This window comes from Hermetia illucens, chromosome 3 (genome assembly GCF_905115235.1).
Source record: "Hermetia illucens chromosome 3, iHerIll2.2.curated.20191125, whole genome shotgun sequence".
NCBI lineage: Eukaryota > Metazoa > Arthropoda > Insecta > Diptera > Stratiomyidae > Hermetia > Hermetia illucens.
Window position 1 is genome coordinate 104,938,148 of NC_051851.1, and position 144,179 is coordinate 105,082,326.

The following is a 144,179-nucleotide window of genomic DNA, read 5'->3' on the forward strand; positions in this document are numbered from 1 at the left end:
GAATAAATTGGGTGTGACAGACTGACAGATAGACACCGCATCGGAATTAATGAGGTTTCGTTGTAGGCAAAACCTTCAAAATGTTTAAATATTGATACTTGTTAACGCATTGCTAGGTTCTACGGAACAAACAATTAAAAGATCCAATAATAAAAACAAGTCGGCATTTAGCAGACTATTCAGACTAGACTAAAGTGATATTAATATTCAGTGTTTTGGGTTGCAGTAAATTTCCACGGAAAAGATAAATTTAAACTACTGTAACTTTGTCCGTAATAGTAGGATTTTCAACAAACTATTATATCATACCATGATCCATATTATATTTTTTATTACTGCAGTTTTGTATGAACAACTTGAAAGCTAAATTTTTTAATAATCCTAGTTTGCGTTTGCATTTTAACGTGCGGACTTAACGACAATCCGCAAACTAGGATTATTAAAAAATTTCGCTTTCAAGCTAAATTTTTGGTGCCTTGATAAACTTTTTTTTGTAAATTTTGGTGTTTTTTCAAGGCTTATTTAACGAATTAAGAAAACTACTGAATGAATCGGAATTATTCAAGTTTGCAGACCGTAGAAGTATGTTCTGAATAGGTCCTGAAAATTTCAAAGAATTTCGTTGGATACATTTTGGGCTATGGTGGCAGCAGATTTTCAACATGCAGTTTTGAGAAAAACACATTTAAAACGTACAAAGCGACTTTTAACCATAAAATACTAACTGACCATTAATCAACTATACCTAGTCCATAAACTTCAGAGCTCTTGAAGAAACACAAGTAAAGCCTTGGCTTCAATTCTTATGATTTTAGCGAAGTCATTCGAATCGATAAATACGCACTTTATTACGGCGATCGTCATAAACCGGGCATGTGACATTTTACGTGTTTAACACTCTAATTTCCGAACGACTCCGAATATCAAAAGTCACTTTGCTCATATATTCTACACTATATCTAGAGACAATTGATGCCAAAAATTCGACACACGGGATGATTCCCTTAAACCGGTGCGTAGTGCACTGGAACCGGAACCACAGAAGAATATGTACATATCTACTAGGGCATCCTCCATTGAATGCCTCGAGGATGCCAAGAGAGGGTGGCAGCCCCCAAGCTCGCAGCAGGAAAACATCGACTGAGGATGTGTCTCTCGATTGCGGCGCTCGGGTCTCGAGTTTTACGGCTCCATGCGCGTGATTGGGTCACTACTTTTTTCCAGCTTTAGAACGCATGTTATCTTCCAATAGGCTCGCCCAAGTTTCCAATGTTTGTTGGTTTTTGAGATTACAGTACGGATCCATACATTGCATTAAATAGCGCCGCATTGCCGAAGCTCCAAGTTTACCTGCATCAACATTGCTGTGATCGCACGATTTTTTGTCACTAGAACGGAGTTGTGGCACTCTACAATACCTTCCTCAAGGTATTGTGTCAGAACTCAGCAAAAAAGCCTTGGAATATGTATGACTTTTTTCCCTTTTAGCCTTTGTCCTCTCCGTAGCCAAGGTCGATCTTCCACTGTTTTCGGTGAGAAGCTTGGGCCGAGTGAAGTCGCAATTAAGAATGTGCATTAAGTTATCAAGTTAGAAAGTCATCTCACTAGTTAAATACCCATTTCACTGTCCTTAATTTGCTGAAAACTACAAAACTTCCCACATTCGTGAAATGTACCTAAATATGCAAGAATGTATGCACATATTGGCGGACAGTGAGATGTCCCTGGCTCCTCTGTTACCATGCATTTGTTGTCGCCACACATTCCTAGATTTGGATCCTGGTCTTTGGAGAAGCGAAGGTGCTTGCCTGCAATGCGCACATGCCTTGAATCCTTTTTCTAATATTTTCGGATATGCCCGTTCGATAGATTATTGCAATTCAAAAGAACTTTTTTTGTGTGGCAAATAGAAGAAACTGCGCAATAATTCCCACATGGCAGATTTAGGCTACAGAAACGAAGCCGCGCTCTAGACAAATATTTCGGTTGACTCCTCCTCGTCGCCCTAAACTCTCCACTCCTCATTCTGCTCCTCGACGAAGGCCATTAAAATGCACAGAAAAGTGAAACGCTATCCAATTGGCAACAGCGCGAATCCATTCCAAGCGTGCGATCACGTCCATTTCGGCCCGTTGAGATCCTGCATAGAAGCAAGTTCATCCGCTCCGGCACGTTGCAAGGCATCGCCGTACAACCTAACTGGATTGGAAATAGTTTTTGGCATTGGCAATGAAGAAATAAGAACGTCGATGAATTGCGCTGGGCTGTGTGTGTGAGTGAATTTTCACCAAGTTCACTCGTCATGTGTTTGCGCGTCGTCTCGCTCTCCGATTTTCCTTTGTTTCTCACTGAATATTCGCGTCGTGTGGGAACGCGCAGCCGATGACGAGAGCAAACGAAAGTGAAAATCGCCGAATGCACGCTCTCACGTTGATGGTGTGCGTGCTCGCCGGCGTTGGCCTGGATGCCGGGTACGAGCAAAAGTGCCGGTAGTAAACAAAACAAAATGAACTGCACGCCGAAGGCGCTCGCGGCGGAGGGTCGTGCCGGCGCCGCACCCCTTCGCCAATCCCCAGCCCGCAGAAGCTCGAAGTCCTAAGGGTGGCGACTTTCAGGGACGGGTTGTGCCGGTTGCGGACACTTTCCCCTTCGATGGCTGCAGCGGCAGTTCAAGGCGACGCTGGTTCATCCTTTATTCAAGGCCTCCAGACTGCAACCACTGGGAAGAGCCCGCACCACTCCGCAACGGGAAATGCGCCCGCCGTGGCTGTGTGTGCGTTACGTAAGCCGATTCGAGGCCGCATTATGTGTAAAGCGGGATATCCATAGAAAGTCGGAGGGGATGGGTGGAATTTCCTGAAGGACCCTTTTCCCTGTTCGGAGCGTACGAGCACAGGAGCACGGCGCGACCTCTCCTTCTGCACGGACGCTGGAACGCCGGAATTGCCCGCGCCCCTGCGGGGGCAGGGCGCGGCGCGGGGTTCGGCCGAACGTCTTCTGTTTTGTGCGGTTTCCGAGCCCGCGCCGCGCCCCTTCTGCTTGACTTTGAACTCGGCTCGATGCCGGTGCGAGAAAGTCGCGCGACGACCAGTTTCAGTTTCATTTTCGCTTTTCGATAGATCAGTTCTGCGTTGCGGAGTTGAAGGTCGGCTCTTCTGGCCGAGACTGTTTTCTGCGCTGCAGTTTTGGAGGTCTTTTGTTACCGGCGCTCTGTGTAGTGCGTATCGTAGTGTAATTGTGTGCAGTTGGAGCTATTTGTTTTGCTTTTCCTCCCGGTCTGCGGAAATCCTCTGACTCAATTCCGCTCTGCGAATGCAAGGCGTCTGCTGTGCGGGTGTTGCCGAAGTGAGACGTTGCAAACTCCCCGCGCGGGCAAGTGGCTTCTTCTTGACGTGCAAGTGCATTGCGAGTGCAGGACGGGTGAAGGTGCGAAAGTGTCTGGAGCCAGACTCTGAACAAAAGTGAAATTGCAAGTGGCTTCGCGGTGAATAGACGAACGTGAGCTTTTTTTTGGTGATTAATAGTTTCGAGGGATTTTGCTGGTGCATTTTGTGCTAACTGTTAGCCTGCCCGCGGCGGTCGCCTAAAACGACTCAAAAATTTTCATGAAGTGAGGCCCAGCCAACGCTGTGCTTGTCGGCTGGATCGATTAGGGAAGGGCTGAGATTGCCAGGACTATTGAGAAAGATTGGAAGCGCATTGGTAGTCCAGTGGACGATGGTGCATACGTTTGGTAATTGTTGACGGGAATTGAACTTGTGCTCCGCAGTGTCGAGTTAGCGAGAACGTGTGCCACGTTTGTGTTTTCGTTTTCCGGGTTTTTGTTCAACAGCCAGAAAAAACAGCGAAAATAGCTGCCTTAACGACACTCCATCCGCTGCTCCTTATGGCGCCGCGTAGGAACAACAACCCGCTTTCGAGCGCCATGGACGTTCATAATCTGCTGGGACTCGGGAGTCACGATCACGGCTTCGACGGGTCGCCTATTTCCTGCGCTAGTGGACCCACGTCAGGATCAGCCAACATACTATCGCCTCTGGCCAGACTGAGTGAGAATTTCGTAAGATGTTGCGTCCCGAACGGGGATTGTTTGAAGTCGAGCAGCGAGTACGGCCTGATTAATTTGGAGGACTTGAGTGACTGCGTGCGTGTTATCTGCAACAACGAAAACTGTACAGCGGGTCAGTATATGCACCGAGAGTGCTTCGAGGCCTGGGAGCAAGTGGTCTTGACATCGCTCAAACTCACGGGGCGAGGCCGATCATGGTCTGATCGGCAGCGGGCTCAGAATCTGTGGACCAAGAAGGGCTACGATTTGGTATTCAAGGCTTGCGGCTGCAAATGTGGCCGAGGCCACCTTCGCAAGGATTTGGATTGGACACCTCCGCTCAATAACAATGTTTTCGGCAGACTTGACGAAGAAGCAACCAAAAAGAAGAAGAAGCGGAACCGTAACAACCAGAAGCCCACGCTGGCCATATCCTCAGCAAATGCGGGAGGTTACCACCCAAAGAGCCAAGTAAACAATAACGGCTCAATTATATCCTCGATGGATCTTCGGGCGCGAGCCGGCAGCTTGTCGTCGAGTAATGGGTCCACCTCACCACCTGTTTCGGGGTCCAGCGAGCCCAGTTTATCTCCCATCCACAGTGGCAGCACCGGGAAGAAACAACCGTCGCCTTCACAGCACTTGCATCAGGTAGAACAAAAGTCCAAGGTGGAACTTTATTCAGAACGTGTTCGGTAAGTTTACAAATTGATTGTTATTGCGTAGAAAACTATTCACGGAAACTGAAAAGCATATGCTCCCAAGCCAGGCTTGAATCTGTCTTGATGTGTGTAAGAAGTTGAAGCATCGCCGGCGGTCGAAAAAACGTATGAGAGCTAATGATGGCGCCATTGCCTCAAGTTGCTCAAAAAGTATTGTCGCGTTTGTGACTTTGACATATGCTAGTGCCATTTTCGGGGCGAATCAGGTCCAAACGCCGCACCCTTCCGTTAGGACAGTTCGATTGGCTGAATAGATGTGCATCTAAATTATGGAACCCTTAAATCGCTTCTAAATGAAATTACAATCGGAGCGGTTTATAGTCTGTGGGAGTACACTGACATAGAACTAAGTATTTCATGGTTTTCAATTAAGTTCGATCGCGATCTGAAAAAATTTGGTACCCGCCGAAAAATTTGTGTCAGTCTAACTGGATTGGGGGTTGTTCATTCAGTATTGATTAGCGTCCCCTGGAATTTATGACAACTTTTTGTGATGAGTCTAAAAGACCATACATAATAGAGAAGAGTACATACACGGTACAATAGAGCCATGTCAATTTTGGTTTTGCTTAGAAGGTATCATTTCGAGGAATGGTAAACTATCCCAGGGCAACCCATATAGTGTAGTACGTTTAGTTTTCATAACAATTCAAAAGTGGAGAGCGTCTCTCATGTGGTGTCTGGTTATAAGGAATTAAGTAGTATTCTACCACATGTGGCAAATTAATTGGAAAACATCTCAAAGTACGAGCGTCAGCCAATAATTAATTTCCATTTTGCGCGGCCAAGTCTCATTTGCCAGATTGAAAACTACGAGAGAAGCTTATCAAAATATTTGTTTTTTCTTCTAAATTGAGGTGCATGCAATACAGTGTGGCCCCGCCATTTCGGATCCTACTGTGACCGGATAGGGTGACAAACTGAAAAGTTTCCCTTGTAATCTCGACCGACCACAGTTTCGCTAATCCGGATTGCATGTCAAATAATGCAATCATCAATGCAATGCAATGAAAAATCCCCGAAAATTCACTTGACATACGGAACTCATAGAACGGTAAAGTAGCAGATAACTACGGAATACAGGAGAAAAAAAAATGTTTTAGTTAGTTTTTCGCGAAAATGGCATGGAAAAGGTTCTCATAAAACGCTAACCCTTGTCGAAAAAGAAAACAATTTAATTCAACTCAATAATGGAATGAGGTACATCTACTATTTCAGACATAGAGAAAACTGGGGAAGTATTTTTATGTTTTTATATTGTGTGTACATGGATGATTTTAGAAGGCGAATTGGTAATGATGGTCAAATTGTGACGATGTCCCTAACCTGACTGCACGGCACTTATCCAACCGATGGACTAAAACGCAACATATTTAACCAAATTGCATTATTGTTTTTTACTGTATTTTTGAAACATATTTATAATGTTTATGGTGAAATGAAAGGATTGTTATTGTTTTATTTAAGAATGTATGCTTTGTTGGTTAAAATAAATGAATAAATATTTTTCTTTGACAATTTTTATACACCCTTGATAGTCGGGCTGGCTTGGTTTTAATTGACCTGGACTAGCAGGACTATCGTAGCTGTTACTGAAAATACACATAAGTGTTTTGGTATGTTTCCCTCCGATTGATATTTTTGGGTGGAAATTTTATGATTTCTGTTTATAGTCTTATCTGTCACGCATTTCTCTCGGAAACGGGTGCACGTATTGACACCGAATTTTGTGCAATGGGAGTAGTGTGTAGGGAGTAACATTATTCCACGCTGTGGTTAGGGGCGGGGGATCCCCATACATGCGAAAACGGGGTGTAATTTTTTTTTCAACGAATATGTACAGTGCTTTCCGAAGCTAGCATCAGTTCTGATATCTGATGAAGGGGCTGGAAAGTGGTCATTTGTTCGGAATCATTCTTAGAATCCACTCAACTTAAAAATCTGAAAAAAAAACGAAGCTGCCACCATGCCGCGCCTTAACAGTGATTTACCAGTTGAGTGCCTCCTATCAGCAAAATTTAAGGTGTATACTACCTTGTATGCGTGAAATCGAGTGTGGTCTTCTAAAATTTATGGAAGAATAATGAATTAATATTGTTTTGGTTATTTTTTTTTAATATGCTAAGGTAAGTTTTAAGTTAAAAGAATATTGTCGTGCGGGGTAATAAACGAAAGGGTTCAGTTAGTATTTTTCGAGAATAATCCTCCTTCCTCTATTGCGTAAAATGCAGGGGTATGAGGACTCGAAATGAATGCCGATCATTTGCTAAAATTTCTCTGCCGAGTATGCTTTTAATAAGCATGGTAGGTCACCACTAAGTTAACTTCAACGCAAGGTTTTGATGGAAAATCTTGCAGACGGAGTTATGATGATTTGTGTACTCGGTACTGTAATATCCTGCACGCAGATCTTATGTGCTGGATGGTCTCCTCTTCGCAGTTGCATTACCTACAACTGGAGTTGGTGATTGAGAAGCCATGAAGCATCCTGAATTTAAGTTAGGAATGCTTCGGTCTCATAAACTAGTACACCATCGGTCAATCATTTGTTGGAGGCTTCGGCAACAAAAAATTTTTGATATGACCTCCGTGAATGAATTTCCTTCTCCACATGTCGATCTTCTGCTGAATTGAAGTAGCATTAGCCATGGGATCCCATTCTCTATTATAGTGCAATGTTTTTAAATCCTCCCTGGTGACGTGAGATAGTGATCCTCAATTTCTTGGCAGCTCTATTGTGCATGTTATTATTTGCAAGAAATACCTTACCCGTCTATTGACAAATACTAAATGCGTATTACTCGACTGTATCACACCGAGAGTATATAGTATATGTATCACAGGTATATTACCCGAATGAAATCCAACTATTATTAACAAAGTTATATAGAGGGTTAGTTTCGTATTTGACATGAATTTATTGCACTTTAAGACGTGTATGATGACATCATATAAATTGGTCTTATATGAGCGGGGGGTCTATAGGGATATTGTAGTTTTCCGTTTTCAGCACTTTTTATTTATTTGTGTATTTGTAGCTTTAACTAACTTTGCTTAACTGCAATCGGTGGCTATTACAATTGTTTGGCCTACGCGACCTTCTGTGAAAGTTTATTCCAAGTGTAATATTACAATACATCGATCTTGACAACTATTTATTATGTATTTGATTAGTTGCAGTTAAAGCGCTAGAAAGTATCATTGTCAGCAGCGTCCAATAAGATAGATATGTGTGTACGTTAGTATCAGTGGTATTCACTTTAAGTACATATATGGATACTTTTGTACAATTTGGATGGGCAATTGATGCTTTGATATGTATATACATATGTACAACTGGACTTTAGCAATTAATGAAGGAATATTTTCCAATTTTAGGTATGTATGAATGGAAAACCGTTAATAGGGAGCTCCTCATATGAGATGAATACAAAACATTTTATCCCAAGCGCCCGGCTTCCGGTATCCCACCTTGTTTTTTTATTTCATTGAATGTTCTGGTAGCAGCTAAGGGCTCATCAATAGTTGTAGGCGGAGAATACGGTTTGTGATGTTTAATTTACCGCTTGATATATTTTGGCATCACTGGTTCAAGACAATTTTTTTCCAAATGCGATTTCATTGTTTATTTCACGAAAGCATACTTACGCACACGTCCATCTTATTAAAGACTTCCCGCAAATTTCATTAGCATATACGTATACACACACATGCCTCTCTCCAGTAATCAATATTGTTATTCAAGTAACTAAAAAAGAAAAGCGAAAGTGTCTCCGCTGTTCCTATAAGTTCACTTTAAACATATGATGATGACGTCAAACATGTCCTAGAATGCAATAAATTTACGTGAAACGCAATATTTTGAATTATATGCTATTATTAACTACATTTATAAAGATATCGTAACGGGATGTATTTTGACAAGTGCAGTTCCACTCCGATTGCAGATGTGATCATAGCGTGTTATCCAATTGATCCAATCCAAACGCTGTGGGTATATTTGGGATTTGACGGGTGTCGATAAGAACGATCAACGAAGTTATGGAAACCATCTGATTGAAGTTGCAGACTTCAGTTTGGATGTTGTGAAAACAAAAAATTAAAAAGATTTATGATCTCACGCTCAATCATTTTTTTATGCAAAAACAACAAAATAGCGGAGGGATAAAAAAGTTAAAGGATCAAGCGAATTGGTTGATTAGTTAGGTTGTTTGATTAGTTTCGGAAACAGTACTTACAGTAAAGTAAAAAAAAATTCAAAAGGAGCTTAGGTGATAAAGCTCCTTAGATCTTTCAGGTCTTGGGAGGCCACTGACATTGACTGTGATATTGGCTGCTTCATTGGGGCTGGTCGACAATTCTGTTTTGTTGGAATTCAGTTCGAGATCGTGCTTCAAGGGGCGATTATTACAATTTTGGACTGGTAGCTCTAGATCAGCTTAGAAGCCGCGAAAAATCATCTACATATAGCTGTGTGTGACGCGTTGGACACCAGTATCCATGAAAAAAACTGAGTACTGGCGAGAGGACGCTTCTCTCATGAACACCGACAAAGATCCTGAGCGACTTCGATATACAACTTTACTCTTCGGGTCGTGGTAGATTTCACCCAGCACACAAAGATGCCAGTGCAGCCAGCCAGCAGCCCAAATAAGGACTCAAAATAATAAGGAAGTGTATTTATTTTGAATTATGTATTATTCTGAATGTATTATAGAATATATTCCATATCATATAATCGCATCTTAAAAATTTCAATTGTTTTTAAACTAAATTGTGAAAAACCTGCAATCAATAAATTTAAAAAAAAACTATCTTTTTTTAAATAGAGCACTATAAATTAAACTAATAAATCTTCACGCATTTTCACTTCACACCGCTCGCAAAAGCATACATTATGCACGTAAATTAAAAACTGCTGGTACTACATACATATCTATCATTTTGGTTACTATCCGCAAGTATGTACATGTATGTATGTATGGTGTAAATTTTTGGTTTGCGTAGTTTCCGAAAATGTGTCTTGCCTCAGTTTGAATATGCCCATTTTGATTTCTTACTTGCACAATTTACGTTGAAAGTTCGTTTAGAAAAGAACTAATCGAGACTTTTCCTCTGATTCCCCGCAAGACCCCCTTTGTATATATGGGGAGCCTCCTATTAAACTTCACGCAAATTTATGTTACTCACTGTATGCATGGGGATTTCATCTCCATATGTCCTCGAAATTACATTCGAATCGGTGCTGCGATTTTGAAGAAAATTGCGTGTGACAGACAGACAGTAAACCGATTTTCATAAGGTTTTTTTACAAAAACCCTAAAGAAGATGCTGGTATATTAATTTACATGAATAGTGAATCTAATACTTCCACGTGTTTTTTCGCGACATTATTCTCTTTGAGTTATCTTATTGATTTGAAGAATTAACAATTCATTGACGTAATTTTTCTTACTTTTAATATATTTAACTTCTCAAATCAGTTGCGTTTAATACACTTTAACTGAAAACATAAATATATATGTAGGTTTCATCATATGTATATAACTAAGTTAGTTTACTTAAAAAAATATTCTAGCTTCTTAACATAAGGCATTTCTCGTAAAAATCTGTTTCATCGGCATCCACATACTCTTAAAAGGTTGTTCTCAAGTCTATTGATTTTCTACGAAAAATTCAGCTCGTAAAACGAAGACTAAAAAAACTCTCCTGACACAATCTTAAATTTATTGTCAAAGGATGAAGGAGAAATGCTAGCGGGAGAATTGGTTAAAGATTGTGCGTGTAGGAACACAACAAACGCAACAGAACTTTTTGTCTGACACCAAGTCAAAAATAATTGATTTTCCTTAGGCCGTTCGTTGTCGCTTTTCCTGAGTGAGGCATGGGGAATTCCCTGACGATACACAATGCGGAGTAAGATGTCGATGTGGTGTTTTAAGCAACGACAGCAAAATTCGGAGAAAGAGGGTGATGGGGAGAGCATGACAGTATGGGCAAATATACTTCTAAATTTACGTTCACCTTGACCTAGAGCCGACGTGACTCGTAATTTACTCTTAGGTGAGAAAGAGGGAAATTCATGAATTTTGTTTTGAGATTTTTCGGTTGTTTGGAAATTCCGAAAAAGCTTGTTGGTGGAGAAAAGAATGCTGTTGAATTTCTGGAGAAATGAACACCTATCTTGAATTAGGTCAAGAAACCTGCGTTAGAGGGATTACGGAAGTCTAGTTTGTATGAAATATATTTTGTTCCTTTTGAACGCCAAGAATTTTCTGGAAATCAATTGCACAAAATATCTAAGTAAACTATATTTTTAAGGATCGATGAAAGGGAAAATTGCCTGGTTGGGGCTAAAGCTGGGCGAAGTAGAAACAATTTAATTTTTAAGGGGATCCTGAGACCGCATCACCTTGATGACGGACTGGATTAATTGGGGAGAAACTTTCTGGCATGTTTCTGGCATCAGTTTTATAGAGATGGTGACTGATGTTTGGTCCAGGGCATTAGAAACAAGAGAGACAGTTTGATGCGATCCATCATATGAACTAAGTATTCCCCTTAAAAATAAAACTTTTTTGTTTTTTTTTTGCGTGGCTTAGCCCTGGCCCATCAAAATTCGTACCCATCTAATGAGTGAATAAATGGAAGAAATCACTTGGTTCCCATTAACGGTGATATTGCTTTCAGGGCATAGACGATTCAGTGTTCGATGAGCGATATGAAACAGTCAGTCGTTGCTATTTATGGAAAGTTAGCGAAAACATAATGGCCTTTTTCATGAGCGTAAACTAAAAGTACGATAAGCGATATTTGATTTTAAGATCAGTTCGATTTTTCTCAGTTTTTGGTTTATGTTAAGTAAGCTATATGCTTATTATCGAAAACGTTAGCATATTCGCAAAATATTGTTTCATCACTTGTATGATTAAATCCTCCCTTCCTCAGCGCATTACTTTGCATTATCGCATCAGCTAACATCAGCGCATCATCGCATTACAAAAGTGATGATGATATTACTTCTCTGAAAAGTAATGTTTTGTAATGAGCTGATGTCGGCATCGAGCACCGCTTGTGAATCTATTTTTGTTATGGTTGCTCTCTTGGCAAGTGAATACGTGGATGCAGATTCTTTGCTTTAAGTAAAATTGATCTGTATTGTTATCATTGCTGGTGCTAGATTAAATGTACGGTTAAGAAAGGCAGCCGAGATCAGTAGTGTTCTCTTCTATGATATGTTCTGCTCAAAACTTGTGAGGGTGTTTTCTGTTGCACTTCACGTTTTTAAGGTTTTGTTTGCAAAACAAAACCTTATTAAAGTCGGTTCAAAGTCTGTCTGTGTGTCCGTCTGTCTGTCTGTCTGTCACACGCACTTTTCTCAGAAACGGCTATACCCGTTGACACGAAATTTGGTTAGAAGGTGGGAACTGTGAACGCCCAGACATGCAGTCCTTCTTCTACGTCCCCGTCCCCATTCATGTAAAAGGGAAGTGTAAAATTTTTTTTTCACCGAATATAGTCATGTGGGGTATCAAATGAAAGGTCTCGGTTAGTACTTTTCGAAGCCGGTCTTAGTTTTGAGATTTGTTAAAAAGGCGGGGAGTGGGAGGGATAGGAAGTGATGATATTTTTAACGGACCTATTCTCAGAAACTACCCAAAGTACTCTACACATCGATATCTCTTCAAATTGAGTTAATAATAGTATATTACCATATTTTTAGGGAAATTGAGTAAAACCACCTTTGTTTATGCCAGAGTTATAAAATTGGTAGTAGTATAAAATATAATATGAAGCATATTATTTCCAAGTTTGATCAAAATCATGCTATTAGTAACAAAGTTACAGTAGCTCAAAATTGACTTTACAGTGTAAATTGACTGCAACTAAATATCAATATCACACTAAAGTGAGTAGTCAGACATGCTAAACGCATATACATAACGGGCTACGTACAAGTGGTTTAGTTCTACACTCCAATATACTCACAGAAGAAGCAAACAAAACCAAAAAGCGCCCAGCTTCCGGAATCACACAGTATATGGCAATTAGAATTCTTCGAAACATTTGATTCCGGGTGAAACTTAGAGGAGTAAGGGCTCAAAATATGACTCCCAAAAAGTGTAACAGGTTTCGTTCTCAGAACTTATCCAATCGAAAAATTCAAAAAAAAATCACAGTGGTGAATTTAAACGAAATCTAGGCCTCAAAATTCTTCCCGCTTCGAAATCTGCTCAAATAAAGTTAATAGTAGTACTTTAGCATATTTTAGTTCATGTTAGAAGTACAAAATTTTGTATAACTTTGGAAACTTTGGGAAGTTTGAAGGAAATCCATTAACAAAGTTATAAAAGGTGGAACTTTTACATTTATATGAATTTCGTGCATTCTAAAACGTGTATGACGTCAACATTAGATATCATTTCGTCAGCACCACAGCAACGTGAACTTAAATGAATGAGAGGTCGTAGGGGAAAATTTGGTTTGAGTGTTTTGCTCATTTATATATCAGTGTCAATTACTCGAGGCAGACATGTATGTGTTTATATGTATATGTTATGAACGTATATCTTGTAGTTTGGAAAAAATATGAAGAAATATTTTGGGGTTACACGCATGACAAAATTTGCATAGTTAGTTTTTCACATAAGATGAGGACAAAACCTATATACCCGAAGCGCCAGCTTCCGGTATTCCGATTTGCTTTAATATATAAATATTATTTACTTGTTCAAATTTAAAATCTTTAATAATAATAACAATCGTTGCCGCAATCCATATCGGATCATCGCCTTGAATTGTGCTAGAGCAATTCATTCATATCCAATAAGACAATTAAAAGGCGTTGCAGATGTAGATAAAAAAGTATGTATATATAAACTAAGATATTTTCAAACCTGAAAGTAAAGCAGACATTGTTCTTCTGTGGTTGTGTTAGGTAAATGTCTGTATCTGTATCAGACAGACGATGTGTCTGCATCTGTGTCAGACAGACGAATGCCTGTTTCAAATATTCTTTTTTAGGCAATGTCTGAGCCAGCCTCAGACAACAGGCAGTCTGCATCAGAAAACAGGTCGACAGATGGCTATGTCTGAAACAAACAGGTGGTTTGGCAATTGACTTACACAGTACGTGCATATAAAAAGCTGTTACTTACCCAATACGCGTATACATATAAATATTTAAGTCTGTAAATGGGGAACAGTCCCACTACTGCGTATATAATGCAACTGACAATTCCACGAAACGTCGCGGGTAGCCACGGGTCAAATTGCCGTGCTCCAGCAGACCATTCCCACGCCCGAGGCTACCGCTTCTAGGCTAGCCGCAACCGTGGGAGCTTTGCGTTCCGGAGGCAAGTCCCGGCCCTCGTTCCCGTTCCGCCAACCGAAATGGACGATCGGGTAGTCCGCGCCGAGGACCTCAACGAGTCCTGAAATTTGCTGGTATCGCCGCATCTTTGTCGGTAAAAAACTAAATTGGTTGGGAACTCTGGCGGCAGCTACCCAGAAAGCAGTTCCACGCCGCCTAACCGTCTATGATCTTTTGAGCAAGTTCCATTACCTAACCGACACAGGCGCAGATGACTCAGTTCTCCTGGTATCGCAAAGTCACAAATTGATCCTGCCACAACTCAAACTAGCGGGGGCAAACCCCTTAATCATATACATTTACGGCTACAGGCAAGTGGACGCAAGTGTGGGACTTCGACGAACGTGCTCATGACGTTTTGTTATAGCGGACATGAGCAGTCCCATATTAGGGATAGACTTCTTAGGCCGGTAGTGGATCTGCAGAACAGGTCCTCAGGAAAACTTGCCACCTGCTCAACTGTCAGTTTTTCTCTCACTTTTAAAGAAGTAACTGACTCTAGCATTCGCATGATTGTTCAAAAATATACAACTACCGAAAGTAGTCTCGCAGCCAGCTGAGCATGATGTACAGTACAACATCCGCACTACCACCCCAGAACCTCGCTGTTGCTAAGAAAAAATTCGATATACTTTTAAAGCAGGGTATTTTCAGACCATAAAATAGCTGCTGGTCTTCACTACACATGGTCCCAAAGCCCAACGGCGAATGGAGAGCAAGTGGTGATCACAGATGGCTGAATGCTCAGACCGCTATCCCATACCACTCATCCACGACTTTGCGCACAACCTCGCTAGCTGCCGTGCTTTCACGATCTTGGACTTAGCCAAGGTGTACCATCAAATCCCTGTAGCTCCAGAAAACATTCCGAAAACGGTAATATGCACACCCTCTTCGCTCTTCGATTTCACACGGATGTCTTTGGTCTGTGCAATGCGGAGTAAACTTTCCACTCTGTCTATGTATCCTTAACTTTTGTTTCGTATTTTTGGAGATTCTGAGTGCGAGCATTTGGAACATATCGAGTGCATTTTTCAATGTATTTTTGAGACCGGTCTTGTATTTAATTTGGAAGACGCAAATTCCTTCAACAGTAGATGTTTTTAGGCAACACGATTTCCCCTAAGGGAATCCATCCGGACCTAGACAAGATTCAGGCCATCAGCGACTTCCCACAACCTAAAACAGTCAAGGGTTTGCGAAGGCCTTCGGGCAGTGTTAAACTTCTATCATCGTTTGTTGCCCAAAGTTGCACAACATTAAGTGAGGTTATCCAGGCATCTGAGCTAGCCAAACGACAGTTGACGGACGCTACACTCTCGGCATTTCCTCAACCAAATGCACCCATAGCCGTATTCGTCGGTGCTTTAGGTATCGCAATAGGTGCTGCCCATCACGAAAAGTTGAACCAAATCTGGCAGCCGTTGAGCTTCTTTTCCAAACAATTGAATACAGCTCAACGGCACTACATCACTCTCGTAAGGTATTAGCCGCGTACATGGCAATCAAATACTAGAAGCCAGGCAGTTCACAGTGTTCACGGACTACAAGCCTTCTACTTTCGCTTTTAAAGGGGTCATCCCGTGTGAAAGTCGTTTTTTCTGGCTTTTTTTTAGAATTTTTTTTTGTGAAGAACTGGATAAAGATACAGATACGAATTTTTCCCCATAAATTTATTAATATCTTGAGCGTGCATAGTTGATCGCATAGTTGATTATTGAAATACAGAGCAATTTATACACCCATCTCCAAAAAAAGGTGTTTGGCCGCTGTCACGCTAGAGGGCGCTGTGATCATCTTAAAGAAAAAAGTAAACGGCATTTTAATGTCCAAACGTAACTACAGTCCGCAAACTAGGATTATTAAAAAATATTAAAAGCTAAATTTTTGGTGCCGTGTTAAATGTTTTTTTGTGAATTTTGGTGTTTTTTCACGGATGGATGGATGGATAAAAAAAACTACTGAATGAATCGCAATTATCCTAGTTTTCGGATCGTAGAAATATGTTCTGGACAAGTCGTGAAAATTTCAAAGAATTTCGTTGGATAGATTTTGGGCTACGGTGGCAGCCGATTTTCAACATGCAGTTTCGAGATAAACGCATTTAAAAAGTAGAATGCGATGTTTAGCCATAAAACCTTAACTGGCCATTAATCTGCTATATCTAATCCATAAATCTTAGGTTTCTTCAAAAAACACATGCATAGCCTTGGCTTCAATTCCTGTCCTTTTAACGAAGTCATTCGGACCGATAAATCCGAGCTTTATTACGGCGATCGACATAAATCTAGCATGTGATTTATCACGTGTTTAACACTATAATTTCCAAACGACTCTGAATATCAAAAAATCACTTTACCGATTACATTACATTACATTATATCTAGATACAATTGATGCCAAAAAAAAATTCGATTCGGCGGATCCGATACACGGGATCACCACCTTAAGCAGAAGGTCGACAAAGCGTGCCACGCCAACTTCGATACCTGAACTTCATAAGCCTTTACTTCGGACTGCTAGAGCAGTGTCTGACGAGGACAATGTAGTTGCAGATGCTTTGTCATGCATTTCAGAAGTCAAAATCGCTGCCACGGTTGATTTTTCGGCAATCGCCGAGGTACAAAAGGATGACTAAGTGCTTTAGAACCTCAGTGCCAATCCCAAATATAAATTTCTGGAGTTTTCCCTTTTCGGTTCAACCTCCGAAATACTCTGCGAGACCTCTGAAAAGGGACCTAGGTCATATATTGCGTCCACTTTTCGCAAGCAAGTATTCCATGCAGTACATTATCTTACGCACTTAGCCTTTCAGAAAAGAAATCGGCTGATCACTAGCAAATATTTCTGGCCCTCAATGAATAGGGATGTTAACTCCTAGGCCAGACAGTGCATCGCGTGCCAGAAGTGTAAAGTCACCTAGCACGTAAAAAAAGAAGTAGTCTCATTCCCTCGGTCTATCAAGCGTTTTCACATCATCCACATCGACATAATTTCCACCCCTGTTCTCGGAGTTAGGCAAATTCCTAGGTTTCAAACGCCATCGGATGAATGCGTACCACCCGCAATCCAATGGGATGCTGGAATCCTGGTATAAGACATTGAGGGCCGCTATAATGGCACACGATGATTCTCCGTGGTCGCAAGTCTTGCCTTTCTTTTTACTTGGCCTACGTACAGCCCATCGTGAAGAGTTTGCCATCAGCTCCGCCGACCTAGTATACGGGAAGAATTTGAGACTCTCTAGTGATCCTGTATTGGATACCAGGTCAGTATTTTCCACCACTGCGCTTTCGCGTTTGCTCTGGGACACCGTCGCCAAACTAAAATCACATCATCCCGTCATTCTTCGACGAAGGCTTACGCTTCCAAGGACTTAGACGTCTGGACACCCGTCTTGGTTCGCGTGGATGCTTCCCGGAAGCCCTTGCAACCATCGTATAGGGCCCATATGAAGTATTAAACAGAGGGGAGCATTCCTTTAGGCTTGACGTCGGCGGCAGGCCCAAGAACGGCTCTGTGTCTAGCCTATAGCCATATGTCTTAGGGGCTCAGGTCTCGGGAACAAAGGTGCACAGTGCGCGAGATTCGATATGCGCCCTTAAAATTGGCGAGCCGAAAGTTTGGTTTTGTCGCTGAATCCCAGTATCAGCTGGGGGTGGGGTATAGTGGAGCCGTTTAGCGGAGATTCATCCGAGTTCCACATCAAAGTAGTGCGGTACAACTCACCATGACTCGAAACTCACCCGCCTGAGTAGCTTGCCAGTGAGTAGTATTTTGATCACCTCGAAAATTGTTTAGTAATGTAGAAACCGATTGAAATCCCTCCTTAATTTCATCCTAGAAGTACAAGATTTGACATTGGTATACGGGACAATATAAGGCAACATTTTTTGTTGGATTACCATTGAAAATGTTATTGCCTCTTTATTGAAGAACTAAGAGGTTAGAAAAGTCGCAAGATTTTCTAAGTTGATTTTTTCCGGTGCATCCTTTTTTTCTATTTTTTTAGGTAAGCAATAATTTCATGAAAAAGAAGAGAATATTATTTGTATTTATGTATTCACAGATAAGCGAATGTAATTATAAAGTTGGGAATTTGCCTGCCGGAGATTAGACAAAAGAAATAAATTTAACAATTTGCATTAAGGGGGTTTCCCGTGTGTCGGATCCGCGGAATCGAATCGATATAGTATAGAATATATGGGCAAAGTGACTTTGATATTCGGTGTCGTTCGGAAATTATGATGTTAAACACATGATAAGTCACATGCTAGATTTATGTCGATCGCCGTAATAAAGCTCGTATTTATCGGTCCGATTGACGTTCGAATGGCTTCGCTAAAAGGACAAGAATTGAAGCCAAGATCGTACATGTGTTTCTTCAAGAAACCTAAGGTTTTTGGACTAGGTATAGCAGATTAATGGTCAGTTATAGTTTTATGGCTAAAAATCGCATTCTACTTTTCTAAATGCGTTTTTTTTCGAAACTACATGTTCGCAAACTAGGATAATTGCGATTCATTCAGTAGTTTTTTTTATTCATTGAATACCAAAATTAAAAAAAAAAAGTTTAACGCTCCACCAAAAATTTAGTTTTTAATATTTTTTAATAATCCTTGTTTGCGGACTGCAGTTAGGTATGTACATTAAAATGCCGTTTACTTTTTTCTCGAAGCTGATCGCAGCGCTCTCTAGCGTGGTAGCAGAAAAACATCTTTTTCGGAGGTAGGTGTATAAATTGCTCTGTATTTCAATAACAAACTATGCGATCGCGCTGAAAAAATGCTCATCCCTAGGCTGCTGGTGATAAAAGCCGACATTATACCCGGTTTCTAAAATTAATCTTAAGGAGTAAAATTTCACTACGTGCATATATATGTCAAATATTAATAAATACTAACAATTGAAAGAAGTAACTTCTTCTTGTGAGAGGCGATTTTCAGTGGAATCCCGATAATTTGTATTCCCGGATAATTCGTACAAATTTGCCGGTTCCCAGAGTTTTTTTATTCAGCACCCCCGATAATTAGTAATCCTGATATTTCGTACCAAATTGTCAGTTCCTTGACGATATGAATTATCGGGATTCCGCTGTATAATATTTTTAAATTCCGATTAGGTCTAATTACCAGAATCAGATACTTTGAATTTTTAAATCGTCAACAGTTTCAAAATAAACGTTTCAAAACGCGGTGTGAATGACTTAAAGGATATATAATCGAATGATGTTTAAGTGGTACTCAACGAGTTTCCCTTTAGGTAGATTTCAAATATCTCACTTTGAGCCATTACGTTATAACCCGTTCAATGTGCCTTGTCCATTGTAAAGGTAAATTTCTCTCTTCAGGTTAAAGAACGAAATTTTTGCATGTTTTTCTTGAACAGGAGAAAATGGGATTTATGCTTACTGCCGGCATCACGATGATAATGTAATAGTCTGAAAAAGCTCCATCTGATTATAATGAGAAAGCAAATTTCGGAGTAGCTATCCCGGACGCATGAGGACTTTTCCCTATTGTCTTCCCGCAGATCTACATGTTCCGCTCCGTAAGTTCCGCGAGTCCTATTCTAACCGTTCACAGGCGAAGAGGAGAATATAGCAGGTTTTGCGACATGGCGTGCGATCTAAGACAGAAGAACAAAAGTAGTCTGGCCATGGCCTGGCTGTGTTTGCCTTTTGTAAATATGCACTTGCATATGAAGCAGTCTGCTGGCGTGAAGGCAACGAAGCTCCGACGTCGGAAAATATTGGAAGCGCTTTTATTGCAATCTCTGTTTCGGACAGCAGATAAGCGCTTCCGACCGTTCAAAAGATTTATGGAACTTTTTCAGAGCAAGCAGGTTCATTTTTATAACATTCTCTCTGTGCTTAAGGATACGTCGTTGCTTAAAAGTATCGACTACCTTGAGTCATGGAACAAAGTTGTGAAAAATATATCGGATTGAAGTGTGTACTTGTCGGTATATGTGTTTCATTGAGTATATCAAATCTATAATTTGGTTTTGTGTATTGATATCCGTTTTGTCGTTTTAGCAGACATTACGGATTGGCGCAAAGCATGAATCCGCAAAGTCCTGGTACTGAAACCCTGATACGAACAAAATATATCGTTGCCAAGGTGTTATTTTTCTACCTATAGTCAGATATTTAGACTTCATAAACGCCATGGTGTCTGCTCGTTGGAAATGAAGGCACCCAAGAAGAAGATTATGGAACAAAGCATTACGGTCAGATATTTGAACGTGGTTACATCGTGGTATTATTACAAAGAAAAAATTGGTTATTTCCTATTCTGTTGAATTGTTCAATAAAACAAAAATGCAATTTTCAATTAAACCTCAGCTGGATTCAACTCGTTTTTAAGGTTTTGTGTAAACACAAAACCTTATTAAAATCGGTTTACTGTCTGTCTGTCTGTCTGTCTGTCTGTCTGTCTGTCTGTCTGTCTGTCTGTCTGTCTGTCTGTCTGTCTGTCTGTCTGTCTGTCTGTCTGTCTGTCTGTCTGTCTGTCTGTCTGTCTGTCTGTCTGTCTGTCTGTCTGTCTGTCTGTCTGTCTGTCTGTCTGTCTGTCTGTCTGTCTGTCTGTCTGTCTGTCTGTCTGTCTGTCTGTCTGTCTGTCTGTCTGTCTGTCTGTCTGTCTGTCTGTCTGTCTGTCTGTCTGTCTGTCTGTCTGTCTGTCTGTCTGTCTGTCTGTCTGTCTGTCTGTCTGTCTGTCTGTCTGTCTGTCTGTCTGTCTGTCTGTCTGTCTGTCTGTCTGTCTGTCTGTCTGTCTGTCTGTCTGTCTGTCTGTCTGTCTGTCTGTCTGTCTGTCTGTCTGTCTGTCTGTCTGTCTGTCTGTCTGTCTGTCTGTCTGTCTGTCTGTCTGTCTGTCTGTCTGTCTGTCTGTCTGTCTGTCTGTCTGTCTGTCTTTTTTTTTTTTTTTTTTTTTTTCCCGATGGAAGGTGGAAAGCTTCAAAAGCTACCGCAGGCTCCTGCCACACGGTTATGTGGGACTCTTACCCACTAAAACCACCTCCTTCTCCTTCCACTCTCCCCGCGGGACTCCCATTTGGTATTACGTCGCGGGGCTGGATCAGAATTTATTCTGCGCTCATGTCAACATTCGTGTTCCTCTCGCGTTCATTCTTTCGGATGACTTCCTCCTGCCTAAGCTTCTTTCCGATGGCTGTAATCACTTTTTCTACTTCGGTCCATATCCCCTTGGCTTTCACCATAAGCTCCATGATATTTTCGGGTGTAAAGTGCTCCCCGGTTGTAGCTTCTAATGTAGCCCTTTGGGTTTCGAATCTGGGGCAGTGAAAAAAGACGTGTTCTGCGTCCTCTGGAATGTTTACACACTGTGGGCAATATGGCGAATCATCGCGCCCAAATCGGTACAGATATGCTCGATAGCCTCCGTGTCCGCTCAAGAATTGAGTTAGGTCGAAACCTACTTCGCCGTGAGGTCGCTCGATCCATTTCCGGATATCCCATATGATTTTGTGAGTCCAACGGCCTTTTTCTGACTCGTCCCACTTCTCTTGCCATTCCGCGACAGTTTCAGCTCGTGCGAACTGTCGCCGACGGGCAGGAGATTCTCCGGTGAGGTACGTTCGATCGTAAAGTCGTTGTATTTCTTTCGCCAGAATCTCAATCGGGATCATTCCTGCTATCACGCAAGCTGCTTCATTAGAAATTGTTCTGTAAGCGCAACATGTTCGGAGCACACTTATGCGATATGCAGCTCCAATCTTTCTTTTATTTATTATATTTTCCAGTGCATCTGCCCATACTGGGGCTGCATACAGTAGGATCGAACTGACCACCCTTGAAATAAGCAGTCGACGGCTCGGCCTTGGGCCACCTATATTTGGTAGCATTCTCGCAACCAGCGCTCCGATGTTATATGCCTTGGTTGCTGCACCCTCCACATGCAATCTGAAATTCAACCTCTGGTCAATCATTACACCTAAGTACTTAAGTGCAGGCTTGGAATAAATTGTTTGCATTCCAACTTTGATCTTCATGGAAGTGCACTTTCTCCGCTTGGTAATAAGTACTACTTCCGTCTTATGCTCTGCGAGCTGTAGACCAGCATTCTCTAACCAGGATTTAATCTCATAGACTGCTTCATTTGCATAGAGCTCGACTTCCTCGAGAAGGCGTGCAACAACCGTCACACCAATATCGTCCGCGAAACCAATGGAGGCCACACCAGTTGGAAGGTCTAGGGTCAGTACCCCGTTATACATAATAATCCACAAGAGTGGCCCTAGGACAGACCCTTGCGGAACTCCACATGTCGTTTGGTAGGATTTCATTCCTTCATCTGATTCGCAGCATAGAGTCCTATCGATTAGGAAGTCGGCAACAATACGCACCAGGTACTTCGCCACGCCTAAGTTAATTAGGGACTCAAGTATCTTGCTCCATCTAGCGGAATTGAAGGCATTCTTCACATCAAGTGTAATCACTGCACAACATTTGCCCTCGTCAAGTGCGGTCTTAGCTATGTTTGCTACTAGGACAAGTGCATCCGTTGTAGACCTCCCCTTTCGAAAACCGAACTGATTTTCGGAGAGACCGCCATCCTTTTCGGCAATTCGAATTAATCTGTTATAGATTACTCGTTCGAATAGTTTGCCAGTATTATTTAGAAGGCATATCGGCCTGTAGGACGAAGCTTCACCCAAAGGTTTGTTTGGCTTGGGGACTAGAATTAATTTCTGCTTCTTCCATTGTGTAGGAAATACTCCTTCTTTAAGGCATGTGGTGAACGCCTCGGCAAACATATTTGGAGCTATTTTTACTGCTGCCTTCAGAGCTTTATTGGGAATGCTATCCAAGCCAGGTGATTTATTTCCAACAATTTTATCCGCAGCTTCGAGGATCTCCTTTTCGCTTACCGTGGGAACTTCCGCGGTGTCTATCTCGACAGTGGGAAGGTTAGCGGTACACACATTCTGTGGGAAAAGATCCGTTACTATTTCATCAAGCAGAGTAGGGGAAGAGATCGGTGGGGAGCGTTTGCCTTTAACTTTCGATATTACGGTTTTATAAGCGCCACCCCAGGGGTTCGCGTCAGCTTCATTACACAGTCGCTTAAAGTGTTCGCATTTACTTTTTATGATGGCCACATGTAGTTTCTTCCGAGCGTTTTTATATTCTTCATGTAACTGCTCGTATCCAGATCGGTTTCTATTTCGCTGACTGCGCCTTCTGGCCTTGAGGCAGGCCTTGCGGCATTCTCCGATTTCAGAATTCCACCAAAAGTTCGGAACTCGCTTCTGTGATACAACATACCTTGGCATGGATGCGTCACATGCTCGTCGCAACTTCTCGCCAATCTGCAGCGCTTTATTTTCTGCGCTTCCTTCAAGCACTGTATTTTGCTGCAAAACCTCTCCGAAAATCTCCTCGTCAAACCTATTAGCTGCCCACCTTTCAGCTCTCGTCCGAGACCGTTTCATTCGTTTTCCATGTCTGATTTCAAAAATGATGGCCTGGTGGTCGCTATGTGTATATTCGTCACTGACATACCACTGCAGATCCTTAGCTAAAACATCGCTAACAAAAGTGACATCTATCACGGACCCCATTTCTCTCTTACGGAAAGTGTTCACGCATCCAGTGTTAGCCACTACAAGATTCAGACGAGAAAGAGCTTCGAGTAATATTCGTCCTCTTGCGTTCGTTTCTCGGCTGCCCCATTCTTCAGCCCATGCGTTGAAATCTCCAGCCACTATCTTAGGACTATGGTTTTGTGCGTCTGTTGCTAACCTCTCCACCAAAGAATGGAACTCCTCTGTCGTAAGGCTTGGAGCCGCATAACAGCTGTAAATAGATATTCCGCCTATTTTTGCTCTAGTGAAGCCATTCTCGAGGATCTTGGTGGTTCCTTCTATGGCCCGATTTCCGCATGTCCATATCGCTGCCTTTCCGCTCTTATCCGCGACCCATACTCCACTGTCTAGGTTTTTGTACTGCTCGCAGATAATAGCAACGTCGATTTTGTTTTCGAATATCGTCTGGGAGAGCAGGTCCTGAGCCGCTTGGCAATGGTTCAGGTTTAGCTGTAGGAACCTCATTTGCGCATAGTGTTGATCGCCTTCCTATACACCGGACATGTGCTGCTGCCTGTGATATGGGCGCTGTCAATGTCGTTTATTTGCCTGCAGAACAGACAATTGGGTTTTTCTTCGCAGGCTTTTGCAATGTGGCCTTTATTTCCGCATTTACGACACAGGTCGGACCTATCATGAACGCTAGTACATTTCTTCGCCACGTGCCCAAATTCCAAACACCTGAAGCATCTTTTTAGAGTTATCTGCTCTCGTAGTCGGCAGACGACCCAGCCAATCCGAACTTTGCTGGCTGTGATAGCCCTTTTGGCCGCTTCAAGTGTTAGGCTTATGGACGCAGTTTGTGTGCCGCCATATGCCTTCCTCAGCCGTAAAATATCTCGCTCCTGGACTGACTGTATTCCCAACTGGGATCGTAGCGCTTGACAAATTTCGTCCTTCGTTGTGATCTCGTCCAAGTCTTTACACTCAATGACCACACGATTTTGACTGAGCTTCACTTCTGCTGCCTCACCCAGTGACGACTCGATTTTTTTCTGCAAGTCTTCTGACTTGTTTTCGCCTGGTTTGAATTCCAGCAATAGGTCGCCCTTCTGTGTTCGCCTTATGCGGTTCACACTTTCACCTAGCTCGATTAACGAGGTGTCTGTTTTGACCTTGCGCAGAATATCAGCGTACGTAAGCTCACTTGTTTTTGTTATTATTAGCGCATCAGGCCTGCTTCTCTTCTGCAGCTTTTTCTTCTTTTCCACCTTAGTCCAAGTGGAACCTTGATTGGAGTTACCGTCTTTCGCCGTAGGCTCTGGTAGTCTTTCGCGAAGTTGCCGTGGAGGCGTTTTCTCCATTTTGCGTTTTTGGCTACGTCGAGGAGATTCTGGTTCCCCATTAGACTCTCTCGGTCTTTTACGGAGCTCCGGAGTTTCCTTAATAGTGAAGGGGCTGCCCCTAGATGGAAGCAGCACTCTAGGCGTTGACTGCAGTGCTGCAGTTTCTCCCTGTTTCTTCCCTTCACTACTTTGTTTTAGTTCTTCTCGTACTTCAAGATACGCAGCTCTAATAGCACGCACTTGGTCTTTAATCGCGTGATGGACATTATGCCGAGCGTTTACATACTCCATGAGGTTTTTTATCATTGCCCCTAGCTTAGTTATCGGCTCCGGCTCACTACTCGCATCCTTAATCGAGGCGCGTTGGCTAATTTTGTCAGCATTATCGGACTTTGCTGCCGGGGATCGCATGACTCTACTGCTCCTCTTAAATGGGTCGCCTCCAATATTTACCAGTGGCGTCTTCTCGCCGACGCCCTTACTAGTGGGGACCAGGCTGGATGCTGTGTTAACATCCAACGTCCGGGCGGATGTCTCTTCTCCGGGTTGTTTATATTCTCCTTCCATTTTTTTTAAAATAATCTACTAATCAAAACAAATCAAGCAAGTTACCTACCGTAGCACTGTAGAGTAGCACTGCATTCCATAGTGTTTGTGAAGATAATATGCTGTAATTCTTGACGAATAGAAAATTCAAATTTCGCTTTCAGTGGGATTCAAACCCAGGGTGGAAATGGAATTAGAATTCAAAATTTAAAATGTTGATAAAAAATGCGGCGTCCTTACTCGGGCTTGAACCTGAGTCTTCGTGGTCGACGGGCAGACAAGCTCGCACCGCACCACGTATATCACTATCGTCAGTTTCCTTTTTTATTCACTAGTCAAGTTTGTAGCCGCTAATACATTCAGTAAACGGCTAATTAATTTCTAGCTCAATACAGAGGGCAAACAAAGGAAATGAAATGAACAAAGAGAAAAATTATCACTGAAGAGTCAATGAAGAAGAATTTCTTGCAAAGTACTCAGATAATTATACACTTTTGTTTGTCACTTTCACCTTATTCACCAACTTTCACTGTTTTTGTTTTTTGTTTTGCTCACTGCTTCCAAAATTGTTATTTAACACCAAATAGACGCGGAGCGTTTTAAAGCTCGCCCAGCTCAGTCGACTGTTGATCTCTGTCTGTCTGTCTGTCTGTCTGTCTGTCTGTCTGTCTGTCTGTCTGCCTGTCTGTCTGTCTGTCTGTCTGTCTGTCTGTCCGTCACACGCATTTTTCTCGGAGACGGTTGTAGCCATTGACACTAAATTTGGTAGAAAGGTGGGAACTGTGAACGCTCACGCATACAGTGAATTACATCCTTTTACGTTGAATTTAAGGGGGGGTCCCCATACATGCAAAAGGGGGGTGTAAATTTTTTTTTCATCAAATATAGTCATGTGGGGTATCAAATGAAAGGTCTCGGTTAGTACTTTTGGAAGCCGGTCTTACTTTTGACATTTGTTGGAAAGGTGGGGAGTGCCGGGGGTTGAAAGTGATCATTTCTTTAAGGGGGCCATTCTCAGAAACTACCCAACCGAAAAATCTGAAAAAAATCAGGAGGCTGCCACTATATGGTGCCTGGGCTCCGAAATACCTTCCATAGTGATATCTGTACAAATAAAGTTAATAATAGTATATTACCATAATTTTTAATAATTGACTGCAAAACCCCCCTTAAGTTCATGCTAACACGACGAAATTTCACAACAATATAGAGTATAGCATAGAGCATGATCTTACCAAGTTTGGTGGAAATCGCACTATTACTGACAAAGTTACAATACGTCAAAGTTATGGCTTCTTCGCAAATTCAAGACTATGAATGTCAATATCATCCGAAAGTGGATATTCTCACATAATATATGGATATATTACGTGTTACGTACTAAGAAATACACAAAACCTTTCGTACCTGAAGCGTCCAGCTTCCGGTTTCCCGACTTGTTTAAAAGCTATAACGCGGTGATTTTTCTGATTGATTTTTCCTTAGTCGGAAATTAGTTTGGGTAGTTCCCGACTTTGCTTTATATAACAAGGTGAAAATCTTCAAAAGGCCTGAATAAGCCATCGTGTGAGATTCGTATCTATCATCACTCCCAAGTATTTGATGGCTAACTAGATATAACTTCCAATTCTAACAAGAGCGAGATTTCTCTCCGGCGCTTGGTAATGAGGACCGCTTCCATCTTTTCCTCTGCGAGTGTCAGCCCAGCGCTTGCCAACCAAGTCAGCACTGATTGCTTATCTGGAGGTTTCCCAGCCTTCGGCAACAGTATTAACTTTGTCGTTTCCATGCTGTAGGAAATATCCCCTCGGACATGTACGCTTCGAACAGATCGGCGAAAAAGTTGGGTTGGGATTTCACAGCGAGCTTAAGTGCCTTATTCGGTATTCCGTCCAGGCCCGGAGCTTCGTTGTCATCTAGTCTGCTGCAAATCTCCAACAGCTAGTCTGTGGTTACTATCGGAATTGCCGTCAGATCCAAAGTTCTCTGAATGGTGTCAGCGCTCCTCTATTGCGGGGGGAATAACCCCTGGATTATTTTCAGCAACAGAGAGAGCAGAGCTTCTTAAAGCGTTCCCTTTTGCTCCGCTGGATGGCCAGCTTGCGATTTTTGCGGGCTTCCTTGTATGTATGCTCTGTTTTCCCATCTGATCAATCCTGCCTGCCGCCCTCTGGTCCGTTTGTTTGCCAGTTCACGATTCCATCAGCAGTTGGTTCTTCTGGGGAATGTGTGTCGCCTAGACATGCACGCGTCACATGCTTTAGATTCATTGTGTGACATGCATGCTAGCGTGGCAGGTCACACACCGCGTCAGTACAGGGCTAACAAACATCAGATCTACGATTGAAGCAGACCCTCCTTTACGTTATCTTCGTTAGCCAGAACAATATCTGATAAGTGTTACCTTTCAGAGATGCCTTGTTGAAGTCCACATTCGTTCGTGGAAGCCCCTAGACAAGATTCAAAAGGTGAACCAAATCTAAAAATGAGTTCTCGAAATGAACTCTTCATGGAGTAAGGTCAACCTAGAAAGTATTGTTATTGCAATACAGGCAGGAATATCTGGTTTTTTGGATATTTTGACAATGAAGAGATCTGCTTCAGTAACTTGGCATACGCTTGTCATTGTTTCATGCCAAACCTCGTATTTAATTACTATTTGTGATTAACTGCTCAATGTTGTCACAGAAATCGGTAAAGAATGATTCCTTTACTCTCGATATGTAAAAATAAAGAATTGATGAAACGCTATAGAGAGAGAACTAAAATTCTGATATATTTAGGTGAATTCACCAAAGTAAAGCTCCTTTCTTCTATTTGTAATATTCTGCAGTGATTTCTTTTTAGTACTTCACTTTATATATGAGTAAAGAAATGCATAAAGAGCAAATTTTATTGTCGTGAAATAGCCAGTCCTCAATCCATTCAATTTATTTTCTATCCATTGATGAGGAATCGTTTGCCTCAGGTTATTATTTAATTCGTGAGTGCAATTTTCCTTGTCAAAAACATGAAGGGGAAGAGGTTGTATTTCAATTTACCATATATTTGAGAAAGCAATGGAAATTAAATTGAACGTTAATTCGTTTTTATCCCTTGGTATAGCTGCTGATGGAATATTCCTTTATATTTTTTAATTTGTAGGAAGCTGCCAATGAATTGTCTTCACGTTTTTTCGGAGTGGATAAGATGAAGAGAATTCTAAGCAATCAATGGCGGCAAAGATTGTGCTATATACACCCCATAAATAAGTCATTACGTTGTAGGAACACAATTAGCATATCGCTGAATTGAAGTGTGAATTAGTTTGTAAACGTTCCACCCTCTCCATTTGGGGCTGGTGAGAGATGTTAGGGGAATTTTTTTTTGTTTTTAATTTGCCTGCTTGGGAGGGTGTTAGCATTTTATCTTTTGTACTCTGTCACTTTTTTCTGAATCGCCCTTCATCACGTTGGACGTAGCAGTTGTGCCCTTAAGTCAAAAAATTTAATTCCTACTTTGAGGTAAGTAGTCTTTGATGGTAAAATTCATTTAACCGCCTGCTGATTCAATGCATCCCTAAATGGAGGCATAATTCGCTTTACACAATTATTCAAACCATAAACTCGTAATGCATCTATTAGATTTTATAATTTAAATGTCCAAACTCAAAAAAGGTTGTTGTAATATTAGAAAACAAATAATTTGACAACCTTTTAAAAATTGCTGTGGAATTTATGGGGGAATTAAAAAAGAGTGTAGATTGGCGTTTCCAATTAATATTTAGAAATAAAATTAAATTGAAAAACCAATAGTTCACTAAAAGGAACAATTTATGTTTCTGCTTCTAAAGTGAAGCAAGTAAACTTTAAGCGAAATCGAGAATATCCATGGCGAATATATGAGGTAAGTAAAGACTAAAATGGGCAACATTGCTTTAAACCAAAAATCAGATTAAATATGCGCAAAAGTTACTCTAGAACCGGTCTTGTAAATTAAAATTGTGAAGACTAACAAATCTTAGCATATTGTCGTTTGTATTGCCGTGCACCATTTCTGCAACGTTATATAATGAATGAGGTAATTTGAATCTGGTACGGTTGCCTTTTTTTGTAGTTAGGTAGTTGCTGTCTGTTTATTTTGATCTTTTTCTTCATCAAACCCTTTGTGTATGAGAAAGTATACTAAAATTGGTCAGAAAATAAATTGACGTAAAGATATTTTGCCATAAACGTTTCTCTGGCTACTTACTATTCAATTAAATTTAACTCTGTAGGAATTCGAAGGTTAATTAAAATACAGCAAAAACAGTTCACCGAATTAAAGTGATTTCCTGTAGGAAGCATGGGTGCATACAAAGTATATGCTTATATGTATGTTGAGATAGTTGCATTTTCAGATCTTGACCAAAACAAAGAAGGCGGGTTTAACATTATTAAAGTGGTGAACGATATGAAGCTTGTCATCACACAAACAACGCCTCCTATACAGACTGTTGTGATTGTTTGAAAAAACTGGTGATGTGTTGCGAGGCTTATTTGATAATATCGTTTTGCCTTACGTAGCCTTTAACTAGATGTGCCAACAATTTCTCTCTATGAAGAGCGTCACAGTTAGATACAAGGTTTTCAACTGTTTTCGCTATCATGAATCATTTTCAATAATTTTTATGCTTTACAAGTGTTGTCTTAGTGATTAATGTTCAGTTAAGGAAAAATGAAGATTTGTTTGCCCTTAAAACAACATACACATAGATTCTGTACGATGCAAAGCCGTATAGCGTGTAATGCCGCTTGAAAGATAGTAGCGCCAAAGGATTTCGTTACTTTCAGCTTCAGTTCTGTGATCTCTATGCCAATATCATCCAGGATCTCAGAGTGGCTTTTGTAATTGCATGGTTTGAATTCTGCTGGTTGTTGCTGTCGAATTGTTCATTTCACCCACCATTCTCATTTTGATTTAGGATTATTATCGGCTGATTGTAGTTAAGACAACGGTGTGCTCGTCTGTCTGCTTAAGTATTTCCGGGGACTTGACAGCTAAAGTATTTTGCTCTTTTTCGGTGTCCGGATAGCTGAGTGGTTAGAGCACAAGGCTGTCGTACGGAAGGTCGCGGTTCAAATCTCACTGGTGGCAGTGGAATTTGTATCGTGACGTCGGATACCAGTCGACTCAGCTTTGAATGAGTACCTGAGTCAAATCAGGGTAATAATCTCGGGCGAGCGCAATGCTGACCACATTGCCTCCTAGTGTACCGTTGCGGTGTTGAATGAAGTGCTCTAACACACTTCAAGGCCCTGATCCAACATGGATTGTTGCGCTAACGATTATTATTATTATTAAGGTGATGCCATTAAAGAAGTCGAACGATTTGATGATCGGCTGATGAAGCTCACCATTATATCAGCTGATCGCACTATTCACTTCTTCACCGCGTATGCACCACAGACAGGCCGACCTGATGCCGAGAAAGATGCCTTCTGGCAACTTCTCGATGAAAAGACTTGTCACGTGCCTGCTGACGATTACATAATCATTGCCGGCGACCTTAATGGTCATGTGGGTGAAAAGGCAGACGGTAACAGGTGCCATGGGGGAAAGGGGTTCGGAGCGCGCAACGAAGGTGGCGAGCGTATAATCGATTTTGCGGACACCCATGACCTTGTACTTATGAATACATGGTTCATCAAACGATTGTCTCATCTTCCCACATTTTATAGTGGGAACAATAAAACGCAAATCGACTATATTCTCATAAGACGTCAACATTTTACCACTGTCACTGATTGCAAAGTCGTTCCCTATGAGACCATCGCACCTCAACATCGGCCGTTGATTGCTGTCCTGCGAATTAAGCCACCGATAAAACGGCGTGAGGAACGCACTGGCCCGCCGCGCATTAAATGGTGGCGATTTGGTGAGAAGAACGAAGAAACGGTCTCACTCATACGATTGCCAACCATTACGAATGTGGAAGAATCATGGAACCAAATGAAAGACACGATCCACAAAGCGGCCTCTGCAACCCTCGGGGTCACCAAGCCGGGTAAGCGGTACATCAACCGAGATACTTGGCTTTGGAATGATGATGTTGAAATGAAGGTCCGTGAAAAGAAACGCCTCTACCACAAATTTCTCGACGATAAAACGCCTGCTAATTGGCAAATTTATAAGAATGCCAACCGGGAAGCAAAGAAAGCGGTCGCTGTCACCCGAGCGAACCATTTCAAAAATCTTTACGATAAACTGGACACTCGGGATGGCGAGAGAGATTTGTACCGACTAGCTAAAAGCCGTGATGAACGCACACAGGATATCGAACACTTCTGTTGTGTTAATGACAAGAACGGTACTTTGCTTACTGATCGTCGAGCCGCGACGGATAGATGGCGAGAATACTTCGAGCAGATTTCAACTGAAGAATTTGCTCATCCTCCACTTCCACAATCATTGCCGACATTTGGAGCAGTTCCACCAGTCAGCGCAACTGAAGTCGAGGAGGCAATAAAACAAATGAAATCGGGGAAAGCAACAGGACCTGACGACATCGCATCTGAGCTCTGGAAAGCGAAGAGCTGGGACCCAACACCGTGGCTCAGTGAATTCTTTAACCGGGTTATTCAGGAAGGAAGAACACCATCTGACTAGCAAGAAAGTACCACTGTTCCAATATGGAAAAAGAAAGGTAGCCCAGCAGAATGTTCAAATTACCGTCCGATCCGGTTACTTTCCCATACCATGAAGATTTTTGAACGTATTCTTGACAACCGTATTCGCGAAATCGTTGAAATAACCGTGAATCAAGCCGGATTTGTCAAGAACTGCGGAACTACTGACGCAATACACGCTGCACGGTTACTCATGGAGAAACACCGTGAGAAGCATCGCCCTCTTTACATTGCCTTTCTGGATCTAGAGAAAGCGTTTGACCGTGTACCACACGAACTCATCTGGTATGCTTTACGACAACACTTCGTGCCAGAAGAACTCGTGCGCAGGGTTCAATTGCTCTACCACGATCCGAAAAGTAAAGTTCGAAGTATGGCGGGTGTATCAAAACCGCTTCGTGTCTCTGTTGGAGTTCATCAAGGAAGTGCCCTCTCACCACTCCTCTTTGTCCTTGTTATGGACACCGTCACACGGGATATCCAACGTCCAGCGCCCTACACACTGCTTTATGCAGATGATGTTTTCCTAGCATCTGATAGCAAAAATGATCTCGAGCAACTTGTTCAAAAATGGAATGATCGCCTCATGCGACACGGTCTCAGATTGAATTTAAACAAAACTGAATTTTTGACGACCGATCCCCATGAAACAGGCACAATCACTGTCAGCGGCAGTGATCTGCCCAGATCTGAGCGATTTAAATACCTCGGGTCAACGCTATCAGCCAATGGAGAGCTGCGTTATGAAATTGCTTCACGCATTAACGCAACCTGGATGAAGTGGCGTTCCACAACTGGTGTCCTTTGTGATCGACGTATCAACGAACGTCTCAAATCTAAAATTTACCGCAATGTTGTCCGTCCAGTCGCTCTCTATGGTTCTGAGTGTTGGCCGACCATAAAAGACAATGAACGGCGTCTCGCGGTAATGGAGACGAAGATGCTACGTTGGACTAGTGGCGTCACACGTTTAGATCACATCCGAAATGAGGATATCCGCGATCGTTATGGGGTTGCACCGATCGTGGAAAAGTTGCGAGAGAGGCGTCTTCGATGGTATGGTCACGCAATTCGTGCAAACGAGAATTCACTTGCAAAGATTGGTCTGAACATCGAAGTCGATGGTAAACGACCAAAAGGCAGACCTAAGCAACGGTGGCTTGATACGCTGGATGGGGATTTGAAAGCCTCGAGATTGCACCCAGATCAGGCATTCGATAGAGCCAAATGGCGAAGCCGATCACGACGAGCCGACCCCGCTTGTGAACGGGACAAAGGCTGAAGAAAAAGAAAAAAGAAGACTACTTGTTGTGCATGAAATCAAGGTTTGTTTTTAAGGCTTTGTATAAAACAAAACCTTATTAACATCGATTCAATGTGTCTGTCTGTCACTCTCACTTTTCTCCTCCAAAACGGTTGAACCGTAACAAATAGAATTTACTGGATAGACAGGGATTATGCACTGAAGAAGGGAACAAGTTGTTCCCGAAGTATCGATTATTACTACTGGCGACGGAGATGTTTTAATTCCTAGAAAAGTTTATTTAGTATTAGTGCACCTTACTTGTCGAGCAATGTGGTTTGGCTGCAGCAAACTTTATTGTAGATCTTGGGTCCGCATCCACTTGACGACGCATCTGATCAATTGTTGCTGTGACTTTCTGGAATTCTTGAATTCAATATTAGAAGGGGAGGAGGTTATATCTTTTTACACCCCATCCACTTGATGACGCATCTGATCAATTGTTGCTGTGACTTTCTGGAATTCTTAAATTCAATATTAGAAGGGGAGGAGTTTATATCTTTTTACACCCAATAGTTGGATGCTCACTGTGAATAATTCCTGTTCTGATGGCACTGTTATGAGTTTTTATTGTGTTCCACTTTGAACTTTGGGCTAGGTGCTCTTTGCTCATCAGAGGTGCTTGCTACTGCACTGTTGGTCGCAGATCGTCAAGGTTCTGTTTTCGTGCGTTTTCGTAGTATGTTCTATAAAAATACTACGGGAGAGAAGAACGAATCTTAATTCGAAAGAGATTTTTATTAACCAGAAGTATAGGATATTGTATATTCCCATCTGGGTCCAGGGGTGGCAGCTAGTTTGTATTGAAGAGTTACTAGTAAGGATGTAGTACGGATGGATTCGCTTCTCAGCGTTTTCTGAAGATTAGTATAACCGGTTACTTGCTGGCTATTTACAATTTTTATTATTAAGAAAACGGGGTCTTGATGTGAAGTAAATTGATTCAAATATGACAGTTTTCATTATTGTGGTACTTTTAATTAATAATAAACCTCTGGATCACATTTTTGCTCCACTTTCAAAAACACGTTTTCATCCATCTTATGCGTAATATCCCTAGACTTTCCGTAATTAATATGTATAGTTCCCCACTGTCTAACAATGGCGAATTTAACGTCTGGAGATCCCATTCTTTCATTCTCTCTGGCGTTCCACAGGGATCTAACCTGGGTCCTTTATTATTTGTCCTTGTTTGTTCTATGCCGAGTCACTTTCGATAATAAGCTCCGTTTCTACACACACTGCCTGTAAGTCACCAATCGAGCAGCAAAATTATCAGGTCTTATATTTTATATATTCTCATTTGATTTCCACTCTGTTCAATCCTCTTTAGCTCTCTTTAATTTTCTCGTGAGAACTACTCTCGAATACTATTTCGTGATTTGGTCACCCTCACGTAACTGTGATTGGCTTTCCCTTGAAAAGGAAAAATTCATCGGTTAAGAAAAACTTTTCTCACATGGATTAGTCAGAGTTATCGCAGGTTTATGACGATCGTCATATATGCTGATCCGTATATCGTTCGATTGACTTCGCTAAAAGAGCGGGAATTGAAACCAAGGCTTTACATGTGTTTTATGGGCCAAGTATAGTAGATTAATGGTCAGTTAAAATTTTATTGTAGCTCAAATTCTATCTAACCAAATTGTTTGGAATTTTTACGACCTATTCAGAACATTTCGACTGCTCAAAAACTGGGATAATGATGATCATCGGGCAGCTTTTTTTATACATCAAAGAATTCGAGAAAAATCATCAAAATTTCCAAAGAATAGTTTAACAAGCTTTCAAAAATTTACCTTTCGATATTTTTGAATAGTTTACAAACCGGGATATAATTTAGCGTGGCACCCTTAAAACAATTCTTTTTGGAGATGGGTGGATAAGTTGCCGTGTACGAATAATGAGCGATGTTACCGGGTTGAAACAATTGTTACGTATGTAAAGGTATAAAAAAGCGAAAAAAGTCCTTCAAGCGGGATGATCTCCTAAATAGAACCATTCTCAGATACTACTTAAAAAAATCGTAAAGTCCTCTCTAAAGGGGCGTGCAAGTCTCAAAATATCCTCCACACCGATATTTACTCAAGTTAATATTACTGTTTTCGGGAAATTGACTAGAAATCCTCTTTAAGTATATCATAGAATTATATTCATTGATTACTTTGAAAATCATGAAGCCACCACTGGTAAATACTATGCAAAGTTATTGCAACATTTAAAGAATGAAGTGCAAAACAACGGCTGTAGCAAAAATTGGTTTCTCCATGACATGTTCTCCGATTCAGTATATTCATTAGATTTAGTCTCCAGCGACTACCATTTGTTTGCTAGCCTCAAAAAATGACTCGGAGGTAAAAAAATTGGAGAAAAGGAGGATTATCAATGTTGTAAATGCATATTTTGAGGGATTAATTGATTCATACTATGAAAATGATATCACTGCATATAAGCTCGTTATGAAAAATGTATAGGTCTTCATGGAGATCACTTTAAAAAATAAAGTGAAAAATAAAAAAAAAACTGCAGAAACATTTTTCCTTATCAAGCCGGAAACTTTTCGCTCATAAGTATGTATTATTTAGTTTCTATTATTATTGTTTTTGAAAAATATATGTTTCCACTACACTATCTTATATTTTTTCTCAATGTTTTGGTGATAATGCATTTTTCAACGTACTTTATAGTGATCACTGCCATTTATGTGGAGGGCGCCTATAAATTTTCCGAAAGACAATGAGGCAGACGAATAAAGGTCTGGGAATGATTCTCAAGGTACACGAATGGTTATCAAATGGTAATTTTATATTTATGTACGTCTCTGCTTCATGCCAAAAGGCCAAAACGGAACAGAATTTTTTAGAAGAAAGTCAAACAACTTTTGATCGGCCTGGTAATTCATCAGAACTTCAACTGAATAAAAGCCTATGGGAATCAATGAAAAACCCAGAATTTTCAAGAAAAATATAATGGATAAGATACAGTTGGCAGAAGCCCTAATGGTGGTTAAGCAAAGACGCGGTGAAATAAAAATAAACTGCATTAAATATATTGAAATTATTTCATGAAGAGTTAGAGTTATAGCTAAAGGCGATTTGACTAAATATTAAATTTTTCCTTAATTTTTAACGCTATGGGATTATTTTGAGTATATTTCGAATGTCTACTCAAAACTGTTTGATAACAAATAATTTGTAAAAATTGGTAACATATTTGTTACCTTTCTTGCATCTAAACTGAAGTCATGTATTTTTTCAAAGATGGCTTTAATAATTTGGCCACCCACTGTATATAAAGAAGAGAATTAATACATTACCGCTAATTGGAGCGACATTATAATCAGGTGGGTGCAATATTCCGATGAAAGTATAAAGCAGTTTGAATCGATAGAAAACTTGCTCAATTTTTAAAGAAGCGTTTCTCAGCAAAGCAAGAAAAAAATTGACCAAATAAAAGATGACAACATGAAAGTAAACCAAATCTGTTCATTCTTCAGAAAAACCTATGCTGCAAAAACCATAGAGGGGTTTCTGGGTGTAATGTTAAGTGAAATAGAACTCTGGCATTATTGAAGAATACTGATTAACACGTTTTAAGGGAATAACATTGATGCCGACCAGATCTTTGTCGATTTTCAGTGAGGGTATCGTAGTATTGGCGGAGATACCCTTTTCAAAATTATACTTGTCTTTTGAATACTATCAAAATTTGTCTGATTAACGATAGTCACAATGCCGAACACAGTTAAAGTTGAAACAAGAAGATGATTTGACCTGAGTAAGTTTTCATTGACGCCAGAGGGACGCGACTGTTTCAGGTCCACTCAAAAAGTCACAAACATTTTTCTTTTGTCTAATTGCAAAACGTGTTTATTTAACCGAGAAGTCTAGAAGTTCGCCATCCTGGAAGCTAGGCCACTGAAGAATTTTTTTGTCGGGATGGTAACCACTCGCACAAAATCTGTTCTTAGCTCATAAATTTCTCGCTCAAAATCTTATTGGTCGTTAGTCTTCTTTTCGGTGGGCAGATCTGCTAACGTTTAATAGCCATCAAAATAGAATTTGCTATACATTTAGCCGAACTGAATTATTTCAGCGACATCATTTTCGTTGATTTTCTGATTTTAGTATGCTACTCAGAAGCTTACTTCGCAACTAGAGTATCAATAACAGCAGCAGAGGTATAGCATCAGTAGAAATCCTCGTTGACATTGAGGATATCTCGATTGTGGCACCCACCACGGATAATGGTGACAATTGAATTCCAGGCACGTTTTATACTTCTCAATAGTTAAATATCTTTTTTCTCGAGCTTTACACAAAAGATTGTCTTGCAGTTTAGCAATGTCGTTTGTTTCTCCCAAATTGAAAAATGGCCACAACGATACTAAACAAATCTGAAACTTCACAGGGAATTTTGTTGTACCGTCTCCCTATTCTCGAGATGGTGAGTAGAACAGTCTGTTTTTTCGTAACATCGACAAGACGATGCTCAAAGCTGGTTTTGCTAACTAGCTGTGCGGCAGTCGACGGTGTCGATGCTTGCAACTCCATCTTGAATAGATGATAAAAACCGTTTTCATAGAACGCGGATTCATTTAAATCTACTAGGCGATGTTCTTATCCATATTGACAAGATATCTTTTTATATTACAATTCCTCATGCAGAACTCGGATACTTTCTAACGTTAACTTATATTGAGTTCTTCTTCAAAATATATGAAATGGCAAGAGGGAAAGGCTGATTGGAAATTACATTTTTAGCGGTATTACGAATCTTTTTCACCAATTTACATGCACGCAATACAAATGATGTGCTATCCTCGAGTTGTTTCCAAGGTTAAAATACTTTGAAAACAAATCTTTTAAAAAAAATCTATTTTTGCTGATCGCTGATAACCTTGAGTCGCGATTGATACTGCAAGCACGGCTGCAAACGTATAAGCATCGATTTATCGCGAAATTCAATTCACTTTTCTTAGTCGCCCCTCCCCCAATTTCGTATAGCTCGAATTCCTTTGACATATATATTGCGACAATGTTATTAATCATGCAGAAGGTCAATTTAATACCTTTTTTTAACCAAAGCCGGAGGAAATTCTTTTCCTTTTATGGTTCTAAAATTCTTCATAGTTTAGTGGTATGTGGCGTAAAGAATATATAGTAAGGCGTGTTCTTTCCGTTCAAAAACAATCGTCAACAAGCTAGAATAAATAAAATCACATATCTTTTTGGTAATCGCCACATTCTAAAAATATAATTGTTTATATTACTACTTTTTTACTTGAAAAGGCTGTTTATAGGCGATGATTGATATTTTGCCTATGTGGTGGAGCTTTGTGGCTTCGGTTGTCAAGAAAAAGATAATTTCACCACAGGGAAGTTGTTTTATGTGTGTTGACGATAGGTAATACATAATAATGCAGTTATCGGGGTTGAATAAGATGAATAATCTAATTTAATCTTTTTTAAGATATGTTCTGCTGAGATTTAATTTTGTGGCCTTGAAATAATTCTATACATGTCAAAATGTTGAGACTTTTATAGAGGGGAGCAAGTTTTGATGATTAGCTTTGATGCATGAACTGTCATTGTTCCTACAAAATTTATCGGTACGTGAAAAATATAGTGTGTCGGCAACCATGTATGTGAAATCGGAATGATTAAGTCAATTTAGACGAAATTACCCGTGTGATGCTTGTTAAATTAAAATTCAATTCATTTGATAAACTTAATAGGTTGATGTCATTAAATGTTTTATTGGTCAAAAATTATAGAAACACTTATTACCCTCAACGCAACCTGGATGAAGCGTTCCACAACTGGTGTCCTTTGTGATCGACGTATCAACGAACGTCTCAAATCTAAAATCTACCGCAATGTCGTCCGTCCAGTCGCTCTCTATGGTTCTGAGTGTTGGCCGACCATAAAAGACAATGAATGGCGTCTTGCGGTAATGGAGACGAAGATGCTACGTTGGACTAGTGGCGTCACACGTTTAGATCACATCCGAAATGAGGATATCCGCGATCGTTATGGGGTTGCACCGATCGTGGAAAAGTTGCGAGAGAGGCGTCTTCGATGGTATGGTCACGCAATTCGTGCAAACGAGAATTCACTTGCCAAGGTTGGTCTGAACATCGAAGTCGATGGTAAACGACCAAAAGGCAGACCTAAGCAACGGTGGCTTGATACGCTGGATGGGGATTTGAAAGCCTCGAGATTGCACCCAGATCAGACATTCGATAGAGCCAAATGGCGAAGCCGATCACGACGAGCCGACCCCGCTTGTGAACGGGACAAAGGCTGAAGAAAAAGAAAAACAGTTTCGAAGCTTTTGTGTGAAATAAAACCTTAAAATCGATCAATTGTCAGTCTGTCACACGTTGCATTGATTAGCCCGAAATTTTGGTGGAACCGTGGGAACTGGGAACACCTACGTATGCTGTGAACTACATTTTGTTTAAGGCTGTCTCCATACATGTAAAAGGGGAATGCTTTTCGACGACGGTGCTTTGACATTAGGTGTGAAGCGGGAGTCCGGCGCTAGAAAGGGATCAGTTATTTGACGGGACCATTCTCAGAAATTATTCAATCGAAAATCTGAAAAAAAATCACGAAATTTACTATAGGTTATCTAGGGCTCAAAATATCCTCCATACCGATATTTGCTTAAATAAACTTAATAATAGTGAATAGGTGTTCGCGGTGGTTCTAGAAACATCGAAATCTGTCGAATAAAAACGACGGAGACGGCGTCGAGTTTTAATTTCTAAAAGTAGTGTATTAGAATTATAGTCGATAAATTTTTCTCACTATTCGAAACATTTCTGTTCGGAAAAACAAACATTTTTGTAAACAATATCTCAGAATTTTCTCTTATTGCACTTTCAAGTCGTTTGACTAATATGTCGAGTGTAGAACATCAATTTGCAAAGTATTGCAACCGTACTAATATATAGAAAGGAAAACAGTCCCGCAGGATGTTCAATTTATCGTCGGATTTGGTTGACATTTCATACCATGAAGGATTTGGAACGCAGTCTTGACATCGCACAGTTTTAGACGGATGTAATTGACCCCTCTCACTCTTTTCAATTTACGCCAAAACTAAAATCTGCTTGTGAAAATACTAATTGAGACCTTTTATTTGATACCCACACAGGTATATTAGATAAAAAAAATTTACATCGTTGCATGTCACCTTTTAAACTACATACATCTAATTTTATGTCAGTTGATGGATGCGTGGGATTTCATAGTTCCTATATATTCAGTAATTGTCGCTTGAATCAGTGTAGCCCTTTTGACTGACAGTAGCCTGTGAGGAATTATCAGACTTCTCATCAGGCGCGATAGTGGGTGGTGGATTGGGTGGGGCATACCTATTGATATTCAATCTGTGTTCATGCACGTGGTTGCGTATCTCCGATGCATGGACTAAATTGGCTATGGGAAAGATATCCAGAAAGTAAAACTAATATGGAAGAAAGAAGGAGTTAACTTGCTGTGCGGGGGCTCGGAACCCCAGTACCACTGGCTTTTGTGAATGAGCAAGCATGGTCCCAGTCGTAGACATTTCTCGACTGCAGTCCCTTGGTGGTATATAACTTCGCCACTGTGGTAACCTACTGCTACAAGTGATTCAGATTTGTAGACAGGGGTGTTCTTGCGAAGCAAGCTCTTACCAATAACGAAGTCGAAAAATAATGGATTGAAAGCAAATCGCTGGAGTACGGAAGTCACCGTATCTGTCCAAGAAGGATGACCTCAAGAGATATTCCAAGATCAAAAGATTAACCCTTCGTCAACTCTCCCATCTCCAGCAATGCCAAAGACGGCAAAAAGTCAGGAAAGCACATTGAAGGGTGAGAACAGAGCCCTGCCATGGAGGAACTACTCTTCATGTAGCTTAGAGTAAAAGCAGTTGAGCTTTCTGAGTTTATCAATGACAAGCGCAACTTGCACCAAACTACCAAAAGCATAGTGAGAGCCATTAGCGCCGTCTATAATAGGTCACAGAGGAGGAAAGAGCATCCAAGCAAAAGCTGGAACGGGTCGTACAAACCATGTTACAGGCAATCCAGGTGGCACTTAACCGTAGTGCCATGGGCCAGCCACCAAATAAAAGAGTGCGGGAGAAAGATGGTGATTCTCTGGGAAATCAGCAAGCGCCCAAGAGGAAAAAAAGCATACTAGTATTTCCACGCGATCGTTAGCATTCGAAGCGAAATCTAAGAGAACCGAAAATGGTGGATGGGCCTAGGTCATTCACAAAAAGGCGAAGAAGAAATCGAAGTTACGAATTCACACAGAGGCAGTAGTTATTTCCAGCAAAAGCAAGGGACTGTCAACAGAGAACTACAGATTTTTGATTCCGCACGTTCTGTTCAGTTTCGGCCTCGTTATTACAGTATGCTAGCTTTAAGTGGGGATTTAGAGCCGGTTTTGGAGTGAATGTTTTGGGGATGGTATAATATGAACCAAATAAATTAAATACCAGAAGTTGCGTATGTTAATGCTAAAGCCCGAGTAGATGGCAACTGAAGTGTCAAGCTCTGGTAAGCGAAGTGCTGAAATCGTAACATAAAGGAAAAGAAAGCCAATCCGAAGCGAACAATTCTGTTATCTATTTGCATTACATATCTGGCTTTGTGTGCGCAAAGTACATCATGCTCCATCTAATAATCTTACTTTTCATCTGACTTCAATAAAACAACCATATGCATATATTTGTATGAATTACTTATAAGTAAATTACCCGGAGTCACAATCAATGAGACCATATTCTACCAAAACCTAGATTTTTATGTAATGCTTTAATTTGTAAATTGTTGCGAAACCATTATCTCGGGAAGCGTCAAGATTCGTGTGGCTTTGAGAGACAAAAATAAAACAGCTGAAAGCAATCTTACAACTTGCGAAAAATCCAATTTAATCCAAACACGGCCAAGTGAGCAAGCTGACCAGATTTTTCAAGGTTGCAGCTAATGACACGATTTCCAGTATGCGTTGGCCATTGGGAATATGTAATTACAGCTTAACTTATATCACTTCCTTCTTGGATATTTTGGCTTCGCAGTAGAACGAAAAGATTCTCAGAGGAAAATTAAAAAAAACACAGAAAATGAACGACCTGCTTTCTATTATGTTTCCAATGCGATGCTCTACCTCCCTGCGTTCTTTTGTGCCTGGCTTGGTTTCCGCGCGTCTGCGAAAACTTATTTTTAACGAGTGGACTAATTTGCATACGTAATAATTTCGTTAGCAGCAGTAACAACAATAACAAAAACAGAGCTCAATGTCAAGGTCATGCTACTATTCACTGTATTCCCAAACATTCATTCAATAATAATATTACGCAGTTAACGTGATTATCGCACACATGTTCAGGAAACGTATTTATATATATGAATATCAGTGGAAGCGTTGCCAGCAAGAATGCCGACGTTTTTCGTTGTTTTGGGGATGAATTTAGGGAAATTTATTTTCAGAGGATTGTTGAACTTATTATAGCGATTTAGAAGGATAAGAATTAAAACCCCATGCAAATAAAATGATTATTCACTGAGATTCGGTTGCAGAAAGAGTGAAGGGATCTCCCTTTCAAAAGTAGTTATCTGGTACTTAAATGAAAAATCTTAGTTAATATTTCGCAAAATCAATATTGGCTTTGAAATTGTAATAGAATTTCACCCATTTTTGAGTAGAATATCTTTTCGAGGCGGTTGTTCTATATGAAGGCGAGGCAAAATGATTATTACGTTGTTTTTTATGGGTTGTGTAAAACAGCAACTACAACAGCAGCAAACCTTATCGAAATCTACGCAAAGCCTAAATGTCTTTCACATTCAATTTATTCGAAAACCGTTCAAGTTCTCATGAAATTTGGAGAGAATGCGTGGTTTGGGAAACCATTTATATGCAATAAGTGGTATGATTTTGTGTTATGTTGGGCTTGTGGCTTCTATACATGCAAAAAGATGAAGACATTTTGTTCTCGAAATGTGGCTACAGCTATCATAGTTATCACATAGAAGGACTCAATTTGTACTGTTCGAAGCTTGTCTAATTTTCAATATACATAGGTTAGAGAATAAAGGAGTTGGACTTTAAAATCTGTACATAATAAAATGTAGCAGATAGATCTTCTTTTCCAGCTCTATGCAATAAAAAATCTATCATCATCAACGGCGCAATAACCGGTATCCGGTCTATGCATGCCTTAATAAGGAACTTCAGACATCACGGTTTTGCGCCGAGGTCCACTAATTCGATATCCCTAAAAGCTGCCTGTCATCTTGGCACACGTTATCGTTCCAGCTCAAGTGGTGTCTTCTTTTTCTACTATAGCTATTGCTCTTATAGGCTTTTGAGGTTGGATCATCCTCATCCATACGGATTAAGTGATTCGCCCACCGTAACGTATTGAGCCGGATTTTATCCACAACCTGATCATAGGTCGTTATGTAGGTTATGCAATCGACCATCCTCATGTAGGGGGCCAATAATTTTTCAAAGGATTCTTCTCTCAAACGTGGCCAAGAGTTCGCAGTATTTTTTGCTAAGAGCCCAAATCTCCAAGGAATACATGAGGACTGGCAAGGTTATTGTAATATAGAGTAAGAGCTTTGATCAACGGTGAGACGTTTCGAGTGGAACAGTTTTTGTAAGTTGAAATAGGTTCGTAGTTATTATCGGTTGTAATTTTCGACCTTAGATAGGGAAATTTTTCAACGGTCTCAAAGTTGTAGTCGCCTATCTTTATTCTTCTCGTTTGACCAGTGCGATTGTTGGTTGGTTTTCGGTGCTGAAGTTGCCACCGTATATTTGGTCTTGCCTTCATTGATTTGTAGTCCAAGATCTCGTGCCATCTGCTCGATCTGGATGAAGGCAGTTTGTACGTCTCGGGTTGTTCTTCCCATGATGTGGATATCGTCAGCATATTCCAGTAGTTGGATGGACTTGAAGAGGATCGGTCCCCTCGCATTTACCTCAGCATCACGGATCACTTTCTCGAGGGCCAGGTTAAAGAGGATGCATGATAAGGCGTCCCTTTGTCTTAGACCGTTGTTGATGTTGAATGGTTTCGAGAGTGATCATGTTGCTTTTATCTGGCCTCGCACATTGGTCAAGTTCAAGGCGGTCATAGGCGGCCTTAAAGTCGATGAAAAGATGGTGCAACTGATCTCCATATTCCAACAGTTTTTCCATTGGCTGCGGCAGAGAAAAAAATCTAATCTGTTGCTGATTTGCCTGGAGTGGGCAATTCGACCTAGCAAGATAGCGCAGAATATCTTATAGATGGTATTCAGTAACGTGATACCTCTATAATTGCTGCACTGCGTGATATCCTCCTTTTTATGTATGGGGCAGATAATGCCCCGTTGCCGCACCTTGAACATAAGTTGATGAAACACTTGGTGTAATTGGTCGCTTCCATATTTAACCAATTTGGCTGTAATTCAAAAGAAGAGAAGAGATAAATACAAAATGAAGCCTTACTCTAATGACGTCGATAATGGGGTATTACTATAATTTAGACATTTATAACAAAATCTCCCTTAAAAATGTACGTTTATGTAGAAGCAAGTTTACGTATATAGATAACATATACGTATGATGGATATCGGGAAGCGCAATGACTCTTCATTCTAATTCATTCGCAAGGTTAGTAAGTATATATTCAATGATAAAAAGATTGATCCAAACATGCGTCAAATGAACATATGTCCATATTTGTGGGTTAGAACTGGGCAGAACTCTCCCGTAGACCTAATACGTTGTTTTAGTTTGGAAATGCAGGAAAGTCTAAATAGTTTGCACCTTTCTGTACATAGGAAAAGCAAGATCGTCTATACCTGGAGCATTCAGCCTATGGTTTCCACATTTGTTCTAGAATGACATAAGATTTCCTGGAGAGCAACCCTTCGAATACTGATAGGAAACGCAATACATTTACGAGGATCATTTATCCACTACGTTTTGCTAGTGATAGAATTTTCACCAAGTTTTCAACAATTGTGCTCCCTATATTTTATTAATAGAGGCCTTTCATTAGATATCACATACCTCCATATTTAAAAGGAGAAATATATACGCTTTCCTACCTTGCAAGAGACAACCCCCCTTTATCTTTGGCACCACCTCTTAAAGTTCCTCTATGTTCCTAAAATTTTTACGAAATATGCTATTAATAGCGTTTTTGAGATTTGAATCGCGATCTTCCGTATGATAGCCTTGTGCTCTAACCACTCAGCTATCCGGACACATTCGTTAAACCCGACTTAAAATCATGCATTTGCGTTCGAGAAGTACTATCATTTCTGAATAACATGGGCGTGACTGCAGACAGACATGGTTAAACATACTGGTACACATATTAGTGGCCAAACAGGCTGATAGATATATCGTATATAAATATTATGGGTAGAGAGAGATGCATGTAGATAGGTAGCCCGTTTTACATATAATATTAAAAATAATCTGATATTATTTATAACAAATTACAATAAATTACATGCCAAAAATTCCTTTGGGTAGATCTTTAAGGTTTGGTTTGAAACAATTCAAGGTCTGCCTGTCTGTCACATCCTATATACTCGGAAACGGCTAAACCAACTGTCACGAAATTTGGCGGGAAGTGATACAATTTTGTGTTTAGTTTGAGGGGCATCCCATGTGAGTGCTTATATGGGTTATTGTTTATGATATTTGGGGAAACATAGGGAATGAGACCTCAAAATGTTTGCCCCAGCAAGTGAAACAGGTCCCGTTCTCAGTACCTACCTAGCCAAAAACCTGAAAAAGTTGACAATGACGAATTATACGAAATCTAGGCTCATACATTCCATTTCGTTACCTACTCAAATAAAGTTAATAATAGCACATTACTATATTTTAGAAATTTATCGGGTGTGTGTTACTGCAATACTTAGAATTGCCACTATGAAATTTTTTATGGGGTTTACATTTTGGAGAGCAGCAAACAATTTTTTATCTTTTTATGTTATTTGGAGGAAGGAATTATAGGCACATTAATTTCATATTAATTTTCAACTAATCTGGGACAATAAAAATCAAGGTTTGATTACGGCAGAATCACCAAATCACCTGCTGAGGGTTAAAAAATCGAAAAAAAAAACCAAAGTACAGAAAAAATTTCCTTAACATTGTAATTTTCAGTATAAAATCCATTAGTATTCATTAATTCTGTTTTCTGAGGTCAAAGGCACCAGCCAGTGATTCCACTACAAAGCATTAAGGGGGTCATCCCATGTGTCGGATCCGCGGAATCGATTTTTTTTTAGCATCAATTGTATCTAGATATATTGTAGAATATCTGGGCAAAGTGATTTTTTGATATTCGGAGTCGTTCGGTAATTATAGTGTTAAACCCGTGATAAGTCACATGCTAGATTTATGTCGATCGCCGTAATAAAGCTCGTATTTATCGGTCTGAATGACGTTCGAATGACTTCGCAAAAAGGGCAAGAATTGAAACCAAGGCCATACATGTGTTTCTTTAAGAAACCTAAGGTTTATGGACTAGGTATAGCAGATTAATGGTCAGTTAAGGTTTTATGACTAAAAATCGCATTCTACTTTTTAAAAGCGTTTTTCTCGAAACTACATGTTGAAAATCGGCTGCCACCATAGCCCAAAATCTATCCAACGAAATTCTTTGAAATTTTCACGACTTATTCAGAACATATTTCTACGGTCCGCAAACTAGGATAATTGCGATTCATTCAGTAGTTTTTTTTATTCATTGAAGAAGCCGTAAAAAAACACCAAAATTCAAAAAAAAAGTTTAACACGGTACCAAAAATTTAGTTTTTAATATTTTTTAATAATCCTAGTTTGCGGACTGTAGTTAAGTCTGTACGTCAAAATGCCGTTTATTTTTTTCTCTAAGCGCCATCTAGCGTGGTAGCGGAAAACCACCTTTTTTTGGGGATGGGTGTATAAATTGCTCTGTATTTCAATAACGAACTATGTGATCGGGCTGCAAAAATTACTATGCACGCTTAAGATATTAATAAATCTATGGTGAAAAATTCGTATTTGCTTATTTATACAGTTTTTCATAAAAAATTTCTAAAAAAAGCCAAAAAATCGGCCTTTACACTGGATGACCCTCTTAAGTTGATTGATTTAGGTCTCCGAATGTCTAAAGTACATTGTACAAGTATTATTTTCGAAAAACTAGAACAAAGCCAATATATATATATATAGAATGTAGAAAAACAAAAGAAATATTAATTTCAGGTTTGTATTTCATTCATAAATTTTGAATTTTCACTTCGCTTCAAGCTCTTAATTCATTCACATGTCCATTTATAAATAATATTTTAGGCTGGCAATTCCTCGATTGATAATGTTTTGGATTTTCCTCCCATAAATACAGAGACAATTTCACTATACCTATACACTGGATAAACATGAGTATGTCAGCGAAACAAAACAATTCAGAACCGGAATATACAGTGTTTATTTATTTTTGGGGTTTCTCTTGCGGCTACGATTAGATAACTTTCGTACAAAAAGTTCATATACGCTTTGATTCTCGCCCTCTTTGCAGCCAAAGTTTCAAGTCGATAAATTCGTTATTATTATTGACTAGCAACTATCATGTTTTGTGAATTTCAACCTTCCTTTTTCTTACTTAATGATTAAAACTTCGATAGCCATTAAACCTTTTAGTAGCGCCTTTAGCGAGTGGTACAAAGTCGTTATGAAGAAAATAAGTATGTAAATGCAAAAACACGCCCTGTTCCAATTCTTCTCTCTTTAAAATTGGAAGTAGAGATGTGACTCGCCAGTGAAATGTCGGTGCTGATGTAGGTTTTTTTTTCATGTTCATTCTAACATTTGTGTTTTTGACAAATTCGTCATTTTTCGAACGGATTGATAAATTCATATCGTCGCTGCTGCCTTGCATAACAGCAAGAATGATTTTATTTTGTACCCTCAAGTTCGATTTTAATATTTATTATAGATACAAGAAAAAGTTACTTTTTCCCATATTGGTTGGTACTTATTCAAAATAAGATTCACATGATATGCATCTTTATTTACAAATGATGGAACTTTTCACAGTTAGCTTTTTTTTTGGTAAATTTTTTCATTTACTAATTGGAGAGAATAAAGTCTCAAGAATCATCCCTCAAAATTTCGAGCCGAAATTCGTAATATTTAGGAAATTTTATTCAAGTCACCACTAATAAGAAACAGAACAGCACATTTTTCATTTGAATTGCATTTGTGACGCCACATTTTTCCGGATACTTTTTTAAGTCTGTTTGGTCATTTATTATGCGATTTGTTTGATTCCTTTCCTGTTTTATTCTTTGGACTAATCTTAAAAAAGACAAGGACAACAACCGGATACATTTTTTATTTTCATCTCCAAAATAAAACGTAATACAGGAAGCTCGTCGCTTCGGGTGTAAAGGTTTTGTTTTCATTTTATGTGAGGAACTCTCTATGCACGTTTTTTCATTCCTCCATAGTTAAGAATTCAGAATATTCCTTCCTATATGTATTGCCAAACCCCGAGATATAAATAAGTACATAAATATTAAGCCAAATATTGCCTATAACCGTGTTGTACCAAATATATATGTGTGCATATAGATTGAACTAACGCATCTCCATATATTTCTACTTTACGTCGCTCTCTTTTTCCGTTAAATGTTTAAGTTGTTTTTTTTTTCTTTTATAAGAGTGCGACTGTTAACAATAAAATTATAAAAAAAACCACAAAGAATAATTCATTTTAAAAAGAGGTTTCGCCCAGGGCGGAGGCAATTCATCAGACGCTGCCCCACCTGTGCCCTGGAAGTAGCGTGATCGAAAGTGGCATATTCTAAACAATAATTCATTATAATGTTATTGAAGTTACATTTTATAGGAACTTTTATATATGGGCGGTCAAAAAATTAGTTGTACTATTTTTTTGCTATAAAAAACTACTTAAAATAATTATTCATTTTAGAGGATTTAATGGTAAAATAATACAATAATGTCAAAAATAATGGTTAACACTTAACTTCGCTATTACTGCAAAACACCGCCGATGAAATGAATTAACAAGATTTTCACATTGTTTCTTAGGTTTCCATGCCCACTCTACCGTTTCCCAAAATGATTATTTGTTGAGTTAAAATTAGCAATTACCTTCTTCACATCACACCGCAAATTTTCGATTGAATTGAGGTCTGGAGACTGTGCGGGCCATTCCATGACTTTAACCGTATTTTCCAGAAATCACTGGCGTGCCACCTTGCTTGTATGCTTTGGATTATTATCCTGTTGGAAGACCCAAATCGGCGGCATTTCTTCGAGGACGTATGATAGCATGATTTCCTCCATCATTCGAACATACACATTTCCATCCATGATTTCCATTATCTAGTATATCGGTAAAACTCCATAAAATGAAAAACATGCCCAAATCACAATACTGGATCCACCATGCTTAATAGTTTTGGCTGTGTATTTTGGGTTATACTGGATTTAGTTAGTCGGCTGATGTATTGGGAACTGTCCATAAAATATTTCTCCGTTTGTCGATTAGCCAGTCCTCCGCGATTCTCCGCCTTTGTGTCACATGTCTTTTTGTTGGTAATGGCAATTTTCTTGAGCTATGAGCTACTAGGTCGGGCTCCCGTAAACGTCTACGAATAGTTTCTTGCCTCCACTTCCAGCTCACTTTTTATTAAGCTTTTGTGTAATTAAAATTATTAAAATTTATTCACTGTCTGTCTGTCACACGCAGTTTTCTTCAGAATGGCTAAGCCGATCCAAGCGATGATATCCCACGCATACAGGGAGTGACATAAATTTTAGGTGGAGTTTAAAGGGGGGTTCTTCATACATGCAAAGGGAGATTTAAATTTTTTTTTTACTGGATATAGTCGTGGAGGGTACAAATGAAGATCTCGGTTTAGTTATTATTAGTTTTGACGTGAATTGTAAAGTGTGCGGGCAAGGAGTCAAAATGTACACACTTAAAGTGAGACAGGACTTTTCGGAAACTACCCAACCCAAAAATCCGAAAAAAATCAGGGTGGCGCGCTTAGATGAAATCTAGGCCCCAAAATTCCGATATCTTCTCAAATAAACTTATTAATAGTATGTTACCAACTTTTAGAAATTTACTGGAAAGCCCCATTAGGTTTATCCTAGGCTACTAAATTTTGCAGCATCATCATCATCATCATCATCAACGGCACAACAATTGGTATCCGGTCTAGGCCTGCTTTAATAAGGAACTCCAGACCTCCCGGTTTTGTGCCGAGGTCCACCAATTCGATATCCCTAAAAGCTGTCTGGCGTCCTGATCTACGCCATCGTTCCATCTTAGGCAGGGTCTGCCTCGTCTTCCTTTTCTACCATAGATATAGCCTTTATAGACTTTTCGGACTGGATCATACGTATGAAGTGACCCGCCCACCGTAATCTATTGAGCTGGATTTTATTCACAACCTAACGGTCATGGTATCGCTCATAGATTTCATCGTTATGTAGGTACGGAATCGTCCATCCTCATGTAGGGGGCCAAAAATTCTTCGGAGGATTCCTCTCTCGAACGCGGCCAAGAGTTCGCAATTGTTCTTGCTAAGAACCCAAGTTTCGGAGAAATACATGAGGACTGGCAAGATCATTGTCTTGTACAGTAAGAGCTTTGACCCTATGGTGAGACGTTTCGCGCGGAACAGTTTTTGTAAATTGAAATTGGCTCTGTTGGCTGACAACCGTGCGCGGATTTCATCATCGTAGCTGTTATCGGTTGTGATTTCCGACCCTAGATAGGAGAAATTATTAATGGTCGCAAAGTTGTATTCTCCTATCCTTATACTTCCTGTTTGACCAGAGCTATTTGATGGTGTTGGTTGATTGGTTTTCGGTGCTGACGTTGCCACCATATATTTTGTTTTGCCTTAATTGATGTGCAGCCCAAGATCTCGTGCCGATTGCCGCCTGCTCGATCTGGATGAAGGCAGTTTGTACATCTCGGGTCGTTCTTCCCATGATGTAGATATCGTCAGCATAGGCCAGTAGTTGGGTGGACTTAAAGAGATACCCCTTCCATTTTCATCAGCATCATGGATCACTTTCTCGAGCGCCAGGTTAACGAGGACGCATGATAGCACATCCCCTAGTCGTAGACCGTTGTTGATGTCGAATGGTCTTGAGAGTGATCCTGCTACTTTTATCTGGCCTCGCACATTGGTCAGGGTCAGCCTAGTCATTCTCTCATGGCCGTGTACAGTTACCCTGGCTATGCTATCATAGGCGGCTTTAAAGTCGATGAATAGATGGTGCAATTGTTGTCCATATTCCAACAGTTTTTCCATCACTTGCCGTAGAAAGAAAATTTGATCTGTTGCTGATTTGCCTGGAGTGAAGCCTCTTTGGTATGGGTCAATGATGTTCTGGGCGTATGGGGCTATCCGGCCTAGCAAGATAGTATCTTATAGATGGTACTCCGCAACGTGATACCTCTATAATTGCTGCACTGTGTGATATCTCCCTTTTTATGTATGAGACATAATGCCTCGTTGTCGATGGTCAGGCATTGATTCGCTGCCCCATACCTTCAGCACAAGTTGATGACCCACTTGGTGTAACAGATCGCCTCCATATTTAACTAATTCGGCTGTAATTTCATCGGCTCCTGGCGACTTATGATTTTTAATTCGATGAATTGAACGGACTGTTTCTTCTATACTTGGTGGTGGCAGTATTTGTCCGTCGTCTTCAGTTGGCGGGACCTCCAACTCGCCGATATTCTGGTTGTTCAGTAGCTCATCAAAGTCCTCAACCCATCGCTCCAATATGCCCATTCTGTCGGAAGTCTGATTTCCCTCTTTGTCTCGGCAGGATGAGCATCGTGGTGTATAAGGTTTCATCTTGCTGATTTGTTGGTAAAACTTCCGCGCCTGTTGCGGTTGTTCTCTGTACTTTTCTACTTCATAGACTTGTTGGTTTTCCCAGGCTTTCTTTTTCCGTCTGTGAAGTCGCTTCTCCGTTCCACGGAGTTCGTGATAAGTCTTTGAGAATGCAACATTACTCGGTATGCAGCATTCTTCCGTTCCGTTGCTAGCTTACATTCATCGTCAAACCAGCCGTTCCGACTTTTTTTGCGGCTGGGGATAAGTATGTTTGTGGGCGTATCAATGATAACGTTCTTCAGGTGATTGTGAAGATCATTTGTTGATGCCTCATCTCCAGGACCTGTGTTAACTGCGGTTATGGCGGTATCCATTTTCTTCTTATAGGTGTCGCGGAGGGCTGTGTTGTGAATGGCTTCAGTATTCACTCTCACCTAATTGTCATCAATTGTCAGAGAACTCCCAGCGATCACCACGTTGAGGTAAAGATAGGGGTTGGTAGTAGAGCTATTGGTGTTGGTTCAGCAGGTGTTTCCCAGGTTGTATGCTCCATCGTGGGTACCAATCCACGTTTCGCCCTTTGACCACAGCATAGAGGACAATATCTCCATGGAAATCCGGCAATTAACGCCAATGTTGTAGTAGTTCAAACTTTACGCGAATTACTGATTCTGAAGCCATGCAAGCAAGATTCTGACGTCATAATTATCCAGAATAATTGACATTCGCATGAAATATTAGAGTCGCATTTATGAAGAATCTACTTTTCCCCAGCCCTCTTTAAGGTTTTGAGTAAAACACTTATGCGAAATTTAAGCCTCGAAAGATGTCCCACTCCGATATCTACCCAAAGAAACTTGCTAATAGTATGCTACCAATTTTTCGAAATTGGCTACAAAAAGCCCCTTAAGTTTATCCTAGCAGTACTAAGTTTGAAACCGGCATAGAGGACAGTATGGTGCATAGGCATGTCAAGTTTCATGAAAATCCGGCTATTAGTGTCAAAGTCATAGCAGTTCAAACTTATCAATTTTATGCGAATTAACTGCATCCTAAACCATGCAAATAAGATGCTAACGGCATAATTAACGAGGATAATTGACAATCGAGTGAAATATTAAAATTCCATTCCTGAAAAATCGACTATTATTATCAATACAGTACTTTCCATCAAATGAGTTTTTTTAAATCGCTTTCTAAAAAGTAGAGGACAATTGCAATTTTAACTATGTGACACGGAACTGTCATGCACTCAACGCTCCTCACATAGGGAAATACGAAACTGTTTATACCTGAAGCGTCAAGCTTCCGGCCTCCCGACTTGTTTTAGTTGCAGGGGTGAAAGGATCCTTTTCGAGTATGTAACCATTTCCTTAATTAAATGAGAAATCATTGCGGGATGACGTTCACGTGTTTCACATTTCGATTGATATTTTAATGCATTACGAACCATCGTTAGTGAACAACGAATAATATCTTGAACTTCTTTGCAAGCCTTCATTTTCGAAATTAGTTTTTTGATAAGGCTGCGTTGATCAGCCGTGTAATGATTGCGTCCTCCTGATAAATTTTCAATTAGATTTTCACAAAATGATATAGAAATACATCAAGAAATGCAGTACTTACTTTTTTGTAAATTTGTTATACAAATAAATGATTATTTTTTAACAGCTCACTCCTATAATACTATTATTTTGACTGACAAAATAGCGAACACTTGAAACTGAATACAATTACGGCGCACCAAGTGCCAACGTATACAATTATAACGGTACAGTTTTCATTACACCCTGTCTATATAACAGTATCTTAAGGAGAAAATAGAATGAATGAGACAACGGAAAAACTGAATCATATTAAACCATATGCCGTAGTAGCACTCCTATTATTTTCCGCAATTGTATGTCAATTTTGTACACTTGTAAATCTTGTACACTAACCGCAAATTTCATTAGCACATACATGGCTGCCTCCAGCGATTGATACTGATATAAAAAACCTAAAAAAGTTAAGAAAGGAAAAATAAAATGTCTCCGTTTTAGTTAATATATTAGAACGGGATGTATTTTGAGGTCTAGATTTCATGTAAACGCAAATGTTTCACCTAATATCAAAAATAAGACCCGTTTTGGAAGGTACCATATTAATCGAGCCTTTTCACATAACTATATTTGGTGATTTTTCAGCTTCCCATATATGGGGAGCTTCCTTAACTTCAACAACGGTTCAGCTGTTTCTGGGTCACTGGGTGTGACAGACAGTGAATCGATCAATAATCATGGTTTGTTTCACATAAAACCTTAAAAACCGCCCTAAAATGTAAGGCATATATTCAAAATCATACACGGAGGATGATTAAAAAATAATGATAAATATAAATATAAATATACGCAGAATCTGTCGCTCAATATTTTCTTGCTCGAAAATAATCTAATTGAGTTATTTATTTGAATTTCAGCTAGTGGAGGGAAGAAAAATGAAACTCGTAATCAAGTACTCCTTCTTTGCCATTTGTTTCCTTTGACAATGCGGTTGGCGTGTGTTGATCGAATTCGTCAATTTCTCTGTTCGGTCCGAGTGGGGTCGCTTTTTCGATCGGCCTCCGTATCGTCTTCCATCGATTTCTATATTTGTTGAGGCCAATCTTAATGAGCTCTCATCGGACCCGATCATAAGGTGTCAGTCTCCATTATGGTTATATGGTTTTCCTCAGATAAAACGAGGATTGGCAATATGGCATTCTTTTACTTAGCTTTAAGTTAATCGACTTGCTTGAGAAGAATGGAAATGTGGACTTCAAGTTAAAATTTCATTGCCCTCTATTTTTTAGAAATTTAAAAAAATTCATTTGATGGAAAGTACTGTATTGATAATAATAGTCGATTTTTCAGGAATGGAATTTTAATATTTTACTCGAATGTCAATTATCCTCGTTAATTATGCCGTCAGCATCTTAGCAAATAAACATTCGACCGTAGCGTTATAGCAGGAGACGTGAACAGGTATAATGAGCATTTGGGAGCGATTAGATTACTTTTGCATTTTTTTCGTTTGCTTATTCGATTCGCACGAATCATCGCTCAAAATTTCTAGCCTCCTTCTTTCCTCGATTTTTAGTTAGTTATAAATTAGGACCACTTTGATTGTTTTTCTTTTTTTGATCCGGCAAAATTCTAGTTTTTAACCGATCTTCTAGTTCGGGCCATAACTAAATTTTTTTTGAACCCGTTCTTCGGGTTCATTGTTTGGCCAAAAAAACAGAAGAAGTTGGATTAACGGGGGAACCCCATGAGAAGGCTTTTTCACATACTTTTTCGAGTTTTTCTAGTATGAAGAATTAGTTAGAATCCAATCAAAATTATATTAGTCATATTCCGAACAACTTTTGAGATTTTTTATGAAAAGTTTAAGTTAAAGAAAGTTACGCGATATTATTCAGAAGCTCAAGTCTAGAGTTCTCCAATTGTGGCACGTGTAGCTATTCCAATTTTTATCTGAAATCGAAAAGGTTTTAATTTTACATCACTAACTTATTTTCAAAGAATATCAACCTCAATGCAGTTGAAGGTAGTCAAAATATTTCAATTTTCAACATTTTTTTGATAACTCTTAACTAGAGTCCTGGGGTCGAAGTGGATTTTTGCTTCAATATTTATATTTTTGAACCTACGCCCACGCTCATCTAAGTAACCTCATTGCGTCGCATGCTGTGGTGGTTGTCGATACCAGTTATGTATTTATTTTAATTTGCATTTATAAATATATTTGTTTTTTCATTAATTTGAAACAAAAATGTCACGTAATATAAATGTCGAGTATTCTGGAAGATAAATTTGATTCTGAGAGCGATTCGGTGGAGAAGAAGTAGAGATTGTTAGTTGCTCGGAAGACCATGTAGATGTCTATCTTTTATAGTACAAGTAGCTCTAGCGAAAAGGAAAACAACAATGTCGGTTTAGGGTATTTTTGAGGCAAGAATCGATTCAAATGGTTAGTTTTGTAAAAAGCTTCTAATTAAAAAACAAGTCGGGAAACCGGAAGTTGGACGCATCAGGTACGAAAGGTTTTGTGTATTTCTTAGTACGTAGCACGTAATATATCCATATATTATGTGAGAGTATCCACTTTCGGGTGATATTGACATTCATAGTCTTCAATTTTCAAAGAAGCAACAAATTTGAGGTATTATAACTTTGTTAGTAATAGTGCGATTTCCACCAAACTTGGTAAGATCATGCTCTATATTATAGCCTTAATATTCTAAGGAACTCACTTCGTTTTCTCTAATATTTTGAAGTGACGTCTAGTTCGTAATTTTTAAGGTTTTGTGTGAAACAAAACCTTATTAAAATCGATTCAATGTCTGTCATTCCCTATTTACTCCGAAACCGCTTAACCGATTGTTACGAAATTTTGCTGAGAACATGTGGTCTTTACATGCAGGGGGGCTCCCCATATATATGTTTTTAGTTTTTTTCTTAGCTATTTGAATATCAGTATCAATTATTGGAGGTGGGCATGTGTGTATACGTATATGCTAATGAAATTTGCGGGTAGTGTTCAATAACGTGGATGTGTGTGTATACGTATGTATGTTTTTGTGCACAGAGTAAGGTGGAAATGCGTTCTATCATTTTCGAGCATAATATTTATGTCTTTAATATGTGTGTACATATGTATATTTTGCTTGGCAATACATGTAATAATATGTAATGAAAGATTTATGATAGAGATCAACAAATTAATTTGTATTTAATTTTTTGTTAAATATGTAGATTTTAACCACAGCAAATGTGAACAACGTTATTTCGGGAGAAACGCATTTGAAAAAAAATGCTCTCATTCGAACAACATACAGTTACAACAAATTCTATACACTGGTACTAGGGTCTGACTTCAAGTATTTACAAGTATGTTGTTTACAATCTTTACCAGATTTCGCAAATACATAAAGCAAATATCTCCTGGGCGATCGACATGTATCCGTACCTGATAATCGCTCGATTCCATGCCAGCAATCTAAAGGAACAAAAATTTCGGCAGCGTATTCTAAGATAGCTTAGTTAACGATCTACGTATGCAATAAAAAAGTCGATTCTGAAAACCTGATGTGATTTTCTCCCTTATGTTTAAAAAGGCATTTTCAACATCAAGTACAATCCTGTGTACAACAAAAATTATCGGATACACTTTTTATGGTTCTGTGTAAAACAGAACCTTATTAAAATCGATTCACTGTCTGTCTGTCTATCACACGCACTTTTCTCCAAAACGGCTAGACCAATCCGAACGAAATTTGGTGGACAGATGGGAACTATGAAATCCCACGCATACCGTTAGTGACATAAATTTAGATGGAGTTTAAAGAGGGGGCTCTTCATGCATGCAAAGGGGTGATTTAAATTTCTTTCACCGTATATAGTCGTGTAGGGTATGAAATGAAAGGTCTCGATTAGTTTATTATTTTCGGTGTGAATTGCAAAGTGCCCGAGTAAGGAGTAAAAATGTACGCACTTAAAGTGAGACAGGATTAATTTTCGGAAACTACCCAACCCAAAAATCCGAAAAATATCAGGTAAGTGCACTTAGATAAAATCTAGACCTCAAAATATGTCCCATTCCGATATCTGCTCAAATAAACTTACTAATTGTATATTACCAACTTTTACAAATTTACTGAAAAACCCCCCTTAAATTCATCTTAGAACTTGTAAATTTCGCAGCAGCATAGAGGACCACACTTCGCATACACAAGCCACAAGCAGTTCAAAATTTTGCAATTTCGCGTGAATTTACTGCTTTTAAAGCCATACGAATGAAATGCCGACGAGAATAATTGACATTCGTGAGTTGCATTTATGAAGAATCTACTTCTTAAGCTCATCCTAGGAGCGCTTAATTTTACCCCGGCATAGAGGACAGTCTCCTGCATACATATGGAATGGTTTTATGGAAATCCGACTACTAGTGTCAAAGTTATAGTAGTTCAAAATTACCCATAGCAGTTCAAAATTATTCATTTCGCCACGTCATAATTGACATTCGAATGAAATATTAAAACTCATGAAGAATCTACTTTTCCAAAGCCCTTTTTAAGGTTTTGTGTAAACACAAAACCTTATTAGAATCGAGCTGATGTCTATCTATCTGTTACATTCGATTTATTTGGAAACTGCTAGACCGACTGTCATGAAAATTGGTAAGAGCGTGTGATATGTTGTTCCCTTTACATGCAACAAGTGGCGCCATTTTGTGAATGGAGGGTGCAAAATTTTTTCTCATAAAATGTGGATATGTGTGATATCAAACGAAAGGGTTCAATTACTACTTTTCGAAACTGGTTCCATATTAGATTTCGGGTGAAACATAGGGGAGTGATTGCTGAAAATATACTACCGAAAAATCTAAGAAGAATCATACTCTCGGAATTTAGGCCTCAAAATACATCCGGTTCCTATATCTGCATAAATAAAGCTAGTAATAGTGTATTACCATATTTTAGAAATTCCGCCGGAAACCCTCCTTAAGTTCATGCTAGAACTAGAAAATTTTGCGTTTGTGTACAGGACTTCTGGTTCTGGGCAGGTTACTGCCATTGACAGAACTGAGCGATTTAAATATCTCGAGTCAATGCTATCAGCCAATGCAGAACTGCGTTATGCTCTTCACATATAGAAACGCAAAACCTTCTATACCTGAAATGTGTCAAGCTTCCGGTTTCTCGACTTGTTTCTTTTTGTTTCATTCTTTATATTTTAAATAAAAATCTCAAATAATTGATGATGATATTTGGAAAACACTATTCTTTGCGTGACGTTGAAATTGTATTTATAAATATTTAGATACGCCAGACAAAATCACATGCATCTGCTGCATGGGAATCTAAAAACAACTAAGTAAGAAATAAACTGCGAGTAAATTAATTTTGAATTAAAAGAATGCACTATACGAATCAAATTAAATATTTTCCTATTTCTAATCACATCATTACGAACATTTTTTCTTCTCCTCTGCAGTTCAACATCAGGTTGCAATGGCATTTTTTCACGTCGGTTGGATTTTTCGTCATTCAATTTGCTCCCAGCTACACGACTCAATTCGTATCAAGTCAAGGTAAGTTCAGTTTTGTACCTAACATCCAAATAGTACTTGCGAATTCCAGAAATAATCTGATATCATCAATTGTGTCCCGTAAGGACTTTCTTACTCTGCTACATGAAGATGTTAATCTCGAATTATTGCTAGTATTACAACTAAATTGCATTATATTGAGGGAGGAAGTTATCACGGCACCAATAATCTTATCGAAAGAGATAATAGGGCAAGTGTAAGCTCTTGGACTGTAGCTTGCATTTCATTGAAAGTACGTGAGGTAATTCTGGGTGTTCTTTTTCTACAATTTTTCTTTTGCTTAATTTCTGGGGATTTGTTTTTCGGATTACATTTTATCGAAATAAACAGTTCATTGCTTGGTAATTTGTATCTTTCTGGGCAAAAATTTCAGAACGCAATGGAATAAAAATATTTTCTAACAAAAGTCCAGAAAAATCTGGCCACAGAAAATTATTAATTAGATTAACAATATTGGTGGCTAGTACTTGCATTTGCACAGCATTAAGTGTGGTGATAAAGAAACTGAAACAATCCCATTGTTGGGGGGAAGAGACTTTATGGATGTCCTATACTCCAGAAAATAGTGAACAGTAGATGTATAACGATACTGCTAGTAATGTAACAATTGTAATTAGAAATGCTTTAATTTCGCATCACGTTCAACGTAAATGGTTTCATTCCTTCCGTAATATATTTTATATTTTGGTGGATAATAGGAGTTGGTTAAAGGCTTTTTTGCATGTCGTTTTCAGTTTAGTTTAGCAATAATGGAGATTATTGCTTATATCGTAATAATGAGGTAGATATGCATATTTATAATCTAGCTCTGAACATGCTAAACGGCGATACGTAAAGGGAAAAATATCATTTAAAATCATGAACGTAGAAATAATATCTAAAGACTATCCTATTTTTGTCCTTATTTAGCTGATAAATTTCCCAAATAATACATTACAGAAAGTTCGTTGAAGTCATGGCAAGTTAGATGAAGGTTTGGATTTCTAATCATGGGTCATCCACAAAAAACCTGATTCAATATTTTAGTTGTCTTCATATCTAACAGACAATTCGGAAGCTCATTGGATCATTGGGAACGTTGACATTTTAATTAAGACGAATCCCCATTGTATGAGTTCGACTTTTATTTTCCTGGTCAGACAGCTTGCTTACAAAAGCAATCTTTGCGACCACGGATGTCCGATTTAAATGCACCAGAACAAATATAGAGTCATTCCATCTGACGTTTTCTTGTTTTTATATTCCAGAAAAGCACAAGCATATACCGTAGTGGTAAAAAAAACCCAAGGGCAATTTTTTTGCGGATAGGTGGTTTTGAGGTATATTCCGACAAGAAACGTTATCTAAAGGGTACTCTTTAATTTGCTTTGGATCTATTGGTGTTCAAGGGCAAAAGTAACATCAATTTGATCATTGTTGACATATCAGGGAGACATGCAGAAATCCTCTGTACAGAGTATTAACTAGTATTTTTTTGAGTTTTTAATGTCATTATTACGATTTTTGCCACTATCTGGATTTCACTTTTGCCTCCGGAAATAGAGTTTCTTCTGCTTTTCGCCCTTAGCAAGGCTTTTATTTTATCTTGTTTCGTTGATTCGTTTTATATTGTGTCCAACAGTTGTAGGTAATATTCTTGTAAAAAAAAACATATACAACTTCTTTTACCCCCTTTCCGAGCATTTATGTATTTCGTACGACGGTGTCCGGACAGACCGTATCATTGAATCGTCTGAGATATATATGAACCGTGAACACCATCATAAGAAATGTATGTGTTCAGGCATGGGATAAAAGGAGTTGTATTTATTTTGTTAACGTAATACAGCCTGTTGGATATAATGTGAAGAAAATTAAGGAAATATGCTAAAAACTCTACTTTCGTCGACAAATTTGAAATCCGGACAGAGCTGGAAAATTCTAATGACATTAAAAATTCTAATTAGTCGCCAAACCGGAAGCTGGGTGCTACACAAGGTTTCCCTATGTGAGGAAAGATGTGTACATGACAGTTCCGTGGGTACGTAGTTAAAATTCAATTGACCTCGATTTTTTAAAAAGTCACTTACAGAAATAATTTGATCCGGAAAGCGCTGTATTAATAATACTCAACCGCATACGCTTCACACTAGGAGTTCAATATTATTAGCAACATGTTTCCATTTTACCCCGGGCCCAAAAGCATAATTAAAAAAAGCTAAGAAAGGAAAACAAAAATGTTCCCATTACCAAGTTCACTTTACATAGGGATGACGTCATACGCATCTTACAGAGCAATAAATTTATGCGAAATGCAAAGCTTTGACCTTTTATAACTTTGTTTATAAAAGATTGCGTTCAAACTTTCCACATTTATGTACCGTATTATCATCTATATTGCTACTGTACTTCTAAGATGAATTTAGAGAAATTATCGGGAAAATTTCTAAAATTTGGTAATATACCATTATTAACTTTTATTTGTGCGATTATTAAAATGGGATGTATTTTGAGACCCAGTTTTTAAGATAATTATGCACCATGGGAATATTTTTTAGATTTAGATTAGATATATGGTTAGTCCCCTGCTTAATCCCAATTGAAAGTGATGTTGCATGTAAACGGGCACACAGATCGCGAACAAAACTAGCACTATTCATATACAAATAACTAAACAAATCGGGAAACCGGAAGCTCAGCGCTTTAGATATGAAAGGTTTTGTGTATTTCCTTTATGAAGAGATTTGAGTGTTCATTTGTTGGCGATAACTTTGTTAGTAATACTGCGATTTTCACCAAATTTGGCAGGATTATGTTCTATGCTGTAGCCTACATTACTGCATTCCGAAGCCTTGGTACCATATAGTGGCCGTCCCCTGATTTTTTTCAGATTTTTCGGTTCTGTAGTTTCTGAGAATGGGTTCGTTAAAAAAACTAAACTAAACAAATCGGGAAACCGGAAGCTCAGCGCTTTAGATATGAAAGGTTTTGTGTATTTCCTTTATGAAGAGATTTGAGTGTTCATTTGTTGGCGATAACTTTGTTAGTAATACTGCGATTTTCACCAAATTTGGCAGGATTATGTTCTATGCTGTAGCCTACATTACTGCATTCCGAAGCCTTGGTACCATATAGTGGCCGTCCCCTGATTTTTTTCAGATTTTTCGGTTCTGTAGTTTCTGAGAATGGGTTCGTTAAAAAAATGATCACTTTCAACCCCCGCACCCCCGCATTCCCCACCTTTACAACAAATGTCAAAACTAAGACCATTTTCGAAAAGTACTAACCGAGACCTTTAATTTGATACCCCACATGACTTTTGCATGTATGGGGATCCCCCTTAAATTTGTCGTAAAAAGATGTAACTCACTATATGCGTGAGCGTTCACAGTTCCCACCTTTCTACCAAATTTGGTCCGTCTCCGAGAAAAATGCGTGTGACGGGCAGACAGACAGTAAACCGATTTTAATAAGGTTTTGTGTTGTTGTGTTGTGCTAAAAAATGCAAATTAAAATGTCTCTATCGCCCCTGCCGTTCAAATAACTTCACTTTATATGATGATGATCTTATACCTCTTAGAGTGCAATAAATTTTCACGAAATGCGAAATGATGTCCATAATTTTGTGAATAATATTAGGTTGTTGCACATGAAATGGCCGATCTGGTACTAAAATTTGAAACTACTGTGAAGCTTACACAAGTTTAATTAAGCAAAATAGGTACCAGTCTATTCAAAACACTTCTCCCAGCGAGATACAAGAGCATGTATGCCAGTTTCGTAAAAGTCCAATTTTCGGGTGTTGACAAACTCATCGAAGGTAATTTTAATGGCCTCTTCATTCCTAAATTTCTAATCCTAAAAATAAAATTCCTAAAAGTGACCTAAATGCTTAAAAAAGGGGCAGTCGGTTGGCGAAAGGTCCGGAGAATATGGTGGATGAGGCAGAGTCTCATACTGCAATTCGTTCAACTTTTGAACCGTCGTTCTGGATTCATGAGGTCGTGCATTGTCGTGAAGGAGTATCACACCATCTCTGTTGACTAATCTCGGCCGTTGCATACTCACAGTCACCATTACCTTCTTCGAATGCGGGCTCGGTTTCGGCATATGCATCGGTTGCTCATCAGCATCTAGCCATTGTTCTGATCGTCGACGATTGTCGTATAATATCCACTTTTCCTTACATATCACTATTCTGTGCAAAAAGGGATCGCTTATGTTGCGGAAGAGTAAAGAACTGCAAATTTCCTTTCGAAGCGCCGTGTTTTGCTCCGTAAGGGCATGCGGAACATGTTGAGCTTTTTCACCTTTCCACTGGTGATGAAAGTGGATGACGTACGTCAATCTCAAACGAAAAAGATCGTGGTCGAAGCGTGGCGAGCCGGCCCAAACCATCGCCCAGCCCGAATTGACGGCCAGGAAGGTTTTGCTGTGTGTTTGGTGGGATTGGAAGGGAATCATCCACTATGAGCTGTTCAACTATCGCCAGACCCTCAATTCGATCCTCTCTCTTTCGGTCCATGCAAAACGCTCTTGGTGCTACTAAGTTGGCTTCAAAAGAGGCTTGAGAAAACTGGCTGTCCGAGTTTTTTGCAAATAAGGAAGGAGGGTTTTAAAAGGGGGGGACAATAAGGATAAGTTGCCCTCTAAATGGCAATAAGTTTGCGAACAAAACGGCGCATATTTAACTTAAATCGGACAATTCTAGGTATGTTAAATAAAGCGTCAAATTTCGATCACAAATACGATATTTCTTTTTCCCCAACCCAATATTAGTATTGCTTTTGTTGTTAATGACGTTTCATAGGGTATCCGTTAATTTTTTTATCAGATGTTTCGGTTGCTTTGTTTTTGAGAATGGAAGTTGGCAATCTTAACTCCCACTCTCCCTTTTACACCTAATATCAGAAAACCTTTCATTTGATTCTTCACATGGCCAAGGAAAACATGGTACTTTTAAAACACAAAATTATTAACTGGGGCAGGATTCTAGCGGTTTTAAAACATTTCGAAGGGGTAGCGAGCCCTTCGGATTTAAATTTAGGATGACGTCATACGAAGTAACCAGTGTTTAGAATACTTGGAGGCAATATTCTCCTATTCTTTTTATACGTAATCCGAGCTCGGTTTAGTTTGTAAAATTCGATTCGATTATTCAGATAGTCTCGTTTGTTTCAACCGGGATGCAGCCGCTAGGTTTCAGAAGTTTCCAGTATCTTTGGGCAATTGCATAATCGCTCCCGATTTTGGTTTTTTCTTTCATAAAAATTCCTTGGAATATGCACTTTCTCGACACTCATACTCATTTAACTTCAAAATTCGAACATAAGCTCCATAATGCGAATAATTTGTTGCATTTGGTAGCCATTGTGTATGTTAATATATGCCTCATTTTGAATTGTTATTATAACGTCTTTTTTAAGTATTTGGCGAGCATATGCAAAGTATCTAGTAAATCAATTGTGAATATTCCAAGCTATTTATCAAAAGCGAGGGGAAAATATATTTCACTCGTTTGCATGGCTGAGGCGATGTTTGCGAAATTGAATTTTGCGGACGAAGGACACTCCTACATGGAGAAAGTATGAGTCTGTCTGAACTTTCCTTGATTGTTTGTTCCATAACTTTCTGTACTGATAATAACGAAGAGTAGTAAATATAAATAATAGGTCTTGCTTATAAATTTATTACTCTTGAGAAACTCTAGAAGCAGTTTTCTGTCGTCAGAGTAATGTTTTGCTAAGTGGCTCTATATGTTATGCTGAATGTCTTTTCAATGGTTTTTCGTGATAACTTTTCTTTCTCTTTGACAATTTAGTGTTGTTTTGATTCGAAGCTAGATTTTTATTTATTACGTATAATGAAGTGACTTCTTTGTTGTAGAATTTCAACAAAGTTGTATCTCATTCATAACTTTATAAAGGAGAGGGGCGAATTAACTTTCGCACAGAGAAAAAAAGTTGCCGAAATCTCGGGCATGCTGCATTTAGATACAATATTAATGTTAGATATATTGAATTAGAATTATAGCTAAAATTAGCGCTTACTATCAAATAGATTTTTAGTGGTGCGCATAATTAGTTTTCTGTAAAACAAAACCTTATTAAAATCGATTCATCGTTTGTCTGTCTGTCACACGCATTTTTCTCTAAAACGACTAAATCAGTCCGAACAAGATTTGGTACACAGATGGGAATTATGGAATCCCATGCATACAGTGAGTGACATAAATGTACGTGGAGTTTAAAGGGGGACTTCCCATACATGTAAACGGGGATGTAAAGATTTTTTTCTTCGAATATAGTCGTGGGGGGTATCAGGTCTTAATTAGTACTTTCCGAACCTGATAATAATTTTGACGTGAAATGCAAAGTAAACAGTTAAAATGTACACACTTGAAGTGAGACAGGACTTCTTTTTTGGAAACTACCCAACCTAAGTAAGTATAAGTAAGTATATTATAAACTTTTAGAAATTCATTCGGGTGAAAGTTTAAAGTCGAATTTATGAATCCTATGAATCTACTTCTCCCCTAAATATCTGCTCAAATAAACTTACTAATAGTATATTACCAACTTTTAGAAATTGATTGAAAACCCCCGTTAAGTTCATCCTAGGAGAACTAAGAATTTGCACCGGCGTAGAGGACAGTATCGTGCATACGGATGCCAAGTTTCATGGAAATCCGGCTATTAGTGTCAAAGTTATAACAGTTCAAATTATCAATTTCGTGCGAATTTACCGCATATTAAGCCATACAAATAAGATGTTGACATCATAATTAACGAGAATAATTGACATTCGAGTGAAACATTAAAACACCATTCATGAAAAATATAGTTCTCCCAGCCCTTTAAAGGTTTTGTGTAAAACAAAACCTTATTAAAATCGGTTTACTGTCTGTGTGTCAGTCACACGCATTTTTCTGGGAGACTAGCATCGATTAACACCAAATTTGGTAGAAGGGTGGAAACTGTGAACGCCCACGCATACAGTGAGTTATATCCTTTTACGTCGCAATTAAGGGGGGTCCCCATATATGCAAAAGAGGGGTTTAACTTTTTTTTACCAAATCTAGTCATGTGAGGTATCAAATGAAAGATCTCGGTTAGTACTTTCCAAAGCTTTTAGCTCTTAGTTTTAACATTTGTTTGAAAGGCGGGGAGTTCGAACTGCCCAGCCGAAAAATCCAAAAAACTCGTGAGGCTTTTCTATATGGTGGCTAGGCTTCGAAATACCTTTCATACCCCTTAAGTTCATCCTTGCAACACAAAATTTTGCTGCAATGTAGGCTATATATTGTCACTTCTTTGGAAATGTAAGATTTTGAATGTCAATATCACCCGAAAGTGAATATTCTCACATAGTATAATATATGCGTATATTACGTGCTACGTACTAATAGGAAAAATTGACAATCCAATGTTTTTACAGAAGAAATACACAAAACTTATCATACCTGAAGTGTCCAGCTTTCGGTTTCTCGACTTGTTTGTATCTGTTGTAGGTTAAGTTCGTCACATTTGCTATTAATATTAAACTCAGAGTGTGAAGCGTATGAGGTTGGCTATTACCAATACCGTGCTTTCCATCAAATTATAATATTTATTTAAATCGTTTTCTAAAAACTAGAGGGTAATGGAATTTTTAACTGTGTAACACGGAACTGTCATGCACTCATCGCTCCTCACATATTCTACTTTTTCTTCAGCCTTTATTCTGTTCAGAAGCGGGGTCGGCTAAGCATGATCGGTTTCGCCATTTTATTTCATCAAATGCCTGATATGGATGTAATCGCGTCCCATCCAGCGAATCAAACAACCGTTGTTTTGGCTGCCCCTTTGGTCGTTTACCATCGACCTCGATGTTCACACGAATCTTGGCGGGTGAATTCTCGTTTGCGTGAATTACGTGACCACATCATCGAAGACGCCTCTCATAATTTTTCCACGATCGGTACAACTCCATATCATACGCGGATGTCTTCATTCGGGATGTGATCAAAACATGTCACGCAACTAGTCCAACGCAACATCTTTCTCTTCGTTTCCGTAAGACGTCTTTCATTGTTTTTTTATAGTCGGTCAACACTCAGAACCGTAGATAGCGACAGGACGGACGACATTGCGGTAAATTTTAGATTTGAGATGTTTATTTTTACGTCGATCACAAAGAACATCGGTAGTGGAGTGCCACTTCATCAAGGTTGCGTTAATACGTGGAGCAAATTCATTACGCAGTTCTCCATTGGCTGATAGCATTGACCCGAGTTTCTTAAATCGTTTATTTCTGGGCAGGTCACTGCCGCTAACAGAACAGAGTGATTTAAATATTTCGAGCCAATGGAGAGCTGCGTTATGCTCTCTCATAGGGAAACAAAACTTGTTATACCTGAAGCGTCAAGCTTCCGGTTTCCCGACTTGTTAAATTGGTTGAAGAGGAATATGTTCTCTGAATTAATTGAATGGAAAGAAAATAACGAATTTTATTTCGAAAATTACTTCATTCTCATAGAATGAATAATGGATTCATAGAATGACTCCGTCTTAGACGGTCCGGAGCTCGTTTAAGAGAAGAGGAAAGAGTCACTAGTTTGATTGGCCATGCAGTGGATAATGTAAACACAAGTTATGGTCGTTTTTGCCGTTCGCCGCTTTAAAATTTCGAGCGGAAATATTCAAAGAGTTGCAGTATAATTTGTATGGTTGCTCTGTTTTGGTGTTTCATAGGGCATGCCGGTTTGCTGGTCCATAATTAACATGGGGATAAAAGAATTCTCCATAACAGAAAATGTGAGAAATCATTTTTACAAAGAAAGTGTTTGGCTAACTAAAGCACATTATGTAACTAAAGTGTGAGTGGTTAGACATTAACAGATGTTTCCATCATTCATTATATTTTAGACAGGAACGCAACAGTTTATTGTATCTATTACCCCGTCAGAAAGCAAAAACTCTTATTATTCAGCACCTTTTATCATTTAGTCATTTGGTATAGTGTTGATGATGCGATAGTTGCTGTCACCAACATCCCTTGTCACCATTAATAAAGACGTTGACTGAATATGCTTTCCACTGCTTCCTATAATGAAGTCTAAACGCACTCTACTGTATCATCCGAACAGTAAATAGATCCCTCTATATAAATAATAAATAAAACGTTTCACATTAAGGTTTGCACTTTCACCCTCCTCTGGCGTTTGCTTAATTAATACGAATTAGCTTTAAACTACCTTTACAGCTTTATGAGGGATTTTTCCACGGTACCCTAGTGACGACAAAGACCAGTAATTAGCATACGGGATAACATAGAATGGAAACGGTAATCATCAATCCGGGTTCGTATCAAAACAGGGATATTGTGTATGCATTCAAATTTTAACGGTTAGTTTAATCTCAAACTCAAGTCAATATTTAATATCTGTAAATTCTTTTAATAGAATTCTCACATTCGGATGGCCCGAATTTTTGTTAGGAAATTATTTTTTTTGAACTGAAAAGCACTCTATATTATAATTATTCAATATTTATGAGTAGCACGTGACCTAGAGCTAGATATTTTGTTAAGACTTTTTCGGAAGGAAATATTTTGTATTACTTGCATCCGGTATTTCGTAATTTGTCGAAATCACAGAATATTTCAAAGTGCTTAACCACTTCTCTAGAAATCATTAAAAAAACACAACTAAGCAGAATTCAATCTGATCTGATAGTCATCCACTAAACACACCGATATTCATGTTATATCAGCAAAATTTTTGAATGTTAGATATGTGTCAGATTCTTGTGTTTTTTTCTTATTGTTTACATAGTTGATCGTGTGGCTGAAGGTGGTGTTTGGTAATTCTGATACGGATGAACATACGGATTTGAAAATAGTGATGAGGCGCGGAAATTTTTGAGAATCGCATCGGATTGTATAGACATTGAACATAAACACTGAGAGTGGATAACTACTGATTGTCACCGAGATTATATCCCCTTGATTTATGTATATGCAAATATAAAAGATAACTTGGTATATGGGGTTTATTTTAGGTAAGGAAGAAAACATGTTACATTTCATCGCACAACTGATAGGTAATGCTTCCGAAAGAAACTAAGGGGAAGCCTGCTTTAGGAGTTCTTTAAATTGCGTTTCCTCCGATTTTTTTAGGGAGGGATAAATTGAATTGAGCTCAGCATATATATAAAAGGTTCATCTGATTACGTTTGGTTGGCATGGAAATTTGTAGAACTTCGTCTCAGTGGTCATCCCCATTGACGTGCAATATACTACTCACAATTCTTCTGTGGGACAAAAAAAGAATCAGGTAAAGTTTTCATTATTAGCTTTTCTTCTGGGGAACTAGAAAAAAAAATCAGAAAGATACCAACATTTTAGCTTTTTGGAGGTTTTTCTGTGTGACAGATCTGATTTACTCGGAAACGGCTGAACCTATTGTCATGAAATTTGATGAGAAGTTGTAGTCCGTGAATCTCTTTAGACACACCATTTTAGTTTTTCTTTCATAGCTTTTTTTTACTTTTTTATATATCAGTACCAATTACTGACATGTGTATGTATATGTACGTACTACTCTGATCAAAAAGTAGTAAGATAATTGAATTGAAATTGAAATTTCCCGGACATTAGGAATAGGGATACTTTCCCTGACTTGGTGAGACCTTAGCTGGCATCTATGTCAACTTTTGAGACCATAACGTCAATGGTTAATGAGGCACGCGTGTTTTCAGACGACAACAAAATAATATTTTTCGATTTTTACAATGAGTGAAAAAATTCAACAATAGAGTGGCATAAAATTTTGTTTTAAAAATGGTTTTTCGATTACTCAAACGTTGGATATGGAAGGCATTTGCTGATAATGTTTTGTCCAGGGCCAGTGTTTTTGATTGGTACAAATTGTTCAAAGAAAGCAAGCTAAACTAAATTCGGCGTAGAATATTGGGAAGGAATAAATATTGATATTCGTTCAGAACTCTTAAATTTAAAAGTGTTGATAACATTACAATCAGTATTCAACATTATTGAATATTTTCAGGCAGTGCTTTTTGACGAATTGACGTTCTAATGCTTTACGGAAGTCAGTAGGTTGGTCAGAAGGCGTACGAGAGAGAAGTTTGATGAGTCCTGCATTAAAAGAATCGTTAAGAATTCGCCATTTCTAATGGTACGGGAAACAATCACCATTAATGGGACAGGACACCTTTATTTTGCCGAGAAAGCCATGATACATTGCAAATATGAATATTTTTGAAGACTGTCGCAGTGCCATATTTACCTTAATACAAGTTGGCGACCTATGCCACATTGCGAAATCCATCCAAAATCCCTTTCGCCTGATTTGAACCCAGTAATGCGCTGAATAATGAGACAACTTTACAGAGAACATCATACAAATCGATCAATTTTAATGGATAATATTAAAAACATGTGCCGTGAGATGTTAGCTTGCATAGAAAGTATTCCAAGGAGAATATTTTCTCATTGGTATAGACCAATGTACGATAGATCATTTTCACATTTATAGAACTACTTTTTAATTCGCTACTTTCGAAGAGAGCAATTTAATCTATCAGAGGAGATAATGAATCAGCTGAAATTTCTGACGACGTTGCCTCTCCAAAATGTTTTGTGAATTTTTAATGTAATGCCGGGTACACATTCTTGGCACTTGTCTCATACTCCAAACCTTTCAAACGTTTAAATCGATTTTGGGGAATCAAACATCGCCGTTCATACGCTTGCAAGTGCGTTAGTATGTTCTGAACATCATGATTTGATGCATGCGCTTGCGGAAACTACACTTTGATTTGTGTCAAACGACCGTCGCTGGATCGGATCGGATACGAGGCTTGTCATTCTACAAAAACCAAGGCAAATGCTCTCTCCACCCGTTTGCAACGGCTTGTTGAGGCTTGGCAAGCGTAGGAACCAGCCATAAGAATACGTATTTGGTTGGTCGATGGTTTGCACTTTATATGTACTAAGTGTATTCATTTTAATGTAACATTTTATGTACATATGGTATTGTAGGGTGTAGTAAAACAATTTCAACCTGTTATAAGTTTATGAGTAATACATAGTAGGAATTTGTTTGGTATCTCACATGGCTATATTCGGTGAAAAAAAAGATTTCATCAGACTTTTGCATGAATGGGGACGGGAAGTGTCCTTTACGATGATCAACATCAATCAACACATTCAACCGAAATTTTCCACAGTTTGGTTTGCTTTACGAGCCTCTAGGAGTGTGAGTGCTGAGTAAAGACAACAAAGGTAATGTTGTGGAAACCAACGATGTCCAGCTAGATCACTGACATAACTTAATATGATCACATCTGAAGTTTCAAGAAAAGCGATGTCGACCGCAAGCTCATGTCTCCTGTGCTGACGATAGAACTGCTAGTTAAAATTGGTCTGATGATTTAAGGCAATTGGAAATCATAAAAATGTAGTTAAATAGTATCTTGAAGTGATTTCGATTTCACTCGAGACAAAATTCCAATCGAATAATGACGAATTTTGGATAATGGTATGCATATATTTTGAAAATCCGGACTTGTATAGAATTAGCAAGAATACAGGATATTTAATAAACATTTCATAAAGATTTTTCTGGAATTACGGAAGATGTAAATAGACGGTTGCAAGAGCTATCAAGAAGATATCATACATGAAACGTGGTATTCACACTAATAATAATAATAGTGTTATGGGAAGTTGCACTGCGTTTTAGAAGAATCATTGTGCTTATTATCATCTATAAGATATTCTCCACTATCTTGCTAGGCCGGATAGCCCCATACGCCCAAAATATCAATGGCCCATACCAAAGAGGCTTCACTCCAGACAAATCAGCAACAGATCAGATTTTCTCTCTGCGGCAAGTGACGGAAAAACTGTTGGAATATGGACACCAGTTGCACCATCTATTCATCGACTTTAAAGCCGCCTATGATAGCATAGCCAGGGTAATACTGTACACGGCCCCTAGGAGAAAAAGTCCGTGAAATTCATCGACTAAAATATCATAAGTCGCCAGGAGCCGATGGAATTACAGCCGAATTGGTTAAATATGGAAGCGACCAGTTACACCAAGTGTTTCATCAATTGATGCTCAAGGTAAGGGACAGCAAATCAATGCCTGACGATTGGCAACGAGGCATTATTTGTTTTATACATAAAAAGGCAGATATCACACAGTGCAGCAATTACAGAGGTATTTCGTTGCTGAGTATCATCTATAAGATATTCTTCTCTATCTTGCTAGACCGGATAGCCCCATACGCCCAGAACATCATTGACCCATACCAAAGAGGCTTCACTCCAGGCAAATCAGCAACAGATCAGATTTTTTCTCTGCGCCAAGCGATGGAAAAACTGTTGGAATATGGACAACAGTTGCACCATCTATTCATCGACTTTAAAGCCGCCTATTTATTTATTTATTTATATGAGAGAATTCGGTATTGCAAAGAAAGTGATATGCCTGAAAAGGCTGACCCTCACCAATGTGCGAGGCCAGATAAAAGCAGCAGGATCACGCACAATACCATTCGAGATCAACAACGGTCTACGACAAGGGGATGCTCTATCATGCGTCCTCTTTAACTTGGCCCTCGAGAAAGTGATCCGTGTTGCTGAGGTAAATGCAAGAGGTACGATCCTCTTTAAGTCCACCCAACTACTGGCCTATGCTGGCGATATCGACATCATGGGAAGAACGACCCGAAACTTACAAACTGCCTTCATCCAGATCGAGCAGGCGACCACTGGGGCGAGATCTTGGGCTGCACATCAATGAAGGCAAAACAAAATATATGGTGGCAACGTCATCACCGAAAACCAACCAACCGTTCACAAGCGGGGTCGGCTCGTCGTGATCGGCTTCGCCATTTGGCTCTATCGAATGCCTGATCTGGGTGCAATCTCGAGGCTTTCAAATCCCCATCCAGCGTATCAAGCCACCGTTGCTTAGGTCTGCCTTTTGGTCGTTTACCATCGACTTCGATGTTCAGACCAATCTTTGCAAGTGAATTCTCGTTTGCACGAATTGCGTGACCATACCATCGAAGACGCCTCTCTCGCAACTTTTCCACGATCGGTGCAACTCCATAACGATCGCGGATATCCTCATTTCGGATGTGATCTAAACGTGTGACGCCACTAGTTCAAAGTAGCATCTTCGTTTCTATTACCGCGAGACGCCGTTCATTGTCTTTTATGGTCGGCCAACACTCAGAACCATAGAGAGCGACTGGACGGACGACATTGCGGTAAATTTTAGATTTGAGACGTTCGTTGATACGTCGATCACAAAGGACACCAGTTGTGGAATGCCACTTCATCCAGGTTGCGTTAATGCGTGAAGCAATTTCATAACGCAGCTCTCCATTGGCTGATAGTGTTGACCCGAGGTATTTAAATCGCTCAGTTCTGGGCAGATCACTGCCGCTGACAGTGATTGTGCCTGTTTCATGGGGATCGGTCGTCAGAAATTCAGTTTTGTTTAAATTCAATCTGAGACCGTGTTGCATGAGGCGATCATTCCATTTTTGGACCAGTTGCTCGAGATCATTTTTACTATCAGATGCTAGGAAAACATCATCTGCATAAAGCAATGTGTAGGGCGCTGGACGTTGGATATCCCGTGTGACGGTGTCCATAACAAGGACAAAGAGGAGTGGTGAGAGGGCACTTCCTTGATGAACTCCAACAGAGACACGAAGCGGTTTTGATACACCCGCCATACTTCGAACTTTACTTTTCGGATCGCGGTAGAGCAATTGAACCCAGCGCACGAGTTCTTCTGGCACGAAGTGTTGTCGTAAAGCATACCAGATGAGTTCGTGTGGTACACGGTCAAACGCTTTCTCTAGATCCAGAAAGGCAATGTAAAGAGGTCGATGCTTCTCACGGTGTTTCTCCATGAGTAACCGCGCAGCGTGTATTGTGTCAGTAGTTCCGCAGTTCTTGACAAATCCGGATTAATTCACGATTATTTCAACGATTTCGCGAATACGGTTGTCAAGAATGCGTTCAAAAATTTTCATGGTATGGGAAAGTAACCGGATCGGACGGTAATTTGAACATTCTGCTGGACTACCTTTCTTTTTCCATATTGGAACAGTGGTACTTTCTTGCCAGTCAGATGGTGTTCTTCCTTTCTGAATAACCCGGTTAAGAATTCACTGAGCCACAGTGTTGGGTCCCAGCTCTTCGCTTTCCAGAGCTCAGATGCGATGTCGTCAGGTCCTGTTGCTTTCCCCGATTTCATTTGTTTTATTGCCTCCTCGACTTCAGTTGCGCTGACTGGTGGAACTGCTCCAAATGTGGGCAATGATTGTGGAAGTGGAGGATGAGCAAATTCTTCAGTTGAAATCTGCTCGAAGTATTCTCGCCATCTATCCGTTGCGGCTCGACGGTTGGTAAGCAAAGTACCGTTCTTGTCATTAACACAACAGAAGTGTTCGATATCCTGTGTGCGTTTATCACGGCTTTTAGCAAGTCGATACAGATCTCTCTCGCCATCCCGAGTGTCCAGTTTATCAACCGATAACAGCTACGATGATGAAATCCGCGCACGGTTGTTGTCAGCCAATAGAGCATATTTCAGCTTACAAAACCTGTTCCGCTCGAAACGTCTCACCATAGGGTCAAAGCTTACAGTAAGAGCTTTGATCCTATGGTGAGACGTTGACAATAACAATGATCTAGCCAGTTCTCATGTATTCCTCGCAGACTTAGCAAGAAGAATTGCGAACTCTTGGCCGTGTTCGAGAGAAGAATCTTCCGAAGAATTTTTGGCCTCCTACATAAGGATGGACTATTCCGTAGCTTACATAACGATGAAATCTATGAGCGATACCATGACCGTCCGGATGTGGATGAAATCCGGCTCAATGGGTTACAGTGGGGAGGTCACTTAATCCGTATGGATGAGGATGATCCTGCCCGGAAAGTCTATAAGGACAATATCTATGGAACCAGAAAACGAGGTAGACCCTGCCTAAGATGGAACCATGGCGTAGGCCAGCACACCAGACAGCTTTTAGGGATATCGAATTGGTGGACCTCGGCGGAAAACCGGGATGTCTGGTGTTCCTTATTAAGGCAGGCCTAGACCGGATACCGGTTGTTGCGCCGTTGATGATGATGATGATTGTGCTTATTTAATTGTTATAGTACACCGATTAACTATAGTATGTCCACCAAGCCGACAGCCAATAGGAAATTTAAGATACCCCTGATTCTCCCAGGTGCTATGATTTACTTTGCACTATTGATGGAAATTACCCCAGAAGATGTATGATGGTTTCATCATTTAAACAAATGTTCGAGCTTTCGTTTTGATTCGTATCTTTAATGAGCACCCCAGATTGCACCACTCCTTGTAAGTTCGCCCATTATACTTCCATCACCCGTTCTTTTCCATTACTTAGCCTGTTAGCCTTGAACTCCTTCCTGATTACTCTTCCGGCTCTATAACTCAGAAATTCGAGACCTTGTTGTGCAAACCAAGCGTATTCAATTTAGCAAGTCAATCTCTAGTTTAAAGCTCACCTGGTTGGACCTTAGTATCTTGATAGTCGTCTTAGTGTCCGTAAGAATTGGAATGTTCTCTCTCCTATAGTTTGTCTGGAGGTTGAAGGAGGCATACCTGTAACGTACACACGTTATTGTTCAACATTCTAAATTTCGTGTAATACAGCATACATATATTACAGCAAGAACTTACCAAATCCTCCTGTCTTCTCGGTTGCTTTTCTACTAGATGTCGAGGAGTAACCGACACACGTTCATGATTTTTGTCGTATACTCTGTCTAATGGAACTAATTTCATTTTCGTATCTATAAGTGATAATGTATTATGACTACCACTTCTTTATTCCTAAAATTATGAGAACGTGAAAATTAATATTAATTAAATCTATTAAAAGATTGTATTGTTGATTTGGAAATCATGGAATATTTAATGAATATTTTCCTCAGAGATCTCTCATTGTTTTGATTTTATTCTATAAGATTAAAACTTTTTCATGTTGCAGACGTTCATTTGGCAAATAGGAATATGATACTGTTTGGTCCATATATACTACCAACGAAGCATAGTTACGAGAAAGAATCGTGATTTCCAGTACGCCTTTAGCTTTGGCATATTCTGAAACAGTCTAAGTTCATAAATTTATTGAACGTGTCAATAACGTATAGTATTTTTGGGAGGGCTATTTGTCCAGATTATATTGCTATACTAATTGGAAAACTTGTTGATTTAATGAGTGCATAATATGTTATTTGTTCGTAAACAGAGCCGCATATAAAGTTTCTGTCATATTTAGATTGGTATGACCTATATTTTGGAAGATGTGTATTGATTTAGAGGAAAATTCCCTGGAATAGGCAAGACAAGTGCCTTATTGCGGTTCGTAGTTATCTTTCTTTTGCTCTACTTCAAATTTTAGGATTTAATATTAATTATTAAAATTCCGTTAAAAATTAATCTTTTTTTTTTTGTAGAATAAGGCCATGTGGAGTGGAATGAGTTCAATTAGTACTTTTCGAAACATGTTTGATATAGCTTGAAAAGTAGGGGAGTAAGGGCTGTGTTCGCCAAAAAGTGTAACAGGTCTAGTTTTCAAAACCTCTCCAATCGAAAAACCTTTCCGATATCTGCACAAATAACCTTAATAATAGTAATATACTATCGAAATTTGCTCAAATAAAGTTAATAGTAGTACTTTAGCATATTTTAGAAATTTAGCCGGAAACCTACTTAAGTTTATGCTAGGAAGAACATAAGGCGCAACTTTGCATATCGATTACTCGAGACAGATTTTAGGGTAGTGCTTAATTCATATAGATATATTTGGACATTAAACCAGCGTACTTCTGTACGTTGAAATGCCGTTTACTTTTTCTTTAAGATGACCACAGCGCCCCCTTTCGTGGCAGCAGAAAAACACCATTTTTGGAGATAGGTGTATAAATTGCTCTGTATTTCCCTTCCGGTTCTACTCAAGAAAGGATTGCCTTCTTGTCTTGTGGTCGATGTGGATTGTCCCCCTGGGATTCTCATGAAAAACTGTTTTTCATTCCCTGTATCGATGCGCTGCGAAAATGACTTCCGTTTATATCGTGGGGGAAATTGCACACGTTTTGTTGTGTCTCTTGCTCTTCTTGAACTTATGTGATCGTCTGCCGATCTTCTGAATTTTCTCTATCTTTGGGCCGGTTAATCACTCTGAGTCGTTTTTATGTTTGCAAATTATCTTTGTCCAACAATGTCTACAATTCCACATTTTACTTTTTTTCTCGGTTGTTTATCATGCATGCGCGTTTGGCACTTGCTTCAACAGAAAAGCATAAACGTCAAATCTACACGCTGCATGCGCGATCTATTTTCTCATTTCATTGTTGTACACCTGGTAATCCTACTTTAACGACGTCATCATGGATACATTGAATGTACTTTTAAAAAATATATGCAGCTTATGTTGAAATTTATTTATTTCTCACCTTCCCTGTAAATGCTGTTACGCAACCTCTTCGCTGCTCCTAGAAAAACTAGTTAATTCGACTCGATATCTTTAAGTGTTTGGAATGCAACAATCATTAAAATATTGAGTTTTCTTGGCAGTCTATAAAACCTACACCTGCTTCCTAAGATGAATTTCTATGCTGTGCACGTAGAATTATTATTCAAGGAATCTCGTATACATAGATATTTCCATAAAGTCACCACAAAAGCGATACCTTCAATATCTAAGATAAACATTATGCCCACAAGAAATAAACCTCTATGATGTGTCGAATGTTCAAGTTTATCCCTTATTTTACTTATTATATAGCAGATTTCTCGCTGACTCCTCTCCATTCGCCAGGAAGCATTGCACACAACTTTGGTAACTTTCAGCATTAGGGTAAAACGATCCAACTTCATGGTTTTCTACGTAGAGAATCTTATTCGTCTCAAGGCGATGTAAGTGTTTCTTTATCCCTTGCCCCTAGACGCATGGTTTGAATTTTACCCACGAGTGTACATAATGTGGTTTGACTTTTATCGCTTAATGAGAGTATCCATTGTTTCTACAAACATGTATCAGAGTCACGTGAAAAGATAAATATTTAATATGCATATACTTCCCCGCCAAAGTACGTGATAGTTCTGGTTAGTTTGAATTAAATGAATAATAGCCGACAATTTTTTGTATATAATTGCTAAGAATTTTGGAAAGAGGAAGATACTGATGTTGTACTAGGTTGAGTTTTCTTTTTCGTTTGTTTTATAAATCTAAACGGAGAGAAACTTTAATATCATATCGTACGTATATTTTTACAAAGCAACAGTGTTTTCTTTAGAAGCTGGAAAGGATAAAACCAGGCAAGGGGAGTAATACAAAAGTTTCGCAAATAGTACTTCAAGAACATGGAGGATTGTTTTTCAAATTCTAGTCTGTTTGTGAATTTTTCCAAATCGAAAACAAACTGTTCACGAAGGACAATTTATTGTAGATAATATAAAATTCAAAAAGTGGTACAAAAGTTAATTTATTTAACCAGAAAATAAATCCATTTCGGGCTATTTACACAGTTTTGGCGCATTACATAAAAATATAGAAAAATTTATATTATTAATACTTTGTGTACGATCTTTTTGCTTTAATAACGGCCTGGATATGAGACGGTATGCTTTCAACTTGTTTTCGATACCCTTCTTGAGAAATGGAAGTCCACACTTCATTGCAGGGTTGCCAAAAAATCATTTGGGTTTTTTTTAACACGTTTTGATATAACTATAAACTCTATTTTACAGAGTGCCCCACAAATTTTCTATAGGGTTTAAGTCTGATGATTGTTGTGGCCACTCCAGTATTGAAATTATTTTATTCCTTAAGAGTCCTAGTGTTTTTTTGGCTTTATGTTGTACGTCTGTCTCTTTCCGGCAAGATCGGTTTTCGTCATCTACTGGCTCGTGGGAGGTTTAACTGCTATTTTTTGGCCTTATTACCAACAGATTTGAATGATATATTAAATTTGCAGGATATCTACCTATAAGAATGTCTCACTTGCAGCTCCTTTAGGACGTATTTCTCTACTCCGGCACTTAAGTTTTTTGTCTTTGAGTATTCTGCAAACGGTTATGACATTGTTTTATTTATTATTTAAACTTAGTCTTTGATTCACTTTTCACTGTGAATAGAACCCGAAACAAATTGAATGAACGCAAATTTATTTCACTTTACTACCGAAGGAATTGGTGCGACAAAATTGTGTAAATGCCTTACACGTGATCTCGAAATACCGTTCTGTCAAGATATTTTTTGGTGTTGCTAAAGTTTACTAACATTAACCTAGTAGTTTTGCAAAGGGAAGTATATTCATTACCTGTCAGTAAACATTTACACAATTTTGTCCCGCACTGTATATAGCCTAGCCATGCCAGGTTAGAAGAATATATCTTTTCAACTTACGAAAATATGGCATTGAAGCATTATAGAATTAGGTTTTGTTTGCAAATCGGTTCAATGTCTGTCTGTCTGCCTGCCTATCTGTTGCACTTTTCTCAGAAACGACTATACCGATCGACACGAAATTTGGTGCGAAGGTGGGAACTGTGAACGCCCAGACATGCAGAGAGTGATATTCTTCTACGTTGAGATTAAGGGGGGGAGGTCCCCATATATGCAAAAGGGGGGTGTAACATTTTTTTTCACCGAATATAGTCATGTTGGATATCAAATGAAAGGTCTCGATTAGTACATTTCGATCCGATCTTAATTTTGACATCTGTTAAAAAGGCGGGGAGTGGGAGGGGTGAAAAATGATGGTTTTTTTTAACGGTCCCCTATATGGGACGCTCCATATCGATATCTGCTCAAATTAAGTTAATAATAGTATATCACTATATTTTTAGGGGAAATTGAGTAATTGAGTAAAACCCATCTTAAGTTTATCCTAGTTATAAAAGTTCGTAGTAGTATAGAATGTAAAATGAAGCATGTTATCCCCAAGTTTCACAATAGCTCAAAGTTGAATTTACCGTGTAAATTTACTGCAACTAAATATCAATATCGCACTAAAGAGAGTAGGCTGACATGTTAGATGTATATACGTAACGGGATACGTACAAATGAGGTAGTTCTGCACTCAAATATACTCACAGAAGAAGCAAACAAAATCTTTCATACCTGATCGAGCGACTAAAAGTTTGGTTTAAATTATAGCGAAAGGATAAACTAGCCAAGTCAGCGGTGGTCCTATAGTTACTAAACGTAGTTTGAAAATAAAAATGTATATGCCCTTTACTTCTTTCATGGCAAAAACCGGCATGAAACCGCCAAATTACCAACATTGAAATATGAATGTTTTCATTGCCACCACAAGGCACCTTTGTTTTACAACAGGAAAGTGAATCTGTTAATTTAATATATACGGACTATTCCAGTTGTACTTCATTCCCTGAAGAAGTTTAGTTTAGTTAGTTTTTCTTTGATTTTGAAAGTATTTTTTTTTTCAGTAGAAAATGCCACATTTTTCGCAACCGGAAGCAACTAAATATTAGAGACGTAGTGTTATTTGCGTTTTACGCGAAAAAGCTATACGGAGCATCAAATTGAAAAACCGTAGTAATGAAGACAAATAAAGGCCTTTTCAACCCAAGGCTACAAATTTATTACAGTGATGCCAAAGCGGAATCATCGTGGAAAATCAGTTTCAACAGCTACGGTTCAAAGAAGTTTACTGTCCAGTGGTTTAAGAGGTAGCGCAGCCGTAAAAAACGAGATTAGCTGGCGAACATAAGCAATGGGGACTAGAACAGGCACACAACAATCTGACGATCGAGCAATTGGAGAAGGCGTTTTGGACAGATGAATCAAATTTCAAAACATTCGGGTCCAATGGGAGAGTGTTTCCGTGTCGTTCAAAAGTAGAAAGGGCTTTAGATAATTGTGATGTGCAGACTATAAAATACGGAGGAAGCAATGAAATAGTTTGGAGATACATTGGTGGTGGCAAGTCTGTCAACTCAATTCCCCCTGGACTCACCATCATAGGGCGAAATGTTGTTTTCCAACAAGCTAATTATCCAAAGCATTCCTCTAAACTGTGCCAAAACTCCTCAATCGAAGAGAAAAAGGCAACATACAAATCGTGAAATTGTTACCGTAACCACCAGATTTCTCTACCATCGAATTTATTTGGTTCATACCAAAAGCCGAAGGGCCAAGAGTCGATTTCCATCTAGTGCACGGCAGGGAAAAGCTGGAGTATTTCCAAAATTTGCGAGGAGGTAATCAAAAGTCGAGGTGTTCATTTCGAAAGTCCACATTTGATAAAAAAAATTATTTTGCTCGGACTAGTTAAACATTATTATCCTGTAAAGCGACATTTTAAAACAAATAAATGGTTTCTGTAAACTTGTTGGTGTTTCTTCTTAAAAAATCGTATGTTTTAGACGGTAGTATATATGGACCCTTAGAGTAATGCATGTCAGAATATTCACTTTAATGTGATATTGATGATAGAACATATAACTTGAAATTCAGCGAATTCGCTCTTTCAAAATTGTAGTATCGTATTCTATGATAGCTTATATTTTTTTACAATTATCTAAACAAGTTGGGAAACCGGAAGCTGAACGCTTCTGGTATGAAAGGTCTTGTGTATTGCTTACATAAGCCCATTTGAGTGGGCATTTGCCCCACTTGTACCTACTTCGTAACGTTTATGCTTTTAGTTTGTCAGACCATTCACTTTAGTATGATATTGACCTTCAAAGTTTAGAATGCAAGAAATTTACCCAAAAGTAACAACTTTGATCTATTACAACTTTCTTTGTAATCCTGCGATTTCCACCGAAGTGGGCAGTATCAAATATAGCCTAATGGTTCTAGGATAAACTTAATCTCTCAGTGAATTTCTAAAAAATATAAATTATTATATATATTGCACTATACTATTATTAACTTTCTTTAAAGAGGTATCCGTATGGAGAGAATTTTGAGGCCTGGATACAATGTGCATGGACCACAATATTTTTTCAGATAGTTGGATTCTGAGAAAACATTATTGAAGTAGCTAACCCTTTTCTAACTCCCGCACTCCCTTTTGTAATCAATGTCAAAACTAGTATCGGCTTTGTAAAGTACCAATCGAGGACTAAATTGTATAAAAAATTTTGTGTATTTCTTCTATAAATGTGCGATTTGAATGTGCGTTTGCCAGATTAGTACGTATCACGCAATATATGCATATATTATGTGAGAATATCCACTTTCGGGTGATATTGACATTCATAGTGTTGAATTTGCAAAGAAGTGACAAACTTGGTAGAATTATGCTTTATATTATAGCCTACATTATTGTATAATAAAATTTCGTGGTGCTAACATAAACTTAAGGGAGGTTTTGCAGCCAATTACTAAAAATTATAGTAATATACTATTATTAGGTTTATTTGAACAGATATCCGTATGGAAGTTATTTCCGAGACCAGCTACCATATAGTGGCAGCCTTCTGATTTTTATCAGATTTTTCGGTTGGGTAGTTTTTGAGAATGGTTCCGTTAAAGAAATGATAAATTTCAAACCCCGCACTTTCTACCTTTCCAATAAATGTCAAAACTAAGACCGGCTTCGGAAAGTACTAACCGACACCTTTCATTTGATACCCCATATGACTACATTTGGTGAAAAAAATGTACACCCCTTTTGCATGTAAGGGAACCTCCCCTTAAATGAAAATAAAACTCGTATTTCAATCCACTTCAGTCTAACAACGTCGTGGTGGTCGTTCCAGTAATGTTATGTAATATTATGTCAGGCAAAGGTGTGTATGTGATTGGTAATTTTCATACTTAGAGTAGATTTAGAAAAACTGTTCACTAGTTTATAGCTAGCTGCAGATACGAGATCTCGTATGGTGCAGTACATGTGGGACTTTATGGTAGTATTAACATTCTTTGTTGTCTTAGGATAGAGTAGATTCACGCTAGAAAGACAATTTTGATAATAGCTGGAATTCGATATTTTTTTTAATAAATTAAATTAAAATTTTTTCGTGTCTTCCATCCAAGAATCAAACACCTAACCGCTATGACCACCTCTGGAGCTCGGTTAATTTTTCAAAATTCTTCTCACGTTTTGTGGTATCAGTTTTAGAAATCCCTCCTACTGAATTCGACCTATATTAATTATATAATTAAGTATAAGTACCGAAAACATCAGAGTTGCTACATACTTATACGACGCGCTAAGATTGGTAGTATATAATCAAAACAGGATGCAAGAATACACTTACGTCTAAGAGCGTCATACATGTATATTCTTTGAATGATTGAATTTAAATTTATAATTCAATGCCAGAAGTGGTAGTAGTGTAGTAAATGAAACTTGTAGAGAAGTTCAGATAATTATAATTAATATTGAAAGGAAGTGGTCTTTAATGGGTTCTCAATAGCAAGCAAAATAGGGCTTAGGCGATTTTCCTGAAAGTTAAATCGAATTTACAGATGCGGAATGAGAGGGTTGAAAAATAAATAGCATAAAATATTACTTGAAACAAAAGTTTTATCAGCATTGGGGATTATCTTTCGTATTGTTTAGTAAAGCATATGCATATTTTAAGAATGTGGTCGAAAACAGTTTTTCAATATTTCCTCGAACAAGGAAGTTTTCAAATTTTCGTTATCATCTGGTTTTATATTTCGTATATATTATATAAGATGATTATTAGTTCAGGGAACTCTACTTCATCTGGTTTTGCTGAACTTGCGGGGTTAGAATTATCACAATCATATTTTTACATACACGCACCATATGTTGAACAATTTGTTTTTCATGTTAAAGTCATACTGGGTGAATTTTACCCAATGTCGGAAAGGTAATACGTTGCTTTGTTAAAGAATCTTGTTATTCTAAAAATTATTTGTATGTGTTTTTGAAGGATAGCTAAAAGTGCGCCATTAGTATTTGTAATCGAAATTTGTTAATTTAACTTAATAAAAAATCTTGTTTTTTATTCAGAAAATTCATATATTTGAACAGAACTAATATGAAACCAAAATATCATCGAGCATCTGTTATTAAAGCATAATATTTTTGATTAAAATATGACTTCTAGGCCACCCTAACTGCCTAAAAGTATAGAGGGTATCTCAGACTAACCGTGGATGGCACTACAAAGCTATTATTAAAACTTAAAGTCATCTCCGTGTGGCTAATAGGGTTAAGGAACCTACATCCTTATAGTTTACTTTATAAAATTTGGTATATTTTTGACTTGTTTTAGAATATATGATCAGTAAGTTTATATCATTTCTAGTGCGTTGTTGGAGACTTTTCATTGTTAGCATTTCTTTACATTTTTTAGTTACTAACTCGATAAAATACAGTCTCAAGAGCCATCTTTCAAACTTTCAAGTCGAATCTCGCATTAATTTTCTCTTAATTTATTTTTTTTTTTGTGAAGGCAAGTCCGGAAATTTTATACAAGAACTAACAAGAACCGTTCATATATATACATGTTTTAGAGCGCAATTAATTTACGAGAAATGCAAAACTTTCAGTTTCTTTAACTTTGTTAATAGAAGTTGGATTTCATTCGAACTTCCCAGCATTATGCCGTATATTGTCACTTATACTGATGCCAATTTTGTACTTCTAGGACTAGAACTATGGTAATATGGTATAGATGCATCGTTGTGAGTTCTTCAGATTTTTCGGTTGGATAGGTTCTGAGGACGAGCTCTTCGTAAAGTACTAATGGAAACCTTTCATTTGATACCCCGCATAATCATAATCAGTGGAAAAACAATTTTACACACCCTTTTTGCAAGGCAAAATAATTCAACCTCAATTTACCGCAATGACTTCCGTCCTGTCGGTCTCTATAGTTCTGAGTGTCAGCCAACTAGAAAAGACAATGAACGGCGTCTTCCGGTAATGAAGAAGATGTTACGTTGGGCTAGTGGCGTGACACGTTTTGATAACATTCGAAATGAGGATATCCGCGATCGATATGGGGTTGAACGGATCGTGGAAAAGCTGCGAGAGGCGTCTTCGATGGTATGGTCACGTAATTTGCGTTAACGAGAATTCACTTGCCAATATTGGTTTGAAGATCGAAGTCGATGGTAAGCGACCAAAAGGGCGGCCGAAACGGTGGCTTAATGCGATGGGATTCAAATGCCTCCTGATTATATCCAGATCAGGCATTTGATAAAATAAAATGGCAAAATCGGTCACGACGAGCCTACCCCGCTTGTGAACGGGACAAAGACTGAAGGAATGTGGATGTGGAGAGTGACGAGTGCATGACAGCTCCGTGTCACATAGCTAAAAATTCCGTTGCCCTCTTTTTTTAGAAAGCGATTTAAATAAATCATTTGATGGAAAGCCCTGTATCGATAATAGTTAACTCGTACGCTTTACACAATATTATTAGCAAATGCGAAGAATTTAACCTACAACAGATACAAACAAGTCGGAATACCGGAAGCTCGCGCTTCGGGTATAGAAGTTTTGTGTTCATCTTATGTAAGAAACTTCAACGTACATTTTTCTATCCGTATATAGTTACAAATCCAACATATTCCTTCATGTTTTTCCTAACTACAAGGCATACGCACATATTACAGCCATATATATTATACTCACTCTTAACAAACTGCCTATGCCAAATACTGTACATAAATATCCACGTATATTAACCCGTGCCAATATTTCTGGTTTACTTCGTACACAGAAGCAAACATATGTAATATATAGTGCGTAAATTAAATACGGCTGGTTTAATGTACAAATATATCTATCTGAATTAGACAACTTTATTAGCACGCATATACTATATTCCTACATACATATATCTGGTTGGAGTAATTGATACTTAGGTACAAATGATTCATATGAACTCACTTCGTTGTGGTACCGACGAATTGATCATACGTTGTACGTCATATTCTTGTAGAATGCACGAAATTCACAAAAAATGGCAAAGTTTCATCCTCTACAACTTTGTTAATAATAGTTGTATTTTCTTCAAACTCTTACACTTCTGACACCCATGCCATTTTGTATTTCTGGGATGAACACAAGGGGGGGGGGGGGGTTCCCATGTAAGTTTCTCAAATGTGGAAATATTAACCTTATTTGTGCAGATATCGGAACCAGATGTATTTTGAATCAGTTTCGAAAAGTACTAATTGAGACCTTTCATTTGACACCCCACATGGCCACATTTAAAAAAAAATTAGTACTTTTCCAAACTATAATAGTTTATTTTGATTTCATTCTTTATCTCCAAAATAAAAAGAAAAATGTAAAAACACTGCTAATTGCACTCCGACTGTGAAGCGTGCCCTTAATTCATCACGAATTGAAATGGTATAATTGGCTGGAGTTGTCGGTAAAATAAATTTACCTTATTACCACTCTTTTAACACGAAACCCATATTTTTTGGTAAAAACTGTGTTTTGTCTCTTAAATTTCACTTAACGAAATACAGAAGCTGTACCGTGACGTGGGAATAATTCTGCATCTTCTTTTCTTTGTTCAGCCTTTTTCTCGTTCACAAACGTCGTGATTGGTTTCGCCATTTGGTTCTATCGAATGCCTGCTGCAATCTTGAAGCTTTTAAATCCCCATCAAGCGTATCAACCCACCGTTGTTTCGGCCTGCCTTTTGGTCGCTTATCATCGCTATCTTCGTCTCCATTACCGCACGGCGTCGCCCACTATCTTTTATAGTTTGCCAACACTCAGAACCATAAAGAGCGACAGAACGGACAACATTGCGGTAAATTTTCGATTGAAGACGTTCATTGATACGTCGTCGATCACAAAGAACGCAGTTCTCTATGGGCTGAGAGCGTTGACCCGAGGTATTTAAATCGCTCAGTTCTGGACAGGTCACTGCCGCTGACCGTGATTGTGCCTGTTTCACGGGGATCGGTCGTCAAACATTACGTTTTATTTAGATTCAATCTGAGACCTTGTGGCATTATTCTATTTTTGGGCAAGTTGCCCGAGATCATTTTTGCTAATAGATGCTAGCATGCATTAAGCAGTGTATGGGGCGCTGGACGTTGGATGTCCCGTGTGACGGTGTCCATAACAAGAACAAAGAGGAGTGATGAGAAGGCACTTAATTGATGAACACCAACAGAGACACGAAGCAGTTTTGATACACCCCCCACACTTCGAACTTTACTTTTCGGATCGTGGTAGAGCAATTGTACCCAGGGCACGAGTTCTTCTGGCACTAAGTCTTGTCGTAAAGCATATCAGATGAGTTCGTGTGGGACACGGTGAAACGTTTCTATAGATCCAGAAAGGCAATGTAAAGAGGGCGATGCTTCTCACAATGTTTTTCCACGAGTATTGCGTCAGTAGTTTCACAGTTTTTGACAAATCCGGCTTGATTCACGGTTATTTCAACGATTTCGCGAATACGGTTGTCACGAATGCTTTCAAAAATCTTCATGGTATGGGAAAGTAAAAGGATCGGACGGCAATTTGAATATTCTGCTGGACTACCTTTCTTTTTCCATATTGGAGCAGTAGTACTTTCTTGCCAGTCAGATGTTGTTCAAGTGGAGGATGTGGGAAGTGGAGGATGAGCAAATTCTTCAGTTGAAATCTGTTCGAAGTATTCTCGCCATCTATCCCTTGCGGTTCGACGGTTGGTGAGCAAATTACCGTTCTTGTCATTAACGCAACAGAAGTGTTCGATATCCTGTACACGTTCATTACGGCTTTTAACAAGTCGATACAGATCTCTCTCGCCGTCCCGAGTATCCAGTTTGTCGTAAAGATTTTTGTAATGGTTCGCTCGGGTATAATTCTGCATGGTTTTTCTTATGCATTATATGATTGAGTGGGCTTCATAATGTGTGCGGCCGAATAGCTCATTGGTTAGAGCACCCGGTTGTCGCACAAAAGGCCGCGGATCAAATGTCACTGTCAGTGACTCATGATTATCTGGGCTCCAAAATTCATTCCAGACCAATAAACGAAGTTCGTGTTAGTGAGTTTCTATTGTTCTTATCTAATATTACATTGAAATATATATATATTAACATACGTAAGGCATATATCTACTCTGCGTAAAACAGGGCTAGGGAAATAATAAGTAATTGAATTTCCAGCTACGTGCAAATGCGAGAGCTTTGAACGTTGAAACCACAAAACTTTTGTTAACTGAAGTACCTAGCTGCGGAGGTTCCGACTGGCTATTTTTTCTTTCATTCTCACTAAGCGGGCGGGCAGTAATAATTTATTTTTTTCTCTTAAAACATACGATGAACTGAACCAGAGGAATAGGCTCATCAATGCACTGCATTAAGAGACTAGAAAAATTAATAAAATCTATATTGTCAATAATAAAATATAGAATGCAGTCTGTCAATATTAGATGAAATACGGATGGCGATTTCAAATTAATTATAAAATGAGAGCTGAATCTCAATATTTTGTTTATGTAGCTTTAAAATCAGCCGAGACGGTACTAGTGATTCAACTTTAATTTTATCGATCGTTGCTCATGACTTGCCAGACTGCTAAGGAGAAAGAGCTAGTCTCCCATCCAATATCCCTGCATAGAAGACGTTTTCTGTATTTCCTTTCACGCACATTTCCTTTCCTTTCGTGCTTTGGCGGTTCCCGAAACTTGAGCATAAGTATTGGCGTAAAAGACAGATGGGTAGAGATTCGGCTAGCGGCAAAAAGGGGGTAAAGGCCTATGTCAAGGGTACCGCAAGTCTGGTGGTACCATTGTACGATTCAGTGTTGAAATGGTATGCAGGGAAACATACAAGCGAGGTGGGACTTAGTAATGTGCTCGTTGAATATGAAATGAAACGTCGAGTGGACGAAAAGTTCAAAACAGGCAGTAAAGGCTTCCTGCCAAGGAAGGAGCAGAAGTATGAGTAATTGATAACACGTCGGTGGTTAGTGAATGGAGGTAGAAGAGTACATATGGTAGATACTTTCCAGTGTGTTTAGAAGGATCTTGTCTATGTATTTTTTACGAAAATTCATTGACATATTTCAAATAATTCATTGTATAAATTGTACATTTATAACGAGCCGTTTTCAATTTGTTAGCCATACTTATTTATTGATTGAGACAATTTAATTAAAAGATGAAGGTTTACGACGTCTTTTCCTTCATCTAATTGGTAAGTAAAGCCCGTCAATAAATACACCAAAATAGTTATCGTTCCGATGCTTGTAGTTTTTCTAAATAAAAATAAAACTAGGTAGCTTTCTCCTACTACAATATATTTTAATACTTAGTAAGTACATATTTCGAGAGCTACTTACCCTCTTCCTCAGTACTTAAGCTGCTAAATCATTGGGAAGTTTTTCCTGTTTTTAAATCAAACAAGTTAAAAGTCTCTAGGTACAAATTGTAAAAAGTTGTTTAAAAGTTAAAGATCCATATGTGGGTACACATTCTAAAAGGTAAAGAGAAAAACGTAAAAAGATCCACATACAGGTACGGATGATCTTATAATTTTTGGGTTAAGTGCCACCAATTATCAATAGTTAGTGGGTGGTGCGGTGCCTATGTTTGTCAGCGAGTTTTTTAATTAGCGTTGATGCACAATTCCCTCCATCTGTGTTCATCAATTTTGACGCATCCTTTCGCAATATTTCCAAGCTCTCTCATGCGTCCAAGGTGTGTGGCTTATTCACTTGTCGTACCAGCTCCAGATTTGGCCTCGTCACAGAATGAGCCTCCTCGATGACGTGCATCGCAACCGAAGAACGCATCGTGTTGGCTCCTCGTCTTTCTCTCTTCTCTACTTCCTTTAAGTGTTCTTGGAACCTCGTCATGATGAGGCGTTTTGTTTGGCCAATGTAGACCATCTCGCAATCATTGATTTTGTAAATTCCACTTTTTTCCTCTTCCGTTAATGGGTCCTTTTGCCTCCCTAATTGTCTTTTAAGTGTTGCGTCTCTGCTGGATCCGACCACTTTTATATTGTATTTTCATAGAAAGGATTTTATTCTTTAAAAGTATTTGGAGAATGGTATGCTCACCCATTTTGTATCGGCTGGAGTGCTTTCTTGTTCGAAGAGTGTTGAATGTTGGTTCTTCCATATCTGGTTTTGCTTTCTCTTAATCAGATTTTCGATTATTTCGGCCGTGTAACCATTCTTGATTGCTGTATCAAGTATGAACATTCTTTCCTTATGGAAGTCATCCTTATTTGAGGGGTATGTGCGGAGCCGGTGTACCATTGAATAGTAGGCAGCCATTTTTTGTGTTGCGGTATGAGCCGAAGTTGCTGGTATCGTTTCTTTGGGTTATTTTCTTCCATGATCGATTTTACATATGCCATAAACATTTCCGTCACCAGTGATGACATTGGGTTGCCCATGGAGAATCCTGCTGTGGTTTTATAGTATTTCCCACGAAATGCAAAATAATTTTCACCCATAGATAGTGACGCCAATTTTGTGTATGTTCTCACTTTGGCCCTCCAATCTATTGTGTTTGGGAAACACACCGATTAAACCAGCTATTCACCAACTAGAAGTTTGGCTGAATAAATTGAACAACACAATAGATTGATGAATGATTTAGTAGCTTAAGTACTGAGGAAGAGAGTCAGTAGCTCTCGAAATACGTATTTATTAATTATTAAAATATATTGTAGTAGCAGAAAACTACCTAGTTTTATTTTTAAATATACCAAAGCATCTTGGAGTAAGATCGACAAAGCGAACTTCAATGGTTTTATAAAAGTAGTTTCTTTATCTGCTATAATAATAATAATCGTTAGCGCAACAATCCATATTGGATCAGGGCCTTGAAGTGTGTTAGAGCACTTCATTCATTTTGATTGATTTGATGTCGGATACCAGTCGACTCAGCTGTGAATGAGTAGCTGAGTCAAAACCGGGTAATAATCTCGGGCCTGCGCAATGCCGACTACATTGCCTCCTACAGGATTCTGTAATCCTGTAGTGTACCGTTCCGGTCTTGAATGAAGTGCTCTAACACACTGCAAGGCCATGATCCAACTGGATTGTTGCGTCAACTATTATTATTTTCCTAGTTATCACTATCTCGGCAGATGCCGGGTTTTACCTAATACTAGCATTAAGTGCCAAGCATTTAGGCTCGGATGATCCTACTTACTTAAAAATTAAAGGGGCGCTGGTGGTAGTGACCGGTGGTAGGTCAATTGGAGAATCCGTCGGGAACTCCCCGCAACATGGAGCACCTATGCCGAATGGAGTACTTTTGCATGGTTTGAACCAGACTGTGCGGAAGTCCCAGGACATCAAGGGAAGCCGTTTGAGTCTAGTTGAGCAAATATCGGAATGGGACATCTTTCGAGGCTTAGATTTTCACGTAAGTGTTTTGCACAAAACCTTAAAAAAGGCTGGGAAGTAGATTCTTCATAGATCCGTCGAGAACTCCCCGCAACATCGAGCACGAATGTCGAATGGTGTACTTCTGCATGGTTTGAACCAGACTGTGCGAAAGTCCCAGGACATCAAGGGAAGCTGTGTGGGATTTAGGTACAATAACTGTAGCTGACAATATTATGGGAACTATAACCACCCGCTCCAGACGCCAAATTTCTTTGATTTCCGGAGCCAATGGCTCATAGTTCACCTTCTTCTCCACATATTTCCCCTCAATGTTGCTATTATTTAGTACTCCTAGAATGAACTTAAGGGGGCTTTTTCAGTCAATTTCTAAAAGTTGGTAATATGCTATTGGTAAGTTTATTTGAGCAGATATCAGAATGGGACATCTTTTTAAGTTTGTTTTTCACTGACACTATGGCCGTGTGGGGTATGAAATGATAGGGCTCAATTAGTACTTTTCCAAGCTAGTTTACTGTGATTTCATTCTTTATCTTCAAAATAAAAAGAAAAATGTAAAAACACTGGTAATTGCGCTCCGACTGTGAAGCGTGCCCTTAATTCATCATGAATTTAGATGGTATAATTGGCTGGAGTTGTCGGTAAAATAGATTTACCTGATTTACCACTCTTTTAACACGAAACCCATATTTTTTGGTAAAAAATGTGTTTTGTCTCTTAAATTTCACTTTACCTTAGGCTTTTTCTTTAGCCTTTTTCCCGTTCACAAACGGGGTCGCCTCGTCGTGATCGGTTTCGCTATTTGGCTCTATCGAATGCCTGATCTGGGTGCAATCTCGAGGCTTTTAAATCCCCATCCAGCGTATCAAGCCACCGTTGTTACCTTTTGGTCGTTTATCATCGACTTCGATGTTCAGACCAATCTTAGCAAGTGAATTCTCATTAGCACGAATCGCGTGACCATACAATCGAAGATGCCTCTCTCGCAACTTTTGCGATCGGTGCAACCCCATAACGTTCGCGGATATCCTCATTTCGGATGTGATCAAAACGTGTCACGTAACATCTTCGTCTCCATTACCGCCAGACGTCGTTCATTGTCTTTTATAGTTTGCCAATACTCAGAATCATATAGAGCGACAGGACGGACAACATTGCGGTAAATTTTCGATTTAAGACGTTCATTGATACGTCGTCGATCACAAAGGACCCCAGTTGTAGAACACCACTTCATCCAGGTTGCGTTAATGCGTGAAGCAATTTCATAACGCAGTTTTCCATTGGCTGAGAGCGTTGACCCGAGGTATTTAAATCGCTCAGTTCTGGACAGGTCACTGCCGCTGACCGTGATTGTGCCTGTTTCACGGGGATCGGTCGTCAAAAATTCAGTTTTGTTTAGATTCAATCTGAGACCGTGTTGCATGAGGAGATACTATCAGATGCTAGGAAAACATCATCTGCATAAAGTAGTGTATAGGGCTCTGGACGTTGCGTATTTCACGTGAATTCATCGCATTCTAGGGCGCGTATAACGTCATCATCATATAAAGTTGCGGACTTGGAATTTTGAAATATATATATCAAGGAATTTTTAGGTATGAACGAATGGGAAAACGTGCTTAGAAAAGTTTTGCATGCCAGATGGACACAAAACCTTCCGGTATTCTGACATGTCTGTGTATTAGTATCGACTACTAGGGACAGAGTTTTGTATTATGTATAAGCTAGTGAAGTATGCGGGTTGTGTCTACTATGTTTTGTACCATTTGATTGGTAGGTAATTCAATAACTTTAATGGACAACCCGGGGGCGCGAGAATCAATAATCTCCTTTGATTAGGCTCATCGGAATCGATTTTTTTGACAGCAAGAAGTTGTTTAGATTTCGAAAACAAATCGAGAAACCGGGGGGGGGGGAGTGTATTTTTTTCACAGAATAAGGTCGTGTGGGGTATCGAAGTCAATTAGTAATTTGCGTAACTGCTGATACTTTTGATGTTGGATGAAACATAGGGGAGTGAGGACTCAAAATGTGTGTACAAAGAAGTTTAATAGGTTTCGATCTGAGAACCTATCCAACCGAAAAATCGGGAGTGGTGCATTCATATGAAATCTAGACCTTAAATGGTAGTATATTACCATATTTTAAAAATTTAGCCAAAAACCTCTCTTAGGTTCATCTTAGAAGTACACAGTTTTGTGCGGTTGTAAGTAATATTAGGTTGTTGCACATGAAATGGCCGATTTGGCATTAAAATTTGAAGCGGCTGTAAAGTTTACAAAAATCTATTTAATTAATCAAAATAGTTGCCAGTCGACTCAAAACACTTCTCCCAGCGAGATGCAAGAGCATGTATGCCAGTTGCGTAGAGGTCCAATTTTCGGCTGTTGATAAACTCGTCGTAGGCAATTTTGATGGCCTCTTCATTCCTAAATTGTTTTTCTACCAAAAAATGGTCCAAATGCTTAAAAAAGTGGTAATCGGTTGGCGAAAAGTCCGGTGAATATGGTGGACGAGGCAGAGTCTCATACTGCAATTCGTTAACTTTTGAATCGTTGTTCTGGATACATGAGGTCGCGCATTGTCGTGAAGGAGTACTACTGTTGACTAATCTCGGCTGTTGAATACATTGGTACATTTCGTCGAATTGGGCGCAGAATTTCTGTGCATTTATCGTTTCTCCAGGTGCCAAAAAAGAATAGTGGATAACTCCAGCTGTAGACCACCAAACAATCACCATTATCTTCTTCGAATGGAGGCTCGGTTTCGGCATATGCTTCGGTGGCTCATCAGCATCTAGCCATTGTTCTGATCGTCGACAATTGTCGTATATATCCACTTTTCATCACATGTCACTATTCTGTGCAAAATGGGATCGCTTCTGTTGCAGGAGAGTAAAGAATTGCAAATTTCCATTCGAAACATTGCTCCGTAAGGGTATGCGGAGCCCATTTGTCGAGTTTTTTACCTTTCCAAGTTATTGCAAGTGCCGAGAAACTGTGGAGTGGTATACGTCCAGTTTCTCTGCAATGTCTCTCATAGTGTTTCGGATTCGACTAGCAAACGCAGTTCGTCGTTGTCAATCGATGGTCCTGGATATCTACGTGGCTCACTTTGAAGGTCTACGTGGCCTGACCGGAATTTTTCGAACCACCGCCGCATGTAGAAGTATTTATATTTCATTATCCGACACTAACAGCGCCGACTGATGGTGGTTTGATACACCAAAATCGCAACTAACTTCACTGGATTGCCAAATCAGCCATTTGATGTGCAACAACCTAATAAGATTGGGCATCGTTTTGGATAAAAATTCACCTATTATTAACCAAGTCATAGAAGGTCAAAATTATATATTTCACGTGAATATATCACACTCTAAGACGTATGTTACGTAATAATCATATAAAGGGAACTCATTTGTACGGCGGTGTTGGAATTCGGAAGTACATATGTCATTGTCAAATTGTTGGAGTTTGGAAATGTCATACCTTAAGGAATATTTTGAATTGGAGGTAGTTGCGAATGCAAAAACATGAATAGGAAATTTCCCATTCAAGATGTACACAAAACCTTTATACCTGAAGCGTGCAGTTTCCGGTATTCCGACTTGTTTAAAGGGTCATTTACGCAAATAATTGCATCTGGAAAGCATTGCATTGATAATAGTCAACTTCATACGCTTCGCAGTAAGAGTGCAACATTATTAGCAAATGTGAAGAAAGGGTTAGGGAGAAGTAGATTCTTCATAAATGGGATTTTAATGTTTCACTCGAATGGCAATTATTCTCGTTAATTGTGACGTCATATTATTTGCATGGCTTAAAATGCGGGAAATTCGCGCGGAAATGGTAAGTTTGAAGTGCTATAACTTTGACACTAATCGCCAGATTTCCCGTATTATGCGCGCTATTATCAAAATTATACCCGAAGCGTTCAGCTTCCGATATTCCGACTTGGTTCCTTTTGATTACAGTGGATCATCATTTTTCTTTCGCGTTCTTTTCGTTGGTGGCCGGTCGATAACACTACAGTTAGGTGTCACTTGGGTCGTCTGGGATTGTTGGAATGGTAGGCTTCGGCTTTTCTTTGGGATCTCTTCCCTGTTCCTGGGACCTATTATAAAGGACACTAATGGCTGTCACTTTGTTTCTGATAGCTGTCCTTGGTAAATTCGAGTAGTCAATTATTTTCAAGTTGCATGAAAGGTAGTTCTCGCGTCCCGTCCCCTGTGAGCCTTGGCCTTAATACTCCTTTAAACACACCTTAGCATTTAATTTGCTTTTTTGGTTTTGATTGGCCAATTCATTGGTCTTGGATCTTTGGGTTCTTTCTAGATCATTGAAGAAGTATCGGTGAGTTTCTAGTATTTGATGCTCATTTCCTCTAAACTACTTTTGAATTTAACACTGTTTGAACTCTATGTTTGTAAGTAAAGCAATAATGTGCGTAGACGTTCTTAATGAACGGAAGTAATTACCATTCTTTCGAGTTATTTGAATAAGCTTTTTCGTTCGAAAGTAGTGCAGTTATTTTTGTTCCTATCATTGGAAGAAGTATGTTGAGCACGTTCCACTTAATTCAATATTGTGTGCTGATAACCTCATGCCTTGTATCAATATAAGTCAGGCAATGCAGACATATATTAAACGATACTTCTTATCCTATTGAGAGAAACTGGCAGATAAAAGTTTTCCTTTGTTTGTCGTCTGTCGTAGATTCATATCTATGCGTTGGATTCAAACTACTTTCCGTTTCGTTTCAGCTAGAATGATTCTTGTACCTATGTTATGTAAATTTTTGTCGGGAAAAACCCCAATGCAAGTTGTCACTAAGTATAGCAACTTTTTAGTTCTTTTAATAAGGGAGTTTCTTTCGCCAGTTAATTATTTTGTCTGTCCTAAACCAATTATCGTATTCGCAGAACAAAAGTTATAAAATGATTGGGATGTCCACTTGTAGGTTGTATGAAATGAACAAATTATTCTCAAAGTGAAAAACTATATGGTATATGATTCTATATTTAATTCGGCAACAATACACCTATGCCTACCCCTAGTGCCAGATTAAAAACGTAATACATTAGGTCTACCAGAAAGTTCTGTCCGTTTTGGATACAAGTTTCAACAGGTTTATCAAAATTCATTTAATGTACTTTCGCCTCTTTCTTTTTATCGCTGAATGTACATATACATAATGACCTGTCGTATCAACTAAAGTGAAGATAATTAATGTTAGTTTTAATCGAGACGTGATAATAGAAATTTACACATTTTTTGAAACGGATTGGTGAAGGTTAATTTTGTGATAGAACATACAGAAGATGGTTACGAAATTTTGAAGTAGGAGATTTCCATCTTGGGGTGAGCCATGCTTTGGGATCGCCTTTGATTGACCATCATATTTTGAGGATCCTGCCAGAGGATAATTCTTTTCTGACAACATCGGAGATCGTGAGGAAGCCCAATTCAACTCCGCAAACCATTTCGAACCACATCCGGAAGCTAGGGTTAGCGTGGAAGTATTCGAAATAGGTGCGACATGAATTGAGGCGTATACATTTGTGATAATAATAATAATAATCGTTGGCGCAGCAATCCATATTGGATCAGGGCCTTGAAGTGTGTTAGAGCACTTCATTCAAGACCGTAACGGTACACTACAATACAGTAGGAGGCAATGTGGTCAGCATTGCACTCGCTCGAGATTATTCCCCTGATTTGCCTCAGGTACTCATTCACCGCTAAGTCGACTGATATCCGACGTGAAGTCACAATACAAATCCCACTGTCACCAGCGAGGTTTGAATCGCTGCCTTCCGTATGACAACCCAGTTCTCTAACCACATACATTTGTGATGGCCCCCGAAGTCGAAAATTAAAAAAAAAAGAGTATTATTTAAGTACATTATCTCGAGAATATTCTCATCATTCATAACGATCGTAGTAGTAGGTCCGAAGTTATAGCTAGTTATGACGGATTATCTTGCTGCTCCAGACTTGTTGTGCATAGACTTTTGAACCTTTGTTGATGTTTTGTAGTTTGCAGAAGGAAAACTGTATGGTAAATTAATTTTGAAAATAAAAAGCACAAGCCTCTTTATAAAGATGTGAGCAAAGATGCCCTCCTGGAGGGGTATGTCGGAGGTTTCTGGCAGAATAACAATGAGAGTTCGGATCAACTTTTTTGGAAAATGTGACCAAAGCAATTAAGTGGACCCTCTATAATCGTTGATATTGCAGCTCATATGGCAGCCTGTGTCTTCAATGAAGGTTTTTAGCTTTACTGACCTTTATTCAAGGCATGAGAATCAGGGTTGCACCAAGTGCCTATAGGGCGCGATAAGCCGAACCGAGCCGGGAGCCGAAAAACAGAGTAAAGGTGCTGTAGACATCATGGATGACAACATCCTTTATGGCCTTAGCATCGCTGCTTCAGTATGAGCTGAGCCGATCAAATTCGCTCATGAGCGTTTTGTTCAAAATTTGTTATTGTTCAAAACTTTAAAGCGTTTTTCACATAAGGTCACGTTTTCAAAGTCGTAACTCCAAAATTAGTACACCGATATTTTTGAAATTTTGAACACTTTTCTGTAAATTAATATTTTTTATTAAAATCGATTCAATGTCTGTCTGTCTGTCAGTCTGTTTGCCACACGCACTTTTCTCAGAAACGGCTATACCGATTGACACGAAATTTGGTGAGAAGATGGGAACTGTGAACGCCCAGACATGCAGTGAGTGATATCCTACTAGGTTGAGATTAAAGGGGGTCCCCATACATGTAAAAGGGGGGTGTAAAAATTTTCTTCATCGAATATAGTCATGTGGGGTATCAAATGAAAGGTCTCAATCAGTACTTTTCGAAGCCCGCCTTAGTATTGAGATTTGTGCTGGGGAGGGGTGGAAAATGATGATTTCTTTAACGGACCCATTCTCAAAAAAAATCATAAAGCTGCCTCTGTGTGGTGTCCAGCTCTCAAAATACTGTCCACATCGATATCTTCTCAAACTAAGTTAATAATAGTATATTACCATATTTTTGGGGAAATTGAGTAAAACCCCCTTAAGTTTATCTCAGGGTTATAAAAGTTGGTAGTAGTATAAAATATAATATGAAACATATTACCCGTAAGTTTAATCAACATCGTACTATTAGTAACAAAGTTACAGTAGTTCAGACTTTACCGTGTAAATTTACTGCAACTAAATATCAATATCACACTAAAGTGGGTAGTCAGACATACTAAATGCATATACATAACGGCCTACGTACAAGTGGGATAGTTCTACACTGAAATATACTCACAGAATAAGCAAACAAAACCTTTCATACCTGAAGCGTCCAGCTTCCGGTTTCCCAACTTGTTTTACTTACTCCACTTTACTTAATTACTTACTTTATTTTAGTCGATTCTTTCCTCAAAAATTCCTCCCAATTTTATCAGGGAAACGATCATCTTATGAAAGAACTTTGATTTTTTGATTTCGGATGATCCAGTATCGAGTCAGAGGAGACGCATCCCAAGAATGTCTGCCGTTGCCTCATTTTTAAGACTTTGTGTATGTGTGTGTCTGTCTATCTGTCTGCCTGTCTGTCACATTCGATTTGTTCGGAAACGGCTGGACCGATTATCACGAAAGTTGATGAGAGTGTGCGTCTGTTGTTCCTTTTACGTTGCGTTTAAGGGAGCTCCCCATACATGTGAGTGGAGGGTTCAACATTTTTTCCACAGAATGTTGTCATGTGGGGTATGAAATAAAAGAGCTCAGTTAGTACTTTTCGAAATTGGTCCCATATTTGATATCAAATGGAACGTAGGGGAGTGCGGGCTGAAAATATGGTGGTGTATTTATCTAAACCTAACCCTCAAATCCCGTTCCGATATTTGTACAAATAAAGTTAATAATAGTATATTAGCGTATTTTAGAAATTTAGCCGGAAACAAATCTTAAGTACATGCTGTATTTGATAAATTTGGCACTCGCATAGGGAATAACATAGTGCATAACTTTGGGGTGTTTGAAGGAAATCCAACTATTATTAACAAAGTAATAGAATATTCTTTTAATATTTTTTCATGAAAATTTTACAGAATACCCCTTCCAATGTCATACTTTAATGTACCGTTGGTTTTAGTAAATAGATTTTAACTGTGTTGTCAGAAAAATCTCTAAATTATGCCTTATCTTCCACGAATTAATGTTCATGTTGGTTCATTCATACTCTTTCTAATTTTATAAAAAATTATATCTCGAAATTTCATAATGATCGGTTTATTAGTTTTAGAGTTAAAATTCCCAATATGAAAAGTTGCCTTTCACCTATTTTTTTCACTGTTAATAACAAAATACGATTATAACAAATACAATTGCACTCGTAGAAGGGACTGACGCTAAGTATTTATAAATAAACTAATTTCATAGTAGTGCAGGATTATATAAGGACATAAAGTGACTTCTTGGGCACTGGAGCTTGAGCGTGTACCCGACAATCGCTCGATTCTACGCTCATAAAATCTAAAGGAACATGAATTTCGCTTTGAAATTTATGCAGTGTATTCTGAGATAGCAAAGTTTAAACGATCCAAGAAAGAAATATAAAAGAAATTCGATTATGAAAACCTAATGTGGTTCCCCCCCTAAGTGAGAAAAATTTGAATGATCGAGCCATCACATCACATGCACACCTCTGCTTGCGCGGTACAAAGTCGAACCTTTCTTGGACCGGATCATAACTGAAGATGAAGGGTGGATTACCCTACTCTCCATCCGACTATCACTTGTTTCTGTCCTTCCTGGCCGTGAGGATGTCAGGCAAGCACTGGACTAATTTGTTTTTAAAAATGGGATGTGCAAATTGCCATTAGGGTAACAAGAAGTCATAAATATTGATGGGAATAAAGTTTATTCTTAGAACGAAAAATTTGTTATTTTGTTTTCTAATAAAAACGAATAGAACTTTCCGGTTGACCTAGTACATGTACATTTCCCGACAGATGATCATAACCAGCATGTTTACTGCGTACGGTAATGTGACAAGATTTAAAAATGAATTTTTAGTCTGTTTAGTTCTTCACCTCGTCAATCTAGTTCAGTGTGTCAAAGTAGGTGTGCTTAGTTAGTTTTTGGTGTTGATGGTTTCCGAAAAACTGTTTAACTAATTGGATTGATTTTTACTGGATGAGTACTATAATAAATCGGTTTACTGTCTGCCTATCACACGCATTTTTCTCAGAAATGGTTATACCGATTGAAAAGAAATTTGGTGGAAAGGTGGGAACTGTGAAAGGTTAGATGTTGTCTTCTATTTGTAGTTAAGTCTAAAATTGATAGACCAGTATCTTTCTCCAAACTACAATTTTGTTTTATAGTATATATATACATTTCGGTAGCAACTTACTTCTTTCATTAATACAAAGCTACTGTGTACTTACGTACATGCAGTGAGTTACATTCTGTGTAATTTACGCGATGGTCTCTATACATGGAAAAGGGAGTGTAAGTTTTTTTCACCAAATATTGTCACGTGGGGTATCAAATGAAACGTCTCGATTACTGCTGGGAGGCCGGGGCTAGAAAGTGGTCATTTCTTTCATGGACCCATTCTCAAAATCTATCCAACCGAATAATCTGAAGAAAATCACGAAGATTCTACTGTACTGTGCGTAGGTTTTGAAATCTCTTCCACACCGATATATGTTGAAATAAAATTAATAATAGTATTTTTTGTTTGGGATGAGTTGTCCTGAGCCCACAATCTACTTGATGGCAGGCTGTACATATTTGCGAAGCAACTTACTTCTGCTATTCAGTGCGGGGACTACTCTTGTTCGTGGGCAAGCGCCCAGTACTTTTAAATCCCTGCCATCAAGTAGATGGTGGGCTCAGGACAACTCATTCCGAACAAAAATTTTCATTTTTATTAGCTTAAAGCAGTTTAGGTTCTAACCAGGCGATTTCGGTCGTTATAATTCATACCTTTGGCGGGTTTTGAATTCAATAAAAACGAGCTAAGTGCAACCCGTTGCCGCTTTCGGTCACGCTGCTCCGCAGGGTAGAGGCACTGAGGCAGCGTCTGATAAGATTGCCCTGCGATCGAAACGGCAAAGCCGATATAATTTTTTAATAATAGTGCCTTACTAACTACTACTTACTTGCAAAGCCCCCTAAAGTTCATCCTAGGATCATGAGTAATCCAGAATATAGGCTAAAGTGCAAAGCATGATCCTACCTAGCTTGGTGGAAAACATACTATTAAAAAGTTATAGTAGGTCGAAATTGTCGTTTCAGTGAAAAAAATAAGACTGAATATCAGTATCACGCTAAAGTGAGTATCCTCACATAATATATACATATACATTACGTCCTAGGTACAAATGAAACAAATGCCAGCTAAATATTTTTATACAAGTAATACATAAAGCCTTTCATACCTGAAGCGTTCATCTCCCGGTTCTCCTGGCTTGTTTTCAACGAAGCCGGTCCCTGTCGAGTGCATCTTTTGGTCAGCTGTTACGTCAGTCTTTGGGGCAGAGTATCGGCTAGCTGCTTGGCGACTCCTTTTCTGTACAGGGAGTACACGTTCCATGCGAAAATGCGCAAACCGTTGGTCGGTTTTCGTTGCCAGGTCTTTCGTTATAATTTCCATCCAGTCCGAGGCTTTTTTTGTGGCTTCATAACATTTTTTTTCCATTTAGGGTTGTCAGCCCTACCCAACTCAAGATCTAGAGGACCAGCTGGGGCGTGGGAGATTCGCTTTCATCCTTCTGCGTCTACAGCTTTCCGTTACGAAAGAAAAGACATATTTTCATTTAATTAGGAAATCAACTAAATCATCAAACTTCATAGTAATGGTAATGTTTATGAATTGATTTGAATTCACATTCACCCACACTCCAAGTTATTTCTCCAAAGTATGTTTTCTGTATAAGATGTTTGAAAGTCAGTCAAATCAGAAATATGATTTCCGGTTTCAAATTTGTTCATTTGTATTTAAAGAAAATGTCTTGTTTCACGTTAATTAGATTTGCATAAAATTAAACGGAAACGCAATGTTCACTTGCATTTCACTTTGGCATTCTTTAAAGATACCCTATTTCTCGTTATACTACTACTTCACATTAAGTTTCAATGTAAACGGAATCTCATGTCTATTTCGTGCACACGCTCTCTAAGAATAAGGGATTTGTTAAATCAATTCAACTTTATCCTTGGGGTTTTAGTTCGAAACAATTAGCTTATTTGTCCACTTTTCTGCTGCGGACATAAAACCACTTCAGCCTCATATGGTTGGTTAATCTATTAGGATTTGGCTAAGTGGAAGAAATTATCTGTAAGAATAGGTTTTATATTCTTATATACATATATGCTTTGTAGTTAACACGAATTTTTCGGTGTGAAAAAATGCAAAATGTTTCATAGATCTGGAATACGAATACTTTTGTGAATAAGTACATACACCTTATAGCCCTGACAGATAGTAAAATTAGTATATTTTAGTTTCCCGTTTTTAGTCTTTTTAGTTATTTGTATGTCAGTATGAATTACTAAAGCCAGACATGTGTGTGGATATGTATGTGCTAATAAAGTGCAAGTAGTGTCCAACAACTCCTGAACCAATACCAACAGCTCTATTACCAAATCCTATCTCCACCTTAACGTGGTGATCGCTGGGAGTTCTTTCTTTATGAAAAACTGCAAACGGAGAAGGATGAAGGCGAGTCTCCCGCGCCTAAAAACGGGACAAAATGTACCAACTGGTCCTGGGACAGGATGGATCTTACAACGACAACGGACTAACGATTTGCGCATTTTCTCATGGAACGTGCGCTCCCTGTACAGACCGAATCCTGCTGAGCAGCTAGCCGATATCCTGTTTCAATATAACGCTGAAGTAACAGCGTGACAGGGACCGGTTTCCTGGAGAAGAGCCGCTATACCATATATTATAGTGGCCATCCAGTAAATCATGCGCTCAGAATAGGTTTCTTAGTCAGCCAAAAAATGAAATTTGCTGTTATCGGCTTTGAAAATACAGGATGCGGCAGCATAACTTCCTTTTTTAAAATGCGCGCCACTCAGTTAGTTGATGTCATAGCGGAGCGCTAGTGGTTTCGTTCAAGAGGGGATATTGTAAAGTTTTGTCCCGACACGGTTCAGTTGCCATCATGCGTTGGAATAGTAAGGAGCGTGCCTTTGCCGTTGAGGTTTACTTTTCAAGCGGATGTTCGGTTATTGCAACACAGCGTGCATTTCGGAATCGCTTTAATTTAGCCCCGTTGGCTCCCGTCCCAGACCGCAAATCAATTGTTACATTCAGACAAACTGCAAGTGCGACAAAAGGAAGAACTGGAGTCCCTCGGCCCGTTAGATCACCTGAGAACATTGAAGCAGTGAGAGCGTCAATGTTGCGATCGCCACGGCGTTCTGCGCGCAAACACGCATCTGCCCTTGGACTATCCGATCGTTCTGTGAGAAGAATTCTTCGTGATGATCTTCATTTTCATCCCTATAAGATGGCGATAGTGCAGGAACTTTCAGAACGTGACTTCAATTCTCGGATGAACGCGTGTGAGCTTCTTCTTGATGTCGTTCCCGAGGGTGCTATTGTTTTTTTTAGCGATGAAGCCCATTTTCATTTGTGTGGGTCGGTTAACAAACAAAACATGCTCTACTGGGATGACACCAACCCTCGAGAATTGCATCAAAAGCCTTTGCATTGGCCCAAAGTGACAGTGTGGTGTGCAATTTCCTCAGCTGGAATTATTGGTCCCTGGTTTTTTGAGGAAAATGAGGTTACAGTGACAGTGAATTCGGACCGGTATGTAAACATGCTACAGAGTTTTTTTTTCCACGGCTAGAAAATTTGGATTTGGGGGCCACTTGGTTCCAACAAGACGGTACAACAGCACACACTTCAAGAGCATCGATGGCTGTTTTGAGGGAACACTTTCCAGAGCGCCTTATTTCAATTAGAGACGGTTTGGAATGGCCGGCACGCTCTCCCGATCTTTTCTTTGGGGTTTTTTGAAATCCCGTGTTTATGTGAACCGTCCAAGAACCCTACAAGATTTGAAGACCAACATCTAAGAAGAAATTGCCAACATAACACCTGCTATGCTAACAAGAGTCATGACAAACGCCAGAAATCGGTTTATGCAATGTATGGAGAATGGAGGACGTCACCTATCAGATTTGATCTTCAAAACAATGTAAATAAAAACTTTAGACATGTACCTACATTACAAAAAATAAATAAATATTTTCCGATGCATACAATAGTTTTTATTGAGTTTTGAAAAAAGGAAGTTATGCTGCCGCATCCTGTATAAGCGAAAGGCTATGCACTCTGCGTTTGCGAGGCAAGTTTAGAAATATAAGGCTCATAAACGTTCTCGTCCCTAGAGAGGAGATTGCAGAGTCGGAGAAGGATACCTCCTACGAGGCAGTTGTGCAGACTCTAGAAGCCTGTCCCAAGTATGATATCAAAATCATACTTGGAGATTTCAACAGTCAAGTAGGGACGGAGCCCGCATTCAGGGGATACGTCGGCTACTATAGCTTACATAGGGATAGCACTGATAACGGATTGCGCATAATCCAGTTAACAGTACCACCCGAAATGGTTGTTGGAAGCACCTGGTTTGCACGGAAAACGGTTCAAAAACATACGTGGGCCTCTCCAGGCGGGACCACTTTCAACCAAATTGACCACGTGTTGATCGAACGCCGCCACCTCTTAGGGACCAATATAGACTCGGACCACTATCTCGTTGGCATGGTGCTCCGAGCTCGAATTACGACACGACCTACAATCCCTTCTGACAATCAGGTGAGAGTGAATACTGAAGCCATCCACAACACAGCCCTCCGCGACATCTATAATGGGGAAATGGATGCCTCAATAACCGCAGTCAACAGATGCCTTGGAGATGAAGCATCAACAAATGATCTCCACAACCACCTGAAGAACGTTATCACTGATACGGTCACAAACATACTTGGCCCCAGCCGCAAAAAAACTCGGAACGGCTAGTTAGACGATGAATGTAAGCTAGCAACGGAACGGAAGAATGCTGCATACCGAGTAATGTTGCATTCTTAAAGAACGCGGGCACGCGCGGAGACTTATCACGAACTCGAGCAGAGAAGCGACTTCACAGACGGAAAAAGGAAGCCTGGGGGAACAAATAAGTCTGTGAACTAGAAAAGTACAGAGAACAACCGCACCAGGCGCGGAAGTATTACCAACAAGTCAGCAGGATGAAGCCTTATACACCACGATGTTCATCCTGCCGAGACAAAGAGGGAAGAGGAAGTATAGGAGAAACAGTCCATCGGCTTAAAAATCATAAATCGCCAGGAGCCGATGGAATAACAGCCGAATTAGTTAAATATGGAGGCGACCAGTTACACCAAGTGGTTCATCAACTGGTGCTGAAGGTATGAGACAGCGAATCAACGAGGCATTATGTCTCATACATAAAAAGGGAGATATCAAACAGTACAGCAATTATAGAGGTATCACGTTGCTGAGTACCATCTATCAGATATTCTCCTCTATCTTGCTAGGCCAGATAGCCCCATACGCCCAGAACATCATTGACTCATACCAAAGAGGCTTCACTCCAGGCAAATCAGCAACAGATCAGGTTTTCTCTCTCCGGCAAGTTATGGAAAAACTGTTGGAATATGGACAAGACTTGCACCATCTATTCATCGACTTTAAAGCCGCCCATGATAGCATAGCCAGGGTAAAACTGTACACGGCCATGAGAGAACTCGGTATCCCAAAGAAATTGATGTGCCTAACTAGGTTGACCCTGACCAATGTGCGAGGCCAGATTTTTATTTTGCTTATTTTGTATTTATATATTATTTTGTAGCAGGATCACTCTGAAGACCATTCGACATCAACAACGGTCTACGACAAGGGGATGCCCTCTGATACGTCCTCTTTAACCTGGCCCTCGAGAAAGTGGTCCGTGATGCTGATGTAAATGGAAGAGATACGATCCTTTTTAAGTCCCACACACTACTGGCTTATGCTGACGATATCGACATCATGGGAAGAACCACCCGAGACGTAAAAACTGCCTTCATTCAGATCGAGCAGGCGACCACTGGGGCGAGATCTTGGGCTGCACATCAATGAAGGCAAGACAAAATATATGGTGGCAACGTCAGCACCGAAAACCAACCAAACTACAACATCAAACCACACTCGTCAAACAGGAAGAATATCTATCTAGGGTCGAAAATCACAACCAATAACAGCTACGATGATGAAATCCGCGCACGTCAACTAACAGGGCATATTTCAGTTTACAAAAATTGTTCCGCTCGAAACGTCTCACCTTAGGGTCAAAGCTCTTACTGTACAAGACGATGATCTTGCTAGTCCTCATGTGTTCCTCGGAGACTTGGGTTCTTAGCAAGAAGAATTGCGAATTCTTGGCCGCGTTCGAGCGAAGAATTTTTGGCCCCCTACTTGAGGATGGACGATTCCGTAGCCTACATAAAGACGAAAGCTATGAGCGATACCATGACCGTCTGGTTATGGATAAAACCCGGCTCAATAGGTTACGGTGGGCGGGTCACTTAATCCGTATGGATGAGGATGATCCCACCCGGAAAGTCTATAAGGGAAATATCTATGGTAGAAAAAAAAAATGACGAGGCAGACCCTGCCTAAGATGGATCGATGGCATAGGTTAGGACGCCAGACAGCTTTAAGGGATATCGAATTGGTTGACCTCGGCGCAAAACCGGGATAACTGGAGTTCCTTATTAAGGTAGGTCTACACCGGATACCGGTTGTTGCGCCGTTGATGATGATGAGTGTCCACTGGAATAGACATGCGTGTACGTTAGTACCAGCGGTATTTACATTAAGTACATATATGTATGCTTTGTGCATGGAGTAGAGTGGCAATACATGAAGATGCGTTAGATCAATTTGGGTAGGCAACGATTGTTTTTTGATGTATTTGATAGATAAGTATATCTAGATTTCAGCAATTAATGAAGGAATATTTTGTGTTTTAGCTATGTACGAATAGAAACCCGTGTATAGGGAGTTCCTTACATAAGATGAAAAAAAACATTTTACCTGAAGCGGCCAGCTTCCGGTATTCCGACTTGTTATTATTGTGTTAATACTTTTGTTGCACTTGGTTATGTTCATTTGCTTTGCCTCCTTGTGTTGTATGTATTTCGAGGGAATAAATGTTGTGCGATCTTCAACCTCCTCTCTCCTAAACCAATGTACCAACAATATTGGTGGTTATATCAATGTACATGGGTATGACACAAAATATGGACAACAGGAAAGATGAAAGTCTTACCATAATTTTTCTCTTGCTGAGAACATTTCTTATTGTATGCGTGATACTTTTTTCAATGTTTATATCTTTATTTTCAGATGGAGGACGAAGGAAATCATGGAAATGATGAAACTCGACTTTTCATCTTATCGTCTTTAGCCCAAAACCAAAAGAGTCGTGTTTCGTGCATACTCTGTGAAGAAGCAATGCTTGTATTTGATCGCTATCCACTTGTGGACGGCACATTTTTTTTGAGCCCAAAACAACACGCAGCTGGGTGTATTGAGGTAATTATTTCAAATCGTAGTATATAGTAATAAATTATTTTTATTAATTGTAGTACACTGCATTAACAGCAGGTGTGCAGATTTTCGTTTATCATGGATATTACTGACAAACACCCACCCACCCCTCACAGTACTAACAATCACCCACTACCATTATGTCCTCGTTTAATACATATACCCTCTTAGGGGGTTATACCTGTTAAAAAAACACTTCTCCATATTTTTCTATTGGACGTTAAAAAATCATAATCGATAATCTTCTTGTATAGAAATTATTTAGGAAAATTCATGAAATTAACTTTTCTGGTCGCTAAACATTCGCTTTCCTATATGACAGATTGTGCGCATCATTTAGGCAACCAGAAAAGAGCTTAAAAAGCAAAATATGACTGGAAGGACAATTTTATATTACTGGGATATCATAATTAAGTTTAAAAAAAATATGAACCATAATATTACGATTTCAAACGCCTTTTTCTCTAAACGCAAACATCGAAATTGGCGAGCAGAGAGTTTGCATCCAGTCGACATATAATTTTAATAATCACATAACACATAATTTTAATAATCGATAAACAGATTTTTTAAATAAAAAATTAAGGTCAACTGTTCTCTTTGAAAAAGCGACTCTTTTGGGGGTTCCAGATAGAACCCCCTAAGAATTTTAGTTAATCTACAGCTATAATCTAGTGTACTTCACTAGCTACACATATGTAGTAAAAAAAAATTGATTATGCTTTCAGATTATGATCCAAAGGATTTCTTTTATTGGGTGCGGAGGACTTCCTCAAAATCTTTTGTTTATGCGGTCCTACAGCCACCATTTTGTAAAATTGTCTATAACAAATGTTTTTCTTATTCCTGAAGAGTTGCTCAATCAATTAGTATATTATTATACTTATGTGTTATACTTTAAAAATGTGTTGACACAAAAATCCTGAAAACCCCTTTTTTGTGCGCTCCAAATATATATAACCCTTTAAAGCGCAATCATATTTTGATTTTCATTTCGTTGCATATTTTTTATGTAAGCTCTTTCAACTTATTAAGAAGAAAGAAAACAATATCTGGTTGCTTCAAAACACTCAAATTATGTCCCATATTTTCATATCTGAAATAAGCACCTTTTGTTGGGTAGCAAATCAATCCCTTTCCATCTTTATTTTCTTAGGCTATTTGACCATGATTCGGTTACTGTTCAATAGAATCCAAGTTATTTAATTATTCTTTTTCGTTTCACATATCTAGGTGAAATACGATGAACACACTCAATACCTGACTGCTGTCTGCATGGGATGCCTCGATGGAGGTGCAAATCGAGCAGTTTTTTGCAGGTAAGATAAGCTCGAGCTAAAGTAAACATTGAAAGCAAATTAAACTGACATTTATATTCTACTATTTAGATTTTGTGGAGTAAAATGGAATGGTTCCTCGTTGGTTTTGGGTACCATGTACTCCTACGATATTTTTGCCGCTATGCCATGTTGCACTGAGAGACTGAAGGTGAGTAGATTTACTTAAAGCAGGTATTATGTTATCATGACTTGTAGGCGCTGGAAATGTAGTGAGAAATAACAAGTTTATTGCATGTTTCGGTAAAATTTAGGTGATATAATTGAATGCAAATTCTAAATCAAATTTATGTGTCATGTATGTTTATGATAATTATTTAGATGTTAATATAGTTGAGCAAAATGTAGTTGAAATCAAGGAGCGCGCCCACCAAGTCGACACGGCAAATTTGTCTAACACATATTGGCGATGACGCAACGGAAAAATTTTCCTTGGTAGATTTGCAAGATATACATATCGAAAACACTATTGTTAGGTTGAGTCTGGTCTAGACAAATGCCTTTGTTTGCCTCAGGTAACAGAGAGACAAATGTATCGCGCAAACCTCTGTGCCTGTGTTATAAAAATTTCTGCGTCTGGCGCAGACAAACAGAAAATTGTCTGCATTTATCAGGTTGTCCACAAAGTTTTCGCACAAATATTAATGTGACAATTAAAAAGCAATTAGCAGACAAACCAAAACAGCAGGTACAACATGTGATATCCCAATGGAAAGGTCAGAGTCCTAACTATAAAATGCATGGTAAATTATCCTTGAAGGAAGTATTGTGAAGGATATTCAAGGATAAACATGGAATTCGACAAAGTACATTTTCGTCATTGCATTTTGTACGAGTTTCAAATGGGGACGAAGGTGCCGAAGGCGATTGAAAATTTGTCGAAGGTATTCGGTGAAGGAAAGGTAAAGCGCAGGACAGTTTACGATTGGTTCGAAAAATTCTACAGCGGAGACCTGACACTTGAAGATGAACCTCGCTCAGGAAGACCCTATACGATTGACGACGATATCCTGCGCAACAAACTGGAAGCGAATCCTTTTCTTTCGACACGTGTGCTTGCAGAGGATCTCGGTGTATCAAAATCAGGAGTAGCAGTAGCCATTACGCGTCTTGGATATGTTTTGAAGAGCACAAAGTGGGTACCGCACGAACTGACTGAGCGAAATCTGGCCGATAGAGTGAGAATTTGCTCCGCTAACCTTTTACGGAACGAAAACGACCCTTTTTTGAATCGATTGGTAACTGGCGATGAGAAATGGATTGTGTACGAAAACGTAGCGAAGAAACGAGCCTACACTTATCGAGATCAACCGGGTCCATCGGTAGCAAAGCCGTCTATTCATCAGCAGAAGCGAATGCTCAGTATATGGTGGGACGTTCGTGGCCCCATACACTACGAGCTTTTGGGACCAAACGAGACCATTACCGCCGATAAGTACTGCGAGCAGCTCGACAGATTAAACACCCAGCTACGTTCGAAACGACCAGCATTGGTCAACAGGCGAAATATTGTCTTTCATCATGATAACGCCCGGCCGCATACATCTTTAACTACTCAGCGAAAATTGAGTGAGCTTGGCTGGGAAGTTTTGAGTCATCCTGCGTATAGTCCCGACCTTGCTCCTTCTGATTACCATTTGTTCAGGTCCCCCCAACATTTTCTGGATGGTAAAAAAATGACTTCTGAAGCTGACCTCCAAAGTGCACTTCGCACGTACTTTGAGGGGAAGGGGGAAGAGTTTTATAGAGGGGGGATTTTGAAGTTGCCCGATAGATGGAGGGAAGTCGTATCTAATGGAGGCAATTATATATTAGATTAAATAATTAAAGGTTTTTATAAACTTATCTGCTGAATTTTGTCTTTGATTTGTGCGAAAACTTTGTGGACAACCTGATAGTTCAGACGAAGTCAGACAGATGTCTGCATCTTATTTGGCCATTGCCACTCACACAGTACATACATTTAAGCGCAGGATTAGATATTGTTACCTACAAGTGCATATGCGTATGTATGTATGTTTCTGGATTGAAAACGCTCCAGCTCCAGCTGCTCCAATTCTGTATACTTGGCTGCATACATACTGTATGTGTGTGTGCTATCATCGGTCGTGTCCAATCCCACAGAACGCTCTTTTTCAATTACATTTATAGTCCTAATAGGAAAATTTCGGAGCATCATTTATGTCAAATTTTCTTATTGGGACTATGAATGTAGTTGTATAAATGTAAAAGAATATACTTTTTTCCCAAATTTGCATGTTTAGTAGCGTGGTTTATATAGAGTAAAGATTCTGCCAATCTGTATTCAAAGTAAGAACGGAAGAGACTAACGTTCATAAGTATACTTTAACTTTGATGCGATGCACTCTTTGCAATTAAAACAATTTCAGAAAATTGAATATACTAGGTGTTAATAATTGTCTCTATTCTTAGTGCAACACATGCTTCAAATTACTACTGCATCCCCATCAACGATTGAATTTCTTCAGCGACTATAGTCATGTTGTAACTTGCCCATATTGCACAACTCAGGATGCTCATTTCGTGAAGCCCTTATCATATTGCTTCACAAAACAATTAATGAAAGTGGGGCAGCTGCCATAACATGAGGATTTGTTGGGATCTCTTAAGCAGTCGACATCTATCAAAGCTTCTGCGTTGCCAACAACGACACCGAATGGACTCTCCATGCATTATATTGCTACGTCGAACAATTTACTTCAACAAAAGGGTACTTCAAATGGATTCCCTCAACAGCAGGTAAGAGATATTCATCCGGAGGATACGGTGTTAAATGCTGCTCCACTTTTGAATTCGTCAATCGAGAGTAACATCATAAATACACTCATCCACGAACTTAGTTCAATGAAGGCAACGAGCAATAGTGGAGGTTTCGATCTATTCGGAGATTCCAACATTAGTACTATTAGCAACTTAAGTAATGTAAATTTGTCAAACAAAAAACAGCCTCCACCTATGTCATCCTTATGGGCGTGCTCGCCTCAAAGTCCCAGTTCCTCTTCTTCACTCCTTACCCAATATCATAGTGCAAGCAGTCATAGCAACAGCAAAGAGTCCCTCTGGGGACCCTCAAATCAATCTTCACCGACAGCAAATAATAATCTCAGGGAAACATTTTATTTAGCGAATACATCATCAAATAATTCAATATCGTCGCAAGTTGCGAGCAATCTCTGGGAGAGCCCAGTGGCAAAAATGTCTCAGGCAGTGGCGATCACTGACAGTCGAGAAGCTATTGGTTCAATTTGGCAATCGCCGATTCCTCAAGCCCAATCCTCGCCAGTGTCAACGTCCGCTTCAATTGCGGGACAATTGTGTAATAATTCCGCTACCATCGGCAAGTTCGGTAATTTATGGGCATCCGCGAAGCTAGTTACGAAACAGCCGCAACAACAGGATTTGATTCGTTCGCATGATATTCTTAGTGATCTCTGGTGTGCTAATGGCCAAATTGATTCAGCAGCAAATACAAACTGCTGTGTGCCAACGAATAAAAAGGACTCAATCGGTTCTTTATGGGGATCTTCAACCATGCCTATGTCAACAACGTTATCCACTGTCGACGCATTTCCTAACAATAATATAAATGCAATGAACTTTAAGTTGAGTAACGATAAAATATCCAACAATAACACTAAGAGTCATTCGAATATTAATTTGGGTTTAAGAGAGGAAGAAGGTGTTCTGGTCCCAACAATACCGGTATCTTCTGCCACATCATCGTCGTGCTTGGCTCTACTTTCTGATGAATTTACAAACTATTTGAACATGATAAATTAGCTAATTTTATTTACATTTTTTTCTACCATTATATACATAATTTTATTTTATAGAGATTCTTTTCGTTTATCCTGAATATCATAAAAGACCAAACCATGAACTCTACAGTTTTTGTCGTTGAAATTGATTTCGCATACCTTTAGAATTATCCTCTGATTTTCCTGAAAAACATGCTTAAGATCTCAGCGGAAAGTAGGAAGAATGAAACTTTTCGGGGCAATGCACACTCACGGAATAGACATATGAAGAAAATACATACATAAATTTAATTACTATTTTCTGCTGAAATCGATGTGTTTTTCGTTCTGAAATTTTCTGTCTTCAAAATGGAATATATTAGATTTCGTTTATATTGTTTTTTTTCATGTTATTATAAACTGTTTTGAAAGTTTTGATTTCTTATATGTGGTTTTTATATATATAATACTAGTTAATTTATTTTTTAATGAAACTTCCATATCCTGAATTATAATATTGTTAATCACCAATTATAGGTTGCTTTTATTTAGAAGAAAAATAATATTTAGTGAATGTGATGAAGAACACATATATCTAATACTCTTTTCCCTACATAGGACAATTTTCGTAAAATCCACAAAAATCAGTCTCATGTATTTATTTAATTTATTATTCCTCACACAATGTTTTTTTTTTGCATTAAATTGTCTTTTCATTATCCTTATTAAATATTCCGCATAGAATGGTGGATGCTTCGTTTTTTACTCATCGCAACTTTTATTGCGGATGAAATACTTGAGAATTTATTTTGTTGTTCCAATGTACATAATAATTGACATAATAATAAGCTAGATTTACCCTCAAGGTTACACTATCTTCTAGAATAAGCCTAAGGAGACACCCGAAGAGAAACTGTGGTACTTTGGTTTTTAGTGGAGTGAAAGATGACACAAGGCAACTTGACTAATGCTTGCAAGGATTAGCAAGAAATCTCTCCCTTGATGGTTTACTGAGGGTTGAAACAAATTTCTTCCAAATGCTGAATTTACTTTGAAGGACAATCTCTCATATATTTGTTCAATTGAATTTCGATAACGAAGAGAATATATTCTTGGTATTGGATTGTTGTTCACAAGTTTAAAAGGATGAGATTTAAAACCTGATTTATGGACATAGTGAAAACCTTACCATATTGAACGTGAAGTGAGAAAATGCCAAATAAGCATTCGTGTAACGAAGCATATTGCTCAGATATCGGCTATTGTTTGTGTAGCTGCAATGAGTGATAACTACAACATCTATTTTTCCAAATTAATCTAAGAGATACAATCTGTTCATTTGGTGGAAATCAAAGTCGTTCTGCATCTTACTGCAGAGTAGTGCTTTTAAAAGCCAATAAGTTCTACTTAGTATGAAATCAATGTGAGTTTCAGAAGAATTTGGTAATGAATAACCTCATGGGGAAACACTGAACAATCCAAATAGTGGAGAGAATACATAATTAATCATCTCCTATGCGTTTTTTGACAATATGTGAACTGTGGATTCAGTATCAGCAGCTTTTAACGTTCACCAGCGGTTGTTATTGAGCGGAAACACCGCTTGCTATGCCAGAAACTATTGTGAACAGAACGAAAAATAGGGTGGCGATTATCATAATTATACCAACTTCACTGATCGCCTACGACGTTGCGTTTATATACATAAAAATAACATTTGTCTTAGGTCAGCCCATGTGTTTTGCATTTTTCGTAGTTTTCCAATAAATGTTCTGTAGGATTCGATGTGAAGTCGGAGAAGGAAGGGATTTTGAATTTTGCTATAACAGTATGCACAATTGATGACTAGACTAAAGTTCGTTAGTGCGGCGAGATTATCTGTTTCTAAGAAAAATGTGTGAGATTGGATTAAGGAGAAAGTTCTTAAATCGATGTTATATAGTAAAATTAAATATAGATTTTGGAAGTATTATCGTACTATTATACTGTAGGTACCTTTCATAGTCTTTTTTAGAGAACATATGTGAAACTAAGTAATATTGATAAATGTGTGAAAGTGTTAATATGGATTATTTCCTCGTTGCTATGCTGACGCTTCTACGAGTGAATTGTTTCAAACATTATTTAAAATTTTATTTTGAAAGTCTTTTGCTCCTGTTGGGTCACAAGTTAAAAGTGAGGAAGCTTGAGAGATATGCAAATTATTCTTGTTGTCTAGTTAATTTTTAAACGTTTTAAATGCAAATGGACGAATAGTGTGAAGAGATCTGATTTGGCTTACCTATATGAAGAACGGAGTGGAGACCTCAGATCATCTGATGACAAAATGTACAAATTGAAACGATTTAATCGTGGGACAAGGAAATAATTTTAAGTGTCTAGTAAACTTGTTTAATTGAGAGTGAGTGTCCAGAGTGTGGTTTTATTCCCTTTTTCTTCATATACAAATTACATAAACTTCTAAATTTAGCAAACAAAATGAGAACTTTTATTAGAGAAATGCAAAAAAGAGTCTTTTCGATTAATATAAAACGAATTAAGCGAAACATAAAATATTTACGCCGAATAGTTTTAGTAAATTACATATTTCGCATCTATACTACCTGAATTAAGTAATATCAATTTTAGTTTTTTTTTCTACTTCGAATATAATCTCCTTAATTAATTGAAGTTTCTACAATAAAAATAGGCAAGACGAAATCTATATAACGCAGTTTTGTTTTCAATAGTTAATTTTAGTTTAATGTTATGTTGATTTTTTGAAATGTTTATCTGTTTAAACCTAATATTGAAAGCAATCTTTCGTGTGAACTGCTATTTTAATGGATCGTGTTATAAAATTCCCTGGCCAGCTAACCAGTGAATAAAATTGCATATAATATTCTGTTACTGATACACACAAACAGATCTGACTGGAACCTTGTACAAAAGCCTAACAAAAGTCGACAATAGCTATTGAGTTATAATTTTCATTGCTGTCGATATTTTAGGGAGAAGTGAATGAAGGCAAATCGATTCCGTCGACTCTCAAATAAATTCAAGAATCAACGTACAAAATATTACAAATTTTGAGGGAAGAAGCGTTGCACCGCAACGAGATATGGGTTTTTTCTGTCTCCAACATCAATTGTGTTTTTTATAAATTAAACTTCCATTACATCATGAGAATTTAATTCTTTTTATTGGCAATTCATCGAATATTTCGAAGATGTGGAAACAGAAAGCAATGTTTCGATAACATTGTAAAATAATTTCTTATTACAGATTGTGTAAGATTGATGAAGCCAAATGATGAACGTAAGAGACATTTTATGAAATAGAAAATGTGCAATTTCACATGAATATAGGAAGCTTTATAACAAACCGCTTTGATAATTATTTTACCGCAAAATACCTCAAGGAAACAGAACTAAAATTTTAAAAGTATTCATATTCCTATTAGAATGCTGCCATTCTAATAACACCCAAAGGTTCATTTTGTTTCACAACGAATGATTTTACGACAATATAATCATTCACATTTTCCATTTCCAATACTCTATAATCCAAATTTTGCTGAACTGAATCGTGTTCGCTTCTATTTTGACAATGAAGGAAGACTCAAAGTATTTTACATTTATTTCACGTTCAATTTGAAGGTAGTTGAAGTTAATGTTGCTGCATTTTTTTTTAATAAGAGTTAGAATGGAATATCATGTTATTAAAATGGCAAGCTAATAAAGCAGAAACATATTATTAAAATAATAAATCCTACGCATTATGTTGGCAAAAGTAAAGTGAATACATATATTGTAATTAGCACGTGTAGTCACTTACCGGCTCGTTAGTTGGGAGGGAGGGAGGGGGGGTTCATCATAAGACAAAGGTGTCCCATTAAGAAAGGTTTACCTGAGTCCTGTGCGTCTTAAGGGGGAGGGGGGATGTAAATATATATTTGAGTTAAATGATTATACAAAGGTGTTGCAACGTCTGCTAATTGCATTAGATTGTCGATGTATTGAAAGTGTCGAGGATTTTTTAACGTTACACATTAGCATGTCATTAGAAGGAAGGGCATACGGATATATATGAGATGTTAGACATGTAAGAAATTACTTTACAAATCATTCATATTTTACACGAGCAAGTAGATGGTAGATACATAATCCGATTTATTGACTCTCAAAATTTTAGATCTTATGTTGTGTGTATTATGACTGGGTAAGTGAAGATATGCAAGTGTGTACCTCTATACAATTTGATAAATATGATTTTTACTTAAGGTATATAAGGTTATAACTATATTAATATTTAAATGGCATCATTAATATTTCACTGTATGCTTCGAGTACAAATATTAAAACAATTCATCAAATATTTCAATATTTAAAGATAATTTTAAAGGAGCAAAGGAATTATTATGGGTATATAGTTTAGTTGAAGTGGCACTTTCCTAATTTTCCAGTTTAGAATATGAGTTGACTTGGTCACACACTAGAAATAAATATTCTTATAGCAGACAGAGCAGTGACCATGCGGTTTACTTTTAAACAAATTTATATGAATAAATATTGTAGGGTCGTCGATATATATGTTAAACATTTTATTCTGCAATAATAATTCTTATACTTATCTGGGAGTATAAGTAAAGCTAACGAATATATATATATATATATACATTTATCATTGGTATTTATAGAGAGAATACAGTGTAAATGACATATGTAGATCCCTAATTGATTCCTACCCATTGCAAGGTTACATATATATGTCGTTTATTAGTAAACCAATAATCAAGTGAAAATTCTCCTAAAAGAAAGTGGGGGCAGATATCCCCTTGTATAGAAAGAGTTCTGTTTTGACAGAGCAAATTTAAATTAGTTGGTTGAAAGGACCTTACGATGCTTAATAAGAGGGAGAGAAGGAAATTGGCGTAACAACACATCTTATCTCCCAAATTACTTTCACAAATATTGGAAGCATTAAGTTCGCAAGCAAATGCTTCTAGTATAAGTTTAGTGGATAAATTTGCTAAAGAATCTCTACGGAACACCTTTAGTGCGCCTGCATGCTTTGAATGAAATTTTTGGTTCCTCGGCGCAAAAATATCTCTTGCTATTATATCTTAACACGTAGAAGATTCAATTCTTAAAGCACTAAATATTGTAGAACATTGCTGTCATTATTTACTTTAAGAGTGTTATTATTATTAAGGGGGTGGATTGCATGTAATTATATTTTCCAGTTTCCTTTCTCCTAACATTTCCTCATCTCGTTGAACTTACAGAAAAACTATTACATAGGGCTGTCCTTAAGATTTACATGGCGTAGTCTAAGAGAAGAACTAGATAGTAAGTCCCTTCCCAAATATTCTTAATTGCCGGCCTAAACACAAAGAATAACTCAAAACTATGAGTAACAAAATACCTCGGAAATATTTTAAAGAAAAATTGATTAGTGACCGGGAACATAATTTAGAATTTGTCTTCGAAATCAAAGTAAAAGAATCGGCTATGGATATGGCAGCATTGAAAGTGCAGAAGGTGTGGCATTTTTTACGCAGTGATGAAAAGGCTGAGCAGTCAAGACATTTTATATAGCTTTCTGTTTTAGCATACATGAATTAAGTATGCCATTTTTCAGTCAAGTGTCAAAGTCAGACAAATGCGTTCTAATTAGTTACGATATACAGCAACAAAGCAATACTTGGAAATTCTAAAATGAAAATAACTCTTTTAATTGCTTGGAAGCACTAAAAACAATCTTGAAGCAATTGGCGTCGAAAATTACTATTGATAAGGGATATACATTTTTTACACGATTTTTTACTAACGGAAAGGAACTGATCTGAAACATTAAGACTGGCAATATTGGAAATAATAAATTGCAAACAAAAAACATTTATTATAATGTGGCGCGATATGCCAATTTTTTACATTAAAGTATTTCTGTAGATCTATTAATTAGGTAAAAACATAAAAAAATTAATTAAAGAATTACTGAAAACTGGTACATAAGTTCTAATTACGGTACGATTTTCTCTTGGATCATTTTTTCCTACAACCCCGCTTCCGTAATAAACACACTGCCATTATAAAAAGTAATTTTACTTAGATTCCAAGTTACAATCCTCAGATGGTAGGTTGACTCGCATCTTTGAACATTTATTAAAAATCGGAATTGAATAAAACTCATTGTCGGCCATATACATCAAGTAAATAATATGTAGATAATTCGCTTATGAGGCAATCGAAATAATTAATAAATAGTAAATTTCAAGAATAATAGTAATTGCTACTGCATCGCTTATTAGAGTATTTAAAACAATCTTCCAACATTTATTACAGTATTTGGAACGCATTTAATTAAGTAGTAAATTTAAAATCATTTATAAATACAATGAAGTGTATCTTGATGTTACATTTTAATTATATTTTTCATCAAAGGCAACGTAAGTTTCGTCGATTGATGATTAAGATTTTTCTTTCTCGGATTTGTACTGTCTTGACTCGAATTGAATCAGTAAACAGTGAATGGGAATCCTGAGAGGTGACAAGACAAACAAGTCGAAGCCATATCGAATATTGTACACACTTTGCGCTTAGCTGATCATATAATTGCCAAAGGGTCGATTTGGAACACCTCTCGGAATAATCATTTCATTAGTTGTCCAGCCACAATTTTATCAGCAAATATACTATATATAAACGTGCCATTTAAACAACAATCATAAGCTATTGGACCGATGTCTAATAGAATGCTTATAAAATATATTACAACTAAAATGAAAAATAAATACGCAAATTTTTCGGAAAATAAATTAGACCGACGACAAATTTAAATTGGTTTAGCACGTTCAGTGTTTTTTAATATTGATAGATTCCTCAGAGGTTTGCTGCGTTTTTTAAATAATGACGTTCAAGTATAGTTTTCATATCTGCTAAATGTATTATTGAAATTTTAAAAATATCTGCATATGGTGTGCTGCTAGTGCACCATCGACAGGTCTAACTTAGTCGCAAAGTATGATTAAGGCGATTGTAGGTCGAAAGTAAACAGCGTATTTAATCTCGTTAGTGAAGACGTATCGAGATGTTATGCGCACTAAACTTGTTAATAATTTTCGATTGGCAAGCAAATGTTGACTTATATTTGATCAACTAACATTCTTGTCTTTATTTTTAGGATGTAGGTAGGCTATAAGTTCAGTTTTCAATTCGTCACGCAGTTTTTTCCGTTATAAAAATAAACAGCTCTAGGTTTTGTCAACAGTGATAAAATTTATTGATTAAAGTAGATTTTAAGAATAAATCATTAATAGAAGTGAAAAACCACATCTTGCTCTTTGGTATGAAGTAAATTCAGTGTATCTAATAAGCAATGTTTTAAAAGAAGAAAGCTGATGTGCAAATTTACTTTTGTTTCCGTTCTTATCATTTCCTTTATTCTGTCTGTATATATGACAAAGAAATTTTCATCTTTACTAGGAAATCAGCCACAAACGATCGAAATTTGTGACAGATGTGATCAATTGGCAAACATTAGTAACCTTATAAAACCGAATTTCAAATTGTATACGCGCGTTTCGGTAGATTTTTGTTTCCACTTCTATATTGAGTGAGAAACGTAATCGTGCTTAATGTCATATAATAAGGATTTTTTACAATCATGGAAACAGTTTAAATAATTGTCGAAAAACGAAAAAAAAAGCAAAATGGAACTTTTCCTCACATAATATTCAAATGTGATATTTAACGATTATCCATTTCGATGTTATTTCAGAATATGACCCATCATTTTGATTTTCTTCGCGTTTTTAGTTTTCTTCATTTCTATACCATTAGTTTATGACTGGTTGAAAACCATCAAACAAACAACTTGGAACATATTTTGAGTTTTTTACTTTTGTGTACATTGTACTGTTTGAGAAATTTTTAATGAAGACTCGTATCTGTGAGCCCGTAGATATGTAAGGATTTCCAAAGAAATAAAATTAAACATATAAATTAAACATTTTTTTGATACCAAATTTACAGTTTTAGAGGTAAGGGCAATTTTTGTATACTCATATTTAAGCAAATTATTAGGTTTACACAAAATTTTCGAAATGTATTTGAAACGGTCTGCGAAATTTATCGATGTGGAAATTTTGCTTTTATTTTTGTATTGAACTCTTCAACACAGCATAGTTGTTGAAGAGATGTCGCTCTAGAAACTCTTATCTGTGAAAACTTAGTTTCGAAACGAATAAAAAAAGATTGATAAAATTCTAGTTATTAATCTGTTCGACTAATTGACAGGACTAACCAATCAATCGATTCCCTACTTGTAGAGACTAAGATGCGGTCGAAAAACGCACAAAGATTTTAGAATTTAAGATACTCCTTTTGGTTAATATTTTGTGGCTGAATTACCCAGTTTTTTTGGTATTATTGATTTATTACCGTGTTCAGTTTTTTTATATTTCTTAACGCTTTGCATAGCATTGTGAAAGATGCGATTGATTGACTTTATCAAAGTATATGTAATAGATCTAGAAACGTGAGACAATTCCGTTTCTTTCATTCTAGTGTACAGTGTGACTACTCGTTTTCCTATTATTTCTAAGACTCTGCACCTAAGCTCTAATTTACATAACTTTCATGTAATTTCCTTCCCAAGCAGAGTGGCATAAATAAAACAGAATTTTCGAAAATACAATTGAAGAAAATGATACCTCAGAACAACCTTTAGTGAAATTTGTTTAAAATTATAGGAATATACAGTTACCTAAAAATATAAAAAGTTGACAAGAAATGGAAGTTTGTAACAAAGAGTGAATATTTATATTAAAGTCTAATAAAAAAGGAGTAACAAATTTTAAGCAAAGAATAAAACTGTTTTTATTACTCTCGACATTTATAAGAAACATGACGAAGTTGATTTTATGCTTAATTTAATACAAATATATTTCTCTCTATCTAGGCAATAAAAGATATATATAAACAACGTCTAATAATTTTTGATTAATTTTGTCGAATTTCTAACTAAACAGTTGGATGAGAAAACGAAGCGCAATTTGTTACTGTTTGTTACAATGTTTTCTTTAGATAAAAGTAGTCATTTGTTTTAGCAGAAAGTGATAGTAACATGTTTTTTTTTCTCAAATCAATATTTTACCAGTTAATTACACTAACAATTTTTCGGCGATTTGGAAAATGGAAGGTCGTTTTCTCTATTTTCATTTATCCTTTTGTTCATTAACTAAATATTGTCACTTGACAAAATGCATTCAATGTACTAGAACTTGAACAATCGCACCTTTTTATAACGTAATAGGTAAGAGTAACAGTTCACGATCAAATATCTTTTCATCCAAAGTTTCCTGGAAGGAAAAATTGATCGTTTCGTTTGTTTTATTACATCCTTCCCCTACTTCTTTCATTCCTACATCATGGCTTTTTGTATATTTAGTCCTCTTAACGCCCGATTTTCGAGAGTACAAATTGTTTTTATTAAGACTTTTATATGACTATTATATTGCTATTTAATATATTCATGTTTACTTAATAGTCGATTATATTCAAAATGAATAACATTTATAAATTACAAAGTACATTTTTAATTGATGTAAAGAAGTGAATAAGTTTATCCTTTGATTATTTGAAGATACTTTTTTTGTGATTACTTTAGAAGTAAGCGTAGATACTAAAATACTGAAATAAGCAAGCGATATTGGGACATATTTCTTATCCACGTTCTTTGAAGTTATACAATGGAAAAAAATATTCTAGATATGACACTATTCGAATACTTTCAGTAATTGTGATGTCCTCAAGAACTAAATATTCATTTCAAGAGTGAGTATATTTGCAAGCCACTGAAGCACACGATTTAGTTGATTTTTAGTATATCTACAGAGTTCAGAACTGAATCCAAAACTAACAATTGTACAATTTAAACATTTCTACATACAAATGAAAAATCAATACAATTTATAATAAATCATACAACAAATGGACAAATTTTTAATATGGAAATAGTTAACTATTACAAATATTGTCTTGTTTCGATAAAAATTATTAGAAGTATAACAAAATGAAAATATCTTACAAGCAGAAAAAAATCGCAATATATTAATAAATATATATATATATATACATATATAAAAACCGCTTTCTGGAATTCAATCCCCTATTCAATAATAATTATAGAGCTACGTTCGTTAAAACGTATCTGTGTCGAATTATTGAAAAAATATAAAAACCAAATTCAATTTTTGTGGAAATGTTTGTCGAAAAGAACAAGGACCTCTTTAAATGAAGATACTCTCCAATTTGAAATATAAAAAACGGAAATATGTATGTACATTATTCCTTATATAGATGTATACAAGGAGTAACATTTTTTTACATTTTTATAATAGTATAGGTGATAATCGCAGACTTTTCAAAAATAACAAATAAAAATACATGCGATATTTGTAATAAATAAAAATCGTTTCGAAAATTAGTAAATTTTTCTTTTTATTAACAAAAAGATTTAGGTATTGCCGGTAATGTTGCTTCAGAGTCTGGTGAATTTGTCAAAGTAACGCCAATATTGGGGTATATATTCTGCGATTTTATAACAAAGCGAATTTTAGCAGCTATCAACATGAATTCGGCCCATTTCCTTTTTTTAAATTGTGTTCTAAAATGCTCTATATATATGTTCGTACATGGGGGTGCAACTACCCTCCAAGGGCTCTTGTTCGCCCTAGGCGCCTGGTTTTCAGGTTATCTCGTGTTCAGGTTCGACGACTGGACTCATGGGCGTTGCCAAAGATTATGCGACTCTTAAATTTCCATATTTATGCGTCCTGCCCATTAATCCATCTATTGTGCATTTTCGATTATGTGCAGCTGGGACAGAAAGCACCCGTACCCACTGAGCAGCTGAGTTAGGCAATGGTCAACCTTACCATGCTTTCGATTGAAGGACGACCGCATGTCTTCGATGAGATACGCCCTCCATCTATCTCCCGATTCTCTTTTCTACGATTACTGCCATGCGCAGAGAGGGCGGACTCTCTTCTCACAAGTGACCGCTTTCATATTTCTTTCTCCTTTTTTAGGTATATAAACCTTCCCTCGACAGCAATCCTTCTATATCACCATTACTGCTGGCCCAGAGACGGTGTGATAGGCGGATGCAACTCACAAAGCCCTTCGCCGTCGTACTTGTGCTCCTTACTGAATGCGTCAGCCCATGCTTCGGAACCGAAAGGAAAGACGGACTGAACTGCACCTATCTGCAAACGACGCCTACTAGATAGGAGACGTTTGACATTGGACATCAGCCGGCAAATCGCAAACATTCTAGTCGCACCCTTGTCTGCCGTGCTGCGAATCTTCTTGAAGAAGCGCATCTTCGTGTCTATCATGATGCCGAGGTATTTGACCGCTATGGCTTTACTACTGCCACAATATCATTTGCGTATTCGACCAAACGCGATTTATCGGCCATTTCGACGCGTCGTAGACGCGTTCCAAAGGTCCGGACCAAGTGTAAATCTCTGGGTCGCCTTCGATGTGACCGTCATTTTGCGCTCTCTTTCCCGGGACTGGTAGAGCAGAGCACGGCCCTTTAAATAGTCCCTCAATATCCGCAAGAATTTGGAAACGATTTTCCAGCGTATCAAGCATGTAGCATCAACTCGTAGACCTGAAGGCGTATCTTACGTCGAGGGTCTCAAGGAGCACCACTCAACGGCAGTAGCGATAGCGACTGTGTGTATGCAGACCAATCTTGGCAAGTAAATTCTCGTTAGCGCGAATTGCGTGACCATACCATCGAAGATTCCTCTCTCGTAGTTTTTCTATGATCGGTGCAACCCCATATCGATCGAGGATGTCCTCATTTCAGATGTGATCAAACCGTGTCACGCATTCTTTTATAGTGGACCAACACTCGGAACCATAGAGAGCGACAGGACGAACGACATTGCGGTAAATTTTAGATTTGAAATGTTCGTTCGTCCATCGATCACAAAGAACACCAGTTGTGGAACGACACTTCATCCAGATTGTATTAATACGTGAAGCCATTTCATAGCGCAGTTCTCCATTGGCTGTTAGCAGGCGAGATATTTAAATGGCTCAGTTCTGGGCAGGTCACTGCCGCTGACAATGATTGCGCCCGCCTATTTCACGTGGATCGGTTGTCAGAAATTCAGTTTTATTCAGATTCAATCTCAGACCGTGTTGCATGAAGCGATCATTCCATTTTTGGACAAGTTGCTCGAAATCAGTTTTGCTATTAGACGCCAGGAAATCATCTGCTTAAAGCAGTGTATAGGGTGCTGGACGTTGTATGTCCCGTGTGACAGTGTCCCTAACAAGAACAAAAAGAAGTGGTGAGAGGGCGCTTCCTTGATGAACACCAACAGAGCCACGAAGCAGTTTTGATACACCCGCCACACTTCAAACTTTACTTTTCGTATCGTGGTAGAGCAATTAAATCCAACGCACGAGTTCTTCTGGCACTAAGTGTTGTCGTAGAGCATACCAGATGAGTTCGTGTGACACTCAATCAAATTCTTTCTCTACATCCAGAATCTTATCCGGATTTTATCGTCGCAGCTGTTATCGGTTGAGATTTTAACCCTGGATATGAGAAATTATTAACGGTCTCACACTTGCGTTCTCCTATCTTTATTATTCGCATTTGATAACTGTGATTTGATGTTGTGCCTTCTTTGCTTTTTGGTGCTGACCTTGCCATGATGTACTTCGTCTTGCCTTCAGTAACGTACAGCCCAAAGTTTCGCGCCGCCTGCTCGATCTGGATGAAGGTAGACTGTACATCTCGGGTTATTCTTCCCATAATGTTAATATCGTAAGCGTAGGCCAGTATTTGGGTGGACTTGGAGAGGATGGCGCCTCTCACATTAACATCAGCATCACCGATCACTCTTTCTAGGGCCAGCTTAAAGAGGATGTATGATAGGGCATTTAGACCGTTGTTGATGTTGAATGGGTTCGAGAGTGATCTTGCTGCTTTTATCTGGCCTCGCACATTGCTCAAGACCAGCCTAGTTAGCCGTATCAACTTCGATGGGATTTTAGACACTTCTTTATTTTGTTCAACTGGTTTCACCTTTTATTAATTTTATAAACAAGATATTAATACGCTACATGAATCGGGACAACCAATGAATTATTTTATGAGAACTAATTAGAATAAATTGAAGATTATTCGTTGTCAACTCCCTTTTTTCTCTTCGCTTTTAAGTTGAATAACATGTACCGCGATCTAATTTTAAGGTAAAATAAATTGTTCTATTTTATCCGAATTCCTTTAATTGTAACGAACTAAGGGATACCGTACAATACACACATTAAAAAAGATTTCTTTTTCATTTCTTTACGTCATGCCGTCAAGTCATGGCACTCTGCTCTCCACTCCTCTGGCGAGGTCTAAACTGAGTGGAGGGCGCCAGTGGCGTCATCTGTCCGCTCGCATTTGCAACATTCGAAATAAATTTCAAATGCCGCGAATCCTGTCGCGCTACATCACTCCGCCTCCAGATGAAACGGAGGGGTTTCAGTGACTGAATCCAGAACTGTGTTCCCCCATCAGTCCTTGAAGCAAATGTGCCGTTGTTTAGGGGTGCACACGGGCTTCAGCCTGGACAGGGAGACTGCCTTTTTGTGCCCACCGATCTCGAGCTGGAAGAAATGTTCTCCGCATTCGAGAACGCGGTACGGGCCTTCATAAGGAGGTTGCAGTGGCTTCCGGACGGCATCCGTCCTGACCAGGACGTGCGTACACGTGTCCAGTTCCTTGGGCGCACAGATAGGTGCGGACGAGTGTTGGGTGAGAGGAGTGGCCTTTATGCGTCGGAGATTGTTTTTCAGCAGACGCATCAACCCCGACTCTGTGAGACCCGATCTCTTGTCGAAGACAGCATCACTTAGGAGTCTCAGGTTCCCCCCGTATACCAGCTCCGCGGGGCTGGCAGCAAATTCCTCTCGGCCTGTTGTACGTAGGCCGAATAGGACGAGAGGCAAGACTTGGGTCCAGGACGGATCGTCGCGTACCATAATGGCGGCTTTCAGCGTCCGGTGCCAACGTTCTAGCATTCCATTGGATTGGGGGTGGTATGTCGTAGTCCACTGGCGTTTAAAACCCAGCAGTTTGCCTAACTCCGAGAAAAGAGTGGACTCAAATTGCATTCCCTGGTCAGTGATGACCACTGCAGGGACGTCAAAGCGAGCCATCGCGTGAATCTGTCGATGGTTGTGAGGCAATACTTGTAACCGTGCGAGCCTCGCAAAGGCTGCTGAAGTGCTGCGTCATCCTCTTGCGCCTTGGCAATAGGCGAGAAATCGAGTGAGACGGGGATGTTAACCTCGGAGACACGAGAAACAGCGTCAGCATTTATGTTGTCCTTGCCGGACACGTGCTGGATGTCTGACGTAAACTGGCTTATAAAGCTCAGGTGTCAAACCTGACGAGGGGACGCTTTGTCGGGCTTTTGTTTCAAAGCATATGTGAGAGGCTTATGGTCCCTGAACACTGTGCCTTCTAGAAAGAAGTATTTGATGCTCAAGTACGCGGCGAGCAGTTGGCGATCGTAGGTACTGTAGTTCCGTTAAGCGGGATTCAACTGCTTAGAGAAGAAGCTCAACGGCTGCCAGACTTGATCCACCTTTTGGTGAAGAGCGGCACCTACTGCGATGTCAGAGGCATCAACAAAAACGGCTAGGGGTGCATCTTGCAGAGGAAATGCCAAGAGTGTAGCGTCGGGCAGTTGTTGCCGGGATTTGTCAAACGCGCGGATAGCCTCTTCAGACCACACGATCTCTCGTGTGTCCTTAGTTTTGGGACTAGACAACTACGCGTTCAAAACGGATTGATGTTGGGCGGCCTTGGGCAGGAAACGACGATAGAAGTTTAGCATGCCCAAGAACCTCCGAAAATCCTTTACAGTTTTAGTAATCGCTAGCACCTTGTCTGAGTCGGGCTGTATTCCTTCAGAGGAAATGGAGTGGCCGAGGAATCTCACCTGTGTTTGAAGGAACTTACATTTCTCAACATTTAGGACTAACCCGGCCTCAAGGAGACGTTGAAAAATGCACTCGAGATGGGCTAAGTGCTCAGACTTTGAGGAAGAAGCGAACAAAACATCATCCAAATATACGAAACAGAAGTCGAGGTTTCGCGGGACCGAGTGGATGAACCTTTGAAAGATTTGCGCCGCATTGCACAATCCGAAAGTCATCCGGGTGAACTCGAAGAGTCCAAAGGGTGTGCATATTGCCGTCTTTGGAATGTCTTCTGGAGCTACAGGGATTTGATAATGAGCCTTGGTTAAGTCCAAGGTCGAAAGGATGCGGCAATTCGCGAGGTGATGCGCAAAGTCGTGGATGAGTGGAATTAGATATCGGTCAGAAACAGTTTCTGCATTTCATCTTCATCAACGGCGCAACAACCGGTATCCGGTCTAGGACTGCCTTAATAAAGAACTCCAGACATCCCGGTTTTGCGCCGAGGTCCGCTAATTCGATATCCCTAAGTGGAGAAGTGCCCGAACACGAGAGTCGGTAATGTCTTCTGAAAGAACGGAAAGATTATTACTTGGGTGAGATACCATTTGTTCCGACGAATTAAGGTTGGTCGTGGAATCTATAAGAGACTTATTTTGCAAGTGTACCAGCAATCCATAGTGACACAAGAAGTTTGCGCCTAGTATGGGGAAGCTGACATCCGCCAGGATGAAACACCATGAAAATGTCCTACGCAAGTCAAGACTCACGTCCACTTGCCTATACGTAGGTGTTGATACGGGAGGAATTTGCCGCTGCTAGTTTCAGGGATTGTGGAAATAGTTTATGGTGTTGGGGTACGGGAAGAACCGAAACTTCCGCACCAGTATCCACGAGGTAATTGCGCCTGCTGAAAGGGTCGTAAATTGTTAGGCGACGTGGCGCTGCGTTCTGGGTGGCCGTCGCCAGGACCCCCCGCGGACCTAGTTTTTGCGACAGCCGTGAATTTACAAGGGATTGTACACTTAGTGGCTTTATTGCCAAAACTGCGGTGGTACCAGCAAATCCCTCGGTCCGTGGACTGTCCTGACGACCTGCTACCTGATCGCCCTTTTCGAGTGGCAGAGCGCGAGTGAGCTCGGGATCTGGCGTCCGAACGCTGAGCGTCCAGCGTCGCCCATATCTCGGCCACACTGGCTGTTAAGGCGGCTATCATCCCGCCTTAAGTCGCCCACCTCGTCCGATGGCTGTTGACCGGCCGCTATGGTCGGGCGTATGTGCACCTCGTGCACTTTGTCGGCCGCAGCTGCCAGTGCCTCCAAGGAACCTGAGACGCACGTGAGGACCGCCTGGGTGCCTTCCGGGAGCCGACGTAGCCAAAGGGACTTCATCAACTCGTCGTTGAGTTTACTTCCACCCAATTGCTTCATTTCGCGAAGCAATTGGCTGGGAGTTCGATCTTCCAACGTTAGGCGTGCCAGCAAGTGATCCAGTTTTGCTGACTCACTTACTGACATGCGCCTGATTAATTCGGTTTTGAGGAGTGAGTACGAAGCCGATTTCACTACGTCGGACACCATCACGACGGACTCCTTGTCCAGGCCGATCACCGCGTGATTGAAACGGGTCGCGTCCGCTGTGATCCCGGACATCTGGAACTGTGCTCCCAAATGCACGAACCACAGTTCCGTGTTCCGCCGCCAAAACGGAGGGACCCCCACGACGAGGGCCGTCACTTGAGGGTCCGATGGATCTGCCGTGTCTTTGCCGTCAACCGGCGTTTCAAAAGGCTAATAACTGCGACTCGAACTTGTGGGAAGGAAACTGCGGTAATATCGACTTTAGCTTAATCCCTAAACGACACGGCAGGCCGCACCTTCAAATGACCGCACGAGCGAAAACGAAACACCAACGACGTACTCCAAAGTGAAAAGCTCGCCAAAAGAGCGGAGAGCAAGCGAAAAGAGATCCACCGATGCAAACACCTCGACGCCGTCTCTTGCGGCGATTTAAATTTTATTTTTACCACCTAAAGCAAAATTTCAATTAAATTATAAATAATAAATTAAATAAAACAAATGTTGTGTTGATGGTGGCAACGGCTGCGGTGTCGGCTACGGAGGCGACGCTGGTGATAGTGTCTACGGCTGTGGCGGCGGCTACGGCGGTGGCGTTGGTGATGATCAGCTGCGCTAGTCTTGACGGCGGGGGCTGCAGTGACGACGTCTGTGGCGACAGTGGTCGTGGCTGCGGCGTCTGTGGGGACAGCGGTGGCAGCTGCTGCGTCTGTGGCGGCAGCGGTGGCGGCAGCGGTGGCGGCGACGGCGGGGCTGCGGTGACGGCGGCGGCTTCGACCCCTGCAGCGATGGTGAAAACGACTGCGGCTGCGGTTGTTCACGCAATTATTGTGCGTGCTCCGGGGTCACCAATTTAGGTTCTAGATTCCAATTCTTGAATTGTACCGAAGCGAGAACCTCTACAGACAATCTCCTGTGCTGCAATTAACGTGGAATTCGAATCAATCCTGAGGATGCGATCACGGTCCAACCAGCAGTCACAAAACACTTCACTCAGAAGGTCGAATTCCAGACAATGATTCTAAACACCCTTTTGAAAGCTTATGCACTCCTTTATTACTTATTACTACTGGTTTACTAAGTAATTAAAAATAAAAAGTAAGAAGTTAATTTTAGAGAGAAAAACACGCGCCTGTCTGCGGTCAAGGCTGGAGGCAGAAGAGACCGATTCGTCTCTATGCGGTTCTTTCTGCCCCCAATCAACGGCACATTCTCACCGCTAGCTCTCCACTCCCGCGGCGAGTTCTAAAGGCGTGGAGAGTTCCGTGCGCCAGTGGCGTCATCTGTCCGCTCCCATTCGCAACATTCGAAATAAATTTCGAATGCCGCGAATCCTGCCGCGCCAGAGGATACCGAATTCGTTTATGGTTGTGTATAGTTTTACTCTGGCTATGCTATCATAGGCCGCTTTAAAATCTATGAAAAAATGGTGCGATGGTTATATTCCAAAAGTTTCTTCGCCGCTTGGTGTAAAGAAAAAATCTGATCTGTTGCTGATTTGGCTGGGGTGAAGCCTATTTGTTATGGGCAAATGATGTTCCGGGCGTATGGTGCTATCAGACCTGGCAAGATAGCGGAGAGTATTGTATAGCTGGTACTCAGTCATGTTCTATAATTGCCGCACTTTGTGACATCTCCCTTTTAATGTATGTCGTTGCCAATCGTCAGGCATTGATCCGCTGCCACATGGCTCGAGCATAAGTTGATGAACCGCTTGGTGTAGTTTCCCGCCTCCATATTTAACAAGTTTGGCGGTAATTCCACAAAATTGGTATTTAGATGTATTATGTAGTGAGAAGGTTTTTACGTCATTTAAGTTGTCGTAACTTGCCATTAGATAACACTGCTAGGAATTAACTTCTATACTGTTCACCCGATCGCTATGAAAATTGGTATACATATATATATAGTTCAAAAAGCCCACGGACCCTCTTCCCGCCCAACCGGACCGAGGGGCGACCAACCTAAGGATGGGCTGAAGGCAACATCCAAAGGCCCGCATCACAGCGATGATGCGTTTTAACGCAAAGTGTGTGCGACCATGCGAAAATGTATTGCTACATCTCGATTGTCGCAAACACTTCAGCCAATGACGCGGAGGTCCTACACTACAGAGACATGGATCTTATATTGAAGACAGTGCGGATCAAGACTGAAACCCATTAGGTCAGATTGTTACCGGGCAGGACTCTTCGGACTATAGCACAGGTTGCAAGGATAACTGCTTTTTGCATCTCCATGTATAGTCCAGCCCTAAGATCGAGCGTTTTCAGCGCTTTATGTAAGTTCTGCGGGACTAATCCCGTCGCTGAAATTATTACTGGGACTACTTGGATCTTTTGTAGTCTCCAAGTCTGCTTCATATCATCTGCCAAGGGGCCGTAGTTCCGGATTTTTTCGTGTTGTTTTTCAACAGTGTTCCGGTCCAACGGTACGGCTACATCGATTATAAAGCACGCTCGTTCTTCCTTCAGAAGCAGAACTAGATCGGGTCTGTTATGATTAACACTGTGGTCGGTGGCAATAGTGTGGTCCCACAGTAGTTTGACCCGATCATTTTCCAAGATTCTCTGCGGAGTATACTTATAGTAAGGATGGTAGGTTGCCACTAAGTTATACTTCAACGCAAGGTTTTGATGGAGAATCTTGCAGACGGAGTTATGACGATTGGTGTACTCGGTACCGCTCAACATCCTGCACGCAGACGTTATGTGCTGGATGGTCTCCTCTTCACAGTTGCATAACCTACAACTGGAGTTGGTGATTGAGGAGTCGTGAAGAATGTACCGTTTATAATTTTTTGTTGGGAGCGAAGCATCCTGAATTGAAGTTAGGAATGCTTCGGTCTCATAGAAAAGTACGCCATTTGTCAACCATTTGTTGGAGGCTTCGATGTCAATGCCTGACAACAACAAATTTTTTATATGACCTCCGTGAATGGGTTTTTCTTTCCACATGTCGATCTTCTGTTGGACTGAAGTAACATTCGACATGGGATCCCATTCTCTGCTTCTCAAGTTCAAAGGAGATAATTTATTATCTGCCATGACGGTAGCCTGATGTATTTGGCTAGAGAAACAATCCTCTCATAGAAAAACTCACGAAGAGAATGCACTTGATTGTAGCGCAATGTTTTTAAATCAAGTACCCCCCTTCCTCCCTGATGACGTGGGATAGTGATCCTCAATTTTTCGGCAGCTCTATTATGCATGTTGTTGTTTGCAAGAACTACCCTTACCCGTCTATTGACAGATTCTAAATCGGTATTACTCCACTGTATCACACCGAAAGTGTATAGAAGGACGGGAATGGCGAAGGTGTTGATTGCCATGATTTTGTTTTTCCCGTACAGCTCAGTTTTAAGGACAAGATCCAGACGCCGTTCAAATTCCCCCAGCAACTTAGATTTGATTATTGCTACAGCAGGTGTTGTTGCTTGCAATATGCCGAGGTATTTGTAGACGTCGTCCGAATCCATGCCCTCAATTCGGATGTTATTTTGGCTGTATCCTTCGTTGTCGGTGTGTTTTCCCCGAACAATTGTTTTTATGCGACATTTCTCCAAACCCAACTGCATGCCGATATCCCTGCTGAACTGGATGGTGATGTCCAGCAAGGAGCGAAGTTGGTTCTCGTCTTTGGCATACAATTTGATGTCGTCAATGTACATTAAATGGCTTAATGTACATTTCGACAATATGCCATGCTTGACTTGGAACCCGTATTTGCTTTCATGCAAAAGATGGGATAGCGGATTCAAAGCCAAACAAAACCACAGTGGGCTTAGAGAGTCGCCTTGGAAAATGCCACGCCTGATTGGTATCTATCCTGATGTTTGCGAGGATACCGATAGCTTCGTGCTCCAATTCTTCATTACTGTTCTCAGTAGAAGAACGACATTCGGGTTGATTTTATACAAGCGTAACACTTGTAGTAACCACGAATGTGATATGGAGTCAAAGGCTGATTTATAATCGATGTAGGCTGTCGAGATGTTTCGTTTTTGATGGACAGCCTGCTTTACAGCTACCGTATCGATTATAAGCTGTTCTTTGCAGCCTCGGGAGCCTTTTGCGCATCCCTTTTGCTCCTCAGCTATCAATTTATGAACATCAAGATGTTTTGAGATGTTCGCGCACAGAACTGAAGTGAAGACCTTGTAGATGGTAGGAAGACAAGTAATTGGTCGACATTTTGAAGGGCAAGAGACACCCTGTTCCTTGGGGATGAGGAAAGTTATCCCCTTGGTGAAAAATGGTGGAACTAAATCAGGATCGGCAATCATCTGATTAAATTGATTTGCCAATATCCTGTGAGTGCTCTTGAACCGCTTCAGCCAGAAGTTGTGAATTTTGTCAACTCCTGGCGCCTTCCAGTTACCTGCCTTGTCAAGGGCTGCTTTAACGTCGACTTCAGTTACGTCAGGCATGGTCATTTCGGGGAGGGCCTCGCATGAACGCATAAGGTGTGGGAGCCACGCTGCTTCTAAATTGCAACGGCTAGATTCGCTCCAAACACTTCTCCAGAAGTCTTCTGCCTGATCCAGATTAAGGTTACTTTCCCTATCTGAGCTGGTGAGATTTTTGTAGAATCCCCGTTGGTTCTGGAAGAACAAGGTGTTGTCTGTCCTTCGCTGAAAGCTTTTCTGATACCTACGGATGCGGTTGGAGCATACCGCAAGTTTCTGCTTCAGCACCTCGAGGATTTCTTCGATTGGCATATCATTGGACAGATGGTAGTTTCCAATGATGTTCGCAACGCATCTGTGCACTCTTGGTGATGGATTTCCAAGGAGTGCTTGCGTCACACGACCAATCTCCTTTCTCAACTTTTCGACTCTTTTGTTGAGTCGAAACACCCAGAACGGTAAAGTCCTTCTGCGCATACCTCTGTTATTCGCTCTAAGATGTTGGTTATGGAGACGAATAACCGTGGCAGCTGCAACGTAGATCAGGCTGTGAACCTCTGTAGCAGTAATCTCGCTAGCCAAACGATCAGCCAAAATTCTGTCAACGGCAGCAATGATGTTAGTAGTTGCCGAAGTAAACTTCAGTTTTGGGATCCTTGGCCTAGCGTCTGGGAGAATCTCAGCATACTCTGTGAATGCGACCTGGAATGCGGTCAAAGCCTCATTATAAATTGGGTCGACATCCCCAGTTACTAAGCTTCTCCTGACTACTGGATTCATGGAGTGCCTTACAGGTGGAGTACTTGTGTTACTCCTTTGACTAGTCCGGTAATTTGATGACTCCAGCCCGAGCTCAAGTGAAACCTCTTGGAAGATTTGTTGCCTAGTTGGTAAGGCAACTCGGTTGTTATTCACTATCACCCGGTACTGGTTGACGACGTTCTGTTCCGGAACATGACTTAGCTCTGGAAATCGGGTTATGAACGCGTCATGTAGTCGATGTCTGTACCCTGATGGATTCCGTTCCAAATCCGTGACACGGTAATAGGCGCGGACGATAAATTCGTTGAGTTGGTTCGTCCAAACCATACGACGCCTAGGTCTCCCGTCCCTGGTGGTTGACGGCATAACCGCCAAAACATCCAAGGGCGAAGAGCCGCTCTGATGTTGTTGAACGACCCTTAACCGTGTTGGGTACTGTCTTCGTGTCCCTGGGGTCCCATTAAGAGAATTTAAATTTTTTTTCCCCCAATTTTGTTCCCACGAGTATTGGGGAAGCAGTCAACCCTGCAACAGAGCCCCAATGTTGCAATGCCCCATGGTTACCTCCAAAGGTAGGGAAGGTATTTGGAGGGGAGCCGCTGAAATACAGTGTAACGTCACTGCAATTCATCCGATAGGCGCGTCGATCCCTTCACCCCGGATTACGGATTTGTTAAGGAGGTTTACTCCCCCTGAACGGGAAGAATCGGTAAGGGAGGACGAACACAAAGGGAAACGTTCTGCTTGTCCGCGGCTACTTATTAACAAGATTAACTTGCGATATTCGTAGCTGACCCGGTGGGTCATGTCATTATCCGCAACCCATGACACGCGCCTGGTCGCATGCAGCTCTGCGTTTGCAACTCAGGTGAGGATAAACCTGGTACGCCAGGAAATATATATATATATATATATATAGAGATATAGGAAATATATATATATATATATATATATATATGGCGTACCAGGTTTATCCTCACCTGAGTTGCAAACGCAGAGCTGCATGCGACCAGGCGCGTGTCATGGGTTGCGGATAATGACATGACCCACCGGGTCAGCTACGAATATCGCAAGTTAATCTTGTAAATAAGTAGCCGCGGACAAGCAGAACGTTTCCCTTTGTGTTCGTCCTCCCTTACCGATTCTTCCCGTTCAGGGGGAGTAAACCTCCTTAACAAATCCGTAATCCGGGGTGAAGGGATCGACGCGCCTATCGGATGAATTGCAGTGACGTTACACTGTATTTCAGCGGCTCCCCTCCAAATACCTTCCCTACCTTTGGAGGTAACCATGGGGCATTGCAACATTGGGGCTCTGTTGCAGGGCTGACTGGTTCCCCATTACTCGTGGGAATAAAATTGGGGACTTTGGTTTAAATTCTTTAAATGGGACCCCAGGGACACGAAGACAGTACCCAACACGGTTAAGGGTCGTTCAACAACATCAGAGCGGCTCTTCGCCCTTGGATGTTTTGGCGGTTATGCCGTCAACCACCAGGGACGGGAGACCTAGGCGTCGTATGGTTTGGACGAACCAACTCAACGAATTTATCGTCCGCGCCTATTACCGTGTCACGGATTTGGAACGGAATCCATCAGGGTACAGACATCGACTACATGACGCGTTCATAACCCGATTTCCGGAGCTAAGTCATGTTCCGGAACAGAACGTCGTCAACCAGTACCGAGTGATCGTGAATAACAACCGAGTTGCCTTACCAACTAGGCAACAAATCTTCCAAGAGGTTTCACTTGAGCTCGGGCTGGAGTCATCAAATTACCGGACTAGTCAAAGGAGTAACACAAGTACTCCACCTGTAAGGCACTCCATGAATCCAGTAGTCAGGAGAAGCTTAGTAACTGGGGATGTCGACCCAATTTATAATGAGGCTTTGACCGCATTCCAGGTCGCATTCACAGAGTATGCTGAGATTCTCCCAGACGCTAGGCCAAGGATCCCAAAACTGAAGTTTACTTCGGCAACTACTAACATCATTGCTGCCGTTGACAGAATTTTGGCTGATCGTTTGGCTAGCGAGATTACTGCTACAGAGGTTCACAGCCTGATCTACGTTGCAGCTGCCACGGTTATTCGTCTCCATAGCCAACATCTTAGAGCGAATAACAGAGGTATGCGCAGAAGGACTTTACCGTTCTGGGTGTTTCGACTCAACAAAAGAGTCGAAAAGTTGAGAAAGGAGATTGGTCGTGTGACGCAAGCACTCCTTGGAAATCCATCACCAAGAGTGCACAGATGCGTTGTGAACATCATTGGAAACTACCATCTGTCCAATGATATGCCAATCGAAGAAATCCTCGAGGTGCTGAAGCAGAAACTTCCGGTATGCTCCAATCGCATCCGTAGGTATCAGAAAAGCTTTCAGCGAAGGACAGACAACACCTTGTTCTTCCAGAACCAACGAGGATTCTACAAAAATCTCATCAACTCAGGTAGGGACAGTAACCTCAATCTGGATCAGGCAGAAGACTTCTGGAGAAGTGTTTGGAGCGAATCCAGTCGTTGCAATTTAGAAGCAGCGTGGCTCCCACACCTTATGCGTTCATGCGAGGCCCTCCCCGAAATGACCATGCCTGACGTAACTGAAGTCGACGTTAAAGCAGCCCTTGACAAGGCAGGTAACTGGAAGGCGCCAGGAGTTGACAAGATTCACAACTTCTGGCTGAAGCGGTTCAAGAGCACTCACAGGATATTGGCAAATCAATTTAATCAGATGATTGCCGATCCTGATTTAGTTCCACCATTTTTCACCAAGGGGATAACTTTCCTCATCCCCAAGGAACAGGGTGTCTCTTGCCCTTCAAAATGTCGACCAATTACTTGTCTTCCTACCATCTACAAGGTCTTCACTTCAGTTCTGTGCGCGAACATCTCAAAACATCTTGATGTTCATAAATTGATAGCTGAGGAGCAAAAAGGATGCGCAAAAGGCTCCCGAGGCTGCAAAGAACAGCTTATAATCGATACGGTAGCCGTAAAGCAGGCTGTCCACCAAAAACGAAACATCTCGACAGCCTACATCGATTATAAATCAGCCTTTGACTCCATATCACATTCGTGGTTACTACAAGTGTTACGCTTGTATAAAATCAACCCGAATGTTGTTCTTCTTCTGAGAACAGTAATAAAGAATTGGAGCACGAAGCTATCGGTATCCTCGCAAACATCAGGAGAGATACCAATCAGGCGTGGCATTTTCCAAGGCGACTCTCTAAGCCCACTGTGGTTTTGTTTGGCTTTGAATCCGCTATCCCATCTTTTGCATGAAAGCAAATACGGGTTCCAAGTCAAGCATGGCATATTGTCGAAATGTACATTAAGCCATTTAATGTACATTGACGACATCAAATTGTATGCCAAAGACGAGAACCAACTTCGCTCCTTGCTGGACATCACCATCCAGTTCAGCAGGGATATCGGCATGCAGTTGGGTTTGGAGAAATGTCGCATAAAAACAATTGTTCGGGGAAAACACACCGACAACGAAGGATACAGCCAAAATAACATCCGAATTGAGGGCATGGATTCGGACGACGTCTACAAATACCTCGGCATATTGCAAGCAACAACACCTGCTGTGGTAATAATTAAATCTAAGTTGCTGGGGGAATTTGAGCGGCGTCTGGATCTTGTCCTTAAAACTGAGCTGTACGGGAAAAATAAAATCATGGCAATCAACACCTTTGCCATTCCCGTCCTTCTATACACTTTCGGTGTGATACAGTGGAGTAATACCGATTTAGAAGCTGTCAATAGACGGGTAAGGGTAGTTCTTGCAAACAACAACATGCACAATAGAGCTGCCGAAAAATTGAGGATCACTATCCCACGTCATCAGGGAGGAAGGGGGGTACTTGATTTAAAAACGATGCACTACAATCAAGTGCATTCTCTTCGTGGGTTTTTCTATAAGAAACAATCCTCTAGCCAAATACATCAGGCTACCGTCATGGCAGATAATAAATTATCTCCTTTGAACTTGAGAAGCAGAGAATGGGATCCCATGTCGAATGTTACTTCAGTCCAACAGAAGATCGACATGTGGAAAGAAAAACCCATTCACGGAGGTCATATAAAAAATTTGTTGTTGTCAGGCATTGACATCGAAGCCTCCAACAAATGGTTGACAAATGGTGTACTTTTCTATGAGACCGAAGCATTCCTAACTTCAATTCAGGATGCTTCGCTCCCAACAAAAAATTATAAACGGTACATTCTTCACGACTCCTCAATCACCAACTCCAGTTGTAGGTTATGCAACTGTGAAGAGGAGACCATCCAGCACATAACATCTGCGTGCAGGATGTTGAGCGGTACCGAGTACACCAATCGTCATAACTCCGTCTGCAAGATTCTCCATCAAAACCTTGCGTTGAAGTATAACTTAGTGGCAACCTACCATCCTTACTATAAGTATACTCCGCAGAGAATCTTGGAAAATGATCGGGTCAAATTACTGTGGGACCACACTATTGCCACCGACCACAGTGTTAATCATAACAGACCCGATCTAGTTCTGCTTCTGAAGGAAGAACGAGCGTGCTTTATAATCGATGTAGCCGTACCGTTGGACCGGAACACTGTTGAAAAACAGCACGAAAAAATCCGGAACTACGGCCCCTTGGCAGATGATATGAAGCAGACTTGGAGACTACAAAAGATCCAAGTAGTCCCTGTAATAATTTCAGCGACGGGATTAGTCCCGCAGAACTTACATAAAGCGCTGAAAACGCTCGATCTTAGGGCTGGACTATACATGGAGATGCAAAAAGCAGTTATCCTTGCAACCTGTGCTATAGTCCGAAGAGTCCTGTCCGGTAACAATCTGACCTAATGGGTTTCAGTCTTGATCCGCACTGTCTTCAATATAAGATCCATGTCTCTGTAGTGTAGGACCTCCGCGTCATTGGCTGAAGTGTTTGCGACAATCGAGATGTAGCAATACATTTTCGCATGGTCGCACACACTTTGCGTTAAAACGCATCATCGCTGTGATGCGGGCCTTTGGATGTTGCCTTCAGCCCATCCTTAGGTTGGTTGCCCCTCGGTCCGGTTGGGCGGGAAGAGGGTCCGTGGGCTTTTTGAACTATATGAAGCAGAAACTTGCGGTATGCTCCAATCGCATCCGTAAGTATCAGAAAAGCTTTCAGCGAAGGACAGACAACGCCTTGTTCTTCCAGAACCCACGGGGATTCTACAAAAATCTCACCAACTCAGATAGGGAAAGTAAACTCGATCTGGATAAGGCAGAAGACTTCTGGAGAAGTGTTTGGAGCGAATCCAGCCGTTGCAATTCAGAAGCAGCGTGGCTCCCACACCTTATGCGTTCATGCGAGGCCCTCCCCGCCGTTGACAAGGCAGGTAACTGGAAGGCGCCAGGAGTTGACAAGATTCACAACTTCTGGCTGAAGCGGTTCAAGAGCACTCACAGGATATTGGCAAATCAATTTAACCAGATGATTGCCGATTCTGATTTAGTTCCACCATTTTTCACCAAGGGGATAACTTTCCTCATCCCCAAGGAACAGGGTGCCTCTTGCCCTTCAAAATGTCGACCAATTACTTGTCTTCCTACCATCTATAAGGTCTTCACTTCAGTTCTGTGCGCGTACATCTCGAAACATCTTGATGTTCATAAATTGATAGCTGAGGAGCAAAAAGGATGCGCAAAAGGCTCCCGAGGCTGCAAAGAACAGCTTATAATCGATACGGTAGCTGTAAAGCAGGCTGTCCACCAAAAATCGATTATAAATCAGCCTTTAACTCCATATCACATTCGTGGTTACTACAAGTGTTACGCTTGTATAAAATCAACCCGAATGTCGTTCTTCTTCTGAGAACAGTAATGAAGAATTGGAGCACGAAGCTATCGGTATCCTCACAAACATCAGGAGAGATACCAATCAGGCGTGGCATTTTCCAAGGCGACTCTCTAAGCCCACTGTGGTTTTGTTTGGCTTTGAATCCGCTATCCCATCTTTTGCATGAAAGCAAATATGGGTTCCAAGTCAAGCATGGCATATTGTCGAAATGTACATTAAGCCATTTAATGTACATTGACGACATCAAATTGTATGCCAAAGACGAGAACCAACTTCGCTCCTTGCTGAACATCACCATCCAGTTTAGTAGGGATATTGGCATGCAGTTGGGTTTACAAAATGTCGCATAAAAACAATTGTTCGGGGAAAACACACCGACAATGAAGGATACAGCCAAAATAACATCCGAATTGAGGGTATGGATTCGAATGACGTCTACAAATACCTCGGCATATTATAAGCAACAACACCTGCTGTGGCAATAATCAAATCTAAGTTGCTGGGGGAATTTGAACGGCGTCTGGATCTTGTCCTTAAAACTGAGCTGTACGGGAAAAATAAAATCATGGCAATCAACACCTTCGCCATTCCCGTCCTTCTATACACTTTCGGTGTGATACAGTGGAGTAATACTGATTTAGAATCTGTCAATAGACGGGTAAGGGTAGTTCTTGCAAACAACAACATGCACAATAGAGCTGCCGAAAAATTGAGGATCACTATCCCACGTCATCAGGGAGGAAGGGGGGTACTTGATTTAAAAACTTTGCACTACAATCAAGTGCATTCTATTCGTGAGGTTTTCTATGAGAAACAATCCTCTAGCCAAATACATCAGGCTACCGTCATAGCAGATAATAAATTATCTCCTTTGAACTTGAGAAGCAGAGAATGGGATCCCATGTCGAATATTACTTCAGTCCAACAAAAGATCGACATGTGGAAAGGGAAACCCATTCACGGAGGTCATATAAAAAATTTGTTGTTGTCAGGCATTGACATCGAAGCCTCCAACAAATGGTTGACAAATGGTGTACTTTTCTATGAGACCGAAGCATTCCTAACTTCAATTCAGGATGCTTCACTCCCAATAAAAAAATTATAAACGGTACATTCTTTACGACTCCTCAATCACCAACTCCAGTTGTAGGTGATGCAACTGTGAAGAGGAGACCATTCAGCACATAACATCTGCGTGCAGGATGTTGAGCGGTACCGAGTACACCAATCGTCATAACTCCGTCTGCAAGATTCTCCATCAAAACCTTGCGTTGAAGTATAACTTAGTCGCAACCTACCATCCTTACTATAAGTACACTCCGCAGAGAATCTTGGAAAGTGATCGGGTCAAACTACTGTGAGATCACACTATTGCCACCGATCACAGTGTTAATCATAACAGACCCGATCTAGTTCTGCTTCTGAAGGAAGAACGAGCGTGCTTTATAATCGATGTAGCCGTACCGTTGGACCGGAACACTGTTGAAAACAGTACGAAAAAATCCGGAACTACGGCTCATTGGCAGACGATATGAAGCAGACTTGGAGACTATAAAAGATCGAAGTAGTCCCAGTGGTAATTTCAGCGACGGGATTAGTCCCGCAGAACTTACATAAAGCGCTGAAAACGCTCGATCTTAGGGCTGGACTATACATGAAGATGCAAAAAGCGGTTATCCTTGCAACCTGTGCTATAATCCGAAGAGTCCTGTTCGGTAACAATCTGACCTAATGGGTTTCAGTCTTGATCCGCACTATCTTCGATTCAAAATCCATGTCTCTGCAGTGTAGAACCACCGCGTCATTGGCTGAAGTGTTTGCGACAATCGGGATATAGTAATACATTTTCGCATGGTCGTACACACTTTGCGTTAAAACGCATCATCGCTGTGATGCGGGCCTTTGGATTTTGCCTTCAGGTCATCCTTAGGTTGGTCGCCCCTCGGTTGGGGGAGAAGAGGGTCCGTGGGCTTTTTTAACTATATATTTATATATAGTTCAATCAAGATTGAGAATCAGTAAAGTACCATGCAGTTGAAATGAAGGCTGCTATTACAAAATGCCGCTAAATGTACTCATTAAGCTGTTAATGTGTCAACACTGACTTAACTCCCAGAGCCACTTCTGACTGATATTGTTGGAGGTACTAAACAATCCAAACACTTTTTACAGCATATTCGGAAATGATACGCACGAAATGGTGTCGCTTGGAGGACATATTTTGCCAGTGGAGTGTTTGTCCTCTGATGAGACTGTGCTTCAGTTTCATTATCATCACAACTGTGTGTGTGTGTTTTAGGTAGGGAGAAGCTTTGTACTCGACTCCCTTGTTTAACGGAATATCTCGGATTCGTTTATATGAGGCAGGATTTCCCCTAGTGGCTGTCATGCTACTCGCTGGAGCACATCTGTACCAAAGGTCTGAAGTTTGATGCGTCCACATGCGGGGCATTCACATAGAAAATTCTCCTTGCTTTCCGCTTCCTCATTACCGGAGGGACACGTATCATCTTGTATAATTTCCATTCTGAAAATATGTCAAATTCACTAGTTATGGTCTGTCAGACTGTCCACAACATTTCCGCACATCTTCCTCATTTTCGGCAGGATAAACTTTACATAAACTGATACTCCAATTGCTGGTTCCGGTCTTGGTATGAGGGAGATAGAACCCTCTTTTGCTAGGGGATCCGAAATTTCATTTCCCGGTTTCTTGCCGGTTTCCGAGGTGATCAAAGGACTACTCGTCAATCACCGAGGTTACCGTCCTTAGCATCACATATACTTCACCCTGAAAGATCGTCGCATATTGCGCCAAAGGAAAAGCCCACTTCTCGTTGTTATTCGGGACGTAGACTCCTACTCTAGTTCTGCTTTTGAGTCATCGATGTAGAAGTCTATTCGGCAATGCATTCTTCTGGGATTTTCCAGTTCTCTCTACATTTCAGGGTAACTTCATATCTTCTACTAAACAAATG

The 144,179-nt window shown here is 39.4% G+C and overlaps 1 protein-coding gene across 1 annotated transcript; it reads left to right on the top strand.

Moving 5' to 3' along the window:
- Window positions 1–2,955: 2,955 nt before the first annotated feature.
- Window positions 2,956–112,499, top strand: LOC119653216 (headcase protein). The gene is made up of 6 exons (XM_038057788.1): window positions 2,956–4,743; window positions 59,449–59,545; window positions 108,326–108,514; window positions 109,763–109,848; window positions 109,918–110,017; window positions 112,300–112,499. Exons 1-6 carry the CDS (start codon window positions 3,887–3,889, stop codon window positions 112,468–112,470), a joined length of 1,500 nt encoding a protein of 499 aa, XP_037913716.1. The 5' UTR covers window positions 2,956–3,886; the 3' UTR covers window positions 112,471–112,499.
- The last annotated feature ends 31,680 nt before the right edge of the window (window positions 112,500–144,179 follow it).

Bases quoted from the DNA above. Each gene is read 5' to 3' on its own strand.
- LOC119653216 (XM_038057788.1), top strand. From the start codon at position 3,887: ATGGCGCCGCGTAGGAACAACAACCCGCTTTCGAGCGCCATGGACGTT. The intron at 4,744-59,448 runs GTAAGTTTACAA...TCTCCTCTGCAG, and splicing joins CTTTATTCAGAACGTGTTCG to TTCAACATCAGGTTGCAATG. The intron at 59,546-108,325 runs GTAAGTTCAGTT...CTTTATTTTCAG, and splicing joins TCAATTCGTATCAAGTCAAG to ATGGAGGACGAAGGAAATCA.